The 133,582-nt window shown below is 39.7% G+C and overlaps 26 protein-coding genes across 32 annotated transcripts; 11 read left to right on the top strand and 15 right to left on the bottom strand.

Moving 5' to 3' along the window:
• Window positions 1–1,959: 1,959 nt before the first annotated feature.
• On the top strand, window positions 1,960–5,203 carry LOC140761691 (selT-like protein). Its single transcript, XM_073099121.1, has 4 exons — window positions 1,960–2,228; window positions 2,318–2,388; window positions 3,702–4,017; window positions 4,855–5,203. Exons 1-4 carry the CDS (start codon window positions 2,055–2,057, stop codon window positions 4,969–4,971), a joined length of 678 nt encoding a protein of 225 aa, XP_072955222.1. The 5' UTR covers window positions 1,960–2,054; the 3' UTR covers window positions 4,972–5,203.
• A 597-nt stretch (window positions 5,204–5,800) lies between these two features.
• On the top strand, window positions 5,801–45,445 carry LOC140761513 (internal alternative NAD(P)H-ubiquinone oxidoreductase A2, mitochondrial-like). 2 transcript variants are annotated; one of them, XM_073098871.1, is made up of 9 exons: window positions 5,801–6,467; window positions 6,681–6,897; window positions 7,360–7,520; window positions 7,681–7,746; window positions 8,014–8,177; window positions 8,379–8,493; window positions 8,956–9,135; window positions 9,211–9,408; window positions 45,433–45,445. In XM_073098871.1, the coding sequence occupies exons 1-8, from the start codon at window positions 6,021–6,023 to the stop codon at window positions 9,361–9,363; spliced, it is 1,503 nt and encodes a 500-aa protein (XP_072954972.1). In that variant the 5' UTR covers window positions 5,801–6,020; the 3' UTR covers window positions 9,364–9,408; window positions 45,433–45,445. The 2 variants fall into 2 exon arrangements, with proteins under 2 accessions (XP_072954972.1, XP_072954971.1); XM_073098870.1 differs by lacking the exon at window positions 45,433–45,445 and having other exon boundaries at window positions 9,211–9,626.
• On the bottom strand, window positions 9,768–13,995 carry LOC140761514 (uncharacterized). Of its 2 annotated transcripts, none has more exons than XM_073098872.1 (8): window positions 13,804–13,995; window positions 13,562–13,687; window positions 13,303–13,334; window positions 12,452–12,493; window positions 11,581–11,664; window positions 10,286–10,374; window positions 10,081–10,131; window positions 9,768–10,005 (listed from the first exon to the last, which is right to left on the bottom strand). In XM_073098872.1, exons 2-8 carry the CDS (start codon window positions 13,633–13,635, stop codon window positions 9,976–9,978), a joined length of 402 nt encoding a protein of 133 aa, XP_072954973.1. In that variant the 5' UTR covers window positions 13,636–13,687; window positions 13,804–13,995; the 3' UTR covers window positions 9,768–9,975. The 2 variants fall into 2 exon arrangements, with proteins under 2 accessions (XP_072954973.1, XP_072954974.1); XM_073098873.1 differs by having other exon boundaries at window positions 11,581–11,661; window positions 13,804–13,993.
• LOC140761074 (uncharacterized) lies at window positions 14,402–16,340 on the bottom strand. Its single transcript, XM_073098256.1, has 2 exons — window positions 15,481–16,340; window positions 14,402–14,869 (listed from the first exon to the last, which is right to left on the bottom strand). Exons 1-2 carry the CDS (start codon window positions 16,303–16,305, stop codon window positions 14,570–14,572), a joined length of 1,125 nt encoding a protein of 374 aa, XP_072954357.1. The 5' UTR covers window positions 16,306–16,340; the 3' UTR covers window positions 14,402–14,569.
• On the bottom strand, window positions 17,641–20,034 carry LOC140761056 (monothiol glutaredoxin-S12, chloroplastic). Its single transcript, XM_073098235.1, has 2 exons — window positions 19,622–20,034; window positions 17,641–18,313 (listed from the first exon to the last, which is right to left on the bottom strand). Exons 1-2 carry the CDS (start codon window positions 20,021–20,023, stop codon window positions 17,807–17,809), a joined length of 909 nt encoding a protein of 302 aa, XP_072954336.1. The 5' UTR covers window positions 20,024–20,034; the 3' UTR covers window positions 17,641–17,806.
• Window positions 25,315–28,795, top strand: LOC140761387 (xylan O-acetyltransferase 1-like). Its single transcript, XM_073098690.1, has 5 exons — window positions 25,315–26,265; window positions 26,343–26,514; window positions 26,607–26,806; window positions 26,901–27,056; window positions 28,233–28,795. The coding sequence occupies exons 1-5, from the start codon at window positions 25,712–25,714 to the stop codon at window positions 28,591–28,593; spliced, it is 1,443 nt and encodes a 480-aa protein (XP_072954791.1). The 5' UTR covers window positions 25,315–25,711; the 3' UTR covers window positions 28,594–28,795.
• Window positions 34,426–35,942, top strand: LOC140761405 (transcription factor bHLH30-like). Its single transcript, XM_073098714.1, has 2 exons — window positions 34,426–34,784; window positions 35,195–35,942. Exons 1-2 carry the CDS (start codon window positions 34,557–34,559, stop codon window positions 35,666–35,668), a joined length of 702 nt encoding a protein of 233 aa, XP_072954815.1. The 5' UTR covers window positions 34,426–34,556; the 3' UTR covers window positions 35,669–35,942.
• Window positions 39,348–42,177, bottom strand: LOC140761745 (pyruvate decarboxylase 2-like). The gene is made up of 6 exons (XM_073099208.1): window positions 41,503–42,177; window positions 41,248–41,411; window positions 40,455–41,105; window positions 40,247–40,364; window positions 39,861–40,049; window positions 39,348–39,780 (listed from the first exon to the last, which is right to left on the bottom strand). The coding sequence occupies exons 1-6, from the start codon at window positions 42,022–42,024 to the stop codon at window positions 39,610–39,612; spliced, it is 1,815 nt and encodes a 604-aa protein (XP_072955309.1). The 5' UTR covers window positions 42,025–42,177; the 3' UTR covers window positions 39,348–39,609.
• A 2,375-nt stretch (window positions 45,446–47,820) lies between the features above and the next one.
• On the bottom strand, window positions 47,821–48,279 carry LOC140761288 (RING-H2 finger protein ATL66). Its single transcript, XM_073098560.1, has one exon. It carries the CDS (start codon window positions 48,277–48,279, stop codon window positions 47,821–47,823), a length of 459 nt encoding a protein of 152 aa, XP_072954661.1.
• Window positions 48,280–48,795: 516 nt separating this feature from the next.
• On the top strand, window positions 48,796–49,871 carry LOC140761384 (uncharacterized). Its single transcript, XM_073098682.1, has 2 exons — window positions 48,796–49,475; window positions 49,562–49,871. Exons 1-2 carry the CDS (start codon window positions 48,966–48,968, stop codon window positions 49,634–49,636), a joined length of 585 nt encoding a protein of 194 aa, XP_072954783.1. The 5' UTR covers window positions 48,796–48,965; the 3' UTR covers window positions 49,637–49,871.
• A 755-nt stretch (window positions 49,872–50,626) lies between these two features.
• On the top strand, window positions 50,627–52,733 carry LOC140761225 (BAG family molecular chaperone regulator 4). Of its 4 annotated transcripts, none has more exons than XM_073098476.1 (4): window positions 50,627–51,046; window positions 51,216–51,475; window positions 51,600–51,746; window positions 52,400–52,733. In XM_073098476.1, the coding sequence occupies exons 1-4, from the start codon at window positions 50,854–50,856 to the stop codon at window positions 52,595–52,597; spliced, it is 798 nt and encodes a 265-aa protein (XP_072954577.1). In that variant the 5' UTR covers window positions 50,627–50,853; the 3' UTR covers window positions 52,598–52,733. The 4 variants fall into 4 exon arrangements, with proteins under 4 accessions (XP_072954577.1, XP_072954576.1, XP_072954578.1 ...); XM_073098475.1 differs by having other exon boundaries at window positions 50,630–51,046; window positions 51,216–51,496; XM_073098477.1 differs by having other exon boundaries at window positions 50,632–51,046; window positions 51,240–51,496.
• Window positions 52,734–53,073: 340 nt separating this feature from the next.
• Window positions 53,074–56,092, bottom strand: LOC140761066 (ammonium transporter 2 member 2-like). Its single transcript, XM_073098244.1, has 3 exons — window positions 55,283–56,092; window positions 54,509–54,794; window positions 53,074–53,803 (listed from the first exon to the last, which is right to left on the bottom strand). The coding sequence occupies exons 1-3, from the start codon at window positions 55,922–55,924 to the stop codon at window positions 53,259–53,261; spliced, it is 1,473 nt and encodes a 490-aa protein (XP_072954345.1). The 5' UTR covers window positions 55,925–56,092; the 3' UTR covers window positions 53,074–53,258.
• A 1,015-nt stretch (window positions 56,093–57,107) lies between these two features.
• On the bottom strand, window positions 57,108–61,023 carry LOC140761090 (uncharacterized). The gene is made up of 8 exons (XM_073098278.1): window positions 60,869–61,023; window positions 60,311–60,476; window positions 60,100–60,190; window positions 59,966–60,024; window positions 58,685–58,745; window positions 58,299–58,389; window positions 58,139–58,215; window positions 57,108–57,377 (listed from the first exon to the last, which is right to left on the bottom strand). Exons 1-8 carry the CDS (start codon window positions 60,894–60,896, stop codon window positions 57,261–57,263), a joined length of 690 nt encoding a protein of 229 aa, XP_072954379.1. The 5' UTR covers window positions 60,897–61,023; the 3' UTR covers window positions 57,108–57,260.
• Window positions 61,024–61,936: 913 nt separating this feature from the next.
• Window positions 61,937–69,602, bottom strand: LOC140761175 (UTP--glucose-1-phosphate uridylyltransferase 3, chloroplastic). 2 transcript variants are annotated; one of them, XM_073098393.1, is made up of 18 exons: window positions 68,791–69,602; window positions 68,211–68,364; window positions 67,944–68,093; window positions 67,303–67,464; window positions 66,998–67,161; window positions 66,827–66,893; window positions 66,311–66,477; window positions 65,670–65,828; window positions 65,222–65,313; window positions 65,020–65,114; window positions 64,661–64,738; window positions 64,324–64,419; window positions 63,785–63,859; window positions 63,614–63,705; window positions 63,372–63,534; window positions 63,225–63,285; window positions 62,462–62,888; window positions 61,937–62,352 (listed from the first exon to the last, which is right to left on the bottom strand). In XM_073098393.1, exons 1-17 carry the CDS (start codon window positions 69,465–69,467, stop codon window positions 62,776–62,778), a joined length of 2,565 nt encoding a protein of 854 aa, XP_072954494.1. In that variant the 5' UTR covers window positions 69,468–69,602; the 3' UTR covers window positions 61,937–62,352; window positions 62,462–62,775. The 2 variants fall into 2 exon arrangements, with proteins under 2 accessions (XP_072954494.1, XP_072954493.1); XM_073098392.1 differs by having other exon boundaries at window positions 61,938–62,352; window positions 66,989–67,161; window positions 68,791–69,601.
• Window positions 69,603–70,679: 1,077 nt separating this feature from the next.
• Window positions 70,680–72,272, top strand: LOC140761600 (GDSL esterase/lipase At2g40250-like). Its single transcript, XM_073099004.1, has 3 exons — window positions 70,680–71,308; window positions 71,655–71,940; window positions 72,049–72,272. Exons 1-3 carry the CDS (start codon window positions 70,688–70,690, stop codon window positions 72,240–72,242), a joined length of 1,101 nt encoding a protein of 366 aa, XP_072955105.1. The 5' UTR covers window positions 70,680–70,687; the 3' UTR covers window positions 72,243–72,272.
• A 2,093-nt stretch (window positions 72,273–74,365) lies between these two features.
• On the bottom strand, window positions 74,366–75,528 carry LOC140761106 (uncharacterized protein At5g39865-like). Its single transcript, XM_073098298.1, has one exon. It carries the CDS (start codon window positions 75,384–75,386, stop codon window positions 74,658–74,660), a length of 729 nt encoding a protein of 242 aa, XP_072954399.1. The 5' UTR covers window positions 75,387–75,528; the 3' UTR covers window positions 74,366–74,657.
• Window positions 75,529–77,197: 1,669 nt separating this feature from the next.
• On the top strand, window positions 77,198–79,168 carry LOC140761141 (uncharacterized). The gene is made up of 2 exons (XM_073098342.1): window positions 77,198–78,145; window positions 78,458–79,168. Exons 1-2 carry the CDS (start codon window positions 77,297–77,299, stop codon window positions 78,905–78,907), a joined length of 1,299 nt encoding a protein of 432 aa, XP_072954443.1. The 5' UTR covers window positions 77,198–77,296; the 3' UTR covers window positions 78,908–79,168.
• Window positions 79,169–79,405: 237 nt separating this feature from the next.
• Window positions 79,406–82,122, top strand: LOC140761289 (peptide-N4-(N-acetyl-beta-glucosaminyl)asparagine amidase A-like). Its single transcript, XM_073098561.1, has 3 exons — window positions 79,406–79,475; window positions 80,028–80,279; window positions 80,390–82,122. Exons 1-3 carry the CDS (start codon window positions 79,406–79,408, stop codon window positions 82,120–82,122), a joined length of 2,055 nt encoding a protein of 684 aa, XP_072954662.1.
• A 1,547-nt stretch (window positions 82,123–83,669) lies between these two features.
• On the bottom strand, window positions 83,670–85,838 carry LOC140760766 (peptide-N4-(N-acetyl-beta-glucosaminyl)asparagine amidase A-like). The gene is made up of 3 exons (XM_073097766.1): window positions 84,348–85,838; window positions 84,152–84,250; window positions 83,670–84,055 (listed from the first exon to the last, which is right to left on the bottom strand). The coding sequence occupies exons 1-3, from the start codon at window positions 85,797–85,799 to the stop codon at window positions 83,819–83,821; spliced, it is 1,788 nt and encodes a 595-aa protein (XP_072953867.1). The 5' UTR covers window positions 85,800–85,838; the 3' UTR covers window positions 83,670–83,818.
• Window positions 85,839–98,485: 12,647 nt separating this feature from the next.
• On the top strand, window positions 98,486–100,662 carry LOC140761404 (protein LIGHT-DEPENDENT SHORT HYPOCOTYLS 5-like). The gene has a single exon (XM_073098712.1). The coding sequence runs from the start codon at window positions 98,623–98,625 to the stop codon at window positions 99,196–99,198; it is 576 nt and encodes a 191-aa protein (XP_072954813.1). The 5' UTR covers window positions 98,486–98,622; the 3' UTR covers window positions 99,199–100,662.
• Window positions 100,663–104,300: 3,638 nt separating this feature from the next.
• On the bottom strand, window positions 104,301–109,334 carry LOC140760896 (probable methyltransferase PMT23). The gene is made up of 8 exons (XM_073097972.1): window positions 108,767–109,334; window positions 108,006–108,155; window positions 107,241–107,511; window positions 107,029–107,139; window positions 106,130–106,301; window positions 105,759–106,022; window positions 104,895–105,089; window positions 104,301–104,804 (listed from the first exon to the last, which is right to left on the bottom strand). Exons 1-8 carry the CDS (start codon window positions 109,226–109,228, stop codon window positions 104,615–104,617), a joined length of 1,815 nt encoding a protein of 604 aa, XP_072954073.1. The 5' UTR covers window positions 109,229–109,334; the 3' UTR covers window positions 104,301–104,614.
• Window positions 109,335–110,210: 876 nt separating this feature from the next.
• On the bottom strand, window positions 110,211–113,077 carry LOC140760898 (gamma-interferon-responsive lysosomal thiol protein-like). Its single transcript, XM_073097975.1, has 5 exons — window positions 112,539–113,077; window positions 111,717–111,782; window positions 111,222–111,362; window positions 110,648–110,740; window positions 110,211–110,475 (listed from the first exon to the last, which is right to left on the bottom strand). The coding sequence occupies exons 1-5, from the start codon at window positions 112,782–112,784 to the stop codon at window positions 110,329–110,331; spliced, it is 693 nt and encodes a 230-aa protein (XP_072954076.1). The 5' UTR covers window positions 112,785–113,077; the 3' UTR covers window positions 110,211–110,328.
• Window positions 113,078–113,110: 33 nt separating this feature from the next.
• Window positions 113,111–114,799, bottom strand: LOC140760897 (phenylacetaldehyde reductase-like). Its single transcript, XM_073097974.1, has 6 exons — window positions 114,588–114,799; window positions 114,342–114,514; window positions 113,993–114,178; window positions 113,682–113,844; window positions 113,410–113,596; window positions 113,111–113,330 (listed from the first exon to the last, which is right to left on the bottom strand). Exons 1-6 carry the CDS (start codon window positions 114,709–114,711, stop codon window positions 113,189–113,191), a joined length of 975 nt encoding a protein of 324 aa, XP_072954075.1. The 5' UTR covers window positions 114,712–114,799; the 3' UTR covers window positions 113,111–113,188.
• A 6,036-nt stretch (window positions 114,800–120,835) lies between these two features.
• Window positions 120,836–123,249, top strand: LOC140761324 (exocyst complex component EXO70B1-like). The gene has a single exon (XM_073098601.1). The coding sequence runs from the start codon at window positions 121,131–121,133 to the stop codon at window positions 122,937–122,939; it is 1,809 nt and encodes a 602-aa protein (XP_072954702.1). The 5' UTR covers window positions 120,836–121,130; the 3' UTR covers window positions 122,940–123,249.
• A 1,066-nt stretch (window positions 123,250–124,315) lies between these two features.
• On the bottom strand, window positions 124,316–127,077 carry LOC140761290 (cation/H(+) antiporter 15-like). The gene is made up of 4 exons (XM_073098563.1): window positions 126,989–127,077; window positions 126,755–126,914; window positions 125,663–126,652; window positions 124,316–125,542 (listed from the first exon to the last, which is right to left on the bottom strand). The coding sequence occupies exons 1-4, from the start codon at window positions 127,075–127,077 to the stop codon at window positions 124,316–124,318; spliced, it is 2,466 nt and encodes an 821-aa protein (XP_072954664.1).
• An 800-nt stretch (window positions 127,078–127,877) lies between these two features.
• LOC140761432 (uncharacterized) lies at window positions 127,878–130,357 on the bottom strand. Its single transcript, XM_073098749.1, has 2 exons — window positions 130,219–130,357; window positions 127,878–128,967 (listed from the first exon to the last, which is right to left on the bottom strand). Exons 1-2 carry the CDS (start codon window positions 130,233–130,235, stop codon window positions 128,115–128,117), a joined length of 870 nt encoding a protein of 289 aa, XP_072954850.1. The 5' UTR covers window positions 130,236–130,357; the 3' UTR covers window positions 127,878–128,114.
• Window positions 130,358–133,582: the final 3,225 nt, after the last annotated feature.

Raw genomic sequence — 133,582 nt, forward strand, 5'->3', positions numbered from 1 at the left:
CCTTATCCTCTTACAGAGATACCGTAAAAATGGATTGGATTATTAATCCTATCCTCGTTTACTATAACAACGCACGGCGATCAAGAAAGTGGACGAGCGGCCAAACGTATTTGGAAAGCCAAAAGTATCTCGTGGCTTGCTCTGCCGTTTACATAATTTAACCCACTTTACTTTCTAAACTATATAAAAGCACGGTGGAGTGTTATATTATACAAATTATTTTAACCACGGTGTATTTTTAAAAAATAAAATAATATAAAAAGAAGCCTCTCTTTTGAATGATGGTTGATGTGTAGCTCTCATCTGTCCACTTCTTCCATCATCTTTGGCGTCCAAATTTAAAGAGCTAGATGGATTTGGAAGCCTAGTTTTCGTAAGAGTTAATTCAGAGTTAAATTAATCTGGGATGGTTGGGATTAGAATTGCTTCAAATCGGCTCCAAGGTTTCAATCAGGTCTGCTTAAACTTTATAATCTCTATATTTATATATATGTGTGATTAGAATTATTAAACTTGTTAGCTTAGTTGCAATCCGTTCAACTGATATGGATTGAGCAAATCTAATTCAAACAAAAACTCTGTCTATTATTTGTTCTACGTGTCAGCCTGTCAAGGCTAAAAACATAACCATTTAATAATAAATAAAAGGTAATGAGGTTTTTATAAATTCTTCTCCTCTTTTTTTTTTAAAGGAGCTACATTCAACTATAGTAACCTCTCTATAAAATTTTAAGAGACAAATCTATTGCAGTTCGTTATTCAATCGGCTACTTGGTTATCTTCCTTAAAAATATGAGAAATTTTAAATTTATTAATTCTCTAAATGCTGGCCAAACAATCATTAACCAAATTCCTTATAGGATATATGCTCTCCCCTCTAAGTATTATAGCAAGTTTTAGTGGGTTTGTCTCCACCGTAACACTTATATTATTGTCCAGCATGTTGAGTTTTATCCTCTTTTCTAGGCTTCCGTCTTAATTGCCCACTTGCACCGTGACGGTTCCTATGCCATCACAAGCAAGGAGCCAAATCCATTATGTAGAACTACACCTATTTCAACCTAGTTGGTTCCTATTCTAAAAGCACTATTTGTATTCAATTTGATCCAACCCGATTCTCACCGAATCCATCTAATTTGCTCTCTTTTGTTAGGCCCAACCATCGTATTGCTCTTATCGACAACTCCGCAACTAGCTACATAGCCCTTCTCACTTTTGTCCTCATGGGCTTTAACTTCCCCATCAAAAAGTCTTCATATTTCTTTCGTTTCTAAATGACCCATAGTGTCAAAGCGATCAAGGCCTTAAAAGTGACATCCTTGCTCTTGCCAGGTAGCCGCCATCTTACCATTAGCTGATCTTGACTAATCCTATCAGCAAGATGATCGATACTTGGGTATTTCCTGCCTATCAACTCCCACACCTCAACATTATATTTGCAGGTGAAAAGAAGATGCTTCGAGATTTCAAAACCACAAAAAGTACAAAGCATCTTTGGTATAATTTTAAGTCCATGCAAATAGGCCCTCATTGGTAATCGTTTTCAAGTTAGCTTTGAACAAAACAATATGATTTAAGGTGCCGCCGAAATTTTTCACATAGTCCTCCAACCATCCCAAGACATCGGGTCCTTCAACGCAAGGAACGTATAGTGCAAATAACTAATTCTTTATAGATACAGAAACACTTAGTTCTTACCAAATTTTAGTTAATATAGTTATATAATCCAGACTTTAAACTACGTAGGATCTCAAACTATTGCTCTGATTTGAACCCCGTCGAGATCAATTTCAAGGTATTCTACCGTCGAGCTGCTTCCGTGACGCTAAAACAGCCGAGCACCCTACCTCGGTTTTTTCAATCTCTGTGAATCTTCAAATTGTGCGGATCCTCTAACTATCCAGCTGCAGCAATTGGTTACATCCCGGATACTTGACAGCCTCCAATTAGCCAACTCCCGTTACTTTCTCCCATCCACCACCAAAGTTCTCTCCTCTTCCTTACGACGACTCCTCTTCCCCTTCTCCCAACTACGCATTCCCAAACCCTAATCGATGGATCGGGTGCAGCTTCTCCTCCTTGGCTTTCCCGTCTTCCTCTTCTGCTCCGATCTCGTCAACCTCTTCACCCCACCACCACCTCCTCCTCCTAAGCCACACATTCACCACCACCACCACCATCCACCAGCTTCATCTCTCCTCCAAACTCCAGATGTCTCCGTCGCTCAGGTACTTTACCTTCTTCCATTGATTTCTTCTCTTTCTCTATCCTCTCCTTATTCCTGGGATTTGGATCGTTCTTTTGTGGATCTGTGCAGAATCCGCTTATTGGAGGTGTGGGTTATGGGACTACGGTCGAGCTAAAGTTCTGCGCTTCTTGCTCTTACAGGTGAGACCTCTTCCTATTCTTGGGTTTCTCTCTAATCTTATTTGAATTATTTGGATTCCGAAGAAAGATATGAAAAACTTAAAAGTATACTATTATCTATATTCGCGTGCAAATATGAATCCGTACGGTTGATCTAGTTCTGTTCTTGCTGCACTACTAGTTTATTACTGGGAATGATTGATTTCTGATTGCTTGAAATGAATCCATTTTTTTGTTTAAATTTTATTTCTTTATGTGAGCTCTTAAAGTTTTATTTTTTTTGGGTTGATGTCTTTAATTCCACATCTTAATAACTTGCGGTTCTTCATGCCCAAAGGCTGTTACAAGAAGAGATAGCTGCGTATAGGCTATGTAACCATAATTTGACATGTAACTTGAGAGCATCGTCTCAATAACTTGAACCTGTTAGGAATTCAGCGTTAAAGATTAAACAGACTGCTAACTGCATATGAGAGATAAAAAAACACATTTATAGGGAGAAAAATAGAGCAGTTGACTGGATGGTTTGGTAAAAGGGTCCGAAGATATTTTTGGCTGGGAGGTTTTGCTGATATTTCCTAGGAGTTTTGTAATCTTCTTGCCATTGATGTTTCTTAAGGCTATTCTGGCCACCAATTTAACTAGCTGATTTCAGCTCTTTTTAATGAATTAAAAAAAAGCTTAGACTTTTAATCATCGGGCAAGTTCTATAACTTATTAGGTCTAGAAAGGAAATATAGGCCAACATTTCTGTAACATCTTATTCTTATTTTGGGTGACCAGAGAATGAGCTTACTATGAGTACTGTTACAGGAATTCCAATTACTTCACTCAGGTATAGATTAGTCAGGAATAAAAGGCACCCATGATACATCCTTGCTTCCTTATGAATTTTAATTTTTCGAGGACATAGCTCATGATAACGCTAAATAGTGGAAAAGAACCTCGTCTTGCCAAGCAATAGTTTGATCCTTTTGTTCTTTTTGTCTATCCTATTTTATTTCCTTTTTGCGGAATAAAATTATATTTATTTAACCTGAGATATTGAAACACCAGCAAATGGTTCCAACATTCATTTTGTTATTCCACCAAGGATCTAAATTTCATGCCTATTTTAGTGCACTGGAAAAATAATTAAAAGAAGAGTGGGTCATTCTTTGTAAATTGTTCTCTCCTTCAAGAAACTATACTTCTGTGTTGAGTTTTATATAACTGCTATGGAATCCGTAGTTATCATGGCAAATTCTTCACTTTGTTATGTTCTGTGGAATTTCTGTTTGAGAAGATCATCAAACATGAAGTCATGAATAACGTTGAGATATTTATTTTGGTAGGGGAACTGCGATGACCATGAAGAAAATGTTGGAAACCTCTTTTCCTGGGCTCCATGTAGTCCTGGAAAATTATCCTCCAACCCTTCCAAAACGCCTACTCAGCAAAGTGGTACCCATTGTTCAAGTAGGAGCTATTGGAATTGTAATGGCAGGTGACCAGATTTTCCCCAGGCTGGGAATGACACCACCTCCATTGTATTTCACTTTGCGTGCCAATAGATTTGGAGCTATGGCCACAACTTGGCTTCTTGGAAATTTTGTGCAATCTTTTCTACAGAGTTCTGGTGCATTTGAAGTTTACTGCAATGGCGACTTGGTAGGGTTGTTCTGAGACACAAAACCTTTGTTTTCTGATGCATCCATTTTTTTGTGTGTTATACTGACCTTTGTAGTACAAGATAGTCTTTTTGTCATAACTCATAATGTTTTGAATGCATACATAGAAAGGCAGGCATAAATTTAAAAAAACCAAGTAGATACAGCTTTTTTAAGAACCCTATTTCATATAGTTTTCACATGAGTTAATAATCTTTTTGTAAGTCTATTTTGTTTTATGCCGGCTGTGGTTACAATTAGCAATGCTTCCATTTCCATGCAGCAACGTCATATCATTGTATGTTTTCCATTTGTCTGCGTAACAGATGTTGTGCAAGTCATTTTTGTTTATGATAGCTATGTGTTACAACTATCAATGCTTCCATTTCCATGCTGTAATGTCATATCATTGTATGATTTCCATTTGATTGCCGTGTATTTGAAAATTTGATTTTTTTTTTCTCCTTATACCTTGCCGAATGCCGGCAGCTTTGTAACAACTTGCTGTAATTGCCTAATTATTGTGGTGAAGAATTCAATCTGCCCATAGCCATTTATTTCATGAGGGTTTTGGAATTTCCATATTCTCTGTGTTTGTTTCTTCTTTTCCATATCAGGTGAAATATGATTGCCTAAAGTTAAATGATGAAGACTAAGGAAATTATAAAGTTGCTCAACCTATTATATAGACTAATGCCTTGTCCTTATTGATTGGTTTTGCAAGATTCTGTGAAAGATATTGTGGTTAAGTTTATGTAAGCATGTTTATTTTCTCATTTTTTGTGATGTCTGCACATGGCTCTTGGTTGCTCACTATAAATTCCTTTCCACTTTCTAGGTTTTCTCAAAATTGGAGGAGCAGAGGTTCCCCAGTGAATTTGAGCTGAGAGAACTGATTGGCAACAAATTACCAGAAAGTCAATTTGGGAAAAATCTTGGAAAAGTTTGGGCATAGGTAATTGGAGAGATTTTTCAATATGCAAGAAACTTCATGGGGGTCTGGTTATCACAATTTGCTGCTGTCATCTCACGTGTGTTAAAACCATCTACTTAGGGACAGGAGAAGCTGCAACTTTTGATTTATTATTTCTTCGTTAACCATCAACTTGCTAATTATCCAGACTTATACATGTAAAGAATCAGCTTATTTTGTTAGTCAATTTGATCATTTGCGGTGATCGCTGTTATCTGCTATTTTATTATCAATCTTGTTGCTATGAACGCCGCTAATTTTCTATTAGTTTGCTATCGATCGGAGCATATCTTCTTTCTATTTCATGTTAGGAGTTTCTGATTCTCTAGGTGAATTTCTTGTACAGAGGCAGCAATTTAAAGGAACAGTCAATTGTCTACCGCTTGCATCAATATTAGTAGTCATTTGCTTGATTATCTTACTGTCTACTATGTATAATTTGCGGTCATATACTTAAATTAATAGGTAAACCAACTACAAGGTCTTCAACTCATGGTTCAATAGACTGACTCTGATCATATTAGTTTATGAATTAATCCAAGTGCTAAATACATTTAGACCCCCACCCTTAATGGCGCAGACAAGAAAATATTAAATAATCATTTTATTTGTAATTTTAATTTTCTCTTCCTTTCAAAATAAAGATAAAAACGGTTTTAAAGCATCTGAAATTAATTATGAGATATTTTTCACATAGTTAAACGAGGAATAGTTCAGGGTCATAACTGTAATTATCTCTAAATCCAAAAGCTTTTTAACTCGTCATGCTTAACAGAAAAAACTCCACGCAGATGACCTCAGGGGTTATAAAGTTTTCCAGAACAAAGTACAAAGAAAAGTCCTCCGATCGTCTCCTCTGAGGCCGCCTTTACCTCTAGTCACCGCGCCACCTGTCATCTCCACCGCCTCCCTCCGATTCAAACACGAATTCCTACCGTCCGATCTAACAGCAGTAACTACAACCGTCGCTCCTCTCTCTCTCTCCGTTCTCCTCTCTTCCACACTCTCTTCGATCTCAACTCCATTTTATCATGGCTTTCTTCCGATCTCTCTCTCGCCTCTCCCCGCTCTCCCGCTCCAATCCCAGGAAACAATTCTCCCCCATCTTCCCTCTGTCCGCCGCCTTCGTCTCCGATACTGGAGCCGCCGAGGCAGTCGGATCAGGCGTGGCGGCGGCGGGCCTCTCGGGGCTGGGACCCACGAGATCCACGGAGAAGCCGAGGGTCGTGGTGCTGGGGACGGGGTGGGCGGGGTGCCGGCTCATGAAAGAGATCGACACCCGGCTCTACGACGTCGTGTGCGTCTCGCCGCGCAACCACATGGTGTTCACGCCGCTGCTGGCCTCGACGTGCGTGGGAACGCTCGAGTTCCGGTCCGTCGCCGAGCCCATCGGGAGGATCCAGCCCGCGATCTCGACCGCGCCAGGGTCCTACTTCTTCCTCGCCAAGTGCACCGGCGTGGATCCCGAGGCGCACACGGTGAGTTGGGATGTTGCTTACTTGCTTACGGCTTCCGAAGTGTTCAACGAAATGGGGAAGCGAGGGGAAAGTGGGATTTCCGGGGAAATTTAAGACCCCTAAGCTTCTTATTTTCATGAATCATGATAGGATGTAAAGGATGCTCAATCCGTGTTTTGTTATGGTAAATTATAACGTTTCTTTCTTCTTCTTTTTTTGAAAAAAAATAATAAGGTGGAGTGTGAAACTGTTACGGATGGTGTTAAAGATAGTTTGGAGCCGTGGAAATTTAAGGTCTCATATGACAAGTTGGTCGTTGCATCCGGAGCAGAGGCCTCGACTTTTGGAATACATGGTGTGAAGGATCATGCAATCTTTCTTCGTGAAGTCCACCATGCCCAAGAAATTCGTCGCAAGCTCCTCCTCAATCTAATGCTATCTGATGTGCCAGGTATGTTATCTCAATAGCTCGATTTATGTTTTCTTTTTCCCCTTTTCACTTGTATAAAAAAGGAAGCTTTGCAAAAAGTTATGTTGTCAAATTGTTCTGCTAGACTGCTAGTGATTTATCGGATAATCATCGATATCACTCAGATAATCAATGTTATTTAGCAAGAAGGAAGATTTGCAAAAACAGTTACTATTTTATCACTCAGTATTAATTTCCTTGGCGCAGAATAACTGTAGAATGCATTAACGATCTAACGGCGTGTTTCTTCTTGTTTATCATATTGCACGGCAGTTTTTGATAATATTATGCAGATCCTAGAGGAGGACCATTTGACATAACATCGTATATTTTAAGATTTGACTACTAAAAATTAAGAAGGTTCATTGTACCTGTTGCAAATGTCTTTGATCCCCTCTATTAAGGCTTAGAGCCTTAGATATAACTTGCTGAATTATACTACAGGTATACCAGAGGAAGAAAAGAAAAGACTCTTGCACTGTGTTGTTGTTGGAGGTGGTCCAACAGGTGTGGAATTCAGTGGCGAACTCAGTGATTTTATTATCAGAGATGTTCATGAGCGTTACTCCCATGTTAAAGATTATATCCGTGTAACCCTAATTGAGGTTTGCCTACAGTAGCTCTTCGTCGATCTTTAAAATATTGACCGGTTTTTTCACTGAAACTTTTATTTAAGTATTCATATCAAGTTGCTTGCTGTAATTATGTAAAAGAGTTTGATCTAAGATTGAGTTTTGACAGTTGTTTTTCCCTTTCTCATCTTAGGCAAGTGAAATATTGTCATCATTTGACGTTCGCCTCAGACAGTATGCTATAAATCAACTTACTAAGGTGAGTAAATCCAAGTCAATGGAGACAAACTCTTTTGTGGCAATATTATTTATTTTATTATCCGTTTGGGTTCATCATGTAACTCATTTTAAAATCTCTTGCCATATAGTTTTTTTTTAACTATTTTGGGAACTACATGACATTAGCATATTTCACATTTTGGACTTTCTAATACGAGTCGTTCTTTCTATGTTCTGTTTCCATCACTTATACATCTGTGGAAGGAGAGAACAGACAGTGAAGAATCTAATTTTTTTGATATCCCAGTCAGGTGTTCGCCTTGTCAATGGAATAGTGAAAGATGTACAATCTGAAAAACTAATTCTGAATAATGGAGAAGAGGTTCCATATGGGCTTCTTGTATGGTCTACTGGTGTTGGCCCTTCCCCATTGGTTCTCTCTTTGCCATTTTCAAAGTCACCAGGTGGAAGGTATTATTTGTCACTTTAAGCAGCTTAATATCTATTCTTTGTTGTTTTTACAATATTGATTTTATTCAACATTTGCTCCTGAAATATAAAGTTGCATTTATCTAAACTTCAGATGCAACTTATACATTAGAACTCCTATAGTGTTCATACTGATGCAACTTATATGTCAAGGAAAAGTAAGAAGATTTGCATTCTTTACAGGATTGGTGTCGATGAGTGGTTACGTGTTCCTTCTTCTCCGGACGTGTTTGCTATTGGTGATTGTAGTGGATTTATTGAAAGCACAGGCAAACCAACCCTTCCAGCTTTAGCTCAGGTAATCTGGTGCAATATTTTGCTTTTCCAAAATCATATTTCTTGTAAGAAGAGATGCAAATCATAAGTCTAGATGCATGTTTGAAGGATTTATAACTCCATGAAGTCGCTAAAATTTTTTGCAAATCTAAAGCCTCTTGCATCTGTGGTAGAAGGAGATCCTTTTGAACTCCCATCTGGATTAGAAACCAACAGAGAGATGGGAGAGCTTTAGGACTAAATCTAGCTAAATGACAAATCATGCAAGAGGGGTTTATGACTAAATCTATGATTGGTAATTGACAATTTGAGTTATTGATCTTGCTGGTCGTAGAATGGGCAGGCGCTTGCAACCTAGCTTACGCTTATTTAGTGGACATCATATGGACCATTGACCTATATTTCTAGTTGTCTTTACCTTTTGCAAGTTGAATCAAGTTTTCATTTCAAATAGTAATTTAAAATTTTAAAGTGTTAAAAACAGGTTGCAGAACGGCAAGGAAAGTATCTGGCCAAACTATTGAACCGGATTGGTAAAGCTGGTGGAGGCCGTGCAAACTCTACAGCTAATGTGGAACTTGGAGATCCCTTCGTATATAAGCATCTGGGAAGCATGGCAACAGTTGGAAGATACAAAGCACTAGTGGATTTAAGACAGAGCAAGGTTAGTTATCTTCGCACCATGTCTATTATGTCGTCAAATTTGGTGATGAAACTAATGCTGCTTCTCTTTGATCAGGAGGCAAAAGGGTTGTCTCTTGCAGGATTTGTCAGCTGGTTCATCTGGCGATCGGCATACTTAACTCGTGTTATTAGTTGGAGGAATAGATTTTACGTTGCGATCAACTGGCTTACTACATTTGTGTTTGGTCGTGACATAAGCCGCATCTAAGGCTTTTGGAAAGGTATTTCCCTTCCATATAGAGTTCCTCTTTTTTTTTTTCTTCAGAAATCTACCCTTCCATATAAAGTTAGTGTTCATTTTCTTTTTGGACTTCGATTACATGGCAGTAATAACCAGATTCCAGTGTTTAGCGAATAAATCTGGCATTTTCTCTGTTTATTACTTGGCTGTTGGTTCTTGTATACTGGAACAAAGGCTTATTAAATTGGATATTTTTGGATAATAGTAGTAGTTTCCACAACCACCCTTTGTGAATAAACCGAAAAGCACGTACACTGAAAGTAAATTGTCATCGGCAATTACTTTTCTGGATAATTATATTATTACTCGAGCGAGAGAGTTATGCCCACAGCTGTGGTAATGGAAACTTACCTACCTGAATTCCCGGAAAATAAGAGAATACCACGAGCTTGATTAATACCTAATTAAAATAATCACATTTGATTACAAATTGCAGACACTAATTAAGAGGTAAGAAACAACTGTTAGGGATATTGATTCCTGTGTAAATTAATTTCTTTCCAAGACACAGCCACTGTTGCGGTTAATCTCAGCCCTAAACTGGATAATATCAGCGATGTGTGAGCTCTTGCAGTAAGCTCACTCTTTTGGACTAACAATGGCCAGAATCTGCACATATGCCGGATGTATGGTTATTACTGTCCAATCTCATTAGCCTACGAAGCAAACGTAGATGGGACGCACCTTGTCAGTGAATTCATGAAAAATTTGTCCTTGGATGGCTTTATCCAATTCCTGCAAACAAATAAAGCGGTGGTTTAAGCATTGAATTTTCTTCGGATTTTAATCTAAGCAAGTGCAACTGAGTATATCTGAATGAAAAAATGGTAGCACCGAAATTTTGGGCTTTGACTATTTCTTTGATAATCATGTTACAGTGAATCATTACCTTGTCCGGCTCTTCGGCACTGTCAATTCTGATTATAAGTTTCCGTAGTTCTTCATCCTTCAGAGCGTCTCGAATATCGGCCGACACAGCTGTGTTTGTGAGTAAAAGCTTAATGTGAGATAAACCAAATATGTGGATATATTAAGAGACAGAAAGTTAGATAGATCACAATGCTAATATCTGTCGATCAGAAAACAGAACAGCTGATTGATAACAGACAATGACAGCATAGAAACTGAGAAGGAATATAATGCAATGAAACCTTTACATGATTAAATCGGCGCACATTTTGTCTTCGTATATCATATGCGCACGTTTAGTTCCAGTCATGTGATAGATGAATAGCAAAGTAGCAACTACATCAGTGTCGTGCTCTACAAACCTTTTGCTATTAATATGTGGTAGATATCAAGAGCACTTTAGGCAATCCAGAAGCTGTTGCTGATTACTTGACAAAGAGTATATTCTCGAAAGATGAAAGTAACTAATGACAGAAGATATTATGACAATTTCTATCATAAACCAAACATCAAAATCTATTAAGAACTCATCACAAATTAAATATGGCTATTCAAGTCATCAACCAGAATGTTTGAGGGACTGTAAGAACAGTATTCTCTTTGCAGTTTCCAGAGTGAGCTTCAAGAAGATATCCTAGTTTTTTTAGACAGCTAAGAAGAGAGGTAAGCAGAGACTAGTAGACGAAGTGATTTAAGATCATTATCTAAAATTCTAAATATCTAACAATAACACTAATCAGGTTGATTGCACATAAGGCCTTTAACAAGGGGGGCTCAATTGTTTCCTGTCTATTACCAATTTCCTTAAAATATTTGATGAGCAAGGTGAAAAGCATGCCCACATATAGTCAGCACTGTGACCAGCGAGTGATAAGAGCATATTCAGATAAGTGGGCACTGTCAATTGTCTATTGAATTTGAAGCATCAACAAGAAAGAAAGTATTTCTTCACCAAGACAAGTATTTGCAGTTAAGTGCCAATTGTCCATTGGATTGAATCATTGACAATAAAGAAGTAACTCTTCAAGTATTTGCAGTTAAAATGTTCAAAGATTTAATAAATTTTGCAACATCTTATGAAAATACCCAATACCGTGGATTTTATGTCCCTCAAACAACAAATGAAGAAGAATATAGTTTTATAATCTTCGGTCAACTAATTGGGTTTTAGAACAAAAGGGAAATAAAAGACTTGACAATTCAATCTGATATGAAAAAAAATATTCTAACAGAGCATCATAACATGTAATACATGCATGATCAGGCAAACCATACCTAGAGATTGTAATTGCTCTTCATTCACAAGCCAGCTTGGTTCCTCGACTTCAAGAGACCTTGCAGGGCGCACAGTGGCTGCTGCTAATGATAGGAAAAATGTCTATTTAACAATATGTGGCTCTTAGGACCTAATTTGAAGTAGATATAGGGTCTAGTTACATATTTCATGGTATAAATTAACATCAGAATGAGAGCATGCAACAATAAATAACAGACTAAATTATCTCCCTCTTCCTCCTGCCAAAAGAGCTCATGTCCATGACGCATGAGAGGGTCTCTTAAAGAAAATATAGAACAAACTGTGCATGCGATTCAATCCAATGTAATTTCCTTTGGTGAAGTTGGCATAGAAAACACCAGATAGTGGAACATTTGCTACATTTAGGGTCCAGAAGCCAGTGCCTTTCTTTACCAAAATAATGAATTCATGTCTTTCAATATAGCATTGGAACAAGCATAATGAGTGATGATTAACATATGGATACTATCTAATCTGGAATAAGAATACTTAATTCTTCCTGGCAATGCATGATTTCTTGAAAAGCTTTTGCTTTTGTTCATCAGTTGATTGAGCAAACTTTTTGCCAGGAGGTGAAAAAAGAAATTAGTAATAAATCATGTTCTAAAATGCCAAAACCCAGAACCTTAAGATTAACAGGAGGAAAGTCTGGATTTTTTTAATTAACATTCACAGATAAACATACAGAGAAACACCCCTTTCCTATTTTTCTTTGTCTGGTTGCACGACATGGGAGCTGAGGAGATATTAATTATATTTTGGATGTAGCAGCTTCCTACACCAAAAGAACTTCACTACTGAATCGAGAAAGTAGATTGGGTCCTCAAGCAAATTGGAGGAAAGACTTACTCTGTTCTTCCAGAGGAGTCAATGACTTCTGACAAAGGATTTCTGCACCAATTAATTGAAAAGAAAAGTTTACTCATGACACAAATCAACAAAAAAGAACCATATAGAAGTATATGCTACATTGGCAATGATAAGAAATATGGAATTTCAACTATTCAAGGAAACAGTATTGGCTCTATCAATTAACAATTACCCATGATGGTACAAACCTATAATAATGCTGAGACGGAGAAGTGTATCATGATACTAGTGGTTAGTATGAGAGAATTATAGCTTCATATTAGTGATGAGAGAGAAATAGAAATGAAAACAGACCGACCAATATATTTGATTGCATGAAGAGAGGAAGGGAGAACCTGTAAACCTAGCTGTCCTCGTTGACGCTTAACCCGATGATAACATCTTTGTCTATGTTTATGGTACTCTGTATTTCTCTTTACAAAGATTCTTTTAAAACTTTAAGTTGCTCCCTAGTCATATCTTCTGCATTATGCATATGAACATTTTTTCCGAGTTAGACCACACAAACTATTCAATAAAGTAGTTCGCTCCTAGAGTTTTCTTCTCTGCTCACAATCAAGTTCCTACCCATTTCAAATTATGCCAACCAACAAACGTGTTACGTGTATAGATAAAAAGGATAAATCGTGTTTTCCACGTAAATCCTGCTTTATGTTTCACTAATCACTACACAACTACAATTCATCATCATCATAAAAATCTATGAAAATAATGGCGAAGAGCCACATTTGAATCTCTCATTGGATCAGAAAATTTCACATAACTAGTTAACAAAGAGTACCAATAAAATTATAAGAAAAAGGAAGTTAGCATGTACTCAAAGATAACACCTTTGTGCTTCTTAAAGCATGCCACTGAGCAACTGCATGGAGGAACAAACAGTAATCATCGAGTCAGTATGTACTCTAAGAAGTTTGCCCACCAAAAGAAAAGATAAGAATGTAATGATATATCAAAGCAAAGTGACTGAGTACACGAACTAGTAATTCCATATTATTCAAATATTTTAAGCATATTGATTGGAAACAAAACCTCTGAATTCGTGCAGAAAGTTTACATGAGAGGGATCAAGAAAAGGGTTTTGCTTACTACGGAGCACGACATGAGGGACATTTATACTTGGATTGCACCTCCTTGCAGACACCACATGCCTTAGAACCCATCGATCCTCCAAAGAACCTTCAGAATTATCTCTATATAGCTTCACTTCCAACTCTGGCGAGAGAGAGATGCATATAACCCAAATCATATCATCCATTAGGAAACCGGGGGGGCAGAAGAGAAGCATGATACAGGAGTAGACGAATACAGAAGGATTTAAATAAGTTCACCTGGAATCAATCAGTTAGATCACAGCCCCGTTTAGAAGGAAGCGGGAACGGCGGAGTCGTAGGGTTTGCAGTAAAGGGTTCTGCGATGGCGGTTGTGAGGACGAAGGGAAGAAGGGGGCGGAGGGGAGAATCTCGTAGCTTTGTCGGTGGTAATCCTGTAAAAGGATGCCTATTTGCAGAGAACACCCTGTAGAAGATAGTATTTCTTTATAGGACAGTCTTTACATCATTTGGGACTGGGTCTATCATCTATGGTTTAAATTTTTGGGGTTTTATAATTTACACCCTAGAGTTTTCTCTCAAGTCTTATCACCCTAGAACATGAGTAATAGCATTTTTATAATTTACACCCGCAACCTCTAAATTAATGCCTAAACTAGTTAAGAAGAGGATCCCGAAACTATGAGAATTACACACACTAATTCCTTAAGTTATCTTTAAAAGAGAACCACAAATTTTTGGTTCTTCAATAAATGATACTACTAATAACACAACGAGAGACTACTAACACATACAATCTAAAAGAGTTCAAATTTTACTACTAAGATGCTTTAAATCACAATGTAACATCTCATTTACAGCTCCTCAGGCAGCTTAGTACAGCATAAACACCACCCAACTTGTATTTGACAAGCAAATCACCTTGCATGAAGATAGTTTACTAGCACTCAAACTCATAGCAAACCAAGGATGAAATGCTTACAGGATTCAACTAATAAGAGTTCAACAGGGATTACAATAACAAATGCAAAGGATGATGACAATGTCAAATCTGATATCTGGCAAGAGGATCCTTAAGAGGCAGCAGGCGTTCATGGAAAACCCTCCAAGCATATTCCTCCAGTGAAAATGGACGAAATTTCGCTCCACCATTATCGGCACGATCGGTGCTTTGGTGTTTGCTGTCCTCCACCATCGATGGCACCAGTGAAGAGATGACGCTATCCAAAGGCAGAGTTATGAGCATCGATAGAGATATGCAGCCAGACGTATTGCAATCCCCTGAAGGCAATGGAGAGGGTTGAGCTCTGCCTCTCACCTTCTTGAAATTTCCATTGCTCCAGACCTTCAGCGTGCAGATTTACAAAAACAATGAGCATTATAGAATTTGATGAACTAACCAAACAATTTGTAGCTAGATATAGATACATTACTAAAGAGAGAAGCAGACCAGCCTGCTCTATTCTGCACTCGGCTTGACAGCCCAAAATCTAAGGGGTTGTTTGATTCGAGAGTAAGTTTCAGCAATGGAAGCTAGTCGAATAGATAATATTAGAAAGTATTCCACTAAAAATGGTAACAGCATTTGGATAACAAGTGCAGTGCAGGGGAGAAACATCGTCCTATTCTCAAATCACACAGAACTCGAACTCTGTTACTAGTATCAACATCCAAGTAAATCTGCAAAGACGGCCATCCTCTTTAGCTGTTGGTCAATTAAGTAGGTATACAACTTCTAAAACTATATGCAATCTAAAAATTTCTGCCTAATTATTCATATATAATATTTAGCGACTAAGTCATACAACCAATCCAGACAGTAATAATGTTAATAGCTTCTTGGCATTGCCACTAATGTTGTATGTTTTTTAGTTCTTGCTCCCAAATTAGTAAAGATATAATATTTTAAGGCCCATCCATGAGAACACTGAGTTAGCACTCAAAAGTGCAACTCACCTGAGCGATGTCTCCGAGTGTGACGAGAAGCGAGTCATCTTGCGGAGGCACAGCGATCCACTCCCCCGAGTCACCCATCACCCAACTCGGCTCCCTTCCCTTCCCCTCGTACTGTAAACCTATCACGTACGGATAACCCTTCCCTATCCTCACCTTACCCTCCTCCCCTATCCCACCACCAGAATAAGACGGCGGCGCCGTCGCCCTCGAAGAGACCCACATCAAACACTTCGCCTTCCTCTTCCCCTCCCCAAATGGATTTTCCCCGAAGAGCAACCCCAACAGTTCCAGCCCAACCTTCTTCAACCGCCTCGCGTACTCCAGTAGACGTAGATCACCAGCACTGTCGTCGTCGGCGTCGAGCACGATGATCGGATCGCGACCGTCGGGTTCTTCTTCTTCGTCGTCGTCAAGGTGGCCGAAGCCGAGGGCGGACACATCGCGTGGTGAGGAGGATATTAGGGTTTGGGATTCTCTGAGGGCGGAGTCATGGAGATGGGAAGGGATTCCGTGGTCGGAGAGGTGGAAGAAACCGAGAGATGAGGCGGCCGAGAGGAGGAGGTCGAGGTTGGCGTCGAGGAGGGAGATGAGAGGTGGCTGCGGAGGCGGGTGGGATCGAGGGGGGCGAGAGAGGAGGAGCGGCGGGGGAGAGATGAGGAGTTGGTGGAGGAAGCGGGAGAGGTCGTCGGGGTTGCTGGGGAAGGAGTGGTTAGATGGGGTTGGAGGAGGAGGAGATGGGGTTGTCAAGGAGGATGAGGTGGCGGCGCCTCCGCCGCCGTGGTCGTGGTGGTGGAGGTCGGTGGTGAGCGAGAAAGAGGCCATCATGGAGAGAGAGGGAGGAGAGCTATGTTTGGGATTTTAACACGATTTTAGGAGACGGGTCGGGTTTTAAGACAATCCGACCCGATATAATGGTTGGGCTTTTGTATATTATTTATAATGTTCTTGAGTCTAAAATGTCGTACTTGATAAGTTCATAGACTTATAGCTACATAAAAGACTTCACATGCATTTTCTTTAGTCTTGGAAAGTGCTACGCATCCAAATCCCATTGGAATGGACATCTGGACTGCAAATTGCGAGTTATTTATTGGAGAAATATTGAAAACCTTGGGGAATTTGTGCTGGTCAAACCCTATAAACATCGTATTCATATGGTGAATAAGAGAAAAAGCCGTTTAAGCGAGTTTCTAATCCTCATAATACTTCATTAATTACTTGGAATGATCAAAAGTACTAAGTTGAGTTCCGAATTTGGCGGTTTTTGTGCGTTAGGAATTAGGATGTATTAATCCGGCACGACACTGACTTATAAACATTTGCCGGACAATGTCCAGGGAAACGTGTGCATCTCAGTCTCATGATTTACGTAGAATTTTTATTTAGTACGTAAAATCCATCGGCTGTGAATTGGTCTACGATTGACATTCGGATTAATCTGACGGCTGTCGAGGCGTGGAGTTAATTATTCTAATCATATCTGAATATAAATAAGTTTATTAAGAGCATCATCCTCTTCTTTAATATCTTGATGGCTTTCTCATGCCTTAAATCAAGCAGGGGGCCCCCACCACTCTGCCCGAGTCCTGACCTGTTCCACCATCTCAATGAAGTGTGGTACTATTGACATGAAACAAGTTCAGAGAAAGGAAGATGTCGTCAGTTAAGGGAGGGGGGGGACTCATCCCTGATAACCAGCTTTGTTTTGAGGGATGTGCAGCTGGAAACAAGGATTGGTTCTATTTCATTATTGAAGGAGCAGACAAGAGTAAGAGGTCCAGAGTACGTACGGGTCATTATTTAACACAAAAGGATTATTCCGAAGTGATAAAGAGACACCCGCATGCCGCTGAAGATTTCCTGTCCTTAATTCCGTAATCTTTTTAACGTCCAACTTATTAATTTTTTTTTTTTGGGGGGGGGGGGGGGGGGGACAAATGGCAATGGTTGTAATACGAAATAAGCCTTTGGATTTCCCAAGTTATATTCGACCACATGAGATGCATGAAGTGAACAGTTTGACAAGATTGCATGAGAGATAAAGGTAGAAACAGCAGCAGCCTTTAGAAGATCACAGTCTACTTGTTCTAACGATCTTGGTAGTCTACATGGTGAAGCAGAATAGCTGATCACTTCAGTTCTAGTTTGCAATAGAGAAGAGGAACCAAGAAGTGAGATAATAAATTGTACATTTTTATCGAATGAACTAATGTACTACTGTGGATAAATAGTAAAGAACATACACCAACTCTACAATTTCATGACCAAGCTTCTCGAAAGACTGTCACAAAGGGAATAAAATGATCTAGTCTTATGCTTGGAAGAATTATTTCTGAAAAAGAGCAGCAAGCTCTCCTTTCTCTGCCATGGAGGTGATTATATCACATCCACCCACAAGATCCCCTCCAACGAAAACCTGTGGAAATGTCGGCCAGTTGCTGTAACTTTTTAGTGTCTCCCTCAATCCATAGTTATACTCCTCGTCCAATACATCCACGCATTCGAAATCCACACCATGGGCCTCCAAGATACCCACAACCCTCTGCGAGAAGCCACATTGTGGGGCACTCCTTGATCCTTTGATGAATGCAACTACCTTGTTCTCCTTCACCAGCCGATCAATAAGCTCCTCCAATGGGACTGTGAGCTGAACATGGCGACCAGGTGTCAACCGCAAGTTTGGCTTCTGTTGTGTGCGGCGAACCCAGGTGTTATTTCCAGTTTCATTCCCTGGTGGGATCTTGCCACAAGCTGTTATGTGTTCTTCCATCCATGTTTTCCAAGCATTGGTTAAAACTGCACGATCTGCTGCTGGGTCATCTAGCAGACCCACCTACATAGATAAGGTACAGGATGGAAAATAGTTTCAGTGTCGCATAATTTATTATGCACCGATCTACACAAGGAGAGACATAGAAGGGATTTTAGACAATGTAGGAAGTATCAGTAAGACTCTACGCCTATTCAGATTACCACAAAACAGTCTTTCTCAATCATAAATGGGCTCCTTATTTACTTATGATGATCCTATGACATTAATTAACACTACTAAATTCTAAGGACTTCAAAATCCATTGTGAAAATCACAAAAAGATCCAGAAATACAAAAATGTTTCAAATTTGGGTCAATCTGCAAGATATCAATCTGTAAGGTTTGGGATAACTCCCGGCCACTAAACTTTCACAATTTGATTTCACAATAAGAAACTTGTTCTGAAGCCACAGTTTGAATCCTTCCTCAGACGGAATGTCTTCTTACTATCATATCATCTAGAGAATTTGGGCTGACTGGCTAAAAATGGGCTCAAGTCCCTCCTACAACCGCAGTTTCTCAACTTTACTGAAACATATAGTCATTGAGACGAGCGTCCAAAATTGCTGTAAGTGTACACATTGAGATTCTCAACTATATGAGACAAGAAGTCAACCCTAGACCAGCCAGGTCCAAGTGGCAAAACTAGACCTTAACTTTTTATATGGTGGGTTTCAAGTTACCAATACCAAACCTACCTTATAATCAAGGACCTTGATTGAGCTGCTTGCTTCTGGTGAGCATTTATCAGAGATTACAATCCAGGGCGATTATACACTTATGAGAGGTTAAAACTTGGGGCAATGCAGGAACAAGCAAAGGCTGACCACTAAGATGATTCATTAACTGCAACGGGAACCAAGATAACCATAGAAAAAAGATTTACAAAACAAATTGTAGGGTAATGCTATGATTGTACTCAAATTATTAGAAAAATAAAATTTAAACTTTCAAAAGACCCAGGATTAGATGCCAATTACTGTTGAAAGAGGACTCGAGTTGCGAAACTAAGTAGTCAAGATTAGGCTTGATTTGCGAACTAAATCTGCCATTACTTGATTGATTTGAAATGCAACAATCCACAAGCATGGTGAACCACTCTTAAGTATGTAGATGTCCCAAACAGTACTCCATAATCCACATACTCCGCGCAAAGGTTAATTAGCAGATCACACTAAATATAACTTTTGATAACTCCATACTCTCGCACAATAAAATATTAAACATTTTTGACAAAAACCGGTCTCAGAAGTAATCAAAACATTTTCCAATTGCTAGAAATCCACCAATTACTGGAAATTATGCACTTAAAAACAGAATAGGAATCACCTTTACCGAACAGCATAGATCCGGGACCAATTTGATATGCGTAGCGATGCTTCCCGCGATGTTTCGCGACACACCAATGAACTGAAGCTCCCCGTCCTTGTCGTAGACCCCATAAACGCCGGGAGCGGAGGGAAACGCAGCTTCCAACTCTTCGGTCCCCTGGGGAACCGGGACGATCTCAGCATCGGCGAACTTTCCTAGGGCGGCGGCGGCGACGGCGAAGGAATGGCCTCTGCGGCTGCGCTGCTTCGCGGGGGAGACAGCGCGAAGGGTTAGAGAGCGGCAGAATAGAGAGGAAGGGAAGGGAGAGATGAAATACGTGGGAGAAGAGGAGGAAGAAAAAGGGAAGCGAGGGAGAGGTGAGAGGAGTTGGAGTCGAGAGAGTTGGGCGGATGCGGCCATCGTCTCTTCTTCCGTGGGTCTTGCATTGAGTTTCTCTTCTCGCCATTCTTATTCGTTAGAGGATAGGGTACGGGTCGGATGTAAGGTAAAGTCCGAAAATAGGATCCGATTCAAGTGGAAGTCGGATCCGAGTTGGGCCAGAGTTAGTCTTCGAGGCCCATCTTCACCTGTGTTTGTAGGACCCTTTCCCTATTTAATTCCGTCCAGGCCAACCTCATATGGGTGTGTCTGGGCCTCTTGGGGCGGTCGTCATATGCACACATTCAACGGCTCATATTACATCCGTCGCATTCAATCGGAGCAATTGAATGCGCTTGGATTAGTACGTTACCGTACATATGACAGTCACTCAGACTGACCTGCATAAGATCGTCCAGTGTAGAAATCAAGCTCATTTACTTCGAGTGGATTTAATTAAATTAAAAATCCTATCATTCTATACGATTTAACTATTGGATTATTACATAATAACCATCTACCTTGCTTTTCATTTCCCTAGTCCCTAATCATTTTCCCTTCTCTCTTATCATAACCGAATTATTGCTCCCATCAATGGCGATCCCAATTTGCATATAAATATCATCCAGAAAGGCTGAGGGAGGTGAACATGGCACAGGGAAAAAGAAAAGATTCAGTGGAACTTATACTTTTCCGTTTCCATCAACATCTAGAGAGAATCTTCTTGCTGTTCTTAAGTGTAGCAGTTCTTTTGAAAAAGTATAGCAACTTGTATGCAGCTTTATTTTCTTTTAATTTCAATGTCTCTTGCTTTATTTCACAATTCATATTTTAAATTATTCTTTAAAAAATGTACCTTTTGAATTCTATATCATTTGAATTCTTTTTGGAGAAATTCACCCCCAAGCTTTGTCACGCACTCATGTGTAGTGTAGTGCATTCAAAATATCCACCACTAAAAATTATATATACTTATCCTAAAACCCTACAAAAATATTCATGGGGAAATATGCTATATTAACATAAAGTTAGGAAACAGAACCCCTTAGTGCCATGCCACAAACAAATATGACAACCTTATCGGGACCGTTTAAAATCCAAATTAATGCAATGTTAATTTTTTTCTAAGAGCATCTCCTTTGGAGAGCTCTAGAACCCAAAAGACTCCAAATAGAATATGCCTTATTAGAGCTCTATGCATTCTAACTCAGCCAGATCTATTTTTAATTTTTAATTAATTAATAAATATTATAATAATGTATTTATATTTCAAAAAGTAAGAGCAATGTTAAATAGTTCCAAGATTATTTAAATGTGTGGTGTTTATATTAGGAGGATAATTTTAGATAATTAAAATTTCTAATATTTAATTTAAAATTTTAAAAATTGAACTCTAAAATAATTTAATATTAGATTTGTTTGAAGGTCTCGCAGAAACCTTTTCAGCGATAATACTTTTTATTTTTAAAATATATATGTATATATTAAATTAAATAATTAGTGCACAAAAATATAAGTAAAATTTAAAATAATAGTGTATATCGCATGAGAGGTGATTTTAGAATTAAAAATTAGTGTTTTAGAGATAGGCTTTAAAATGTTGAAGAATTGAGTTTCCTTAGTTCTGGTCTCCCCTGTAACAGCGCAGCCATCTGATTTGCCTCGAGATTGGATCCATCCGTAAAGTCAATTAAAGTTCACTTTTTGGCAAAAACGAATTAGAGAAATTATCAATAATTAGTGGTGGGATAATTCACATCATACTATATTGGAGACATAGATTTTATTTTTAATGTCTCAAAATAATATGTTTATTAGGTCATATGTTATTTTTAATAATTCTTTTAAGAAAAGAAAAAAAAAGGAATTTTAATATTATTTTTTTGAAAAAAATTGAGAATTTAAATGACGTTGACTGATGTTGATGCCTCGACATTTACTTATTCAACAATTTTGTCCCTATTTTATTTTCTTTATTTTTGGATAATATCATTGGTAAGCAGTCAGTATCAAGTACTTCAAAATAAAGACGTCTCTAAGACTTCTCCTTATGCTTTACTTCTCTAAAATAAAATTTGACCTTCCACTTCCTCTCCTTGATCTCCCAACAAACGACTGGTAGTGGGTGGAGCTGGTGCAGTTAAATTCTTTCCGAGCTTGGAAGGAAAGGATCCAAAATTTAATGCTTGCAAAAGAGAACTCCAAACTTGAAAAGATATAATAATTAAACAGTAGTAGGTGGACCAAAATTGCAAGGGGTTGTTAGGCTATGGATTTGTTGCAGTGGTAGTAGCAGTTGGAATAGATGTGTGGTGGTATGCAAGTGGGTCAAAGTCAAGCATGAGGATATAGACTGCCCATAGGATGGATGATTGGGCATTAGATTGGTCCATTCGGTACACTCTGGAGTTTGGATTGGATTCTTGCACAAGGAGTCAACTTTTTTTTTTATAGAAATTTACATTCCAACCACATTGTATTTTCATCTATTTATAATTTATGATTTCTTTTTTTTTCTTACAGAAAATGAGCGAGAGATAATATTACAATATTATGAATAATATAAAATATTAAGTCCGAGGACACACATGAAATATAAAGTAGTGGATAATCTTGAGCCAACTTGCTAATTTCATCAAATCAGCAATCTATGACACGACCTTAAAAATCACCGAAGGAAGAAACAGTAAGAGCTCCCCAACTAATATAGGAAAATAAATATAAACATAAAATCATAACCGTCCAGCAAGATCAAAACATAAAAAAAAAAAACAAATCTAAAATTTTACAAAAATATATTATGTCTGGGACTGATCAAGGCACTGGCAACATGAACTGCAATTGATAACTGACTAGATATGAATGGTGATGATAGCGCAAAGGATATCGATACGAGAGAGAGAGAGTAACAATAGCGCTCCATCACCCAAAAGATCCCTCCCAACCAAGAGGTATGAGAACAACGTGCATTCACACAGATAAAGAGGTGGCTAGTTGTAGCATAGGAAACGATGTCTCTAGCTTGGTTGAGAAGATGGTGGTGGAGTAACAAGAAGAAGCACAAGAGTGACGAAAGGAGGTGGCAAAATGGTAAGAAGATGAGCATGGTTGCAAAACAATCCAATGCTATCGAACTAAAGTCAGCATAAGAAAAGACTAAAATTTGAGAAGGTTTTTTTTTTTTATTTTTCTAAAGCACATCTTAATTATTACTAAACAATTACATAACAGAAAATATAAATATTATGTCGAAATTAATACGTTCCATACCAAAATTTCTTATGTTATTATCTTCTTCCTCGAAGACTTAGAGATAAGATAAAAAATTTAAAAGAAAAATTTAGGACGCTCACAACAACCCTCTCTTTTCTCCTCCACTATTCTACATTAATTATAAAACCTGAAAACCATGAAACACAAGTAAGACATAGATTAGATAGGGATATTTTAGTAATCTAGTTAATGACTCTAGAAAATATACTGTGTAATTTATAAATATTAAAAAAACGTAGGGTGTTACTGCAAATTTTCCTAATTTTTAAAGACAGTACTGATAGCCCATCGTTTAACTGAAAGCTTCTTTAGATATTGTCTCAATCTGGTCACTTTATTGGTATTGGTAATAGTTGTTGAACCTTTCTCTGCCAACACTCAAAAAAATTTGAGGTTTAATCTTTAGATTGAATCAGATTCCAGATATCCATTGTATATTTGAGGAGAGATCTCACAGAACTTATTGTACTTTTTTAAGTATGACGATTGGATTGTTTTATTCTGACAGAGTTTAATTAATCCTGTAGTAGTTGTAGAATCTTTCAAACGACTAACACTTAGTAGTTAGATGGTGCATCTAAGTAGCTCATCAGTTTAATTTAATAGATAGAGAGACAGAGAGAGATGGAGATTATTTGTCAATCCCAAATTTGATCACGACTTAGTCTATGGTCTACGATCTGACCAAGAATTTACTATGAGTCCTGTGAATTTCCACAGGGATCCAGAGAATATTTCCCAATAAAAATAAGAAGTCCCTAGATGAGGCAATAACATAGAAGCAGCAGCAGCAGCAACAGCAACGAGAAAAAGGAGCAGGATCTGGAAGTCATGTGAAATATAAGACAAGCTTAAAAGAAATTACACGAGCAAAAGTGTTAAAATATAAATATTATAAATAGAAATAGTTTAAGCTTTTAGAACGGTCGATAAATTAATATGATATCAAAGTCTGATGATCGAAAATCTCTCAGCAAGTTGGCATACTATTTATTAAGGTTTTTTTTCAAAGCTCTGTTTGGAAGGTAAGCAATAGCTCACGGTGGTACTACAAATGCAAATTAAGGCGAATAAATTCTCTATGTAATATTGCAAGATCTGCATCTAAAATTTTGTTTTTTCTCTCTTTCTTCCAGCAACTTCTTTGTCGTCTTAAATGTTATCGTGACAATAAGTTAATGTCATAAAATACTCCGTACCTCTACGTTTATTAAATTATTCACTAAATAAAAGCCTCAATCATGCAAACCCGTACTGTTATAATTAACTCTTAACTATTCTATTTTCCAGACATGATTCAGGTTGAGTTAATAACTCGACCATTTGGGACAAGAGTCGAAGACTATGTCTCAATTATTGCCCTGTTATTAAAGAACAAGTACAACTACAACTCTGGGCAGAGTTGTGCCTTTTAACTTTTCTGTAGAAGATTCAAGGAATGATGATGGTAAGGCAAAAGGTTCAAATAATAACTTTATTCGGTACTGGGCAGTCTCTCTCTTTTTCTAATGTTTCCAAGTCTTGATACACAAAAGAAGAAGAAAGAAGATACAGATCGGCCATAACTTAGGAATAGTAAACATCACAACAAAGTAATATATTGTAACAAGTTCAAGTTAAGACTTGAAAGAAATACAAAGGGCATAGCCTAGATAGCAATATCAAACTCAAAAAGGCTAATATCCAACTGAGTCGTCGAGACAACTGTAGATCCATAGAAAAGCTACAGCAATAGATATTCATATGAAAGCCAATAACAGATAAATGCTTATAGAAGAAAGAGGGGGGCTTTTGCAATTTAACTACGTCTAATTATTTTATTTGTAATTGTATATTTTAATATATGTGTAATTGTGTACACTCCACTGCAACAAAAAAAAAATATTTATTTTGATATTGAATAAAAAATTAAATATAATTAAATTACAATACCAACAGGGGGAAAAAGCCTCAGTGACCCAATGGTATCGAAGCAGGGAATATTAATTTATCGCCATTTTTCAATTGCGATACACCCCCCCAAACCCAAAGGTTTTTAAAATTAGTCCAGTCGGCTGTGCAGAAGATCCCCTGCTGTGGTTGTCCTTCTAATGCTCCATTTTCTCCACTTGTATGGATCCACCCATGTAGCTTCCTTCTTCGAGACTGCTCTGAGAACAAAACAACGAGAAAAAAAAAGAAGAGGGGAAGAAAAGACCAATTCATTCCTTCAACCCCACCAATTGAGAACTCCTCAAGATTTCTCTTCTCCTCACCAAACCAAACCAATGGATAGATGCAACCCCTCCTCTAACTAAGCTGTAGGACACCCCCCCCAAGCCCCCTACCTCTCTCTCCTATATCCCCACCCCCACACCTCAACCCATCCTCTATCTCTCTTTCTCTCTCTCTCTCTCTCTCTCTCTCTCTCTCTCTCTCTCTCTCTCTCTGGTGATCAAATTCTCTAAGGTGGTCGACATGCACCCTCCTCGCCGGAAATCACCCCTCGGGCGGTCGGAGCCGTTCACGATAAAGCATGCCACGTCGTCGTACCTCCGCAAGGGCGAGAAGCTCCCCATCTTCATAGTCGTCATCTTTATCTTCCTCTTCGCCCTCGTTATGTACAGCGAGGACATCAAATCCCTCGCAACCTACTCCTTCTCCGGTACAAGGTCGCCAACCCACATCGTACCGCATGATCTCTCGAGTGATAAGCCCAAGATTAATCACAAGCAGGCCCTGGCCGAGAAGAGGAAGCCCGCCAAGAAGAAGAGGAAGAAGAAGCTGCCCGCGGCGCAACAACTGGACCCGGTGCTAGTCGAGACCGATCGCCGGAACATGGCGGTGCTAGACGTGCCGGAGACGTGCGACCTCTCGGCCGGAAAGTGGGTCTTCGACAACGCGAGCTACCCGTTCTACCGCGAGGACGAGTGCGGCTTCCTCACGTCTCAGGTCACCTGCATGCGGAACGGCCGGCGAGACGACATGTACCAGAAGTGGCGGTGGCAGCCCAATGATTGCTCCCTACCCAAGTAAAGCATCTATCGCCCAGATACTTATTCTCAATTTATTCTCATATGTGCCTTGACTTATTCTTCGCTATCCAAAGGTTCGATGCAAGGCTATTCCTAGAGAGGCTACGAGGCAAGCGGTTCATGTTCGTCGGCGACTCGCTCAATCGCAACCAGTGGGAGTCGATGGTCTGCCTCGTCCAGTCCGCGCTATCTCCGGGGAAGACGAGGAAGAGCTGGCAGGGATCCCTCACGATATTCCACGCAGAGGTGAGGAATAACCCGGATAATTTCACGATATTCCCCTTTTCCCCCGTATTAGTTATTGATAAAATTTGTGAATAAATACAACAAAAAAAAAGGAGTACAACGCTACGGTGGAGTTCTACTGGGCGCCGTTCCTGGTGGAATCGAACTCGGACGACCCGAAGATACATAGCATCTTGCATCGGATCATAAAGGCGGAGTCGATCATGGGGCATGCTGTCCACTGGAAGGATGTAGATTACTTGGTGTTCAATACGTACATATGGTGGATGAATACACTCACCATGAAAGTCATGTGAGCGCACGTGCTCCATCTCAGCCTAATTTAACTGTGATTAGCTTTCAGATTTAGTGTATTAATTAGTCCACAATGGTGGTTAATTTTGTAGGAGGCCAACGGCGAAGGATTGGTCCGAGCACGACGAGGTCGTGAGGGCCGAGGCTTATGGGAGGGTTCTCAAGACGTGGTCGAATTGGTTGAATGAGAACGTTAATCCCGCAAAGACTTCCGTCTTCTTCATGAGCATTTCTCCTCTTCATATTAGGTACGTCCATATAAAACTTCCATAGCTCATATTAACTGGCTTCCTTGGGGGTACTAAACTTGTGGAACAAGTCATTGGTGCAAATCCCTTTCAAAATGCACACAAAGAAACCAACAGGTTTGAAGGCTGAATTGTGATTTGTTAAATTTTGTAGCTACACCTTGGAAGTCCCACATCCATCATTCACGTGGGGTTAATTTGTATTGAAACTTGCACATCATAACTTTGGGGGTTGGGCTAAAATACAAAATTAGGTTAGCTAATTTAACAGAGCTTTATGTGGCATAGCATAGAAAAGTAGTAAAACTCGATTGGGCATCTCTATTATAAGTTTGGCGTTATCGTCTGCGTAACGTTATGCAATTAATTGTCGTCTCGGTCGATTAGCGTGTAGCTCAAATTGTTTATTCCTTTGTTGACTAGTAACTCACATTGTCACATGGATGCAAATTCTAGATCGTATAAATGATATCGTGCCACGTGGGACCACGTGCATCTTTCGTCTTGAGGCGCTTTATTTATGGATAGGCTTCCATTACTAATAAATTTCGGACAGAAATTTATTAGTATAATCATTAATAAGTAAGTAACCGATTAGATCTAGACTAATATAGTATTATTAATTTATTTATTCTTAAAAATATCACTGTAATTAATTATCGTATTTATATATTTCGTTTACGCCCATGCCCATTTGACTAAACACCTAAGGCAATATATATATATATATCATTTGACTTTTGTGTTTTGCGGCAATACATTTAATGAACGATTATTACATACATATACATGAGTTAAATTAATTAATTTGATGGAGAATATCCATATGTAATAATATGCTCACTCACATTTCTGACTGCATTTTTAGCCCCCCATAAAAAAAATATTCTCTGATGAATTTAAAGAAGATAAAACAAAATTAAAATGGGAATTAACTGATAAATAACAATATTATAAGGTGTTGATTGTAATAAAAGCAAAGTAGAGGGCATTGTTGTTCTATAAATCTCCCTGAGAAGTAACAACTCTTAACGAATTTGAGTTGCTTTGCTTCCTTCTCTATCATTTGAACAACCAAAAAATAGAATAAGCTTCTTATTTTCCAGCACGTAATTTTAATTTAAATTTCAATTATATATTAACACGAATGTTTGTTTGAAAATTCCATGAGAACAGCCCCAAGGTGTGGGGCAACCCAGATGGAATCAAGTGCGCAAAGGAGACACTCCCAGTGCTCAATTTCCCCGGACCTCTCTACCTCGGAACCGACCGGCAGATGTTCGACTTGGCGGCGGCGGCATCGCAGTCGACCACGCGGGTGCCGGTGACCTACGTGGACATAACGACGATGTCGGAGTACCGGAAGGACGCGCACACGTCGGTGCACACCATCCGGCAGGGGAAGGTGCTGACGCCGGAGCAGCAGGCCGACCCATTGACGTACGCCGATTGCATCCACTGGTGCCTCCCGGGCTTGCCCGATACTTGGAATCTTATTCTTTATACCAGAATCCTATCTAGGCCTGCACGCCCCTAACTACACTTCATTCTTTTCTTTCATTTTCTTATCTTTTTCCGTGCATTTAGGTCAATTATAATTTTTTCTTCTTTCTTTCTTTCTTTCTTTCTTCTTTTTTGGTCAATTGGAGAGACCAGTGAACTGGGCAAGTTGTAACACGTTGGATTTAACTGTATATTGATGAAAGGTGCAATCACTGTTTTACTGTGTTCTCTTTAAATTTCCATCATTTTTTTGGGGAGAGAAAAGTTTTGAGCATATCATGCTAGCTAGCAAATAGCAACTAAGATACAGATCTCTTATTTGTTTTCATAACTACACATAAAGCATTACTACTGCTACCAGTACTACTACAACAACGAGAAGTTCTACTACTACTACTACTTGGACTCATCATCAACGTCCACTTCGCTTGCTCCTTCTCCTCCTGCCCCGGAACTCAGCCCACCTTTCCGGCCCATCTCTTGGTAGCCTTCGTGGCCCAGTTGCTGTAGAATCTCAGAATGAAAAAAAATTGTTTATTATTAAAATTAGTTTGGCATTAAATAGCCATACAATTCCTAATGTTTAGCCTAAACAACAGCACACGATATGTGCATTTGAATTAAAAAAACAGTTGCGAACTACTTCCTGGATATCAGGGATTTATTTGAACAAACTGAGATGCATGACTAAGTAAACAACAAACTTAATAAATCCCCTAGAATTAAGGACCCAGCTCCTTCAATCCCTCCCTTAAGCTAATCTGTGTATCACTGATTAGTTTACTTGATGCTGAACAGACTCCAAGTTGTGTGCGAAGCTTCTGGAATGTGACAAGTTTCAATGGCTTCGTAAAAATGTCAGCTATTTGATCTTGTGTTCCACAATGCTCCAACTTGATCACGCCGTTATTAACCAAATCTCGCAAGAAATGGAACCGCACATCAATGTGCTTACATCTACCATGAAACACTGGATTCTTAGACAATTTTATTGTTGAGGTGTTGTCACACAGGATAGTGGTGCTTTCTTCCAATGCATAACCTAGTTCCTTCAGAACTCTTCTCATCCAAATAGCTTGACAAGCACAAGCCACAGCTGCAATGTATTCAGCTTCTGTTGTGGAAAGTGTAACAATGGCTTGCTTCTTTGAGGACCAGGCTACTGCCCCATCACTTAACAAGAATGTGTAGCCTGAGGTGCTCTTCCTCCTATCAATATCTCCTGCATAGTCACTATCTGTGAACACCTTCAGATCTTTTGTACCTCCACGCTTATACCATATCCCATAATCTAGAGTTCCTTTTAAGTATCTTAACACCCTCTTGGCTGCCTGATGGTGTGCCCTGGTTGGTCTGGACATGAAACGACTAATAAGACTCACAACAAATTACAGATCTGGCCGAGTGGAAGTGATATACATTAAGCTTCCAATCATTTGTTTGTAGAGTGTTTCATCAACCTTTTCTCCCTCTTCATCACAACTCAATTTGCACCCTGGAACAATGGGATTACATACAGGATTGCAGTCTTCCATTCCAAAACGTTTCAAAATGTCAATAGCATACTTATGTTGGCAAATGTGAATGCCATCAAGTGTCTGCATTACTTCTATTCCAAGAAAAAATCTCATCTTCCCAAGATCGGACATGTCAAACTCCCTTTGCATTGAAGTTTTAAACTTTTTCATCAACAAAATATCATTACCAGTATAAATAAGGTCATCAACATAAATACTGACAATGAGAAATCTACCTTCACTGTTTCCTTTAAAGAATAATGTATGCTCATTTTGACTCCTCCGAAAGCCTTCTTTGATGAAATAGGTTTCAATACGACTGAACCAAGCCCTAGGTGCTTGTTTTAGTCCGTACAGAGCCTTGTGAAGTTTATAAACCTTATGTTCACTGCCCTTGATCACATACCCTTTTGGTTGTTCAATGTAGACATTCTCTTGCAAAGCTCCATGCAGAAATGCTGACTTGACATCAAGTTGGAAGATCTCCCATCCATTCTGAGCTGCCAAAGCAATGACCATTCTCACTGTGTCCATTCGAGCCACTGGTGCATATACCTCTGTATAGTCAACTCCATACTTTTGAGAGTACCCTTTTGCCACCAATCGAGCTTTGAACTTATCCACCTCTCCAAGTTCATTAAGTTTAGTTTTGTAAATCCATTTGACACCAATGCATTTACCTCCCTTTGGTAACTCGGTTAGCTTCCAAGTTTGATTCCTTTCAATTGCTTCAATTTCTGCATCCATGGCTATTCTCCACTTTTTGTTCTTTTGTGCTTCCTCAAATGTCAGTGGATCACATGTGTCAAACTCCACCAAATTCAGCTCAAATGGATCACACGTGTCAAGCTTCATGAAATCCAGCTCCATCATATTAGCCTCATCTTCATCTTCTGACAATTCTTCACCAGTGACATAGTCACTAAGGTAAGAAGGTGTTCTACGTGCTCGTCCCTCCCTTGCTTCTGCAACTGTCTCTATAGCTGCATCCAAGTCTTCCTGTGCACCACCATTATTCCAATTTACACCCTCAAAGACTTCTTCTCCTTCACTTATTTCATCATCACCCCAAACTAGCTCTACACTAGTTTGTTCTACATTATTCTCTCCCCAATCCCATAGCTTATTCTCTTCAAAAACCACATCTTTACTTACTACCACTCTCTTAGTTCTTGGATCAAATAGTCTATAGCCTTTAGATTCCTCACTAACTCCCAAAAGAATACAAGTAAAGCTTTTGTCATCGAGTTTACCTCTCTGAGTGTCAGGTATGTAGACATGAGCAATGCATCCCCAAACTCGAAAATGTTCCACCGAGGGCTTAATTCCACTCCAAGCCTCTTGTGGTGTGATATTCTTGACTGCCAGTGTAGGGCATCTATTGAGGACATAGAAGGTCCAATTTACAGCTTCTGGCCAAAAAGTCTTGGGAATTTTCTTTGCACATAGCATGGATCTCACCATGTTCATGACAGTCCTGTTCTTGTGCTCAGCTACACCATTTTGCTGCGGCGTATAGGGAGTTGTTAACTGTCTCTGAATTCCATGCTCCTTGCAATAGTCATTGAATTCATGGGAAGTGAATTCACCTCCTCGATCTGTCCTTATGCTCTTGATCAGCTTTCCTGTTTCCTTCTCAACCAATTTTTTAAATATTTTGAAGCAATTAAAGGCCTCAGCCTTTTTAATAAGCAAATACACCCATGCTTTACGACTAAAATCATCTATAAAGCATAGAGTGTACCTTTTACCACCGTTGGATGTAGGACTAATTGGACCACATATGTCTGAGTGTATGAGCTCCAAGACTTCTTTTGCTCTCCAGGTACTTTGCTTGGGAATGGCATTCCTATGTTGCTTGCCAACCATGCAATCTGTGCAGATGTTATTTGATGCTTCAAACTGTGGCAAACCTCGCACCATTTTCTCGTCTTGCAATGTCTTTAGACCTTTATAACTTAGGTGATCGTATCTTTCATGCCAAAGTTGAGGTAGATCCATGGAGCTTGTGTGCAAACAGTTTACAAATTGTGCTTTTGGAGATGAATGAGCTTGAGCTACCAGTATGAACATCCTGTTTGAACTCATTTTGCTTTGAACAATTAATCCTCTTACTGGGTGAAAGATTTGACATATTCCTCCTTGAATTAGGATTGTTAATTCTTTCTCCTGGAGTTGTCCTATACTCAAGAGGTTGCTCTTGAGCTCGGGAACAAAATACACATCACTAATCACATAGGCAACATTATTGAATACCAATTTAACATTCCCTTTTCCAGCCACTTCCATTCTAGTGTTATTTCCAAGCTTAACTGAATGTTTAAAATTTTCATGTAAGCTTGAAAACATAGCTTTGTCTCCACACATGTGATTAGAGCAACCAGAATCCAAGAACCAGACATCATTCCTCCTTGCTTTCTGTTCCTCCACCAATGCCATTAAAAGAAGCTCTTCGTCTTCATCAAACTCAGCGAAGTTGACTTCTTTGTTCCACATTGGACATTCATATTGAAAATGTCCCAAGTTGTGACATTTATAACATTCTATAGTTGCCTTATTGAAGAAGCTTCTACCTCGACCTCGTCCTCGTCCTCTTCCTCTCATAGTTGTCCTTCCACGACCTCTAGAACTCTCCATTTGGCTCACTTTTAGGGCTTGATCTTCTCCTCGATCATGTCTCTGAAATTTTTGCTCATGAACTACAAGGGAGCTTTGCAGTTCATCAATTGAGATTGTCTCAATATCTTTGGATTCTTCTATGGATATCACAACATAAGTGAACCTTTCTGTGAGGGTTCTTAAAATTTTTTCAACCACCTTTGAATCCGGCATTTCCTCTCCATTGCTTCTCATCTGATTAGTTATTGACATGACTTTGACAAAATACTCAGAGACATTTTCATTCTCCTTCATTTCCAGTACTTCAAAATCTCTCCTTAGTTTTTGAAGGAGTGACCTTTTAACACGATCATTTCCTCCAAATTTTTTTTTCATGGAATCCCACACAATCTTTGCCGTGCGCCTATCAAGAATTTGCTCAAATGTTACTCTGTCAATTGCTTGATAAAGATAATGTTTTACTTTGTGATCTTTCATCCTTGCATCTTCAAGCTGTGCTCTCTGTGTATCAGTGAGCATCATACTAGCTGTTGGTTCTACAAAACCATTCTCCACCAGGCTCTATAGTCCTTTTGCTCTCAAAAGGTTTTCCATCAGTTCACTCCAGTGGTCATAATGACCATCAAAGTGAGGAAGCTTCATCTTCTCTTCACTCATCTTTTATGTATCACTCAAGAAAGCTGCGGCTTTCCTTTTCGCTGGCTCTGATACCAAATGTAGAATCTCAGAATGAAAAAAAATTGTTTATTATTAAAATTAGTTTGGCATTAAATAGCCATACAATTCCTAATGTTTAGCCTAAACAACAGCACACGATATGTGCATTTGAATTAAAAAAACAGTTGCGAACTACTTTCTGGATATCAGGGATTTATTTGAACAAACTGAGATGCATGACTAAGTAAACAACAAACTTAATAAATCCCCTAGAATTAAGGACCAGCTCCTTCAGTTGCTCCCTCCTCGTCTGCCCTCCTCGGCTACGTCCTTCAAATATTAATAATCACGTACACCAAAGCAATCAATATGCTTTTAATTATTCCAGCACTCCATTATAATCTAAACGGGATTCATTCATTACTACGTACGTAACTTACCTTGTGAAAGATGCTCTTGGGCCTCGAGGCTTTTCCCCCGGTTCCACCTGGCACCACGATCTCCCCTTTCTTAGCTCTCTCGTCTAGCCGAGCTCTCTCTTGCTCTGAAGACATCTTAGCTCTCTCTAATGGCGGCTTTCGTTGGAGGGAAAGCAGCACTGGAGGAGATGTTTGTATATATAGAGAGTCGTTTGGCTATTAAGGGAGGGAGAGGAGTGTTAGAACTTAGAACTTCGCCACGTGTTCCTAGGTAGGCTAAGAGGCTGACACGAGTATGCATGTACACGTAGAATGTGATGGAGTATAATTATCGTATGAGAGTTCTAATGGGCTGGCCCATTAGTTACTGGGCTCGGCTTTTATTAGGCCATTAACTCGTAAGTCGAAGTACATGGGTGGGAGAGCATTTAATTGGAACAGTGCTGAGCCTACAAGTTTGTATAGTTGGGGACTTGGAAATAGTAATTGTAACAGAAAAGAAAAGGAACAAGATGCCCTTAATATCGCATGTGACGATCCCAATCGTCGTTAAAAACATAGCATTCTTTTTGTTCGTCTATCTCTTTATAATATGTACTACGAATAGTGGTGATTAACCCCCACAATAGCATCTCTTTGGTCCACAATTTCGGCGTTTTCCTTTTTGAACTGCTCCCTGGTGCACTTGCAATAATATAGAGAGCAAACTTTCTAATTCGCTATTTGTAGTCTACTACTAGTAGTAGTAGTAGGAACTCTTCTACGCTTTCCATTCCTCTCCATCCATGGCAGGAGAAGGAAGCCATGGCAAGGACTTCCCACCTCTTCTCCTTCCCCGGCCATCCAATTCGGCTCCTCCATTTTTGGGCAAGAGGCCTCTGAATGCTTCATGGAGTGAGGAAGAAAGAGCTGCCATGGCTCTGAGAATCCATAGCCAGGCTGAGAAGAAGCGCAGGGAGAGGATTAATGCACATCTTTCCACTCTTAGACGCATGATTCCCAACTCCAACAAGGTAATGTTTCCCATGCTATCTTTATTTTCAACAATTTTAAGTAATTTATTTGATCAATTATATCCAACTCGTGGATTTTTTTTTAAAAAAAAAAAAGAAAACTGTACCACTTAATCAATCATACCCATATTGTATTGTCTTAATCAAGTATGAGTAGGATTTCTCTTATCCACGCAAGAAACTTTGTTTGTTTCTAAATAGATTAGTCTTGCACATAAGTATAGATTGAGAAAGTTGTCTTATATATTAAACTAATAACCAACTGTGCAAGCTTTTCACTGTACTAAAGCTAGTTTTTTCTATCTGAATGAGATCCTCACTAGATTCAATTGTCGTACAAGCATGCATCCAAAGAGAAAAAAAATTAAGATGTTGATCTTAACTTACTTAGTTATCATACTAAACTGAAGATGGACAAGGCATCTTTGCTCGCCAGAGTAATCGAACATTTGAAGGAGCTAAAGAGTAAGACATTTGACATCAACCAACTCTCCATGATACCGAAAGAATCTAACGAAGTCATCGTCGAATGCGACGATCATCGAATCGAGCATGCACCCTCTACCAGTGATGACAAATTCTACATAAAAGCTTCAGTCTGTTGTGATGACAGAGAGGACTTGTTTGCCGACTTTGTCGAAGGATTCCATCTTCTGTCTCTTCGAACAGTGAGGGCAGACATTACATCCATCGGAGGGCGAATTCTGAGTGTTTTCGTTCTATGTTCGAGTAACCGAGATGAAAGGATGTCGATGAGCTCTGTCAAGGATAACATAGCAGAAATGTTAGGCAGAGTGGCTTCCTCAAATTTGCCAGCCTCAAGTTGCTTCATTGGCAAGAGGCAGAGGCCTTTGGGATCACAGTACTTCTCTAGGTCAGTGTAAGGGTCGCCTAATACCCTTTTGTAAGCTAGTTTTGTGATCTTTGTTAGACAAGCAGCAGTTTGTTTTCTTGGTTCTATTGCTCAGTGACAGTTTAACATTGAGAAATATTGCTCAAGTTGTTCTTCTTCCTTCTTTTTTCTTCTCTTTTTGATGTTTGAGAAATGTAGTTTGTCGCCATTAAAGTGCTGCAGTTTAGTCTTAAGATAAAGTTGCAAGTGTATAAGTTTGTGTTGCTGTGCACCTTTTGTAAAGTTTTTATAGTAGGCAATGTGATCAAAATATGATATCTTTTTATTAAAGAGTATAGTTTTTATGTATGAATATTGTTACAAGCGAATTGATGAAGTTGGCTAGATATTTGAAATCAAATAAAAAGAAAAGATAACAAGATGCGATTCTAACTACTCAAAAAAAAATTTTGGTTTCAAGGAATTTTATGCCTATCGGCCGTAGGGCAGATTAAGGTCGAAAATCTCAAAAATTATTTTTTAGTAGAAAGCATTCGAACGCAAATATGTATATTAAGGTTCTAAACTAATCTTAAATAATCAATTTTTCATCTCTTTAGATCAGATCATCCCCGAGTCAAAAAGATTAGAAATCGATCGTGAAAAATAACATATCACAGATCACAGAATCTATCGAATAAGATTATTACAGATTAAATTATTAATATTAGCAAATGATTTATGAACTTTTTATACCTGCACATCTTTAATGAAGCCTATATGAGATTACATTATAGATTGGTTTGGATCCAAATTTGTATTTGTGTTTTTTCCAACTCTTTTTTCAAAGTTAAAAGGTGGTGTATCTTTTCGTGGATTATTCTGGTCCCCTGGTTTTCCTATATTAATTTAGTTTGAATATTTAGTTAAATTCTTGGAGAATGGTTGAACCTTATGCCACGTTATGAACACTAGCAAGAAAAGTCATCGGAATGCAGCTAAAAATAAAAGTTGTGGTATGAATATTAGTGCCAGTCCGAGTTATAGTTCTCTCACGTACAGTCTTACTCAGTCTCTGTTTTGGGACTATTTCTTCACATCCGTACTTATTATTTCCACAACTGCTATCTTCCGACAATTGCGTAGAAATAGTTATCTTGACTTCCTTAACCTTTAGCTTATGCTTTTGTCACCGCCGCCACCACCACCACCACCGTCGTCATCGTCATCATCAACATCTTCTTGCAAAATGGACCGTTCAACAGTATCAGCTTAGTACTATTATTTCTTGTAGTTCAGGTTATCACCATCCTCGTTTTTTTCCTCACTTTGGCTTCATTTTTCCGCATGTTTTTTGCTATATAAAATCTTCCAATTGTTCGCACATTGTTAGATTTTATTTATACTAATATAATTAGTAAATTATATTTTAAAATATATTTATATTTATATAATGTGTCTAGATTTTATGTACGAAGATATATATAAGTTATGATAAGTTATAAAATATTTGATGAAAAATATTAAAGTAAAAAATTAATTTTGAAGTCAAAGTATTCAAAACGATTTTAGAATTGTTATTGAAGATTTCTGATGGTTGACAGAGTATGAAGTTCTATGTAAAGGCATAGGAACATGCACTTTGTATTCAACTGTCTAGTCTACTGTTTGAACAGAACGTTCGAACACACTCTGGTCCCGTTTAAATGCATTATACGGCCGTTCACATCGCGTTTCGCACCGCGTTTGAATGTGAAATCAAACGTTCGTACATACAGATAACGCGTTTTGGCTTTTCGAATGCAATCAGGTTGTGTTCGAATGCACCCACGTAATATTCAAGTTTTTGGACTTCCAGGAGTTTTGTTTTAAATTGGATTTTATCTTATTTTGTTAATCTGTATAATGGTTGGGATGTCCTAACTCTAGATAGATGGGTGATTTTTTTTTAGAAGAATTTCTTAGAGTTACAACGCTCTTCCACCAACAAGGTCCGTCTCTTCTACAATGCACCAAATTTTCGTTCTAAGAGTCATTTAGATGAAAGATCAATCTCGAGAGCTACTTAGATTGGAGATCAATTACAGGAAACAGTGAATCGCAGTTCTAACGAGCAAGACTGAGAAAAATAAAGTCGTGAGAATCGATGGATTTTTTTTATAAGTTAGTCTTGTAACCGCTATAAGTTTAGTGATTAGTTTTGATCTGAGTTTGAATCCGTGGTTTTCTTTCTGTTTAGATTTTTCCATATAATAATTTTGGCGTTCATCTTTGTTTTACTTTTTAATATTTATTTCGTATTTATTTAAACAAAGTATTGATATCATTTATAATAGTAATAAGACCAAAATGTTCACAACAACAAAAACAAAAAAAAAAACGAAATCCACGAGAACCAAACCTTACCCCCAAAAAAAAAATGAAATCCATAAGAAAAGAGCAATATTTAACTTGCAAGATGGTCTTCTCATTAAGGTAGGATCAATTTTGTCGAGCCTTTCAGACAAGATCATAAATGAAGATTGCTATTGAAATGTTAGTGGAAAAAAAAAAAGAGTAAAAGAAATGGAAAGGAAAGGAAAAGGAAAGGGGTTAAGCATAGAGACGATATTTTAGTTATTTTCTACTAATAAAAATTCTGCTAGAAAACATATATAAGACCCTCGTCTAATTTGTTTCGAAACTACTTTATACGTGATTTAATTAAAATAATATAAAAGTAAATAAATTTGTTGGTTTGATTTGGGAATAATTAATATTTATTCATGTATATATATTTTAATTAAATATTATATAAAATGAGTCATGTGACAAGTTATGTAAATAATTTTATCGCATATGGAGGAGGACGATAAATTTACGCACATTTACTAAGCAATTTTTCTATTACAATCAATATACTTATTCACGGTTTATTAAATAAAACAAATTTTTATATAAACTTATTTAAAGTCATCCATATTTTACAATTAAATAATAAAATATTTATAAAATTATAGATATATCTAATTTATATTTAAGAGGTGGGCATAAAGTTATTCTTTAAATAAAATTATGAGAAGTATTTAGATACAAAACATATTTAATGGTGGTGTATTCTGGCTCAGTTTTCCAATTTAAATGTAGTTTAAATATTTACTAGAAAATGTTGTAGAATTATTGAACCTATGCAACGTTACGAACGTTTGCAAGAAAGTCGTCGGACTGAGTTTATCACCATCTCCATCACATCGCCATAGCACGATACTTCATTCGACAGTATAAGCTTATTACTACTGATTCTTATTTGGTATACGTTTATTGCTCGTTATTCCTCACCTTGGCTCCACCTATTTTTTTCCTCATGTTTCATGCTATATGAAGTCTTCCTATTATTCAACACAGCTTTAACTATTTCGTTAGACAAGTCCTCAACACTTCAAGATAGCAGAATCCAGAAGATGAACAAGATGTAATAACTTGCTAGATTTATATTTCTATTAAGAGTCCATCGAGACTTCACTACTGAACAAGATCGTAGATGGAGATTGATATTCAAATATTAGTAGAAGAAAAGTGGGGGAAAAAAAACTATAATTTTATCACATATTAATAAGTGTTTAATTATAAAACCTAACTAGTATCTTTTTAGGAACCGAAAGCCATCTTAACGCTTGTGTCGTTTGAGTATTCCAATATCTTTTTTTTTTACTTGATTAGCCATTTTGATTCTTGGGAGTGCAAGCATCTCACAAGCAATTGCTTAGCTATTCATCAAGAGAATTAGAATACAAACTTACCAGCAAAATGACTTCTTATTGAACTAGAGAGTATGATAGGAAGCATACATGCAAGCCACCCTAATACAGCTCCAGGGGTAGTGTTTTTGGACAAGAAATCAGGGAAAAATCTAGAGAAGAATTACAAGCATACAATAGAAAAGACAGAGAGAACCAGAAATGACAGAAGATGTAACAACTTCTCAGCATTCATGGCACTTCAGCAAGAGATCTATTACTGGGGATTTGGTGGCCTACTGTTGGCTGCTGAAACTCTTGAACCCCACTCTAGTAGCTCCTTGCTAGTATCATCCTTATGAACTATCACTTCTAAGAAGCACAAGCAGTCCTTCTTTGCGCCGGTCGCCGTCTCGATCGCCTCCTTAAGCTCCTCTTCAGTTTGGATCTGCAATTTAAATTGTTACTCCACTATTCTAATTCATAGCATAGCATTTTAGATCTAATTGATCAAAAGATCACACAAACCTTTGTTGTCCAGCATTTTCCTTCACCATTGTGGATGGCATCAACAAAAGCAGTGTAGTTCCAGTTCTTGATGACATTATAGGGGCCATCATGGATCTCCACCTCGATGGTGTATCCTCCATTGTTGATGAGGAAGATGATGCTTTTCTGCTTACACCGCAGCATCGTCGACACATCCTGCGCAGTCACCTGATTTTTTTTTGCATGGAGAAATTTATCATCAGAATACAAAAGATTAAAACTATTGTCATCTATCAACTTAAGCTTTGAATTTCACAACTTAAACTTCTAAGCTTAGATGGTGAGCTAATATTGTATCAGATAGGTGAGTTAACAATTATCACTACTTCTAAGTCACCCAAGCAATCTTAACAGTAAGAAGATACCTGAAAGCTTCCATCACCAATGCAGGCAATGACACGCTTATTCTTTGCTGCTTGGGCATAACCGAGAGTTGCCCCAACTGACCACCCAATGGAACCATATTGCATTTGGAATTCATAACTGAATCATACAAATGAAAGTCAAATTGATGTGCAAACAACTATGAGTACTATAGTTAGCAATGTCTATTTGGATTAGAAGAAGACTCACCCACAACCCTCAGGTAATTTAAGCTTCTGGCAGTTGAACCAAGAATCACCAGTCTCTGCAATCACTGCAGTGTCACTTGATAGCATATTCTGTATGTGCTTGAATAGCACATTCACCCTCAAAGGCTCATTGTTCTTGCACTCAAGCGGGACTCCCTCCGGCACAAAGATCCGGTAATAGTTATCGTACGCCGTCGTATTGCATTTGAGCCGCTTCGCAAGCGCGCGGAGGAAGTCCTTCATCAGAATGCACCCAAATGCTGGCCCATTCGCCACGATCACCCGGTCGGGCTGCACGATGATGGACTTCTCCCTTTTGAGCAGGAGGGAATACCCAACAGAGCTGTAGTCGTTAAAGATGGGGCCTACGAAGAGGTAGGCATCGGCAGACTCGACGATCTCGGCGCAGAATGAGGTGCTTATAGCACCCCAGTAAGTGCCGATGAACCGCGGGAGGTGCTCCGGCACGAGGCCCTTGGCCGAGGGCATGACGGCGATCGGGAAGCCGGAGGCCTCGGCTAGTTCGACGAAGGCTTTCGCAGCCTTCGCCACCCTTATCTTGGGGCCTCCCACCATGACTGGCTTCACTGCCTTGTTCAAGAAATCGGCCGTGGCCTCCACTGCGGCCTCTAAATTCATTTGGTTGCTCAACCTGGTCATTTCAAGAATCAGAATCTCTATAAATCTAAGAAGAAATAGCGGGTCAATGCAGAAATTGATTAAAAAATTACTCGGAATCTTATATAAAGAAATAGAAAAAGAACAGGGGAATCTTGTTCTGTTGTTAATTATACCTCGGTGAGAGGAAGAAAGGAACGGGCTCGCGACTAAAGGTGGGATGAGGAATCGCAGGTAAATTGCAACTGATACTAATATAAACAGGCTTGCTCTCCTTTAAAGCAGTCGAAATCGCTGTATCGATTTGTTCGTGGGCATCGTCCAAATTGTTAACAACAGCCTAAAACAATCATTATAAAACCACACATAAACTTCACAAGATCCCATCTTTACCATCTTAATCACAAGATACGACCAAAAGAAGTGGGTACCTGGAAACAAGTAACGGTTTGGAAGCAACGCAATTCCTGCGAGAAATCCGGAAGCCCAATGGTGTGGTGGAGGACTCGATTCGTCCCGTAATCGTTGGAATTGGGCCCTCCGACGATACAAATCACGGGGAGGTTCTCGGAATACGCACCGGCGATGGCGTTGAGGACGCTGAGGCCGCCGACGGTGAAGGTGACCGCGCAAGCGCCGACCCCGCGCGAGCGGGCGAAGCCGTCTGCGGCGTAGCCGGCATTGAGCTCGTTGCAGCAGCCGATGAGGTTGAGGCCGGGCTCGGCGATGAGGTGATCGAGGAGGGTGAGGTTGAAGTCCCCGGGGACGGCGAAGACGTCGGTGGCGCCGACTTGGACGAGGCGCCGGGCGATGTGACGGCCGAGGGTGCCCTCAGGGGAGCATACCGGTGAGTTGGCCGAATGGATGGGATTGCAGTTGGAGGAGGGGAGGGAGCCCACACCGTTGGATGTGGGGTTGGCGGAACCATCGGATACGATGATGTGGGTATCCATGGAAGGAGAAGAAAATAGAGAGTAACAGGCTATAGAGTGAAGAAGTAGGGCTTTTGACGGTTGTCACGAAGCTGTAGTTTGGAGGAGGAAGGAGAAGCTGTAGTTTGGTGGAGGAAGGAGAAGGGTGGTGGTATTTATAAAGGGGTTTTGGGATTGGTTTCTTATGCGGTGGGGTTTAAAGGATGGAAAACCAGGGGAAAAATAATACTGGGGATTGGTTTCTAGTGAGAGAGAGAGAGAGAGAGAGAGGGTGGGTGGATTTGGTCCTTGGGGAGCTCGCAGAGGAGTGCGCTGTTCAGCGAGTTGGAAGGACACGTGGAAGAAGATGCTTCTGGTTTGCATGTGTTGTTATTTTGTACATGGCACCCTAATATATAACAAAATTATGGTTTATACTTTACATCATTATCTATATATCCAGAAAACACTTTAATATTTAATTTATTAGTTAAAATTAATTAAATCTCTATATTAAATTAAGTATACTGAAAAAATTATAAAAATATCTTTAGCTAATTTATACTTCTCCAACATATACTCAACTCAACCTAACCTTAAGAGTATTTTAATTATTTTAAAAAATAATTAAATTTAATGAAATATCCTTATCTGCCCTAACAATGTTAATTTAAATATAACACAAAATATTTTTTACATGCATTCATTTAAATCATAGAATTAATTTATAAATAAAAAATAAATAGAATGTAAATCATAACTTCGTTAAAATTCATATGTAAATTTACTTTCTTTTTTATCTCCCATTTTCTCTCATTTTTCTTATTTCTTATATTATTCCAATCATCTATGTATAAATCTCACCATTATAACTATTATTACTTATTGATCTATTTTTTACTTCTACCCGAATCATAACCTTAGATATATACCTCACCGTCGTTACCGACCTCACTCTCCCAAATTTCAACCATAGATATAAATACTACAACTCCACCACTAATTTTCTTACTAATAATCCATCAATAACCCTTAACTTATTTTTAAATCGCAATGATCTCCAATAGTAACTAGTATAATTGCCATATGAGCAGATGTTTCCGGAGGCATAACAGTCACTTTATAGTATTGTTTACCACTATAGAGGACTTGATAAATTTGAATAGCTAGAGAGTTTAAGTCATAAAGCAGAAAAAGAAATTGAGGAAGTGAATTGAAATTTCATATAGTTAAAGAGTCAAAGTAAAATTATTTTGAATATTTATAAAGAAAATTATCAAAAATATCCAATATTTTATTTATATTGTGATACGATTCGATGGCTCCACGCGTGATATTCGGTTCATGAGAATGAGCCTATTTATCTAGTTGAGTAAGTAGAAGCAATAAAATCAATTTTTGCTAGGATGTGTTCAAACATCAAGACCGCGTTCGAACAGGGCCGTTCAAACGTCTGCATCACATTCGCATCGACAGAGAACAGAAATTTCATGATCGGACGCGTTTAAACACATCGCGGTGAAAGTGTGGATTTAGTTAGGAATTGTTTGGAGTGTTTTTTATGTTAATTAAGGAATTCTTAGAGTGAGCCTCTATATATATGTGGAGAAAACCCTAAATAAGAAGGATGGTCTTGTTATCGGAATTGGCTTTAGCCTTATCTTCTTTTTTCTTGTCTCTAGCCATTGACGCTCTCTCCCACCTCTCTTCTTCTACTGTCCAACTCTTTGGTCAACTTCTTCCAACCTCTATCCCCCATCTTCTACAACAACTTCTCTCTTTTCACTCTAAGAATAAATCATAGCATCCATCTAGCTATTGGAGCGCTATCAAGCTAGGATCTAAATTTTAAAACCGTTGCAGATCGAATTAGATCGGTTCGTAACATATTATAAGTCAAACTCTACCATATCAATAATTATTATATAACCCTTTAAAATCCGATATTTGACCATAAGATACGGTCCCTTTTCCTTCTACGTTGATGTAAAAAATTTCCTCAAAATATTAAGGCCATCTTATGATAATTAATTTAATTATCTATATAATAATAACTGGCTGTTAAAAAATTTTACATCACAGTATTTTTTTCTATCAAAAATATCCTCGGATATTCTTGGAGTTCATTAATGGCATCTCAGGTTCACAAGAATCTTCATGGATATTCGCGTAAATAAATATAATAAGTTCCCTTTCCTTCATAGGAAATAGCGGCGTTTGGTTTAAGGCCACCTAGTTGTCGACCTTTTGACCAAAATAACCTCCTTTATTTTTTATTTTAGTTTTTAAATTTAAGCGTCCTAATTTTATGCTCCATTATCTATTTTAGATGTAAGATATATCTCACGAAAATATAAAAAAAGAATTGCAAAAAAGGAAAAAAGACAATACCTCATCAAAAATTTAGTTTAATTTTTCTTAGTTTTTTCTTATAAAATGCTGAATTATTCATCATTTTTTAAAAACAGTTTATCATTTTATAAACCAAAATTTTTAGTATTTTAATCTTAAAAAAATCATTCTACATTTTACTTAGGACTTTAGTAAAGATACTCATTTTAATATTAAATTTAAGGTATAATTTATTTGGGTAAATAAAATTTAAAAGAGGGCTAATTTGGTAAAAGAGCTACTTGCGCGAGAAGGCTGTCCTAGATGGGCCCATTTGGCATTGAGCAGTGGATCCGTATTTTAAAGACAGTTGGGTTTTGTGCAAAACAACGTCGGCGCCGTTTGTAACACGAAAGGTGTTTGTACTAATGCCGCTCTCAGTTCCCCTTGGTTTTGAATGCCGACACTCATCCAATAGGGACAGGGAAAAGGATCCACTGCATTAACAATGAGGTTGATGCATGGTCACTTCACTCTACTAACTGGGAATCTTGTATTTTTCTTGGATTAAACAATTGGGGAGATCTTTTAGTATTCATTTCCTGTGCATTTGATGAGATAAAATAGTGTATCCTACAAGTATATCCGTTGCTTGTACCTGGACATAAAAGAGTGAACAACTTTAGCTTTAGCTTGCAGACAAATATATATTAATATAGTTGTGTGAGCATCACTACACTTAAGTTTCCATTTTAAGGCATCGATGACCTTTCCTTCCGTCATCAAATGGAGTTTGAATAACTTCAAATAAGAGTCTAGATGACAGAGGTCAAAGCAGGCAAGTTTGATTATTATATAAGCTTCTTCTAACTCATACATAGTAGAATATTCCTTAGATAAGATTCCAGTGCATGCATCAATACCATTAGTTGAGATGAGGCAACTATTGTCACAAAAAATAGACCTCCAGTGGATAGCCTACTAACCTTGAACTTTCCCAAACCGTCCTCTCTTTAACATGAAACACGAGCACGAGTAAAGATGTCTTAAATGAATACAGAGGCCCCTAGAATTTAGGCAGTCAGAATCGATGCCATTAGATGGTTTTCTTTTTTTTTCTCCTTTTTCTTTTTACTTTTTAATTTACGAATTCTGTGCATATGATCAATGCATTGACGCACTTGAATTGAATTGACTATGTCCAGTCCTTTTAATGTAACCACGTCTTCTTATATATCATCTTTGTAGGAATTATAGTTATATTTTTGAGACATAAATATTTTAGAAAAATTTACATATAGCACCATTTTTTTAACGTAATTATGGTATACTTACCTTATATTTTCAATATTTACAAATCAACAAATATGATTAGAGAATAATTCGTTAAGTAGAGATATTTTATTTTTAAAATATTTAAAATATTTTTATCTCTAAAATAACTAAAATACCATTAGTATAATTTAGTTGAGGATATTTTCATAATTTTCTTAGTATGATTAACTTAACATAAATATTTGGTCAAGTTTAACTAATTGATATAATGGCAGGATGTTGATATTGTATGCAAATTTTCTAATATTTTATAAGCATTACTAATTGATACACCAAAAATATCTTTTCCTAGAATGAAAAAGGCCAACAAACAAATTGCTTAAGACCTACTAAAAATTGGTGACACAATAGGAGGATAGAAGTCATCAAATTGAGGTATGCCAGCTTGTTATTGGTGGCAAGTTGAAGTATATAGACATGCACCTTCCCCATTTATATACTGAATTCTATGTCTATGGTTATGGTTGATATCCAACTGCACCCATTTCAACACACTGGTATTGCAATTGGGAATTAGAATGGTATTTCTATTGCTCAGGATGAGGCCATGAGACACAAAAGAGAGATTGCAATGCTTCTTGGCTTGTGTCTTTTCTCAAGTAAAATAAAACTTGTGGGCATAGTGGTTTACAGCAAAGGATTGATTCCCCCTCAGACTCTCGCTTAGTCTGACTCAATTGCCTTTCTTGTCGGCTAGTCTTTGAGGAAGGAATCCTTGACTACTGTGGAGGACTTGTCACGTTGACATCTTTCCCCAGAAATAGACTGGTTCTTTAGTTTAGACTAATTCACACTGCAGTGTGTCTACATTTTTACTTTTTGAGTTTCGATATCTATGTTTTTGTTAGGTGCGAATTGCATTCTTTTTCTTTTTTTTAATCTCTTTTCTGGTTTGATTAGAGAATTAAACTGTGGATCTGGGTTAAGAATTAGGATACATTACTGAATCTTTTTAGTCAGTTCATGCTCAACTCTAATCTCTTTTTTTTTTTAGCCCAAACCCATTCCTTCCGATTGGAGTTCATCGACCTGTCATTCTGTCAAACAATCGAGCTGAAGTCGGACTTAATAATAAAAAAATTTAACCCACTAAATATTAATATACCTAAATATGAGAATGTATTAGATTATAACTATAAATATTTTAGTAGATCGGGTACAATAGAGATTATAATTGCTATCCATTTAAAATCTGATTTGAATCAAGTACGGCAACTTCAGAATCTAATATTTTCACATAATCGATCGAATCCGATTTAGTTACATGCATTTTGTGTCGGGGATTTTTGTGTGGGTCATGATAATGTGAACACGACTCATTTATTGGGTCAAAATTTTTAAACACCGTCAGTTTATTAAATATATTGTATGGGTCATAAAAATTGTAGGGTAGTAGAAATTATTCAAAATTTTTATGAATTATTAAAATTATAAATAAGTTTATTTGGATTATAAATGAGCTTTTTTGTGTGGTTATAAATATTTTTTGAGGTATTATAAATAAATTATCGTGTCATAAACAAGTTATCTTACTATAATTGGTCGATAAAGTTGGGTTATAAACAGGTTGCTGGTGCTGAAGTTATAAACACGAACATTAACAAATTAATAATCATGTTAGATCGGTTGACTCATTTACAATCTGAACCTGATTAAATTATATTCAAACTTGTTTAAAAGCTGGATTAGCATGTCAGATCATCGGATAAATTTTTGCTACCCCTAATCCCGAGCTTAAGTTTATGTCTAATTAGCTCAGCTAAAAATACACTGGTGTGCTACATCAGTTGCTCATGAGACATATCCCGGTAGTATCCTAGCATTAACATGAGGTTTTTGACCTTGTGGGTTGATATGGGCCGCATTTGCCTACGTTTGGGCCGAGCCCAACTACATGTTAATTTTCCAATATGAGCCCAAAAAGAAACTAAATAGACATTTATATTTAGGTAAAACGGTGAATAACAGTACTCCAGTTCTACGTTACATACTTCATGCAGTTCTACGACCAAGAAACCCATGAAGCGCCGCTACAAACAAAACAAGCAAACCTCATCTATCGTTGGAAACAAAAGAGATGGCAGCAAAATATTCCCCTCTTTCCGGTTCCTCTCCCACATGTCTCTCTCCAGATCTATACTAGTACTAGTTACTACCATTATTCTCTTTCCCTCAAGGATCCCCACTAGGGATCGAAGCCCTACACAGGGGGCAACTCGACTGCGTCCTTAACCAAGCATCGACGCACTCGGGGTGAAAACAATGCCCACAACTAGGCAGCACCCTGACCTTCTCCCCCTCGACCAAACTACTAAGACATATCGAGCACTGCACGTCGTCCCCGGTCGGCGATGCGCGATGCAACCTTATCGGAAAGTTACTGATAACTTCGGCATCTAGGGCAACCGGTCGAAGCGCTCTCGATGTGGGGCCACCCGTGGCGGCGTCGGTCGACCTTGCGCCGCGGAAACGGCAGCACCTGAAGCAGAGGCAGAGGAGGGTGAAGAAGATAAGAATGCAGAAGACCGTGAGGAGAATATTGAGGCTGTGCCCACGGACGTCGAAGTTCTTATCGTCGATGTGGTCGTAGCGCCAGTGGAATGGCTCGGCTTCTTCTTGAGCAGCAGCCATGCAAGTGGTGGCGGCGGAGGAGATCAGAGATGGATTTTGGGGGCCAGGATTGGATTGGGCTCGTGAGGTGTTCTATTAAGCCTCGTAAGTCAGCTAAACCTCAGGTACAGTGGCAAGTCTGGCTGCAGGAAATTCCTGCAGCCAACTAATTACGTGGCAACGCGAATATCCTGTACACAGCCAAGTAGGTGAGATTGCTGAAACGAATTCTGCAGTGGATCCACCCTGCCAATTAGCACAGTGGGCAGTGAAATAAATGAGCCGTTTGCGGAGCGTGGAAAGAAGCCATCTGAGGCTCTAAATCCCAAAGGAGAAGAGCCAAAGGTTCGTGTAAAGTGGTCACTTTTAGAGATGGTTTTGTTGAACGTTAGGTAATTGGTGCATTCGCTTTCTTGGCTTTTACGGCTATCGCGAGTGATAGACGATCGAGATGTTACGTGCCATCCACTCTAGCTGGTAAAGTCGGTCCCGGAAATAGATATTTGAATATAGAGGGTCACTGAGATATTTAATCGGGTTACCGGGTTACTCCTAAGCGAGACCCGTTCGCCCAAACCCTCTTTAAGAGTAGTCGGTGACCAAACGTAAATCAGACACATGTCCACGACTCGCTCCACGTACAACTCCAACTTCTCCTCCGGAGAAGCCACGTCTCCTCTTAAATCCACCATGCAACCGATCAATATATGTCCCCCGAGACTCCCACCTCCTTCTCTTCTATCCCATCGCGGTTTCGCACGAATCTCGAGACAAAATCGAGCGGTTGTAAAATGGCGCAGGAGACGCTGAAGCTAGTGTCGCCGTCCATCCAACACGAGGGGCGGATACCGCGGCAGTACACCGGGGACGGGCAAGGCGCGCGTAAGGATATCTCGCCTCCTCTAGAGTGGTACGGTGTACCCGAGGAGGCCAAATCCCTTGCCCTGGTCGTGGAGGACATCGACGCGCCGGACCCGGATGGGCCCATCGTGCCGTGGACCCACTGGGTGGTGGCGAACATACCTCCGGCGGTGAAGGGACTCCCCGAGGGGTTCTCCGGTAAGGAGGAGGCCATGGGGGGTGAGTACGCTCAGATCAAGGAGGGGAACAACGATTGGAAGGTACCAGGCTGGCGTGGGCCCAAGCCGCCTTGTTCGGGTCGTAGGTTTCTATTTAGGCTTTATGCCCTTGGTGACGTGGTCCATATTGGTCACAAGGTAAAGGTATCCTTTTCTTTTGGGGTTCATTTTTTGTGACGTTATATAATATATATATGTCCAATTTTTTTTTTTTTTAATGTTAGGTAACAAAGGAGAGGCTCTTGGAGTCCATTGAAGGACACGTATTAGCGCAAGCGGAGCTGATGGCCATCTTCTGAACGATACGGTAAAGAGTGGTCTACGTCAACCTCTCGGCTTTCTTCTTTGTTGCTCTTTTATTTCTCATCTAGTACGTAGTTTTGTACTTTGGTTGGAGTTGAGAAGTTTAAGTTTTTCTTTTATTTTTTGAAATTAAGTTTGAAATGTTAGCTACGAAAGAGTTATGGCCCCCGGTCAGATCTCTCATTTGATATCCCTTAAATATAAATAATAACTCGTAAATCCAAGATCCAACAACCCCCAGCAATCCATCCAATCTCTACGTGACGTATGAACTAATAATAATATTCTTTAATAGATTAGTTTAGCTTGAGAAGGATCGAGGACGGTCACTTTTCCGCATCTAGTTCCTACTCAACTACTATCCGTGATTGGTATCGGGTACTTCGATAGGTATGCACGCGAGGAAGAGGAGGAGGGACTCTTCGTGTAGAGTTCCTATGGGCCTTCCGCAGGTCCGCTGACCTGCTACTTTCTTTCCTAACATGATGTGAAGACAGAAAAGAATAAAAGAAAGTGAAAAAAAGAAAAGAAAAAGAGTTGTTGAGAACCACTCCATACATTCTTTAAATTTTCCTCCAATTTTTTTTATGAAATAAAGAAATCCACAGATAGTTAACATATTACGGTGGACGAATTTTAAAATTTGGGTTTTAATATTAAAGACAGTTTGTTCATTCCACACCCTAATACTTCTATTGTCTTTCTTAGATAAGATGCGTACGTTTTTATAGTTAAATTTAATAAAAAAATTAATAGTTTTATTTTGTGAAGTTATAAATAATGGGATTTTAAGATTTTTTAAAGTATAGATGATAAAATAATTTGGACCTAAATATAAAATGATAAAATATATTTAATTTAAAAATAAATATATAATATAGGATGCGAAATGAAAAGAAAACTCACAAAAGAAAGAGAGAAAAAAGATCCACAAAAAACTAATCTTAATCCAAATCTTAAACTAAAATGGTCTTTATAGCCTCTCTCGGAGTGCGGCTTTTCTCGTGTACGTCGGAGCTGGAAAAGGCTGCTCCCCTTCCGCTTTCCCAACCACCTTCTCCCTCTCTGTCTCTCTCTCGCGTTGCTTCCATTAGAGGCAAGGAAGCCTTGCACACCGCCCACCCAGCGCATCCGAACAGTCAATTTCGCCTTTACACACTCAACCACCGCCACCGCCACCACCACCATCGCAACTTGTCAACGTTTAGAAAGGATGAAGAGTGCCCACTCAAAGCAAGTAGCTTCAAATAACGCGGGCAATGAAGGGATAGAGTGGGAGCTTCGTCCTGGTGGAATGCTGGTCCAGAAGAGAGACGAAGTTGTTGGGTCGCGACCCATGATCAAGGTCAAGGTCTCTCATGGCTCCTACCAGCATGAGGTCAATGTTCCGGCGCAAGCAACCTTTGGTAATTCCCGTTCTTCCTTGATAATTCTTCCTTTCGGATCAAAATCTTTTTTGGGCATTGTTTATTTTGGTGAACTTTTCCCCAAATCTATTCTTTTAGTGTTATAGATTGTTTCCTGCCAAATGTTTGTTTATTTGTCGGTGAAAAGCATCTTTGGATGGTCTATTAGTTCACGACCAGTTTTGGTATGAAGGTGAATTGAAGAGGATTCTTGCCCAAGAAGCTGGTTTGAAGCCTCAGGAGCAGAGGCTATTGTATAGAGGAAAGGAGAAGGATAATGATGAGTTCTTGCACATGGCGGGTGTGAAGGACATGTCGAAGGTTGTCTTATTGGAGGATCCCGCAAGCAAAGAGCGTAAGCTTGAGCAGATGAAGGGAGATCAGGGGATGGCAAAGGCGTACGAGGCCGTCTCGCATGTCAGGGCTGAGGTTAATAAGCTTGCCGAGAAGGTGGATAGCCATCTTTCTTGAGCTCGCAAAAGATCACTACTTGTTTGTTACTTTTCTCCTTCCTCTTCCACTTATTGGGACGATGCTATATCTCTGTATGTAGATTTCTGCTTTGGAATCTTCTGTGCATGGAGGCAAAAAGATTGCGGAAAAAGAATTTGCTGTTTTAACTGAGTTTCTCATGGTGCAATTGCTGAAATTGGACAGCATTGAGGCAGAGGGAGAGGCAAAGGTCCAGAGGAGGATTGAGGTATCTTTAGTGTTTGTGTTCATTTACAATTCTAATGCCTGGTAAATGTCCCAAATTTTCCCACTTTACTTGAATTCCCTGGTTACATTCTGCTTCTCCTTGCTGCCTTTTAATTTTCCACACTTAATTAGATATAGACAGTACAATGTTGCTTGTATATTGACCCCAACTAAGAATCCCTGCTTAAGAGAACCATTCCTTGCAGGTGAAGTGTTATATGCTTGTAGTTTGTTTAGGATACAACTTCTAGTATTTTCTGCTTGTCTTGATGAAAATAATACTAAAAAAGGCCTTACTATGAGGATTTCACGAAGTAATCGGACTTTGGCATTTACATCATCCAACAAATATTGCAGTGTGAATCCCCCACAACTGTACAAGAAGTAAATAACTCTATGATGCCGATTTTGTCCATGTTGACACTTTACAAAGCCCTCTTATGTTTTTGCTTGCTGATTTGTATGGTGACTTTAGAATAGCATCTACGCTAAATATATATAGTAAATTGACAAGCACTTGCTGTTGTGTGCTTCAGTATATTTATCATTCTTATGATAAGTTTGTACAAGAAATCACCAGTTATTTGATTATTTATCAATGAAATTACTAAAAAGAAAGCAATCCTTTTACATTCTTGTCTCTAATATCTTCAGGTGCGCCGAGTACAAAGCTTTTTAGAGACTATAGACACGCTGAAAGCAAGAAAGGGCAATCCATTCAGTGGCAGCAGCAGTGCAGTTTCAGTGACAACCCAATGGGAGACATTCGAGTCTGGATTAGGCAGTTTGAATGCACCTCGACCAATGTCATCTTCCAAAGAGGCTACCAACAACTGGGAACTCTTCAACTAAGCCTATTCATCCTTGCATTTCCATGTACATATATTATCGCAAAATGTTCATAAAGTTGAGCTGCTTCCATCTCCTTGGCATTTCTGTTGTAACTTGTGACGAAATTACGGAAATAAACATTCGCCCAGTTGAGTAATTCTTTGAAGTTGTGTCAATCTCTGCAAGATTTGAGAATTAAACCATGGATCATTTTAGTATTAGGGTTAACCATGTTGGCTTATGGTATTATATGTATTGCATCGTCTCAAGTTCAGTTATTTATAAACTTTAAAGTGCTACCAATATTTAAAAGATTCTTTTAAATGCCATCGATGCTTAGGATATCTACGCAGCAAATTTACAGTTAACTAGATACTGTAATTAATTAATCAATATTTTTTCTATAATATATTTAATGTTGATTAACATTCATAATTTTTTTTATGTAATATGATTATATCCCTGCCATACGGAGAAGAGAAAGTTAAAAAGGAACAGAAAAAAAGAAGTAAATTTTCGTATTTCCATCTCAATAAGATAAAACAGTTTCCATACACCACTACGATCATATGGACATGGCGACATTTCATCAAACATAACACACGCATCCACGAAAAACAAAAGCTAGAAAACGGGAAAAAAAAAAAATCCTCGCCTTTCATCCTCTTCCTCTTCTCTCTCACTACAACTGGATTGTGACGCCCCTCGCCCCCATATTGGTCAGCCGCTGCTGCACGGTATCCTCGGCGGTGGTGGCGCTGACGATGGTCTCGTGGCGCGTGGCGTCGAATTTCTCGCCGTCGCCCCAGAGCGCGTACGCCTCCTCCCCGTGGGCGGCGTCGTCTCCGATCATGAGCTGGTCGTCAGGCATCCGGAGCGGGATGAACCAGCCGACGGCGAAGAGGATGACGGTGGTGGAGAAGATGTTCCAGATGATGACGAAGAGGGCCGCGACGATCTGCTTGAAGAGCTGGATGATGCCACCGCCGTAGATAGTGCCCTTGGCATCGGGGACGGGGAGCTGGATGCGACAGAGCTCGGGCACGGCTAAGAGGCCGGTGAGGATGCCGCCGAGGGTGCCGGCGACGGCGTGGGTGTGGAAGACGGCGAGGGTGTCGTCAACCTTCTGAAGCAAGGAGGACTTCTTGTGGAGGATCATCATGGTGAACCACGGGATGCTGCCGGAGAAGATGCCCATCAACATCGCCGACCACGTGTGTACCAGTCCTAAATGAAAAAAAACTTATATATTCTTTTCTTTTTTTTCTTTCTAAAATAAAATTTAATTTAAACTTATTCACTTTTTTTTTAAAAAAAATCTTAAATTAACAAAAAAAAAATCATAAATGACTAATTAACTAAAAAAAGTATTTAGAAGATTTTAGATAGTTAAAAGAGTCAATAGGTCAAAACAAATAAATGGCAAATTGAATGTAAAAAATGAACAAGATCTCAATTAACTCTACCTGTAATTATCCTTAAAATATAAAAATTATAAGTGCGGTGCATTGTTGCTACAATAAATTAACCTAGATAATTGACTCCACTATGTCTATCTTAGCCTCCTATTAAAGCAAATATTATATACCAAGTTGGTACCGTGTACTAATAGAAGATGTGTGTAACATGTTCCTAGGGAACCCAATATTCTAAGATGTACCTCTAATCTAATCTAATCTAATCTAATCTTTTATTGCCAGGGTTGCACCATAATAAAAGCTTAACAGTCTACAGAATAGTATAACAAATAATTTATGCTGTAGACGTGGCGACGATTACGTACTTTCAACTAATCTTCTGCGACCTCTTGTATATATATATATATATTGGTGTGGCATATTAATTAGCTCTTAATTCAACTTGTTAGCCACCCATTTGAAGACATATAGTTTTTTCTCTATAATTTTATACAAGATGAATTTGATGACATACCAGCTCCTGGCGTGATACAAACAAGTCCGGTCATCATTCCCTGGACGGCGCCGATGACCGACGGCTTCCCGAAGAAAATGACGTCAAGTGAGGTCCACGTCAGAAGGCTGGTCGCCGCACAGACGTGCGTATTGAGTATAGCGATCGAGGCCATGATGTTGGCGGCGTAGGGCGCCCCGCCGTTGAACCCGGACCAGCCCAGCCATAGCAGCCCACCTCCGGCAATCATGAGGAGGATGTTGTTAGGAGAGAATCTCTCCCTATCACTCTTTATCCTTGGACCGACCTAATTAATTAACTAATGCAGTTAATTATAAATCAAATTGGTGAATTATATAATTAGGCAGCAGATTCACTACATCCCACTTGTCGGAGTTCTGGCAAGAACCTTGGAAGTTCAGGTCAAAAATTCCTGCAGCGTAGGTTATAGAGAATCCTCTACTCCTAGGAAATGAAGATACTTTTCAAAGGCTTTGTTTCCAGAGTCCAAATAGATAGCTAAATAAATAATTGAGCATGATGGCTAGATGAATTCAAGAAATTCATATTTTGTACGGAAAGAGACCAGAAAAGTCATGAAATCCATTAAAAAATAACAACTTTACCGACACCAAAGTATTTAAAAAAGAGAAGAGAATATATATATATATATATATATATAGAAAGATATAATAAGATTAATTAAAGTCAACTAATCAAAGCTCGGTCGCTAGGACTCACCGAACCACCGAGTGAACTCGGTAAATTGACAAGAACTCAGATGGAATAACTCACCCAATAAGCAGCGGTGAAGCCAGCGACTCCAGAGGAGAGATGGATGACATATCCACCGGAGTAGTCGATAACTCCCCATTGGTAGAGAAATCCACCACCCCAGAGACTAAACGCCCCAACCGTGTAGGAGAATAGCAACCACAGCGGAGCAAAGGCCATCCAAGCTTTAATGTTCATCCTCCCAAGCACCGAGCCAGCTAAAAGAATCAAAGTAATGGCGGCAAACATGAACTCAAAGTACACCAACGCAGCCTGTGGATAGAACGGCTCGGTCATCGGCGTTTCAATCGTTCCGTTACGGTAGTAATGAACGGTGGCCGGTAATTTCGCACGTCCGACGAGGTACCCCTGGCTCAGCGCCGGGCCGGCTTTTCCCCAGAAGGGGAAAAGACGTTCCCCGAAGGCCATGCGGAAGCCCAGAAGTACCCAGAATATGAGCGAGGAAGCGAAGGCGTACAGGGCCATGAAGGCCGAGTTGACCGCCCACTTCTTCTTGACGATGCTGCCGTAGAGGACGACGAGGCCCGGCATCGACTGGAGGCCGACCAACGTGGCGGACATCATCTGCCATGCGTTGTCGCCTTTGTTCAGCCACTCCGGTACCGCCGGGAGGTCGACCTGGTAGGCCGTGGACATCGCCATGATAGAGATACGATCGAGAGATAAAAAGAGGGAAGGAGAGATGGTATAGACGTATATGATGTTATAAGACAAGGAAGTAACAAAAGGATTAATATGGTATGCGATGGTTTGGTGTGTTTGAACTTTGAGGGCTAATATTGTAAGGGAAAAAAGAAAGGAGAGAGAGAGTGGTGGGCGTGGGGAGTCGTAGCAGGCTATTTAGTCAACTTTCGGGCAGCCCACCCACGGTCTTCCATTTCATTTTGGCGTGCGATTACTTTTTAATCCATCCGGAGAAGACCTCGTGTGCAGACTCGGTCGCATGGATTTTCCTAAATTCAGGGTATTTGTCAGCCTCCGATTGGCTGCAGCCTTTATTATCGTACACGGATACACGCATGCACGGGGATGTTTGGTGCAAAGCTTTAATCATGGTGGGGTCGCAGGGGAGATACATATGTGGCTATCAAATCGGAATTAGGATGAGATAGTCGGATCATGGACAGCCACATAAGGGAAAGGAATAAAAGGATTAGAAGAATAATTAGAATAGGAGATTATTAGAAGACCAATGGAGAATTTGGGCTGTAGCTATTCTAAAGTACTATTTATTTGGGATTTGTGTACCTTATCATGGAGTTGTAACTAGGGAAGGAAGCTATTGCAAACTGGAAACTACTTTTGAGGGTATAAATTTATATTTTAAGAGATACATGGTTACGAGCTCCTCGTAATGGAGATCATGTCTTGGAAAACCATTAGGTGGAATTAGATAATTAAATTAGAGGATAAACATTTTCTTAGATATTTTCTCTTTTCTCGGTATGGCATAAAGGAGAACCATTACGTAGTGCATAAGGCACATGAATGCATGTGAATAATAAGATTAGTATAGTGAGCCTTTGTGGGATACGCTTTGCCGATTAATTAAGGGCACTAAGATAAGCCATCCTAGATCCCGATATAATCTGCTTGCTTAAATGGTTAATCCATTTCTACTGGTCGATTAGTTGGCTTCCATTGCGAGGAGTTTGTCTTTTGAAACGAGACAAGTTGAGAACAGTGCGCGTGACTAAAGATCCAGGTGAGTTTAGCATGCAGTCTGGAATCCCATCTAAATGGGTGTGGGAGAAACTTGGCTTAAAATTTGCTGTATTAGTTCCAAGTTTGCTGCATCCTTTCAATCAGATGAGTCATTAACACATTAGTAAATTTGGATTACTTAGAATATCAACTCGGAAACAAAGTACACATTTAGAATGTTCAGCTACAGAATGAGAAAGAAAACATTCCAGGCCTCACTCGGAACAAAGAACAGCTGTGTATAACTAGCAGTTGATGGAAAAGTAGATCAAGTCTACGAGGACTCGATATCTGAAAGATCTAATCCTTCTCTGTAGACATCAAAATCATCGGGACTCCAGCGACAAACAAGTTGGAGGCGGAAGGTGGCCATCTTGATCCCAAGCAAACGCTGTAAACAAAGAAAGAGTTATGACACAGGACCAGGCAAATGCAACGAAAAATCTCAGTTTGGTACTCAACTTGCCAGCATACATAGCAATTCTTATTGACAAAAGGTCACCCTTTGTAATTAGCAACAGATGGATGCAATTCACCCACAAATAATCTGTCATTAGCTGAGGTAAATGAAAAGATTCTTACTTGTCAGACTATGAGAGGATATACAGGCTTGCCTAACGACAGTTTTTACATAGATAATTTGTGGCTACTAGGATGTAGGACTTGTTAATAAAGCAAAATAGTTCTGCAGCAAAATGGATCAGTAGACTCAGGCAACTAACCACCAAATCATATATAGTTCACTCATCTCTGTGCTGGAAAATGCTCAACCAAGGCTGCTGCTCTGTCCATGCAAAGTTGGAAGGATACCAATTCACAAAATACTAGCTTTAGATCAACCAAGTACCTTCCATTAATTGAATGGGAGCTCGTATTGCTAAGGATCATACTAATTAACCATGTTGCTAGAAGATAGTGAACCACCAATATACCACAAGTATCCAATTGCCATTATAATAACCTGAGTACCTATGCAAGGTTGTTCAGCAGTTTTATTTATTTGGATCCAGGGCGATTCATATGGTTACATGAGAATGTAATTCTACTGGCAAAGTTTCAGAAAGGAGAAGCAAAATTTGGTTTTTTTAACAAGTAGATCAAATTCAAAACTTTCAACAACTATCAAAAAATCAGCAGGATAACTGGACATACCAAAATGCGGGATGATTCAGGTGAGAGTGGTTTCCCTTCTTCGCACACAACAAAATCTGAGATTAATTCAACTTCCCCTGTATTTTGAACAAACAGGGAAAATTATAACCCTTCTACAATTTTGAATGTATTGTAGCGCATTTCAGCAGAAAGTGCAAACCTTTGTTCAAGCGAACAGGCAATCCCTGTTTCCGGAGAAAGGGTTCCATTTCATGTGTGAACTGATCCAGTGGACCTTGTTTTAGTTCTATCTGCAATAATAAGGTATCAAGCTAGTAAATCATCAAAGTAATACCAAAGACCACAACAAAAAGATCAAAAGTGCAAAATATGTACTTAAATTCAAAATAATAGCACACTGTGGCAATTTAATCACTATGCATATGCATGAAGCAGAGCTGGATAGGGAGGAGGGTGGGAGGGGATGTAAAAACATGTGTATCAGGGAGCTCTTCAACAAGCTGACAATGTCAAACAGTCCAAAGTGCTAGCCATACCATGTGCACGATATTTGCAAAAATGAGAATTTATATGACCATATCAAACCTTTTCGGTCGCAATGCTCCCTGTCCTTGCAAAGTCATGCTCTTCAAACTGTGCAAATAATCTGAATAAACAAAAAGGGAAATATGAGAGATTAGTTAGACAACAACAATGTGAAGAACACAATGCATCATTTCACTAAAGAAAAAGTAGAACAAGCATAAATGTACACATAACAGAATTTAATTGCAAGAATTTACAAACACATTGAGGATTATGACATGTTTATTTGATTTCCAATCTCAGTTCAGTTCCTCCAGTCTATATTTTAGAAACTCCCATTATTGTCACTCGAACATATGAAAGCTAAATCACAAAAAGACAAACTAAAGAATGTCCTATGGTCATCCTACAAATTCTTCTTCCCATTCTCAGTGGATTCACATTCAGCATGTAGCACTTCAACAATGCACATATTCAGCTATCCACCTTATTTCAAACTAAATTAGCACATAAACACAAGCTATTCCTTTTCATCTCTAATAGATTGTTATCATCATTTGACTACAGAAACTCTTTTCATATAATTCATCTTGTATCTACAACAATAGGCATATCCACATTATATATTTAGCTAATCCCAAAGCCCTTTTAACTATTGATATTTTTTAATGTTACTAACAGACAGCAAAGATACATTTGGAAGGTGAAGGCCCCTGTTTCATTTAAGAAATATTATGAAGTATATGCTTCAAGAAGTACTTTCACCCAAGGCATTGGGACGTTTTTTTTATGCTCGAGCATAAAGTGGTCGCATTTTCAATTTCATGTACATTTAAAAACTTCTATTAACTCAATTTCTCCACTGAGAACTTCTTAAAGCATCATACAAAGTTCCATTTCTTCATGCTTTAAATGTATTCTGATAAATATAGAGTTGCAGCTGATCAATGAAATAGTAGCTAAATTAACCAGGAACGGCTGAAAGCCTGAAACTGCCTAGAGCCACACAAGATTGTCAAACTGAAATTATCAAAGTCATAAAAATTGAAATTGGCCAAATCTATCAAGAATAAGCATTTCTGAGTTTGATTTGATTAAACCAAGTATGTTTCCATTGAGCTCTCAGACCTTGTAGAATAAAACATGTGTAGAACTAGGTACAGTTGATAAATACGAAAGCAAATAATGCTAATAAATTGGAATTCCACAAGATTAGGTTTGAAAATAAGTATTCAATGGTGCAGCAAACATTGCAACTAAGAAATCTAAGATAGCCCACTCCCATAAAACACAAGGAAATCTGAAGATTTCACACTTGTTCACCAGGTTTCACAAGCATACCTTTCAACCTCCTCTTTGGGAAGTGTAGTTAAGAGAAGCCCAGAATCGCCACGAAGAAACTGAAAATGATGCGAGCAAGTTTCATCAGAGCCAATAAGAGTTTGTAAGTCTTGCCAGACAGTAATAAACTTCACCTTAGCTAGTTTATGAAGGCCCGGTTTGACTTCATCAGCTGCAGATTTGCCTAAAGAAATCTGCATTACTTTGTTCGACCCAAGAAAAAACCTGCCGAGAAAAAAAAAATCACCAAAGTTAAAAAGACAACATATTCTTCAATAAAGAATAAGAACATAACAGTAACACTCGGTTCCTAACAACTATGAAATGTTGATTCCAGACCATTACCTGCTGCTTGCCTTCATTTGATCCCTAAAAGCCTTCAGCTTATGATTCCTCATGTTCTCAAATGTGAAAACATAAGCGTTATCGTAGTTCTCCAACGCCTGCTTTATAGCACTCACAATAAGTTCCTTGTGCTCCCTTCCCTTTTTCTTTGTCTTCGACAAAGTCACTGCAGTAGATGAATCATAAATTAGACAAGCAATCTTAGCATACAGCCACAGAAGGTACAAAAGACACCACATTTCCAAGTCCACACACATTATTTTCTCCCTAAAACTCCATGTCACATAAGCAAGTCCGAATAAAAGATAAATTCGTGTACACCTAGAAATGCACCGAAGAATCCATATAAATACCTCCAAATATTCTCGCATAGGATGTACTATTAACACTAAACGGCAGGTGGGTTAGTCGATTAGTAGAAAAAATCAAGCATCCAGGGCAAGAAGAACTACAAAAATTAAGGCTAAGCAAGAAGAACTACATAAGAATCAAGCATCCAGGCAAGCAAACACACAAGGAGCTTCGGCCATGCATCGCAAGGGGAATGAGAAATTTTACCAGGCCTATCGCGTTTGGATTTCGGCATCTTTTCCTGCGACTCGGGTTGCTCTGGTGTGCGCGGCTTTCAAATGTCTCCTTTCTCCTCGCCTTCACTCTAGGGTTTTGGAAATTAGGGTACGGGTGGGATAAGGGGTTTAATAAGACGAGCATGATACGAGCCACCTTCGTTCTAATTGGGTTTGTGTCGCCGTGTCGGAACGAATCGAGTGGAGTTGGATCTGGTTAATATTAAGTCAACATGAACCGAACTCATTTATTATACGAGTTTAATATATTAGTTTTAAACAGGAGCATTTGAATTTTTAAAATAATAAAAATAGGTTTTCGTGTATGATTTCTTATGTAAATTGTGTATATTTATTTTTAAAAAGATGTGGATTTAATATAAAAAATAAATTTAGTTTCAAAAGCTTAATCTTGCTATTATTATAATCAATGATTTTTAAATAGGTTACTTATTCAAACTATTTGAATCATATACATATAATAAATAGGTTGACAGGAAGGAATAATTTAACTTAGTTTAAATAATGGAGTTTGTTAGATTGGTTAAACTATTTATAACATAAATAGATTATGTTAAATCTAAACCTTAAGGCCTTCGAATTCAACATTAATGTCAGGTTGATGTCAAAATCAAACAGAAGAATATCAATTTGAGACCTCATAAATGCAATGTTGAGATTACTCTTCAGGATGGATCCTCTCACATCCAAATCTCAGAGGGGGATTTGTATATCGTGGGATACGCCTCCCCTGAAATCAAACAGGAACTGCAGGTTATGTATTATTTTCTCCGACCATGATAAATCCAATTGATTTTCAAAAAATAAGTCAAAATAGTATCAAACTCCTGCTTACAAGCCTAAAATCTCAAAGCATTTACAAGAACCATAATAGTTATATCATAGAAAATTGAGCACAAAGAGCCAAGTTCAACTAAAATATTGGAAGGAAAAATTAATTTCTTAGCGAATAACAAAATGCCTTAAACAATCTTGATGCCCAATTTGGGTAAGAATTGAAGGGAGGAGTAAATTTCGACACTCTCTTATTGACGTTTGCTCGAAAAATAATGTAAGAACTACTTTATGCCATATCCAAACAAATGCCAGAATTATAATGATATTGTTATGCAGTATACAGATGATTTCCGAAAATTATTCACGCGAAAATATTTCCTGAAATCTAAAAAATATTCCTAATTGTATAAAGCAGCTCAGGGCCAAAAGAATAGCATGTATTCTCATCCTTACATCCTCAAAGAAGTAAAATTATATCTAGCTTTAGAGCCTTTTCGAATAGTACACAAAGTAATTCAGCCCTAATATACAACTGAAACCTGATTCTCTACTTCTTTTGCAGATCCCTCGCTCCAACTATCAGGTGCAGTTAACCGATTCTCCACTTCATCAAGTATGTTTGACTAACTAAATGATGATAATTTTTGTTACATAGTGAAACTCCAATCTGATATTTACCTGAAAAAACCATCAGGCAAAAAAGGTGTCAATGTTAGGTAACGGAATGTGATTTTGGGAGATAAAAAGGAGGTAGAAGTCCTTGCATTTGTTGATGAGATCAACTTACCATAAAAATGTAGCTGGGAATGACGGACTGCTAGAGTTTCAAACAAAGTCATCACTAGTGACGGCCCCTTGTGAATTCTTCAGAAATGGTTTGACTAATTTCGAGCTTGTTAACAAATGTCAAGATGAAACATTAGTTTACAAAATGAAATGAACAGAAGGCCTTGATACCCTTGTTACACAATACAACAACAAAGCCATGAGAAATGCTATTACAAGATTTCCTCATTTGGCTATTTTGAAAGATGAGAAGTGACTTCTATATCAATCTGGGAGCCGAATAAAGGAATATTAGATCAACAGTTGATAGCTTCGCTATAACTCTATCATTTCCAAGTTAATATGTGTACCCTTTACATTATACTTCCAAAACCAACTTCCACTATCCATCAGTTCATCAGATATAGGATCCAACTTAACAACAAAACCTGAAAGCAAAAAATATGGCCATACAGCAAATCAAGCAAAGATTTTGGAGATGTGTGTATCAATATTACAAGAGAAATAAATTGCAGTAAAGAGAGGCAAGAAAATCTTCCATAGTATCATGGTATTTGGCATCACAATATTAGTTCAATCTATGTGAATAAATTAAAGCTTGAAGATCAATTTCATTAAGGCATTGTTTAACCCAGATTGCAATGCTTTACAAACTAATGCGAAGCAACTACTACAATTAGATCCTTTGATGGAAATGCTATGACACCAAAACTAAAGATGAAAGGTGAAAATATGTCATACTGTAGTGAAATAAGTATACAAACCTGCACAATCCTGAATGACAGACATCCTATAACCATTTGGAACTTCAAATTCATGGGTACCCTGGATAGATAGAACAGACAAATAGACAAATACCATGAGATGCAAAACTAATTATAAGTGCTCTACTAATAGCCAGCTAAATTTACCTGCAAGACTACATCTGTTGCCTCAAATTCTGCATTTCCATGCAGAATGATCTTCAATGTCTCGATTCTCTCGACATCATGCTTCCAGTAGACATTGTTGGGAGAGTTCCAATTGATTCCTTTATTCAGGACCCTAACTCTTTGCAGTTTGCATCTCCCGCATCTTCCACAAGAGATACATCAAGTAAGATACAATTTCCACAAGCTGATAATAGTGCAAAAGTAACATAAGAGTATTTTACCTGGTGCCATACTGCAGCATTGGATCACCTTTGCCGTTCATCATCATTGAACCCATGATATTTTCAGCTAGAATAATAAGGCTACCATCCAGCTGAATTTCAGAAAACATTAGGATTGCTAAATGTAAAATCATAATGAAGTATTGAAAATCATATCTCATTGATGACTACCTCTACATCATTCCACAAAAACTCAGCTATCTCTAATTGTAATTCAGAACCCTCATGTATGGAGCCACCTAAGAACTGCAGGAAGTTAAATTTCAAGTCAGTGACTATGTTTATAAGATTTCATGAAGAAGAAAGAAGTAATTAGACGCTAGACTTGACTTAGTCATGAACCACAACAAACAAACAACAGTGGTCCTTGTCGAATTTAAATGCTGTCAGACACCAAATAAAAATCTGAACCTAATAAACCGGAAGCAAAGTTTGAGGCATTCAAATCAGATTGGCATATTAGATTGATTTAAAAAATAAAATAATAATAATTAAAAAAAAAAAAAAAAACCAGCAGGTGTCTCAGTGCAGCCAAAGAAAAAAGCCTCATATAGGATGAGCTAATTATAAGTTTTTAGTAATCAAACATTTGGAAGCCCGGCAATTTTGTCCTTTCAGACACAAACAACATACTTACAATATAAAGAATAAATTAGATGAAAGAAAGTTCAAAATAAAGCCATATACTGTTTGGTGAATACTGAACATACCTTCTGCTTCGTTATCTCCCAGAGAGGACCTAAAGCAGGATGGAGAAAAATGAGAAAAGGAGGTCCGCTGTTGAAGTAGTTGATATTGTCTTTGATCTAACAAAATGAAAATATGTTAAAAATTGAAATATTCAAGGGCAAAGTAAATCTAAGCATTTACATCGACATTTTATATCTACTATAAGATTCAAAATTAATGTACTCAAAGCATAAAATGAAAGAGAAATCATATCGTGCTATTTGCATATGAAACTATTTCCAACTTGGGAATCTCACCTCTCAAACTATTTGCGTATTAACATCAAGATCCTAGAAAGTTATATGGAAGCTTATTTACCTTAGGAACTTCTATATTGCAACTTGACAGAAGATCATAGGCATTCCGCATAACATCCAAAAGAGAACCCTCTGGGGTCTGCATATCAACTCAAACAAGAACGTGGTAAAACAAAAGAAAATGAAAGATCAATGAAAGCGCACACAAATTCATGAATAGAAGACTAAATATAGTTGTTAGCTAATCTAACCACAGCAAGAAAGAGTAAACATAGATCTGTCATGGGAAATGCTAACCGCAGATGAGAACTAAATTGTAAAAGTTGCAAAACAGTTCATTGAGACATTAATTGCCAAAACAATGATAGCAACATCACTTCTATACTTATATCGCATGTATAACTGTGGGAGTTCACTGACCTGGTGCAATGATATGTCCTCTAATTTCCTTTTCCTTTTAGCTGATGACGTGACCTTTTTTCTTTCATTGTATACAATGAACGTGTCAAGTTCACCTACCAGAATGGCAGATAAGAAAATTTGTTAAAAGAAAACTACAAGTACAAGCAGAGGTTATTAAAAGCTAACAGTCTTATGAAGGTACTGAGTTTAAATGTCATACTTTCTATAACTTTATTGCACCTAGAGTTATATGTATTCAGAAAGTTGTCAGCAATATTTTGCATTGTACACTCCAGCCTGCCACCAGAAGTGCTGCAACACAGACAAGTTAGGCTTGCAATTAGAAGATAAATAAATCATCAACAAACACTCACTTAACTCAATTTCACTAGAAACTCCAGGATTAAACATCCAATATTTAGAATGGGCTAGTCAAATGTAGAATAGGATAATAGAATATAAGAAAAATCTTACAATATGTAGTAATAGGTCTATCTACCTATTCATAAACTTATAGAGTAGCAGTAATATGTATTTCTAGCAGAAATTTTTTTCCACTAATTTCCAATGAACAGATAATCATCTACCAGAAAAATATGGGAGGAAAAGAGCTTTAACTCTAGATGATATCAAAGAAGTCTGACGTAAATAATTGAAGCATTATGTACCTACACTCAAATCCAAGATGATCCACATAAGAAACTGCCTTTTTCAGATTTAACACCATGCCTGGTAAGGACATAGCATTTTGACTAGATCCAACTTTTTCAGCAGCATGTAGATCGACATAAAGAATGTTTGTGTTTGCCGGAAAATCTTCCTGCAAGCTTAAAACCAGTAAAAGAAGATTATAACAAAAGGTGAGAATAAAAACTATCAGATTTTTCAATAGAGTGCAAAACTGTTGTTCAAGAAAGATACACATGGCGAGGGCAAGGACTTGTGAGGAATAATAGAAGGCAATAAAAGAGGAAATATAACTAATGATGTTTAAATAAGCCATCTTAGACAAGAAAAATATCAACTTCTGGCTTCAAAAAATGAACACAAACAAGGGGAAAGAAAAATGAAAAGAAAATGGAAAAAAAATATAGGAAGAAATATGTTTCTGTGATTCAAAGGTGAAATAACCTTGGTGAACTTTATGAAACTAACCAAATAGTCATTACTTGAAGAAATACTAAATTCATCATATGGGGGAAAAATCATTATGCAAACAATTGGACCTCAATAGGTCTCACACATAGCTAGAACAAAATATTTATGTATGTTGCTGTGGAATGACAGTAGAAAGATTTAGCCAATCTACCTGCCTAGAGAAATAGCAGCATCCATAATACCAAATTTGTCAAACTCAGTGTACTCAATGCATGTGATACCATATGACCATTGTCCATCAGTATTTTGTTTTTCAAGAAGAACATTTATCCCTTCCGTAGCTCCAATGTTTCGCTCACAAGACGCAAAACCTAATTTCTGAAGCATGTTAAAATACTAGAGATAAGTAAGAATAAATAGAATATCGAGCTGCTTGGTGTATAGAACTCCAGAACGTAATGGTGAATGCTAGTTTCAGAAAAAATGAACAATGACGATAGCAACAGCTCTTGTTCATGCAAAACTAAAAAGCAACAAGAACAGACTGCACAGTATAGATCTTAAACTAAAAGCGCTACTCTTATGGGAGGGTAACTTAAGACTCCTCTTCTACTAGTTTAATTTTATCAACACTTACTGCTCCAAAAAATAAATCTTAAACTGAGTATTAAGTGTTGATAATCACATATTTCAGGTGAAAACAACAAATCCATCCATATATCTATACCTTATTGTGGTGTAGGCCTAATCCAGACAAAGCCAAAAGTGTCAAATCAGTTGCAGCAACAACATTACTGTGAATATACAACAGAAGACACAATGAGCAATTATAACATTTCAAATGTTAGCATAATGACTATAATGTTTTGACATAATGCAACAGGATAACCTGACTTGCCGTACAGTTGCACCTTTTCTTCCATGACTAAAGAACCAGCGAAATACGCCTTTGTCATATGCAAGTTTCCAAACTGCACCATGACCACCAGGCTTGCAAATTGGAAAAAGTGATCTGCTAATCAACCACTTACCATCTTCAGCAGCTACAACTGGCACCAGAGGCTGGAAAAGCAAAACCAAGAACTGTCAAACAGGTTACACAAAATATACTTTTCTTCAAAGTTTGAACAATTTAAAACTACACATAGTGAAAAAAAAAATGTTTAACAGGTCAAGAAAATTACAAGAATTATAATATATTACCTGTTCAAAAAGTTGAAAATTCTGTTGGCCTCTACCAAACCATTCAAGTCTTTCACAAAGTGCAGTTACATGCTCATGGTTGTTCTTTGCTGAACTTGTCATAATTGCAACAGGTGTAATAGATTGCCTCCCATAGATCTTGAAGTGAACAAATTCTCTAGCCTGTCATTAATTGGGGAGTTATCAATAAATCTTAGCAATGCAACTCAGTCACAAGCTATAAGAAATCTCATCTAAAAGCATATACAAGTATAACAAATAGAACAAAACAGCATATCAAAATAGATTTAGGAAATATTAAAACATGAAATCTCTTATAAAATACCATGCAATGTAGGTCTGAATTTCCATGATATTCAATTCTTTGCAATTAATTCAAATGTAGTCATATTGTTCCTTTGTCTTTACTTACAAATATACCTACACCTGATCAAGTATGTTGTAGAATAATTCAAATGTACTATGTCAACCCCTAATCAGCAGAGTCACAAGATGACTCTTTGGTCAAGCAAAAATAGAGGATACGAGAACACAAGCTCAAGTATGTTGATGGAAACAAAAAATTAACTGGGACAGCTAGTATTTGTTTTACAGAAAACAAGCCTAATCCGAAAGTAGTTTCTTTGAAGTGAGTTATTTACCTGGAGATCTCTTATTAAGCCTTCCAATAAAGTTCTCCCACAGTATGGAAGCATAGCAGTAGGAAGGCATTCACCTGTGTCTGGGTCAACTAGACCAAGACGGTCTCCAGCACCACCAAGTGGATAAATTTCACCCAATTCTGGCAAACCCTAAAAATGATTTAACTTTAGCAGTAGTTGGTATAAGAACTGATAATTTAAAATGAAGTAATTATGTGATAAGAAACGGAGAAGCCAATTAAGAAATAGCAATTATGTCAAGCCAACCTCAATTCCCCACAAAGCTGCTTGATGTGCATATTCTGTATTCTCCAAAAGATTAAGTCCACTAGGAACATGAAGCTCCATAAACTCACTACTCCTTGACTGGTAAACTTGAGCTTTTGAGGGTAAAAGAAGCTCTAAAGCCATAATTTGGTATCTGAGAAAGACAAGGAAATAGAGAGTAGAGAGTCATTATTGGAAAAGAATCATGCATAATGAGGTATGTACTTTGTTCCCAACACTAGACACCTACATAATCTATAGGCTTGCATTTTTTAAAATTTCAATTGAGGAATATAACAAGTTTAAGGTCCAATTGAGGAATATCTAATTGTCTAAGACAGGTTGCCCGTCCTGAAAATGAAAAGAATGCCCAACACCCAGTAAAGAGAGATCAGAAAAAGCATGAAACACCCATATGTTATGCATTCGAATTAACTGTTAAAATATAACTGAAAGCCCATAGAATCCAATGCAAATAATAACGAAATTCAACAAGCAGAGCTCCAGCCTATCTGAAATTAAATATTTTCTTGCCTTTTGGAAAAATTCTTTATCAAGTAAAGAAGACTTATTTCCTTACCCAATGATCCCTCCAATGCAGTCATAGAACTGTTCGATCTCACCAAGAACCTTCAGCAGCTTCCTCAACATCTCCAACTCCCCAATTCCCATCCCACCAACTCCATCGTCACCAACCGTAACCCCAACCCCATGCCCCTCGAAGCTCCAATTCTCTATCATATCTGCCAACGCATACAGCGCGCTCTTCAACGCGCCCCCGTCCACCTTCCTCCCCTCTCCGGCGCCACCGCCGCCCCAATCCACCTCCGAGCCAAGAACGTGCTCCTGCCCGGCCGCAACCAAGCATTTAATCAAGAAGACCTCCGACGGCTCCAATTGCGCCAAAACCCCACCTTTCCCGTTCCCAAGGAAGTCCCTAACCCTAGAATCGGAATCAAGGACGCGGAGCTTCTCCTCGACGGTCTTCGCGGAGCGAAGCCGAGAACGGACGGCGTCGAGGCGGGCGATCTCCCTCGAGAAGGGGAACTCGGAGGCCGGTGCATGATTGACAGGGGCGGTGGACACGCGCCGCGGGCGAGAAATGGAGGAGTAGGAGGAGGAGGAAGGGAAGGAGAGGGAGAAGAGGGGATTCGGGAAAGGGAGGGACCTAGAGCGAGAAGGGGAGGTAAAAAAGAAGAAGGGAAGAGAGGGGGATGAGAAAGAGCGAGAGGGGAGGAGAGAGAGAGGATTCGCCATTGGAGAGGTTAGGGAGGGAGGGAGACGGAGTGAGTGGAAAGAGTGAAGGGTTTAAATAGAGGAGAGAGGTGGGAGGGAGATAGAGAGGATAAGACAGGTAGAGCGGGGTGAGAGATGCTTGGAATGTGAGCGCATATGCTTTGGGTTTCCATTCCTATCGCGGGATTTCGTCTGCCGTTTAACGAGATATGAGTATGCCATGCCCACCCGTTCACATTTGGTTGGGTATCTCTATAGCCAAAATTTGCAATTCGAATAAGTTATCTTTATATACGACTACTTCTACTACTACTACTATGTAGAAGAGTATATACTCGTGGCAGGAGATTATGGGTATATTTAATAATAATGGGATCAGTAGGGTGGAGAGCAATAGGCATCCAGAATAATAAAGCGTGTGATTTTCTTATTAAACTATCTGAAACTAATTAGCACGTGCATATTATCGTCTTATATAAATAGCAATCGTTCCACTAATCCTGGGCCGAAACAGAGCCTAAATTTTATTAGTAAAACTAAGCAAGGCCTACTAATCACAAATATAGGGCCCATGGGACTTTGAAGGAAGATTGGACTGGACGCCCCGTTCGACCCGGCCTAATCGGCCCATATTTTTGGGGTCAGTCAAAGTTTTTTTTTATTTTTTTTATTATCCAATGGATCGGATAAGTTTAAACCCAATTGAACTTCTGATCGGAGTTGGACTTGATGCTATTTCTATAGATCAAATCCAACCCAACCCACTATATATTATATGCTCTTGGTTTAGATATTTTTGTATCTATAAAGAGTTGACTCTTTATTCAACTTATGTCTAACTTACAGACTTTGAATGATAGAAAAATAACTTAAAGCTCAATAGCTTTTGACTCAACATAATGGTTGATAATGCATCAATTTGGAGCTATAGATGCTTTTAGGTAAGCTTAGTGGCCATGTTCATGACTCAGTTATTGAGACGGTTAATTCAGTTGTCAAGCCTATTATTCCTTTTTTCTTAAAAAAAAGGTATAACATATCCAATACTTTGATTTTAACTAAACTACCCATAATTTCCCTCCTTAACTACTTTATTAGATAAACGTAATCTAAATGTGATCAACGTTTTAGAGCCCAAGAAACGCCTAATCTAGTGCGTTAATCTTTATCGTCTCAAGTCTTATTCCTATCTCCTATATATAGAGAGAGAACATATACGTAGATCACCACCACTCAAAGTAATGGGAAAAGTTAACCTCGCCATGGATCTCTTCTTCTTCCTCCTTACCATCTTCTCTCTTTTCCACCATCCTGTACAAGCTCTAACCCACAACATCTCCGCCGTCTTCGCCTTCGGCGATTCGACGCTCGACCCGGGCAACAATAACCACCTCTCCACCCTCATCAAGGCGAATCATCCACCCTACGGCCGCGACTTCCCCGGCTCCGCCGCCACCGGCCGTTTCACCGACGGCAAGCTCATCACCGACTATCTCGTCTCTTCCTTGCAAATAAATGATCTCCTACCACCCTATTATGGCTACAACTTTACCACCAATGAGATGCCCACCGGCGTGAGCTTCGCGTCCGCCGGCTCCGGCTTGGATGATCTCACCGCCACCACGTCTAGCGTCCAGACGATCGCGACCCAAATCGAGAACTTTGAAGCATATATTGAGAAGATGAATAGTATGTTAGGAGAGGAGAAGGGTGACGAGATTCTGAAGAATGCGATGGTTATTATAGGTGCTGGATCGAATGACTTGATTATGAACTATTACTTGCTTCCTTCGAGGAGGAGTAGTTTTACTCTCGCTCAGTACCATTCCTTCCTTATTGAGAAGCTTCAATCTCTTATTCAGGTCTTCTCTTCTCATTTTTTAAGCTTTTCTTTTTGTTAACTTAGCATGCCAGCAAAGGTTTATCTGGATCTATACATGTTTTAGTAAAGTAAATTAGGTTAATTAATTATCCGAAGTCAACTTCCTCTAGTTATATCGGTCCTCTAGCGCACGTATACATGCTAAGGCGTTATACGTTTTGAAAGAAAATTTTGTACGATTTCACGAGGTATGCCAACCAAGTGTATCATATTTTAAAGATTAAAAATCTTTAAATTGAATTGGGCATGAATTTATTAGTATAAACTTTTCAAAAAAAATCTAATAACAAGCATCTAACCTGTGGTCTTAATTATCAAAACTGCAGCAACTCTACGCGATGGGAATTCGAAAGTTTGCAGTGGCCGGCCTTCCACCGATCGGATGCCTCCCATTGCAGATGACTCTCAGCGGCATTTCGTCGAACATCACTCCACACCCTCGCGCTTGCATAGCGGATCAGAACGCCGCCGCGAGTAGCTACAACTCCGAGCTCCAGACGATGATCCAGAGGCTGCAGTCTGCTCCTGGGTGGCAAAAGCCCCTCGTCAAGATCGCATACGTAGACATTTATAATCCCTTGATGGACATGGTTCAGAATCCAATCAAATATGGTAAGAAAGTTTAAGCTACTTGATAAATGATAGCTTGATCTTTTTTTGCTTTTAGGTCCCTTCTTTTTGCAAACGACCTCCTCCATTATCAACCTTTTAAATTTTTAGGTTTCACCGAGACAACGAGGGGATGCTGTGGAACTGGACTAGTAGAGATGGGACCATTGTGCAATTCTCAAGCTATGACATGCCCATCTCCTTCCACATTTATGTTTTGGGATTCTGTTCATCCATCACAAGCAGCATATGAAGCTCTTGCAAACCTTTTAACGCTAACAGTGCTACCACAACTTGCAGATTAGGTACAGTATTATATGATTGTGGTTAATTAGCAATTTAGGGTTTATGATAGTTTAGGGCATATTCTTTAATGTCTTGATTCATATTCATGTGAAACAAGTATTGCTTTAACATTTGTGCAGTAGCTTGTTGTGAGATCAATCTCCCAGTAAAGTAGCATTAACACCTGTACTCACATGATCACCACGTGAGAGGAAGAAGAATGGCTACCGTAAACTTTTCCAAAAGTCACATTAGGATCGTAACACATCATTACCACAAGTTCTGTCTAGGGTGTCAAAATAAACGATTTGAATTTTCGAGCCTAAGTATTGTTTTAGTGATTGATTTGAATTTTCAGTCTGAGTCTAAGTCGGCTCGGCTCGTATAAATTCAGCTTGATAGGCTCAACACAAATAATATTATATATATATATATATTATGTTTATATTTAGGTTTAGGTTTAGGTTTTTAATTCAATGGCTTCCTATCTCTATTTAACCATAACTCTAAGTCTAATAAAATTATCTGCAACAAACCCAACCTGCTCCTCATCCTCCATCCTCTATCGACAAGCTCTGCTGCCTCCTCCTTCGGCCAGCTATCGCCTCCTCCTCCTCCTCCAATCAAGCTCGGAAGTTTAGACTCGGGCTCAGGGTTGATATGGCTCTCGCCTCCTCCTCCTCCAATCAAGCTCGGAAGTTTAGACTAGGGCTTAGGGTTGATATGGCTCTCGCCTCCTCCTCCTCCTCCTCCTCCTCCAATCAAGCTCGGAAGTTTAGACTCGGGCTCAGGGTTGATATGGCTCGGCTCAAGTTGAGCTGAGCCCTAAATATCAAACTATGCTGGAAAGCTAAAGAGCTACACATGACACATCCACCTACTAGTTTAATAAACTAGTGGGGACTCCTTCCATAAATAAGCTTCATGATGAAGCCCACAAATTTCGACACGGACAGCCCGGCCACTATAACGATCTGTAAACAAGCTAAGGGCATGAGCCCATGAGCCCCACCATGTGATGACGGATTGGCTCAGCATGCCCCTAGTACCATCACATGATCTTTCTATGAGCCTTGCAGATGAGTGGGCTTAGTCAATATGCACTTAAAGGGGAGGCACGAGCCATTAATAAGAGGATTGATGGCAAGTATTGCAACTTTGCGAGACATCACATAGGCCCATCACTGTTGTTATATTTAAATCTACCGTAGGCTAATTATAGGTATAATTTAAAACGATTAGTACATATATATATATATATATATATATATATATATATATATATATATATATATATATATTAATCTATATCCTTCATCGAGAGCTTACAAGTTACAAGGTTGAGATGTCATTTTCCACGGTTAATCTGTAGACTTCTTTGATGAATGATGGGTCCTCTATAGCCTAATCCTCATTTTAGAAAGTTGTCATCCAACTAAACTACTCATTTGCCTGAGTTTAGAGATCTCTCTGAATTGATTCAGTAATCAAACATCTATTTATTTTTTTCATATCTAATTAAATTTATTTATCAAATAATTAAAACTAAAGAAAGAAGGCAAACTAATCAAATTTACTAGTATGAATGGAATGGCTTATTTTAAAAGACATTATCTTAAACACCTAAGTGTGAGACACGATCATGCAAGTGAGTGACAACCACTTCTAACAGATAGATGCATTCCCACTTGATTATAATTTTCTTTTATTTTTTTTCTATTTTACACCGACAAAATATAAATAAGGAATAAATCTCACACTATGATCCATATGCCTTTCGAAATTGGTGTTCCATCTCCATCAAATAGAAGCTCAAGTTGGTTCCAATGAATATGGAGATAAGGCATCATCTTGAGAACAAAATAAATCATACAAATGTGAACCAGAGTAGCTCATGAACACTTTGCAGGTGTAAACTGTTCAAGAAAAATTACAAGCTAATAATGATGCAATAACTTGTGTAATTAATCTTCCATTTCAATAAAGTTAAAACTAAGCAAATCAATGCTTCAAGACGACGCGTCATCACAGCCATAGTTTAAAGGAATCCAAAACTAAATGATGTAAAGGAAAAGGAGAGATGACCAAACTAAACATATACTATTTCATAAGAAAATGTTGCCAAATTCCTTATACTATGATATCTGTCTATAAGCATTTGCTTTCCATTTTCCAGATTAATATACAGCACACAGTAAGTAGAAAAAAGAAAGAAAGAAAGAAAAAAAGGAACAATTAGGAACAAAGTTTCTTATCAATGTTACAGATTTAGGAACAGAGTTAGCAATCTAACATTGAAGACTAACAAAAACCCTAATCTTCTCTAGATATGCGAGCATCATTTCTCAATCCATCTTTCATTCCCCTATTCCAAATCCTAATCAGATATAAAACCACAGTAGTAGAGAAGACGAGATCCAACCTTTCGATCTCGATCAGACGGCGGGAGGGAAGCAGTCCGGACACCGGAGAAGCCCATTCTCGTTGCAAGAGTTGCAGCTCCGGAATCCGCCCTTCTCACTGTACCTCTTGTGGCTCCCACTGCAGCTCTGGCACAGCACGAACCGCGCGCCGTAACACCGTCCGCACGCCGCGGCGGAGGCCGCCGGCGCCCCCTCGACGAGCCGTCGGAGCTCGCCGGACTCGTGGAGCTGTCGGATCTCGTCGGCGCCGCCGACGTAGCGACCGCCGACGAAGACCTGGGGGAGGGTGACGTGGCGGCGGCGGTGGACGAGGAGGCCCTTTAGCTCGTCGAGGAAGCGGGGGTCCATGGCGAGATCGCGCTCGTCGACGGCGACGCGGAAGCCGCGCAGGATGGATCTGACATACCGGCAGTCCTCGAAGGTGGCGCGGACGACGCGGAGGGAGGTGAAGTAGAGCACGATGCGGCGGTCGTCGGGGGTGGAGGGGGAGGGGAGGGATCGCAGGGCGCGGAGGGCGGACGCGGCGACGCGGACCCGGTGGAATACGCGGAGGGCGGGCGAGGAAAGCGGCGCCGCTGCGGGAGAGATGGCGTCGTCGAGGATTAGGGTTTGGACGTCCTTGAGCGTGGAGAAGGAGAAGGAAGGGGAGCGCGGCGGGAAACGAGGGGTGAAGGCGTCGCCGCCTTCAACGGCGGCGGCGGAGGAGGAGGAGGAGCGAGTCTTAATCCATGGCGGCCACATGAGGAGGGGTTTGGGGTTAGATTTTGGTTTCGGAGGGAAAAAGGGGGGAATTGGGGTGGAAAAGGAGGGTTGGGTTTCTTTTCTTTTTGTATTCCACTCCTATAGTCTTCTAGTCCTCTTCTTGATGAGAGATGCTCTACTTTATCTAATAATTAATGGGATGTGGGGTTAATTGTAATTATTGTATTATTGCTTTCTTTTCAAGGTGGAGTGGAGCGGAAGGGAGCAGACAAGCAGTTGGTTTGCTCAGTTTGGTTCAGTGGAAAAGGGAGGGTTTTTTTTCCCCCTTTTTTTGTTGCGAATTTGGTTCGCTTCTTTGATAAGCTTTTTTAAGGGGGAGAGAGAGAGAGAGAGAGAGAGAGGAGTATAAGACTTAACAAAGTCTATATATCCTCAACTGGTAGACTAATTCTATGCTCGGTTTCAACTCAACCATGCATTGGCAATGATAGTGTCACATAAGTACATACCATTTTGTTGCTTAGTAGATAACCAGTAAGTTTTAATGATGTGGTACTTGGACGAACTACAGATAGTTTAGGATGGCTTGTGAAGTGAGGTGGGTTTATATTTACTCATGAAACATGTTTAGGATGATAATTATTATATATTTTATATGAGATGGGCGACAGATTGACCGTTGACTCTGGATGCGTAGGTGACCGGATTGGATCCCACCAACCAGAAGTTGCACGTTCCTACCACGTGAAGAGTGTAGCAAAGGCTGCAAAGGCTTTTCTTTCTCTTCACTGGTAAGCATGGTGGTGATGCCAAGGTCGAAGGAAGCCCTAATTTATACTACTCCCTTTGTAAATGTTCTACAAGTGTGAAAATGAACATGGAAAAGCGCAAGTATAAGAGAACGAGACCCTTGTATAGTGGTGTATGTACAGTGGGATCCCAGATCTATTTGAAGGTTTAAGACTTACTCTAAGCCACAACCAAAACTGATTAATGATGACTATTAATTTATCAACATAAAACCATAACGAAACTAGAGGAAAAGCAAATGAGCAGTAAATTATCAGTGTTCCGCTTTCTTGCTCCCACAGTACTAAAGTCTACTTTCCTGTACTTCCTGTCTATCCCTTTCCTTTTCTCCTTTCTTCAATGCTAAAACTATGGTGAATAGAGCCTGGGTCATCCAATAGGAGGAGCTGATCCAGGCCAAAATTTAGGCCCCATTGGGCTTTCCAGAAGGGCATCAATTGTCAAGCGATGGGCCATGGGCCATGGGCCTAACATGTTGATTCGGCCCAATTTCACTAGTATTAGTGAAAAAAAAAAGTTAATTATTTTGAGTTATACGAGTAGAATCTGAAGATGTTTCATCTCAATATGTGCAACGGTGTCGGCCTAAGACGCAAAGTTGTGATGCTTTTCTTGGGGAGCATCTATAATTTGCCGTAAAATTGTACGTGTAGCTCGTACGAAGTTGGAATTACGCAGAGTGTCGAGATATACCCTTCATGCCAGTCCATATATGTGATCGTACGAGGGATTCACATGACATGCGTAATGTTGTTGCGGGAGCCATTTCCCATAAGTTCCAAATCTGGAAAAAAGAGAGCGGTGGGCCCACAATTTGGGGTTCACGAGAGAAACAGTGTATATTGGAAATTTGGAACTCACATTAGCAGATGCTTTTTAGGGCCCCACAGTACAACTAGACAACCAGCCCATACTCGGCGGCGAGCTGTCATTAGACAAGCGCCAAGTAGGTAAGGCAACTACCTAGGCCAAGTAATTAGGATATAATTAAGAAGGCGACTTAAGATTAACGGAGGCTAATCCATACCCACAATTCGCATTTATCGTCAAAAACCCCTCGTAAAGTAGTAATAATAAGATTAAAACGTAGGTGCTTACATCTCCATTTCTTCGGCTCTCGGTTGTGCATCTTTGGGTGGATGGGGAGTAGTGGCGTCGCCTCCGAGGAGAAGCTCCTGGAGGTTCTCGAACCGGAGGTGGTCGTCGACTTCAAGCCCAACGCCAAATGCCGCACCTCCCTCCATCTCCGCTCCCTCCACCCCTCTCTCCCCGTCTACTTCAAGGTACAGACCTCCTCCCCCCATAAATTCCACGTCAACCCCCCCTCCGGCCTCCTCCCTCCCCTCTCCTCCTCCCTCCTCCAAATCATCCTCCTCCCCCAACCCCACCCGCCTCCCTCCTTCCCCCGCTCCTCCTCCGACCGCTTCCTCATCCTCTCCTCCCTCTCCCCTTCCCAATTCCACCACCCCCCTCCGCCTTCCTCCTCCATCCGCCTCCGCGTCGCCTTCGCTGGGCCCTTCCTCCTCCGCCTCGCGGCTGAATCCGGTGACTCCGCCGCTGCGAGGCTCATCCTCCGCCGCCAGCCCCATCTCCTCCCGCTCCTCGATCATCAGATCGGGGACGGCGGCGACGATCCGATCGGGTGGACCCCGATCCACGCAGCGGCGGCCAAGGGGGATCTCGAGGAGCTGAGTACCAGGCTAGCCGAGGAGGAGGCCACCGCATATTCCGTGGATGCGAGGGATGGTGAGGGAAGGACGGCGCTGCATGTGGCGGCGGGGAGGGGGCACGTGGGGTGCGTGAGGCTGCTGGTGGAGAAGGGGGCGGATAAGGACGCGAGGGGAGGGGACGGAAGGACGGCGATGTACCGTGCGGCGGCGAACGGGGATGCGGAGATGGTGGCGGCTCTCGTGGAGATGGGCGCGGATGTGGGGCCGACCAACGGGAAGGGAAGGACGCCGCTGGACGTCGCGAGGGATAAAGGACACGTAAGCAATTCTACTCTCAGTAAATTCCGTTTATTTATTTGCACACGGAGAATAAATAAGTCGGAGTAAGTTTTATTCTATCCATAAAGACAATTTGCCAGACTTCCAATTAATTTGTTTGTAAATTACCCAGATGTTGAAAGGACCCATCTAACCATCTTCCTTTCTTAATTTTTTAATTTCACCCAACTTTATTGTATTGCTCCATAGGATTGTCACAAATTGATTTCAATTTGTTTCTCACGAACGTGTCTCAAGCCGAACTATTTATTATCTTCCAGTTCTAATAAATCAGCTGTCTCAATTACACAGCAAGAAGTGGTGGACATACTCGAACGAGGGGAGATGGTGATGACGGCCTCAAGAAGAGGCGACCTCCGCCGCCTCGAGTCCCTGCTAAAGAAGCGCATCGGCATCCACGGCTGCGACCAGTACGGGATGACGGCGCTCCACTCCGCGGCGATCAAGGGGCACTGCGACGCCATGACGCTGCTCATCGAGTTCGGCATGGACATGGAGTGCAAGGACGTGGAGGGCCACACCCCGCTCCACCTCGCCGTCGAGAGCGGATGCTTGGAGGCCGTGGAGCTGCTCATCGACATGGGAGCCGATGTCAACGCGAAGACGAAGAGGGGCGCCACGCCTCTCCACATGGCGACGTCCATGGGGTATGATGGGATCTCGCAGCTGCTGGTTACGAGGGGCGCGACCTCCTCGTCGTGCATGGCGTCGTCGTCTTCTTCGTCGATATCATGCAACTAATTAACTGTCCACCCTTTTCTATCTTCTGCTTACTTTGGATCCAGATGTCAGAGTTCAAAAGCGTAGCCGTAAACCAGTCGTTTATGTAAATGGCACGAGTTTGGGGGGTCTTCTTCACTAGTTCAGGGAACAAATTGCATAAAAATAAATTAGTTGTTTATGATGCATAATGTATTCTGCAATTAAATTATGAATAATTCTTGATCCAAATGCTAGAGACTATGGAATCTAGCAAATAAAAGACTGGAAATTACTTGGGAATGCCTTATGTAGTTATGTGGTCAGGCAGCATCGGCAAGCCAAACAGTAACAGAGATTTATTGGAATTTCTGTGATTTCTGAATCTAGTTACCAAACTTTTAAAGCTTCTTAATAACAACCATTCGGCATAGTTACAGTTAAGAACTAAACATTGTTTCATTCGTATGATAAACGGTGTTATTTAGATTGTAAGTATCCATTAAATCTTGAACCATAAGTCCAATCATACTAACACGGATGGGCAACTTCAGTAACCCTGGAACACGTACCTATTATTCTTTCTTGCTTCTACCAAGCAATATTCTGCGTATGTATCCATGAAAACATAATGTGAAGATCTAGGAATGCTGTCACGCCTGCCAATTAAATTAATAATTCCTAAATACCTGCTTTTTTTTTACCACGCATTGGTAAGCTAACAATTCCAGTGTGTGTGTACAATTCTTTTCACCAAAAGTAGGTACCTGTACAATTACTATGGTATTTGGATCCCGTCAGGATGGGCAATTTCAATGTAGTCCCGTAATTGAGTTTTATTAGTACTTTTATTTTATAAATATTAAGATTGATATTTAACAATTTCTAACTGAAGTGCTATATGTATACAATTTAGTCTCTATCTGTTTTCTTAAAAGATAGATATATGAGAAAAATAAACAAGCACAAGTTGACTATCGTGATTGTGTTTGCTTTGATCTTAAAAGACCGTCGTATTGCATGGTCGAAACATTGATGAGCTCAACTCCCTCCGAACTTTAGAAAATTCGAGCTCGAAATGAGCCAGATTGACACTCCCTGCAACTCACATCACATTCCTACGGTGCTACTGCACCTAATTCCATCCCCAATTGGGAAACAGCATCCGGGAAGGAGGAGGCAAATAAGACAACAGCTCCCAAATTTCCTAGCTACTTCATTGTTTACCTCCAAGCATACAAGGCAAGAAAGACCGAGCAACATCGCAATCTCAAGTACAGATCCATCACATCACATAATAAGGTTAAGAATGGAATCGCCCTCGAAGTATCATCTACTCATCTTGCTATGTTTGATAAAAAGACAAAACGTTTTAATTGTTCGCCTTCGCCTTCTTCTTCTCCCATCCTCCAATGTAACTTATCTTTCACTATATATGTCACCAAAAGTTTTAAGACATAAAACACTATCAAATCCACTACTATTGTTTAACAATGATGAGACTATACTATTATCTCTTTGCAGCACTCCTTCATCTCCAAATTTGCGTAATTGACTTCTCCATCGCCTCTTCTCCGCCGGCGCCGTTCCCACCATACCCGCCGGCGAATCGTAACGCGACACTCGAGTACATGGACCCGACCCTCCCCCCTCTCATTCCCACCCAAAACCCGAAATGCTCTATCGCCGTCCTCCGCCACGACTTCGCAAACACCGTCGGCTCTCCGCCCATCTCCGTTGACTACGCGCCGCCTCCGGAATGCCCCGCCCCGTGGTCTCGCGTAATCCTTGAGCTCTCCGCCTCGGCCTCCGACGCCCAAAAGGACCGCACGGCCGCCTTGTGGATCAACGGCGCGGAGATCCTCCGCACCACTACGCCGCTGGCCGCTTCCCCCGGCGTCTTCTGGCGCGTGCGCAAGGACATCACTCGCTACGCTGCCCTCCTCCGTAGCGCGGAAGACGACGCCGCCTCCATCTCCATGATGCTCGAGAACTCTAACTCGACTCTTCCCGGCGTCTACAGCGTCAACGTCTCCCTTCACTTCTACCGCGGCGCCTTGCACCAAAACGAACAAGTCTTGCTTAGATCACCAACGATTAAAGGTCTCTATCACGAGCCGGCGGATATGATCATCCCCATCTCCGACGACGTCGGGGACTGCGGCTCCGGCTACTGGTTCAGGATCGAGAACGAGAAGGACGCGAAGGCGACGAGCATTGTCATCCCCAAGAACGCCTACCGAGCCGTGGTAGAAATCTATGCGTCCCCCCACGGCCCCGATGAGCGCTGGTACGCAAATCCCTTGCGCACCACCTCCTCCACCACCTCTACAGACAGCCTGGCGAATGGCGCGTTTCGCCAGGTTGGCGTTACCGTAGACAACCGCTTCGCGGGCGGCGTCGTGCCTTTCCCGGTCATCTACCCCGGCACGATCAACCCCTTCTTCTGGGCTCCGGTCGCCGCCATCGGCGCGTTCGACCACCCGTCGTACGATATCGACGTCAGCCCCTTCCTCGGGCTAATGTTAGATGGGCAAGAACACCACATCGGCTTGACCGTACAAAGTAGCCAGCCCTTTTGGCTCGTCTCGGCCAACCTCCACCTATGGCTCGACGCCGTGTCCGACGCCGTCGAAGGCGCGTTGGTCCAATACGCCGTCCCGCCGTTGCGACTGAGCCGCCAGGCAAGCTGGCGAGAGCTCGACGGGAAGTCGTCGATCGACGGGCAGTCGATCACGCGCTTCTCCGGCTGGGTGAGCTCGTCAAGAGGAAACATAACTACTAGCATCAAGTACCGGCTCAAGTTCAAGAGCCGCGTCGCGGTGCAGCGGAAGGGGTCGGTGAAGGAGGTGTCGATGGAGGTGAAGGCGCGGACCGACCTGAGGACGGAGAGGAAGAGAGGTGAGGTGAGAAGGGTGTCGTTGAGCCGGGAGACGCCGCTTCACGTGGAGACGGTGAGCTCGAACGGTGGAGGTGGTTCGGTGTTCGAGCGGACGAGGATGCAGCACGCGATGTCAGAGATGAGGAAGGCGGCGGAGGGGAAGGAGGTAGCGTACGACGCGGTGGAGGACCAGCAGGAGTCGGAGGGGTCGGCGTTGGTGGAGGACGGGGTGGCGAAGTGGGGGAGTGGGGATACGAAATCTATGTATAAGTTTAGGGATGCCAAGGGTTGTTATCTGAGGACGGTTAGTGTGGTCGGTGGGAGAGTGCAAGATGACGTGGAGACGAAGACGTGTGCGTTAATTGCGGACATTTAGGTGACTCGGATTTCGTCTTTTTTGGCTTTCTAGATTTAGTGTGTCTTGTCTTTTAGGCTTTACAGCTGATTAGGCTTAAATTTTTCTTTTCCTTTTTCTTTTTGTATTAATATATCACTTGTAGGGGTGCCAATTCTGTAGGATTGGGTTAAATTTAAGTTAACGAGAAAACGAATCATTTATTAAATGTGTTATTCAAATTTTTAACCAAATTAGCCCAGTCACAAATAAGGTATTCAGGTTAATATTGAATAATTTAAATAATAAGTACGATATGTACAAGAGATATTCTCCTAATTCATCTCATAACCCATAGGGCAAAGATCATTTTAACCCAAAGATCATTGTAGATTATAGGGGAGCAATCTAGTGAGAATTCTTTCCCAAAGAACTTTTCAGAAGAAAAGTTTACACAAGATAAATTTAAAATTTATGCCATTCTTTTCATTTTTGACTTCAAACAATCAAACTACGTTTTGGGCCTTAGCAGGTGATAAATAGATTTGGCAGAGGCTCGTCAGTCGTCCCCTTGAATCATGCCATCAGATTTATTTATCTACTAAATTCTCAATTCGAATGCCTAGATTTTGGTTATGAACAGAAGACCCGAATGCCAATTGAACCAGCTCCGAGTCCCATTGTCCATTAGATATTAGGTCAAAAATAATATATTATCATTAACCAAATGTTATCAAAATTAGGAAAGGCATCTCCTCAAGATAACTTTGATTTAGCCACCCTTACCAACATGACGTCCAGTACTAACACTCATGTTTTAGGCAACCACATTGAAATGACTCCATTTCTACCCAGAAGATCTGTTGAGATTTTAGCGATAATTTTATAATAAGCATTACATAAAGTAATCAACCGAAAATCTCTTAAACACATCACGCAATCTTTTTTTCTTTTTTTTTAATCAAAAGAAATTTAAGTAAGACCCTACTTAGCACGTACGTAAAACCGCATTCATAGAAAAGTTAGACAACATTATAGATACCCGGACCTACACTGTCCCAATAATTCCTTCATGAAACACAAAAAATAGTAAAAATATCAACCATCGCACCAATATTCTTCTAGTACTTGGTGAACTCCTGAGACACCAACTCCTTGTCATCCACCCGAGTAGCAGACAGCAGACTCAACGAAAACACCTTTAATTAAGAAATAATAAATATGATGTCTAATGGCATCACTAGTATGAAAGAATTTCGGACTGAGATCCAAGGTTCAACTTGGCGCGGGTCACGTGTTCCACGGTATGGACGGAAGCAGACCGGCTACGGTCTGGATTACGGATTTTGTACAGCCGACACGTTGCAGCTCTTTATTGAAGGAGAGAAAAACGAAAAACATACATACCGATCGCAGGAAATTACTACATGGGCTTGGAGGAACGGTCTGCTCCGTATCTATTAACGTGCCTTATGTTGTAATTAGTTTTGTAATAAAATAGTCTAGAGTAAACAGTGGTAATATTCTACGTGGAAGACTTAAAAGTACTTTAAAAAGACATAAAAAGAAAAGATGACATAATTGACCACTTTGTGCTGAATTGCATACAACTTAATTGTAATAATTTATTCCAAGAATAAATAGTAATCTATTTCCTGTTACATATGCAAATCCAGATGGTTGTCTCTAATTTAACAAAGGCATTAATCCAGCACAACCAAGCTCCTATACGAGTCGACTAAGCGTCCGCGACCGTATCACATGACGGACTGGAGATGTCGTCCTTAACAATACCGCCGAGTGTATTCACCGTCCGAAGGTAGCATGTGTTCTCGTCGCGCAGCTGGTATGTCGATCGGGTGGAGCCGCTACCCCACACCGGCGTCCCGTCGTGCATCAGCACCGATCCCTCTGCGTCCTGCCGGTCCGTCATCGTGCTCGTCGTCACTACTCCGTTCATGTTCAGATTCACCACCTGTCATGATACCAAAGGCTAAAAATTATCCTTCTTTATTAACTTAGGGCTTGTTTGGTTTGAGGCTATGCCCCAAATTTAATTAGTCGATCTTACCTCCGAGAGTTGGTGATATAATTTTCCCTTCTCGAATATCGCACCACCTGCAGCGAGCACCCTGGAAGTCTGCACTTGGAGTGGCGCCTCCATGAACACCTGTATTATATAAGAATATAAAGAAAATAAAATTAATGGTTCAGGAACTACTTAAGGGTTTTTAGAGTAGTCGGTGAGTTGAGTTGAGATTGACAACCTGCACCCTCCCAACGACCAGGTTGCCCTTGTGCACCCAGACCTCCATCCTCTCCTTATTGATCATCTCCACCTGCGTCACCGCCCCCCGGTTCTGCACCTCCACCTGGCTCTTGAACGTCACCTTCTGCCGCACCATGGTGGTAAGGTTACCCTTGGAGGAGCTCACCCACCCGACCAACTTCATAAGTCCCTCGGCGTCCACCTCCGAGCTCCCGTCCAGGGTACCCCACTCCGCGTGCCGCGTCACCTTAAGTGGCGGCGCACTGTAGCTGATGATCCCCGATGTGACCGCATCGGAGAATCTGTCGATCCACAGGTGGAGGTTACCCGACAGCAGCCAGAAATTACGGCCGCCCTTCACGCCGACCGCGATCTCGTGCGACTGTCCGTCGAGTAGTAGATTCAGCAGTGGGGTGATCTCGAGATCGTAGGACGGCAAGTCAAATGACCCGATGGCGGTAACCGGCGTCCAGTAGTACGGATTGACGGATCCGGGGTAGATGACGGCGAAAGGGATGCGGCTGCCGATATACTTCCCGTCGATTGTCGCGTAAATCTGGCGGAGGCCACCGTTGCTGTTTGACGATCCTATCGTGCTCTCCTGCAGCGGGTTGCCGTACCATTGCTTGTCATCGCCGTGGTAAGACGCGAAGATCTCAAGGATGGCGCGATAAGTATTACGTGGGATCGTAACGGATGATCCATGGGAGTCCGACTCGTCGTTGACGTGAAACCAGAAGGCGTTTCTACTGGCACTTGTGCTAATAGAGTCATCGTTGATATCATCCTCATTATAATTATTACCACGTGAGATTGGTATGATGAGGTCGGCGGGTTCGTGGTAGAGACCCTTCACGGCCGGGCGACCGCCGAGTTTTGCAATAGTCGGACCCGTCACTTTCTCGCCCATGAGAGGACCTCTATAGAAGTGAAGCGTGACGTTGGCGGCCAAGACGCCGGACGGCGCGGAGTTAGTATTATTCTGAACTATCATCGCGATCTTGCCGCCGTACTCGAGCTCCGAGAGGAGCGAGGTATACCTCGTCACGTCCTTCTGGACCTTCCAGTAGGCTTTAGAACCGATGGTGAGCGGCGTGCTGCTGCGGAGGATCTCCGCCCCGTTGATCGACACTGCGGCTACGCGGTCCTTGTGGCCGCCGGAGGCGGCCAACGAGACCTCTAGCACGACGCGCGTCCACGGGGCCGGGCACTCGTCGGGCTGGGTGTAGTTCGAGGTGGTGGCGAAGGAATTGCAATCGGCGGCGGAGAACTCGTGTTGTAGGACTTGAATCGAGCATTTTGGGGTTTGGGTTGGGGCTACGGGAGGGAGAGTTGGGTCGAAAAGCTCGACGCCGACGTCCATCGGAAGTAGAGATGGTAAGGCATTTGAGCATACAAAGAGTGTAAAGAGTAGGAAAGGAGGTGAGAAGCGATGGAGTTTGGGATGCATCTTGATTAGTGGTTGATAGATGGATGAGAGAGGATAGTATTACACGGGTTGGACATATATAAAGGCATCAGCCGTCTATGATTATAGCAAAAATGTGGAACATATTTTGGCTATTAATTTTGTTGGTTGATTGGTATTGGGTTCCTCTCAAGGGGTTTCCTTGCACCTTCGTTGTTTTGGTTTGAGTTCGTAAGTGCAGGACATGGAGTAGACTGTACACGAAAGGACTTTGGATTCCTTACTAGTGCATCGGGTTCGGCATTCGACCCTTTTCTGACATAGAGATAAAAAGGAACTCAGCTGACATAAAACTGGTATATTGTTAAATGAATCCTGCAAGTACACGTCTCCGGTTACCGAGTTGAATGTTTCCGCTTCCGGAGGTCTTTCGCCACCGAAGTACTGAACTGAGTCCAGATGTCGCCGAGTTCTACAGGTACAGCGCTCACCGCGCAGCCGCGCAGGTGCTTCCGACGCCGACTTTTTCGGAATGGCGAGTGACGTACTGTTGTTTTTTATCCTGAATGCTTGATTTTGCTGAGATTCTCAGAAGCACGCAGTTGTATTTTGTTATTTGAACTCTGTTTGAAGTTTTAAAAGTAGTTGTATTCTGTTATTTGAACTCTGTTTGAAGTTTTAAAAGTTGTCGGATGACAGACTAAGTTCCGAATTTGATTGGATAGTTAAAATTTTTTTGATTAGATATGAAAGGATAAAATGTTTACTTACTAAACCAGTCTAGAGGTCTCTAAAATAGTTCAGAATAGTCCCTAAACTTAAAACAAGTAAGGCCTGATTATAGTTGTCTTGTTGGTGTCTAGTAAAAATGTGGTAGTATTAGTACGTGATATTTTATACCTCTTTAGATAAGGTATGGATTGTTGCATCACGATGCATTTGATTATTTTTAAATAATATAATTTTTGAATTTATTGAAATATAACTGAAAAACCAACTTCCAAAAAATTCACGTGTTCCTCACGTGTACCATGTCTACGTGATTCCCACGTGATCGGTCAGTGAAATAATCTCACCAAGTATCTGAATAAGTCAAGAAATACCATAATAATCCAACAAATAATCCTGAATTATAATATCACAAGCCTCAACAAGCCTCTAGGAATACAAGTCCATCACAAATTTGCTAAAACATAAAATACCCTCGTAGGGGCTAAGTCCAACCGAAATAATAGAATAAACAAATGCTAAAAATAAAAAATGAATATGCTACTTCTCGATGTCCGCATCCTTTATAATCATCTCTGAAATATTTCCACCAAAAATGGCGGTGAGCACGGGGCCCAGCAAGTAAAATCTAATAATAATCTAATAATATTACATGATAAATAAAAATGCAACTCATAACATGTGAAGGAAAAATATACATTATGACTTTTAATAGCTTCCATCATTATAGCTTATTTTATATAGAAATCCACATAGGAGTCGAGTTACAGTAACATATCTCACAAAGCATCACAAAAATCGAGGGGGACTAGTCAACTAGCGGTATTATCGCCCATACAAGCCTGGCGACGCTGTATATAACCGGTTGTCTGTGGCCATCAGACTAAGGACCCCAGTCGTAGGCCCATCAACACCGTTCTAGTAATCATCGCACAGAGTGAAATCATCACATACGGCTGATAAGAGCACACAACTCAATCACATCCTCGGGTACCGTTAGAACTACAATTCCTACCTCTCAATCATCTTTTTAAATATCATACTAGTCAAGTTTCCAACTAAGGCAGTGTAATCACTTGAATGCTCCACCTGCTACCGACCTTAGGTGTGGGCCGCTAATATAATATTATATAATATACACTCTACCCCTAACGTCGGGTTGAGTAGGTAAAATGGCACTGCCTAATTGGAACTTGACTAATAGTGATACGTGCACGTGGTGCCATGACCTCTATTATTTATTTAACATAATCATCACAATAATAGATATTATAAACAAGCATAGAGTCTATCATACATGTGCATTAAGTGATAAATAATACAAGTAAGAATTGACATGTAATTAAATGCAAATATGAGATGTCATATAAGTTTCATAAGTAAGAAAATGACATTTAATTATCACAGGTAAGATATGACATAAGCATGCATTTTTAAAGACTATTATAGAATTCTACTCGCCTGGGTATTTCTGGAATCCGTTTTACTCTCCTAATCAGTCGGCTCTTCTTGAATTTCAAGATCCTTCCTGCACAATGCTGAATCTAATAATTTATAAATAAAATAAACATAAAATTAATGGACTTATAAACTAACCATCTTGTTGTGTATATTTAAGTTTGAATCTCTAGGTCCGAGATATTATTTGTCTTAATTAAAATAATAATGGTCATTGGAGCCGTTCACATTATAAATGTGAAGATAATTGAGAAGACTAATAAATTCAAATATCTATTTTGATTTTGTATAGTTCCTAATTTTATTAATAACATGGTTGAGAAAATTATAATAATTACAATTTAGGTAGCTAACAGAATTTAAGAAAAATAATAGACTCAAAATTAATTAGTCTAGGGTTAAAATATTAAAGGTTGGGCTGGGCTCAAGGCCTAGCAAATTAAGTGAGAGTGAGAGAGGGAGAGTGGGCTGCAGACCTACCTGTAGCCCACTAGACCAGAGGTAATGGACTGGGCTCAAGAGCCCAGTCTAGTAGGGTGAGATGGTGGACTGGGCTTCAGAGCCCAGTCCGATAACAAATAAGGAGGTGGGCTGCGGGGCCTCCCGCAGCCCACCAGAAACTAAAGGGGGTGGACGGAGACCTTAGAGAAGAGGGGACTGTGGACTTGGGTTGCAACACAGCCCACGCCACAGCCCACAGAGAGAGAGAGAGAGAGAGAGAGAGAGAGAGAGAGCGGTGGGGGGGGCCCAAACTCCACCCCCTCCTCGTCTCCTTGACAGAGAAGGAGAAACAGAGGAGCGGGGTGTTGCTGCCGGTGATCCTCGTCACCGGCAGCCCCCCCCGGCTCCAGCAACTTCTCCCCAAGTTGACTAGGTCTACTTGGGCGAAGGAGTGGACAGAACCTCCGGCTAGTGCGGCCGGAGGGTGAGAGTTGAGGAACTTCATAGCCGACGGCCATGGAGTTTTCAACTCAGTGCTTGGTGGGCTCGAAGCCCTTTTCTCGGGTACCCACCTCTTCCAAGTGAAGAGGTGGGTCAGCCGAGGTTGACGAGTGAGGCCACCACCGCCGGTGGTGGCCGCTGGTGCCAAAGAAACCCGGCGGTGGGAGGCGACATGGCATCGCCTCCCTCGCACCCCGTGGGTACCCAATTTGGGTACCTACAGCAAGGGGGTGAAGTAGGGAAACTTCCCGAACCGGTGGGTGGTCGACCCGAGGTCGCCGGTCGGCGAATTTCTCCGGTGAAAGTAGACGAAAATAAAATCCTAATTACGTATGATTAACTAGGCTATTTTCAAATTGAACTAAAGAGGGGATGAAGGCTAACCTGACGATCGAGGTGAGGGGTTTTGGTTAGCTGTCGGCGCTCCGGTGACTCGCTACCCGCGACGAAAACTTCGGCGGCTCGAGAGAGAAAAGAGAGTAGGGAAAAGCGAAGAAGGGGAGATTCCGAAAAGAAGGAAACTCGAGGGGGATGAGTGGAGATTAAATAAAGAAGAGGTGGAGAGGGCAACGGAGTGGAGTTAACTCCACTCCAGCGCACTTCTCTCCCACCTCTCATAACTAACTGCGAGAGGTGGGGGAGGGGGAAGAAGAAGTCAGCGCACGCGCCAAGCGCGTGCGCTAATTTTTTTTTAATTTTTTTATTTTTTAAACGGGTGTCACAATGACACTACCATAATATTTTCATTAGTTTGACATAGAATATCCTTTTGGGATTATACTTATGATGGTAAATATGGTGTATTAAATTAAATTATTTTTAGCAAGAAATTGTAAAATAATCATCATATGATAATAATTAAGTTGTAAAATAAATTTACAGTTTTTATATAATTGTAAACATATTTCCTATCTTTCTAAAAAAATAAATAATATATTTACCTTAAACTAGGAAATAGTAATAAGTTTAATTTGATTAATTTTTAGCATAATTGAACATCATTATATTTCATATTTTTATCCACGCATTTCTCTCTTTTTCCAACCAAATACCCAATAAGAATTTGGGATAAATACAGAGATAATTTTAGTTAAACACCTTGAACTATTACCCTTTCATATGTCTCCTCTTAACTCTTTTTTTTTTTTTTGACACATAGACTTTTAAACTATTAAAAATATCCTAAAATAATGACCTAAGAAGTTTGATATATATCTTATTCCCTCCAAAAAAGAACGAGTGATAACTTATGAATTGAAAATAATAATAAAAACCTAACATAACAATAAATGTTTGAGATATTTTCAATATGTTAATAATCTATTTGTTTAAAAAGAATTAGAAAAAATATATAAAAAAGAGTAATAATAATTCATGGGTCCAAGTGATACGAGTGTTATTAAAAAGCGGTTGCCTTCGGATTGCCATCGCAGACTTTCTGATAAAAATAGAGCACATACCGAGAATGTGACATTTTCCCGTTGCCATCCATCTAAATGTTCTACGAAGAAGACGATATAGGTCAGTCGTCAGTTTTCAATTTATTTGATCATAAGGGAGTCTATTATAGAGATATGGAAAGCGAAAGAAGGTTGGTTGGTTGGATGGTTATTTTCAGTAGCAGATCTCTCATGTGATTAAATATGATTGAAATTTACTGTTTTAGCTTTTTATCGAAAGCTTCCTCCTTTCTAACAAACTTAATAAAAGATCAACTTCATTATTTTATGTGTTTTTAATATAAAACTGTTGGAAATACCGTAATTTTAACCTGAATCTTTTAAACAAATTTTGAGCCAAAAATAACGTGAGATCCAGGTATTATTTATGATCAACTAATGGTGGAATAAAAAGAGGAATTAGTGGATAAATTACCCACGTATTATTTGTTCTTAGGAAATGTTAGCAGAATAAATAGGAACAAATTTTCATTTGGGACTTTGGGCCCCATGGGCTACTCATATTTTAAGATAAATTTTTTTAAGGAAAATTTACATGTAATACTTTATTTTTATATAAAATTATAGTTTATATCTTATATTTTTACTATTATAAATCGAAACACCTATGATTTAATGAATATATGTAAAAAATACTCTAGATCTGTAGTTAAATTTAACCAAATCACTCTGAGTTAAGTTGACTAAACTAAAAAAATTACAAAATTAACTTCAACCAAGTCATACTAAGGATATTTTAGTCATTTTAAAAATAAAATATCTCTACTTAACAGAATATTTCTGACGGTGTTAATTTAAATCTAATCCAAATTATTTTTTGTATATATTCGTTAGATCAAAATGTTTGATTTGAAAATAGTAAAAATATAGGACGTAAATAATAGTTACGTTATAAATCAAGGTGTTATATACAAAATTTCTTTTTTCTTTTTAAATCTAATCAACTCACATATGTGCACTGTCATGTATGCTAGAATTTGAAATATTTATGAGAACAGTTGTTTCTGCCTAAAACATATGCCTTCCATTTGAAAGATATTATTTAACTAAGATAATTAAGCATCTATCCTTAGTGGTATTTGTTATAACTAGAATAAGAGAGTTTGCCTTAAAATTTCCCACTTTATATATAATTTTCTTATTCTGAGTTGAGAGAAAGTGTTGTACTATCTTAGTTTGATAAAGCACCCGAATTGATGCTTCTTTTTATGTGCAAGATCGTCGTTGTTGTATGACAGGTGATTAACATTTATTGACCTTTAGAGGAGGAATTGGCATATTGTTTTAATCACTAGATTATATTCAGCTCGTACGATATTCCATAATCTATAATCTCTAAAGGTCTTCCAATAGATTTCATCACTGCTTTAGCTCGAATTCTATGGCATTATTTAAAATCAAATCGTCCACTACAAAAACCACCTCAAGTTTAAAATAATTCGAATTTTTTTCTTTTTTTACATATGTGCATATGAAAGCAAAGTAATTTCTTTTTCTTTTTTTTGAATCAATTATGAGCGAGTAGGCTAATTTATTTATAAACTAAGAATTTTTCGGCCAAGTCGGCATTAATTATATAAGCAAACAGAAGGGGGGTTTTCAATAATAACCTCGAATATATGTGGCCATATGCAAAAACACCCTAAAGCTTCTTTTTCCTCGTGGCTCGTGGTAAAGAAGTACCTACATTTATAGGTCGGTAATCACTTCCATCCCAAGGATAGCAGACTAGATGCTTGCCCTCATAGGCTCTAGTTTACATGAACAATAACAAGAGTGCAACCCCCCCTCCTCCTCCTCCTTCTTCTATTTCTTCTTCTTCTTCTTCTTCTTCTTCTTCTTCTTCTTCTTCTTCTTCCTATTGGAGGGTGGCGAATGGGTTTGCATTGCTCTGTGGAGGCCCACAAAAAGCTCAACACTGACCGCTGCCCACTTTTTAGGGTTTTAGAAAGGAGGAATAGATACCTTCGCATGAGCATTGGAGCCCACCACTTACTTACTCATTACGAGGTGGTTGTAGTGTTTCTATCTATCGGGGGTCCTCTCTTGGAGATGTTAATTAATTTGGTGGATTGTCTCCTGAGCTACAGCAAAGAGCTTTGCATCTCCATTGTTCTTCTCTGTCTATCTCACTCAATTCCTTTCTTCGGGGTAATCCGCTATCGTCTTTAATGCTCATTAACCTTTTTATGTTCATCTCAATCTTAAAATAAAAACTTCCGAACTTCATATTTTTATAATTATATTTAAACTAAAATTATTATATTTTTATATTTAAATAATTTAAATGTTAAAGTCATGGTACTCATAAAAGATAAGATTTTCAACAAATTTAAAATAATATATATATATATATATCGATTTAATATATTTATTATTTGAAATTCAATCTATAAAATTTTAAACGCATTAAAAAATTTCTTCGATCTGTAAATTGGTTAAATATAATAGAAAAAAAGTGATAGTCAAATATATTTTCCTCTTTAAATGTTAAAAGTAAGATGCATGGCTCGAATAACAAAAATCCAATAAGATAGTTATTCTTATCTCGCATTCATTGCCTACAATAAAGTCATATAAAATTATGATAACTTACTTGGGTAGCCTTTTCTTTTCTTTTGTTTTCTTGAAATTAAAGTTTGCTCCCCTCTCTCTCTCTCTCTCTCATCTGTTAATTTAATACAAAAGGAGTGTACGTGACAGGGAACTACTACTCCCACAAACCCCAGGATTGGTCACTATCCTACCGTTGGGTCAAAGGCCTCTTACATGGCATCCATGCATGCACATTGTTCTCCTTTATTACCTTCCTTCCTTTGAGTTGTCATTATCGCATTCGCTAAGCCTATCGTGGTCGAGCGAGATTTACTACAAAACATCCCTGCCAGTGCGCCACGTGCCGAGTTGCTCTCAGATCTTACCGCTTGTGTTGCAGGGGATCCGTCTACCGAAGAGGTGGGTCGAACAAGTAGCAGGAATAAATAGTTATCGCGATGTATTTTGGCTTCCAAACATAACCTCCTTACTTGGGTTTATGGGCCCCTCATTACTTGGGTTTTGTTCACGGAAGTACGGAGGAGACGTGTGAATAAAGGCCCAATAAGTTATTTAGTAATGGTGGGTGAGTTTATTATTGTATATGTTACCCTTCAATTAGCTACTACTACTCCACTTATTATAGAATAATATTAATACTAGTATAATTATTTCAGTATTTAGTTATATTTGATGTTATATAAAGTTAACATAATTTTTGATAAATGACTAAAATATTCTTTATAATAGATGGATGAGAACGAAAGAAGATAAAAGATAAAAGAGAAAATAATTGAAATGATGTATTTTTAAGAGTTAAAAAGTATTCTATTATTATATAAGTGTAAGGAGGCTTATATCAGAAGAAATTTATTCTTATTTTACAAATAAACGGAGACGTTTAAATCTTCCATAAGGTAATAATAATTTTAAAAAATATGATTTAATATTTTTTCTTTTGAGCTATTGTGTATAAGTTAAATGCAACTTGCGAGAGTTTGCTGTAAGCCGGTACAAGAGTGTTGTCTGATGCATACTGATATATTGATTATGCATATTCAAAAGTTTAGAATGCATCCAAAAACGATGATGCAATTTTGAATTAATATGCACGGATCAACCCACCCAATCTCAATTCTAATAGTTTTTTTTTTTTAATTTTGGTTGGTTTGTTTAAGATAACCTATCATAGGATAAATGATAGGGATCATTCTACTCCAATCTCTAAATTAGTACGATGTAAAATAATAATAGTTTATGAAAGTTCAAATAAAATTATTGGTAAATAATATGCTATCCTTATCCTTTATTTATTATTTTAGATTCTAGAGGTATTTTCGATGAAACCAATGTAGAAAGATTAAGTAGAGTCACGTGTATCTCCGTTCACTTTATAAATAATTTTATTTGAGAATATAAATATTATATTATTAATCTACTTTATATTAAATAAAAAAAATTTATGATAAATTTATAAAAAATAAAAAAATCTAATACTTTTCTTCACTTTATATCACATTAAAATTAATTATTACACTCTTATTATAAAATTTATCAACAAAAATCCTCTATTTAAAAATAATAAAAATAAATATTTATTAAAAAGTTTACCATATTCCTAAACGTTTAAAAGACCTAATTTAATTTGAAGGTGAGGGGAAAAGAAAAAGGAAAGAAAAGAAGGAGAAGAAAGAGGAGATAGATATCAATTTTCTCTTATGAAAAAGGAGACAAGAGGAGCTATTTGGTTTTGTACGAGCATTAATGATATCGTAGAATAGATAAGAATGTAACCACCGTTGGCTACTTAGTGGGGTGACTCACTGACGTCAAAAAGTTGTTTGAATAGGGGAGAGAGACGGGTCTCACGCTATTCCACCCCCCAAAAAAAGATGCTCGACTCGGAGAAGTCCATTTCGCCTCTCTCCTTTTTTTGTGTTATTTTCCTTTTAGTTATTACTCTTCTTATTTATAGCAACAGCTTATTTATTTATTAAAAACTTAGATAATTATAAGCTTGATACACAATTTTTTTTTTAAAAAAAAGAGATTGTTTGAACATGCGCTGCTATTACAACGGTCTATTTTACTTTCGACGATTTTATTGTGATAACAACGGATCCGACAAGTATAAGAAGTAAATTTATGTAAATTAAAAATCTAGGAAAAAGATGATAGAGAAATTATGGTAAAGAGAAAGGAAGTGGGGAAAAAAATGAGAGAGGAAAGGAACAATATTCTCTTAAGGGAGAAGGAAATGTCTTAGGAGAGATGAGAGGGGGGGGGGGGGAAAATTGCAACCCTAGTAGTGGAGTTTCGATGTGGCTGATGTTTTGATTCAACATCTTTTTTATTTACTACTTAATAAACCGTCTGCCTTAGTTTTCATTTTAGATACTAATTGGTGTTTAAGATAAACTAACCCATGATACCCAAATAACTAAGTATAATTCATACCATTTAGAAAAAATATTTTAGAAGTTTTTTTTTTTTAAATAAGAATGTTTACTAAAAATGTCATTCTGTATTGTTAAACTAGGTTAAATTAGCCTGAGAGTTTTTTTAAAGACTTACAATGAAAATTATAGATTAATTGAGGTAGTTGAAAAAAAAGGGTTTGAAATAAGAATAACAGAATAAATGAGACGGTTAAATAAAATTTCTCTAATATTTTAATATGAAATTTTAATCAAAAGCATCATACATTTATTTATCATTTAGTTAAAACTAACTCATAATATTTGAGGTTTTAATAATAAATTTTAGTGGTCAGATGATAAATATCCATATAAAAAATGCTAATAAATAGTAAAGATATTTTAAATAAAATTTTCTAATATTATTCCCTTTTATTTTCTTCAATCAACGTCTCATCTTTCTCTCTCAATCGAACTTTCATCTTTCGCTCATTTCCTTTTCTTCTTTTTTCAAGGGCAAACCTCACAGGTACAATTTATTAATAATATATAAGCGTTACGAAGCATACTTAGGAAAACAATGAGAGAACCTTCTGACTTATCTACTAAAAAATATTAAACTTCAACAGCCAAAAAATAAAAGCATAATGCCCAACAGAAAATAGAGGAGTTAGGATGATGATATTTAGAATAAGCCAGTGCAATTTGGGTGAAACACACATTACGATAAGAAAAACAAGACATTATGCTCGATAGGTATAATGATAAATAAACTAGCCGTGAGCAAACACAACTCTTCATTCACTACCTTAATGTAGTATAAAAATAACAGAAAAATAAAAACACAAATAATCTTAAAACGAAGAGGAAGGAAAAATGTTGGTTCTTAAACTACTACTAGAATGATCGCGCAAGAATGAGACCCACAAAAACAACCCAAACCTATCTAAGAAGCTAGCTCGAATAAGGAAAACTTGTGGCCTCTCTCTAATCTTCCTCCATTGCCCTAGTTTAAAGCTGGCATAAAATAGATGGAAGTGAGCACTAAACTTCTCCAGTGCCTCTTTGAGTTGGTGAATTAGTGACGGTGAGGAGGCTCCAACTCAAGTGGTCGAAGAGAAGGTGATGGAGAGAGGAGAATGATAAAGATCGACAAGGCAAGGGTAGAAAAGGGGCAATGCATGAGCACTCACCTCTCATCAAATTCTACCAGCAATGCACAAATAGAGGCAAGTGCCTCTCTCGATGGAGGAGAGATCCTGTCCCATCCTCACAACTAACATGACCGGAAGAGGAGAAGGGAAAAAGGCTAGCGGTTCGGAGAGAAATTTCTCAAAAAGGCGAAGAAAAAACCCTAGCAAACAACACATAATCCAATGTGAATCTTTTTTTTTTCCTCTTTCTCACACACTGATATATACATCATTAAAAGCTAGCCATACTTCTTAATGAAATATAAGGGAGAACTGCTGGTGTTATTATGATCAACCTATCAAATTTTTAGCTGCAGGGAGTTGCATTTCTGGACCACATCTGAAGTCAACAAGAGAAGAACAAAAGAAACTTATTTCTAATGTCAAATGGATTTTGATTAATTTTTATAATATCACATGAGTTCCCGCTATATAAGGCGACTTTTAGTTGGGAGTACACCTCAAATTAATGCAATTACTTTGACTATAATACTTTGGTCAAATCTAAAATCTTTTATTATTTGAATAATACTATGCACAAAAGCTAGAACATATTTTATTTGGTTACTCGTGCCGAGGATTTCTAAATTTTGGTCTTGACCAAGTGGAGACTTTCTTTGGAGTCATAGATAACTTTGCCCATATACATATATATATATATATATATATATATATATATATATATATATATTGATGATAGTCCATATATTATATATGATCAAGCTCTTATTGTGTTTATTTAGTACGTAAACCTTTTTTTATTTACGAATTAGTTTATATTTTACTTATAAATTGTATTTAAATATATAAATATTAAAACCTTATAAGAGCACGCACAAAGATATGAGATATTTTAAAGGTATAAACGCAAAACACCCAATAAAATACTGATTAAAGTAATATCAAAGCATATAGTAAATAAAATAGTCCTTGATTTGAGACATTCTAAATTCATGAGGTGACAAACATGGAGCATTAGGAATTCCATTACTTGGAAGATATGCTCCATGGCAATCATGGGTCATAGAATTGGGGGCCTGCACAAACTATTGGACAGCAACACCAATATATTTATATAAAAAAATGTAAATTATATTAAGTTAACCGCAATAGTTATCCTTAATGTCTGAGACATTAGAGCTGAGTCTACCGTATTAACAAGTCGATCAATAGTTACAAATCAGCAATTTTATAATAGCTTCTCTATATTTTTATTATTTTGTTTCTCTCTTTAGGTGGGTTGATCCATTACTAAAATGGATACTTCCCGAAGAAGATTCATTGCTTAACATAGTGTATATGCTACAGTGAATTGAAAGTATTTTTTTCTTTCACCTTTAAGTCGTTTAATCTAAACTTTAAATCGTATACATTAAAAGAGTTAAATTATTAAGTTAAATCACCGAGCTACCAAACCAGAATGATTTTTCTCCACTGCTTTATTACAACTTACGAGCTCTTTTATTGTAGAGAAGAGTATATACTAATTTTATAAGAATTGGTTGTTATACCTTCTTCTTCTATAAATTTTCACCTACAAAATTTCCCCGTTGGAGAACATGCGACAGTCCACACATTTACACCTCCGTATATAATACCTGACACCATCTCGTGTTTCTCTCCTGCTTCAGTAATAGTACAAGTACTGCAGATATCTCCGATCCGCACGGACAACTCGATCACCATCTCCACTTTAAAATACGTGCGTATCCGGGAATAGTTCGACCTGTATTATCCCTTAGTTAACAGGGATAAAGTATGGTAAGATCTTTATTTATTTATTTATTTATTTTTCTCTACAGATGGATTCATAAACGAAGAAAAAATCTTTCGTTCATGACGGTGTTAATATTTTAATATTGTTTTTATTCGTTATTAACATTGATTAATTTGTTTTAAAAAAGAAAAGAATTTTGGGGGAGGGGGGAGGGGGGGGAGGGGATTATATTTTGCGCAGGAGTCACGTCCCCTAGCATGGGGGCCACCACGTGAAATTACCCACTTCAATTCTCTCCTCCAATCCAACCCCTCTTCCCCTTCTCTCCCTTCTTCCATCACCCTTCTCTTCTCTTCTCAGAGGCTGCTACTCCAAACCGAAGAATTATTAGGCTACCGGAAAACAACTAAAGAGATGGATCCCGGTGGCGGCGGCGATCCGACTCCACCACCGGCTCCAGCTCAGCCGCAGCAGCAGCAGCAGCAGCAGCAGCAGCCGAGCCGATACGAGTCGCAGAAGCGGCGGGACTGGAACACCTTCCTCCAGTACCTGCGGAACCACAAGCCGCCGCTGACGCTGGCGCGGTGCAGCGGCGCGCACGTGATCGAATTCCTCAAGTACCTGGACCAGTTTGGGAAGACCAAAGTCCACGGGGCTGGATGCGCCTTCTTCGGCCACCCGAACCCCCCGGCCCCGTGCTCCTGCCCGCTCCGGCAGGCGTGGGGCTCACTCGACGCCCTCATCGGCCGCCTCCGCGCAGCCTTCGAGGAAAACGGTGGCAGGCCGGAGTCCAACCCCTTCGCAGCCCGCGCCGTGAGGATTTACCTCCGCGATGTCCGCGAGAGCCAGGCCAAGGCGCGCGGCATACCCTACGGTAAGAAGAAGCGCAAGAGGCCGCCACAAGATAAGGGCGAACCGTCCTCCTCATCGGCACCAGCTGGATCCGGCGCCTCAGCTACCGTCGCTGGGACTTCTAGTTCTCAAGTGTAGAGGATAGATCCATTATCTCTTATTTCTCTCTCTCCTCTCTCTCTCTCTCTCTCTCAGGTTAAACTTTCAGCTTCCTCCTTATATATCATTTCCTTTGAGTTTTGCCATTTTAGGTTATATTACATAACTGATTGCTGATGCTATTTTAGGAAGGAATGTGGTATGAATCGTAGATTGATTGATGGATTCATGTTGCAGTAAAAATAGCAACATAAACTATTATTGCTTAGTGACAATCTTGTAGATATCTTTCCTTCCATCACTTGGTTTCCACTCTTGAGTCTTTTCATTTTTTTTCCCTTTTCTTCCTTTAGATACACAGTTTCCACATGAGCACTTCTGTTTCTTTTCTTCAACTTCTTTTATGTTGTTGTCCTTCTCATCCGGTTTCCTCAAGAACACACACTGTGCAGCTAATGTGAGAGGCAAAATTAAAAATTATTTCCCCCTTAATTTCCCAGTAGCCATCATTCTCTGTAGTACTGTTTCAAAGTCCAAGTTGTTCTACGTTTTAGGCTTCTCCACTGTCGAGCTTCTCTCATGGCAATGCGAAGTTGGCGAGGTTTTGCTATACTTGGAAAAAACAAATAAACGGAAAGAAAAGAAAAGAGATCTAAGTACTGGTCCCGGCCGGATAGGTCTGCGTCCTATAGATTAAGGGATTACCCACACGTGTGTCCATCTCTTCTGACTCAAATCCCTCTCGCCCAATCTTTCTCTCCCAGTCTGCCACCAGTCCTGACTCTTCTATCACCTGCACTTCATCTCTGCCACCCATACATCCCTCTCCTTTCTTCTTTCTCTCTCTCTCTCTCTCTACTACTTGGAGAAAAATAAATCTTCCATTTGAGAGTAGAATTAACGTTGGTAAAAATGGAAGTCTTTAATTTCCAGCATTAATTTATTTATCTTTTTCTCATGGGCATTGTTGTGATGTTCCAGGAGAAGAACAGTAGGCTTCTCTAGCTTCCTCTCTTTCTTTAATCTTTATCTCAATGCCTCTGAGTCTGAGGGGTAGGAGGCGAGAAAGAGAAAGCCGAATCACTTCCTTTGTCTTTTGCATGGCCCCAAAGATCTCTGAGCCTAAACTGTTCCCTGCCCGCAACTTGGTACCAAAAAAGTTCATTTCTTTATATAGTTTTCTCACTCAAGCTCTCCCCTCTTTGTGGGGGCAATGGCTTTGTGGAAAGCTTTGTTCTTTTATTCTTAAATGATTAGTGCAGAGGAAGAGCACCTCTGCTCCTGTGTGGATTTGTCCAAAATCTATATATCATATATAAGTACATAGATATATATGCCTTAGTTAATTAATTTGCCTTCAATCTATCTATGTGACGCCATACTCATAAACCTACATATGCCCCACATATGTAGCATCTTGTTATCTTCTCCGAAAAGAAGAAAGATTTTGGCAACTTCCCTTAGAAAAAAAAAGGTTTTGGGAAAGCACCAAACAATGTAATCTATAGTAGCCTGCTGCTTTATTTAGTGCCTTGTTTGTTTAATCTTAGTGTGAGAATGGAAGTACGGTAGGGGTTTTATTTATCAAAAACTCTTGTTGGATTCCTAACAACCGATGATTGGATTGATAAAGTATTAGGTCATGAGTTAGCATCTAATTACTTACCACTTTCTTTCTTTCTTTCTTTTCTCCTTCAAAGTATATAGCCCAGTTGGTACTGGTCTCATAATTATAATTACAAGAACTTGATGTATGCATCAATGGCTTTGTAACCATTCATATTAATTAAACTAGAATCTACTATTAAAAGGCTCATAGCATCTCTTTGCATAAATAATTCTGCTGATAACGTACGGGTATCTTTTAGAAAGCGATAATTAATGTACGGCTTTGCTTCATGTGTAATCTATAGTTTGATAATTTTCACAGGTTGCTTTCAGAATTGGATTACCTACATTCCATACTTTCATATTCTAATCCGACATTCTTGAGAGAAGCTTAGTTAGGGTTAAAGTCCTTTATGTCATGCACACATATATATATATATATATATCAAGACCTATCTTGTTCTTACACTAGGTAGCCATTGAGGTGTCTTATAAGTAGAAGTATTAAAGGTAGAAGAGTTCAAGATGAGCAATAAGTTTGCCATTAATTACTCTATAAGAAATACCATTTCACCAACTTATGCATGGGCTATCTGACAACCATATGATGGCTATGAGGAACCTTTTATCTATTATATATTTGTACCAAATCAAAGAGAAAACCTCGTTTCTATTCCTTCAGCTAGTGTGACCCTACAACTATCATGATGCTCCTTCCATACCTATCAGATCAATTATTTTGGTAGTAGCTAGGTCTTATTGCAGCTTGCTCTATGTAGATTTAAAAGCTTGGATGCGCAGTTGGATTTACTCTTTAAATAATGCAGTTTGGTATAGTAATAGTTTATATGACTGTGGATGCAAACAACTATCAATAGCATACATATACCGGAGATATAGCTACTTATTCTATTATTAGCTGTGTCTACAACAACCAAACAAGTAGGTATTCTATCACAAACTGTGCTGATGTGCAAATAAAGTAGCAACAGACGATTATTACTTTAGTTTATTGTCTCATTGCTTATCAACTTGTTGCTCCAGATGAAATGATGTGCAAAATTTTCATCGTATCGTTGTTAGCTATTGAGGTTATCTATTTACTACCAAATAAGAAGAGATGGAGTTATCGAAATAGGTTGGTACGTATTATATAAAATATTACTTTGATTGATATTGTAAAACTATGCTGAAATGAGAAGATTATAGTACCATATTCATCAGGATACTTGTGTTGCAACGAATTTTTTTTTCATTGTTTTTGAATTTAGTGATAAAATATTGCTGCACTATTTAGCACAATTAATTATCAGCTTGGGAGAAATTGGTTTATTTGATGCCACTTTTCGAGTCTAGACAAATATATTACTTTCTTCAGTTGATGCATAGAGACATCTGTTCGCTCGCAGTCAAATTGTCGTCAGATGACTTATTGATTCCATGGCAAATGTAAACAAAAGAAAGTTGAGTTGCAGGTTGGCCCCAGTTGAGAATCCTATAAAACATGAGCTTGAACCTGAGCTTGAACTTGAACTTGGATTGGAAACTGCATTCAGAAACCTTTTAGCTTGATATCAGGTTATTTTTTTTGTGTCAAAAGAATCTGAATGCTAATTAATAATACTTTTCTAGCAGCTGTAAGAGTTTGACTTTCCATAAGATTGTGTTACAAAAACATCACGCACATCTTAGCTTATTATTCACACAGACACACACACACACACATATATATATATATTATTACGTCGAACATATTCGATCGAGTTATTTTAATTAGTACCGAGGACGACGAATATAATTGCTTAATTAAGCCAAGAGTAGAGCTTAATTCGAGACAAGGTATTTAATTACTTAAAAATTCAAGCATATGATCATTGTAAATGTACATCACCTGGGCAGAAGCTGAGAATGAGATGATCGAGTGGTAGGAAGATTCAATTACCTGACTGGCGAACTACGTATTTGTTATGGTACATTGACTCCTTAACTATATAAAACATCAAAATTCACATTAAGCATCAGGCTATCTTTATTTGAGAGATTACATCAGAAAGTCAAGAATAAGACTCTTGGGCTCTCAACTAATAACTTAAGTTTTTGTGAGTTTAAGTTGGGTTTCTAATGTATGTGTCAAACTTTGTTTTATTAATTTGGAGTAGAACTCCCTTGTCTTCCCAACAAGTGTGTGGTATTAGAGGTAGTGTCGATATATAATCCTGGAGTAGTACTCTGTGATGCTCCGATGATGAGTATGGGGACTCTTATGATTATGAATGAGAGTGTGGAAAAGCCCGTTTACACGTTAAAGTAAAAGTTATGGTTTAGAACAACGGTGAGCGAAATTGACAGATGGAGTAGGATGAGGAGTAGGTTCAGATTGAGTACGATGGTCAGGTATTAATCATTGTGAAATTTCACAATAACACATGGGCTAAGACGAGTAAGTGTGATGATAACGATTGGACTATTTTTTTAAAAATAAAATTAAAAAAGCTTTGGTCCAGAAATAGAAACAGTGGATTTCTATGTCTCTCTTTTTAAAAAGTTTGTTTCACGAGCAAATGTAATAATATTATTGCCCCCGCAGCAACCTTACTTATTTTTGTGGCTAAAAATACCCCTAGATTTGACTATAATTTGATTTCCTAACTTAGAGTCCTGTTCTTCGGACTCCTCTTTTTAGTGTGTGTGTGTGTGTGTGTAAAATACCAAAAGGGGAGTGCAGTTTTGCAATTAGAACCCCCCCCCCCCCCCCCAATCCCTGTTCCCTTTGTCCTTTCGGGTTGCACTTGCGCACATTTTTGCACAAATATAAAATGAAAGCGACGTCACGTGGGGCCCGCGACAGCGCGGCCCTGGATGGTTCGGGCCGTGGATTTGCTAAGACTGAGGGCCCACTTGGGTCAATTTTGACGCGTCGTACGGACGGAAGTGACCGGGCGGAGGAGGGAGCGGGAGCGTGAGATCAGTCGAGGGGCCACCCGCTTCCCCTTGACTCGGTGTCGACTCGGTGGCCGACAGAGGGATCTACGTGGGAGCGGCAGCGGCTATTCGTACCCCCAGGCAGCGAGAGCATCTACCCCCACTCAATCACAGCGGTAGTACTGGCCACTGGGTGTGATAGTAGCAATATCCTTTCCATTGTTCACGAGATGGTGGAGAACTGGGGGGTGGAATCTCTTGAACCAGAGGAGAGATCGTCGAGGACGGTACGACCCTGTCACAGAGAAGAGAATTGTAACCAAATAGGTGACTTCTAGTAGGTTTCTTTATCCGGAATAGGTGACTTGCGTTCACTTATTTCGGTATATACTTTGGTGTGCGAACTTGAGATCAAACACTCCATCACCATGAAATTCATGTAGTTGGATATGTCATTTATGAGAAGGTGGGGATGGACTTGCAACTGACCTGGGAGGATCCGAGATCCAACTCTTGGGATAAAATTCCATATTAGTATCATCAGCTCGGTTTTCGATTTACAAGCATATTGATTGATGCCTCAATTTGCTATCTGCCTAACTTTAATGATCAATTACTGAAAAAACAAGCGACAATACAAAATTCCCTAGCTCACAAACTATTTAAGTTTAGCGGGCAATCAATCGCCATAATTTCCAAGTCAACTAATTAGCTGTCTTTTTCTCAAAAGGAAGAACACACCAATAGCCTGTCAAAAGAGTCGAGAGTTGATACTAAGTGAACTCTCTGCTTTCTTGTGAAAAAGAATCAGGTTCAGTGATAAAGAATCAATACAATTGTGAATTTGACGAACATATGCTATAGAGACTTCGCATAGTAAAAAGATTCATTCAAAACTGTGATCTGCCATCATCATGTGGACCCTCTATTTCTCAGGACGCCAGAAACCCTTTTGACCAACAAGAAACTGCTGTCTGACTATGGCAGTCTCATAATGAAGAGATTGTAATATAGAGCGCATCTGCTTTATTATTTCTATTCTGTCTTGCAGTAACACCCATCCACCTGGTCTCAAAATCCTGTCCATCTCAGCTGCTACCTCAAGATTGTTGCATCTAAAGAGGAAAGAAACGAATCTAAAAATTGGATTGCCTACAAAATACACAAGCTAAAGAACAATGGTTCCAGATTTGAACACTGTTTACCTCTTTGCAACATTTCCTAGAAGATAGCTGGCATGAAGTAGATCATAAGTTCGGGGATAAGTGTTAAATGCTTCACACCAATTGTGATAGATCCCAATCAACCCTCTGTTGAAAATTATTGGTAAGGTATCTGGCTCGTCAGTAGGTATAACATTCATCACCCAGAGAGGTTGACTGATTAGTGCAGCTGAAAACCTGAGTTTGATACAGAAAATTACAATGACGGACATGTCACCCATAATGATCAAATCCTCAGTTCATTTTTCAAATTGTAGTTAATCTGTATCACACAATTACTCTAATGTAATATAAAGAAGCGAGGACTAAGTTCAAGGCTTTAAGCACACTTTTTTCTGCTAAGAGAACAGGTACAAAGAAATAGCATATTGACTTATCAGAGGATTGCTGAGGTGATGATCTGAAAGAATTAATTTAGAATTTGAGTTGCTCCCCATTGTAAAAGTATTAACTGCTGAGAACATGGTTTAGACAATGGTTTCTCTCATCCTGTGTTGTCACCTATAGGTAGATTATGTATGGTTTTATGCAAGTTCCATAATATGAGAAATTTGATGCAAGATTCCTATCAGGGCAAATATTTCAACTTAGAGCTTAGTAATCATGCAATGACAGTCTTGATTAAAACATAGATAGTAATCAGAAAGTTATATTGTGCATAAGAATTCACGACTTGGGCAGTAGCTAGCATATGGAAGCATGATCAACTCCCTTTAAAGAAAAAGCATATTGTTTATGGAACAATAATAAGTACTCAAAACATAGAGAAAACCTTAAATATTCTATGTTAAATTTTTGAAATGAAAATTTAGTTGTAAATTACAAACAAGCTTGATGAAAACATACCCTCCAAATCTGGCATTCATATCCATGACGTTACGTATACTTGACCAGTTGATTGCAAGGTCATTCAGATATACTCCTGAAACAAGTTCTTTCCAGTGGTTTGTATCATCATAAAGTTTTCCTTCAGAAGGATTTCTGTTTGTTTCTTCAGGTATACTTGAAGATATATCAATAAGTCTTTCTGGCCAGGAAACAGGCCAATTCTGTTCTTCACCTGAATTGATAACTGGGAGTTGGTGAATACAATTATCTAGTGGGGCTTTCCTGCATATGAAAAAATAGGAATAATTAAGAAGTCTTATACTACCTAATACTAATACTCAAACACTGCAATATCAAGAGTGATATTAAAGCAACAATGGAAGGACTACCATGAAAAATCTTGTCCATCTTTCAAAGCACATAAAGGTGGTTTATTTTCTTTTCTCTGAATGTAGCAGGAATTTGATATAGGCTTTTGATAAATCACGAGTCCAATTCCAGCTGCATCTGTAGTTTTCACCACTGCCTTCCAGCAAATAGAGTCTGTCAAAGCTACCATTGCTGCCAGACATGAAATAAAGACGACATCAATTTAGCTGGACATTATTGTTCATACTCAAAGTTATCAAATACTTTAACCCGGTCACCCGAATGATCAAAATTTCTGGTAAAATTAAAAGCTCGCACAGTTTTGACAGCAGATAAATTTTCTGAAAACAAAAGGAAAACCTCATAAAATTTCTTTTCCTTTTCCTTTGCCAGTATAAGGAGGAAATGTTTTGAATCAAAAAACATGTTTGATATGTTGATTTATGGAGAACAGGGGCCTGAGGAAAAGGGAACATGAAATATAAAAGAGATCAACCTTTTCTCATTGATTCAAATAGCAATCCTTGTCTGAAGATTCTCTATTGATTAAAGGCATTTGGCAGTTTTGTAGGCTATGAATCACAAGAGGAAGTCATATACCTGAACAGACAGTAATATGCCTAAAGGAGAGTGATATCCCGTGGAGGAAGGTCATATTCAGAGGAGCAATACACCAGCATCCCAACTAGGCACCCCTCTTTCCCATTCTATGATAGCATATCAAAATTCTTTTGTATACAATACACATAATAAAGACTATTGTCAAGGTTGGCAACCAAATAACACCAAGTGTCCACCTCCAATTGCAGATCAACTCTTACGGTATATGTTACTACTACATTAAAAGATTGTTAGGCTAGATTCATGAAAATTATTTGATACTGTGCACTAAAGAAAGAACATAAAGATAATTACTGACCATTCCAGACACCTTGATCTCTTTCATTATCACGATAAACTGGTGTTGCAGACCACGCAAAAAAACCTCCAGGCCTCAAAATCCTATTAAGTTCCAATAATGGCTTCCCACCTACAGGTCAGCAAAGCAACAATTCAAGTAATAAAACGTTAGAACTCTCACTGGCTCTAAACATATTTATACTTGGCTAGAAAGCTAAAACCCAGACTAACCATCTGCATCCCAGTGGACCCTACAACGCGCGCAGTGAATCAAATCAAATACATTATCAGGAAAAGCAAGTTTCTGTGTTCCAATCACTGACAGAAAAGCTGGAATTCCACGCTCCAAAGCAAATTGTATCTGAGCTTCATGCTCATCCTTTGGGGCAAATGACATGGTAATGACATTTTTATCAAGCAAGTATCCACCAAAGCTTGCAACACCACAGCCAACATCCAGGACAACTCTTGTGTGTCTTCCCCACCCAATAGTTGGCAGAATCTACAGAATCAAAATATAGAAGTAAAAAGGTAGAAAAATCAATAGTACATCTAACAATACAGATGATAACATGACTCTATGTAAGAAGTTCCAGCAATTTAATGTAGGACAAATAGATAGAAAATTTGTTTTTCTATTTTTAAGGACCTTCTAAATTAATCATCAGAGATTGGTAAGCCACAATTACAACAACATAAGCAGTGCAGGATGTTCAACTAAATATTGATACATTGCTTGAATCCAGCACATAAAATTTGAAGGTCACATTTCAACAGAAATATATTATATATGTTGCTGTACCACACTATAATTTGATGCAGAATATTTGAAAACATAATAGAAGATCGTCGGTTCATTTTCAACAAAGATATTAACAGAAGATGACCGATATATTTTCTGTTCAGATGTATTCGTACATAGCATGGTTGCAGGAACATGAGGTGATAAGTTTTCTTATAACTATATATCTTGCCAATTTGCTAGGATAGATCTACCTGTTCAATGAACTGAATGTAGGTTGTTACGCCGTCTTTGAATTGAGTCCCACCGCCGGGGAAAACAAGATAGTCACCAGATTTCCGAACCCAATTTTGATCCTTCTTATATTCAACTAGTTTTGGATGAGGGACGTTGTCATACCATATCTGGAGAAGGAACTTTCATGAGATTCAAAAAAAAAAAATCTTAATGTTTAAGTACCAGCACTATCACTTTCACCAACATCATACTGCATCACATATATTGACGAATAACGACAGCCTCAAAGTTCTGTTAATGATATATAATATTATAATCTTGTAAATGCATAAGCCCTTCAGATTGACAGAGGCAACCCTAGCCGAATGTCATTTCACAATAGAGAATGTGAGTAGACGAGAAAACGATGAAAGAAAATGAATGCTAGACAAGGAAAGAGTAGGAAAAAATTTCAAATAATAATTGGAACGCTAACTGCAACTTTGATGTGATTGTAGGTTAGGTGGATGACTAAAAATAAAATAAATCCAAAATTGAACCACCGGTAGTAACTTTGACTATAAAAATTGGCAATTCATATTGTCACTCAAGTAATATGAAAATCTATCCTGGCAAAATCTTACTTCATACAATTCTCAGTGTCAATAGTCAATAGATCACGAACTTGGAAAAAAAAAGGGACTAGGAAAGATACAACAAAGAACAAGCAATCAACACTACAACCAGATCAAGAACAACTGGGAAATCAACATCCTCCTTACCGAAGAACCAATCTCACCATGTCTCTACTTTGCGGCCACGGCACCGGCACCTTATAACTCCGCGGCAGTGGAACCAAGCACCGCGGCCTCGGCCACGGGCAATGCCGCTCCCGGTGCTCCATGTGCCGCCTCGACTTCAGCTCCTTGATCGCCTTTACGTTATCCAAGCACGGAATGTAATCTTGCACCACCACCCCCTTCCCAACCTTACAGATCTCCCATCGGACCGCCAACTCCTCTCCTCGATCGCCTTCAACTTCTTGAACTCGTTCATCGCCGGATCTGATGGGCACAGAGGTAGAGCTAGGGTTCGTGTCAGGGTTTTTGATCGGAGGAGAAGGGGAAGGGAAGTAGTCGGGGAAGAAGCGGTTACCGCCATTAGAGAGGCAGAGGAGAAGGACGGAGGAGAGGAGGAATAAAGCGAGGAGTAGGAGTAATGGGCACTTCTTTTCGGGTAGGAAAGCGCGGAGAGAAGCCATTTGGGTTTAGAGACGATGGAGGAGGAGGCGAAGCGGGAGTAAGATATTGTGGGTGAGTTGTTTGGTCGGTCAGTAATTTCGCGTGGGAGGTGCGCCATTCTTTCTTTTCGAGGAGAATGTTACCGTATCGCGATATTTATCCGGTGAATGCCGGGGGGGCGATCCGACCCGGTTCCTTATTCGCGTCTTATCGGATTCGGATTTATATTTACCTATATCCGAGAGGTCGAACACCATCAGATATGTATCTTCACATCCACATAGGTTAAACTGGTACAGAAATAGCACAGTGATATTAATTAATTTAATTTGAGATTTATCTTATGAGATTTTTAAGAACAAATACTGGCTGCTGGTCTATTAAATAGTGACAGCTATAACAACCAATAAATTTAAGTTCTATTATAAACATTAAAACGACCTTCATTAACAGTTTATAAGCACGTTAGAGACAGTGCTAACCATACAGACTCCAATATTTTTTACAAGTGCAATACTTCATACAAAGCATAGCTATTTGCAATGGCAATTGCTTATTTTCTACTCTTCTTATGTGATAATGGCTTTAGAAGTATAACATTTTGTGCAATATCATATCAAAAAAATGAGCTGCCCTTCTCTGATGACGATCGGATTAGCTTATTTTATTCATCTAATCGGGTTTGAAGATTAATGAGAGAAAGTCCCTGCAATAAAGTATATATGGACATATATCAGCAACGTTACTATATACCTGATTAAGATTTCAGTAGTATAGAATGGTTGTAACCAAACTACCTAAGTGTATTTTCTTCAAAATATAGTGAAATGACTGCTCTCTCCAATGGAATAAGCAAGCTGCTGAACAATATAAATCCATGTCTCTTGGTTTTTCTTGTATCAAATAGCAGTATCTTATATGACATCACAGGTACAGGGTGTAATTTTGAACATAAACGGAGGAAACACAGGTTAATTAGGCATCTGAAAAGACAATCCAGTGTGGATTTTCAAATCTTAGAATTATAAATAGCTCCTACTGGTAAAAGATACTGAAACAATGGCAATTGAAACTTCAATCAATGTGCTACTCTTCATTAATTATCCTTTCTAGTTGCATATCAGCTGATCGTTTCATCAGCGAGGCACACCTGATCTCCTCGGCTGGCTTTCAGTTCTTCGGAGATTGTTTGTGTCAGTCCTTTGCAGGCCTCAGGAAGTTCACCTTCATAAGCTCTGCAAATATAAGCCTCAAAGTTGAGATAATCCTGCAAGATAAACGGAAACAACCCTTAATTAGCATAAGATTCATATATTTCATGGCACAGGGCAATGAATAATAGCAATTTGATCATTGTCTTGGTAATCAACAGGATTAAAAAGAAGAGCAGAAATTGGACATATAGATTTAATAATTATAGCTATCAAGAATACACTTACATCATAAAGTGGCTTGCCATCAATGACTACCCAAGGAACATACTGATGAGGTGGCTGAAGAGAATCAGTTTCTGCTGCATACTGTAATTCAAGCTGCATTTCAATGAGAGCAAACATTAGAAGTTCGTAAGCGCATGCAGACAATTATCTATAGTTGTTTCACAACAAAATGGGATTATATGAGCCAAAAGATTTCTAGATAATCATTTCAGCAAAAAAATTTCTCGCAAGGGTGCATTACCCTAAACAACCATGTGGATGTGAAGAGAAGTATGCATTTGTTACACCTAATACAACTATTTTGTTGAGATCTTAGTAACATTATTGATACTGGATCCATACAACATTTGTCATAACCAGATTAATGCTATTCTGGTTATTAAGAATCCACAAAATAATGGATGATAAAACTGGATTATTTAAGAAGACAAGCATCATGAGGTCTTTGTAACAGGATATGTTATGTCAAACTCAGATGATCAGATCTTAGTTACATGAAAGAAGCATTTTCTTGAAAAAAGAAAGGGACTTGGAAAAATAATTATATATCAAAGAAGAAAGGTATTGTACTGACTTGCTTTGCATTTCCACTATTGTAGCAATGTAAAACACCTTCTGAACCCAAACCAGTTTCTTGGAAGCAGGATTGCCACTCAGTCTCTCCTTGAGCCATTATTTTATGTTCAACACAACGAATGAAACCGAAGTGCTGTTGCTGCATTACAGATTTCTTAAATTTAATTTAAAAAAAAAGAGGATTATGTTCTAATTTACAGCCAAATAACAAGCTCAGAAATAATATAGGTGTTAATCCAACTTGCATGAGTCTGTATGTATAAAAGTAGCCCTCAAGAAGACGTAATTTCTTCAGAATTATGCAACAGAGGAATCAAAATTGCTGATAGACAGTTTTAGTTGTCAGATTAGTGGCTTATGATATCTGATGACTTGATCAAGAAAGTTTGATAAACATCCTGAATCTTTGAAAATATTTATAATTAACCATCATGGATATATAATCGCATTTCCTGATATGGAAGTAGGAAATAAATATATCTTTATACATTACCACATCAGGCCACACTCTGATTGCACATGCTTCGATGGCATTCAATAGGCACTCATTTTCGCCATGCTGCAAAATGAAGAGAAAAGGATAAAGAAGTTCATCCCTATAGAAGAATGACAACTAAAATTAATACGACCCAAATAAGTAGCAATCCAGATTCATAGTTAACTTTATCTACTTGAGCAGAAGCCAGATAAATAATCAGAAATTTCAGTCAGTAGGTTTAAGCTACCAAAACAGTGCTAGGAAATCAGTGTTCATTATATATGATCGATCTTATTTACTAAATAAATCATCTTAGCGTCTGATTCCTATTATGTGCAAACAATTACTTTACCGTTCATCTGTCGCCTTGTTTTTAAAATTGGCTAGAGTAAATATTCTATGTCTAGAAACAAAGCATGAGTGTAGCAGACTTAGAAATTCCCAAGACAAATTAAAAGCAAACTATTTTACACATGACCCAACTGCCTCTTTATAGAAGTCACACCTATCTCTCTGCAGAAAGCCCATATATATACTAAATGCTGCACCAGGATGTAGACAGTAAGCAGCATGTGCTTGTTTACAGTACTACAGAAAAATAATAGCATAGCCTTCATTTATTTGCAGAATGATTAAAAAGAAATTTGATTTTATACCAAGCTAGATTACCAACAGACCAACAATTTAAGTCACATTGTTCTCAGAGATTGATTCGGAGAGTGATAATTACTATAAGAAGAGAGGATTAGAAAGAGGGGACCTTTACAAACAATTCATATTATGTTGAAGATTCCAATAAGCGCATTCCAAGAACAAGAATTATAGCTCATACTTAACCTGGCAAATGATGGAGCCGTCGGATGTAAACCTGGCGTTCCCATAAGGGACAAGATCGAGATCGACAATGGAGACGAGCCCATTTCGAAAGATCCTAACGAGGTTGTTTACTATGTAGCTGGAGCAGTAAGGGCAGAGGGCCTCGTAGTAGAGAGACACTGACACTTTATTGGCCGAGACAGGGGAGGAAGCGAAGCAGAGGAAGGAGAAGAGGAGAAGGGCCAAGAGGAGACGAGGATAAGCCATGGAAGGAAGGAAAGATACGAGAGACGGTTAAGTACACTTATCTTAGCTTTTGAGCTCGCCTCTTCTGCAAGGAATTCCTTCAAACGGTTGGACTGCGTAAAGAAAGATAAGGAGAAGCGGGCGGAGATTCCAATGGGTGGTGGTTGAGATACCTTTATATCGGAGCTGGTGAGAGGCACGTCGGGTCTAAAGCATTAATGAGCATAAACTTTTCCTTTTCTTTTGTTATGTTGCTTTTATATTTCTTTTCCTTTTCATTAGTTTTAATTTCCTTTCTACCTTCTTTCTCTCCTCATGAGCCAGAAAACAATTATATATAATCTATATGCCATAAAAATATGTAATGAATTCATTAGCTCAAACAGGAAACATCACTTAGGAGTACATCAGTGAACAAGTCTCATTTAGATGTAAGCTTTGCTCTTCAAATCTTCCACTGCATCCTTGATGGTCTTCTCCAATGGAGTGAAACTAAGACCCAAATCCGCCACCTTCTTTGGAGGACTCTCAGCTCTCACTACCCAAGCTTGCTTGTCCTCCAAGACTCTACAAAACAATCAAAGAAGAAATCAGCCAAGAACATGAAATTCTTTCAGCAAATTCACTTTTGACAGAAGTCTCTTGCCTTTGAATTTTATACTCAGGATAGAGATCCGCAACCTTGTCGATAAAGTCGGTCCAACGGGCTATCGATTCCTCACACAGATGCCGTCCCTGTGCCGATCGATTCTCGTATAACAGTATCATAGTCTTTGCGACATCCCTTACATCAGCACATCCAATATAGAATTGCTGCAGATCAACTGGGATGCCTGAGTCATGAATCAGTTCAAGTATAACCAGTTAAATCAAGATAGTAATGCATCGAGATACTAAAGTGCAGCTACAAGTAAATACCTTGAAGAATATATAATAAGATTTTGATGGCGGCACCAATATGAGGTTGAAGTGAAGGACCTAACACCAACCCTGGATTTATGACCACTATATCCAATCCCTCGGCAGCCGCAAATTCCCACGCCGCCTTCTCGGCGAAAGTTTTGGACAGGGGATACCAGAGCTAATACCATGCCATAGACAAGTATCAGGTTTAAGTTATGCATAGCTTTTTCGAGTTTATGTTGTGGTATAGGTGAAGTTATTTCAGGGAAAGGTCTCCTATACTGGAATTATATATTCTTGATCAGGATAAGGTGAAATGCTTATACCTCGAGCTTCTTAAGGAGGTCAATATCAGCCCAGGAATCCTCATTTATGACCAAATCGATAGGCCAGTTTGGATTAGGCACCATGGCAGTGGAAGAAGAAGTCACCATGACTCGACCAACTCCGCTGTCTTTCGCCGCGCGGAGCACGTTAAGCGTACCCTTCACAGCAATATCTAACAATTCCTTCTGCCCGACGTTAAATTGAGTGATATTAATTGTTATATGTATAATATTTTGAGTCAACTCGTTATTCAATATTAGTATCAGGGGCTAATTTGTTTTATTTTATTATAAGATCAATAAAGAGTAAATGGAGTGAATATTTATTAAATTCCCATCCAATTAATACCTCCGGATCTTGCAAGCGATCAAGTGTGAAGACGGCGGCTAAGTGGAAAACGCCAGTGGTGCCATTGATGGCGGCTAGGATGGAGGCGGGGTCGAGGAGGTCCATTTGGAAGAGGTGAAGGCGCGAGGCGGCGCCGTCTAGGGCTTGCAAGTGCTTGGTTTCGGCCTCATCCTCTGGAGAAGAAATAAGTTATGAGTCGGATAAAATTAGGAAGATGGGGGAAAGGGATTCAACTCAGTCAAGTACCCAGGCTTTTGACAGTGGCGTGAACGACGTAGCCGCGATCGAGGAGGAAGCGGACGAGCCATGATCCGATGAAGCCGCTCGCTCCTGTGACACAGACGCAGGTGCTGCCGACTCCCATCGACATTCTGGCCTCCTTTCTGTGTGTGTGTCTCAGTAGAGCTTTAATTGGTTTGGTGGTAGGTAGTACTGCTATACTACAGTCTTCCGAGCCTCCACATGTTAACCATTTCCCTTGTTTTATAGTGGCGACTGGATATGGCCAAGCCCACCACAGGATATTTTTCTGAGGCCGGGCGGCCTACTACAATTCCCGTTTATCTGTTGACTGGTCTACCAAGAACAGCACCGGTCACGGCATCCGCGTTGTTGAACTACGAACCACACGTCTCGTCTCTCTCTCCTTTTCATATCGTGCTGCAAGTCAGAGAAGCTATTAGCCGCTAAAATTTAGGGTGGAATACTCTTTATATAGATAATGCAGAAAATATCTTCATAATCCTATATAATCAGAATTCTATACAATCTGATCATTTTATCTATATATAGAATCAATCCCTACAATTATACTATGCATATATCGCTATCTACTATATTTATATTCCCCCTCAATCTTAACTGTAACAAGGTTCAGATTGCGTCGTAGACGATCAAGCATGTAGCGCGTAGCCGGTTTGGTGAAACTATCTGCTACCTGGTCATTAGATGATACAAAGCGGACATCAAGTGCACCCAATGCAACTTTCTCTCTAACGAAGTGGAAATCCACCTCTATATGTTTTGTCCGTGCATGAAAAACCGGATTGGCTGTTAGATAGGTAGCTCCAAGGTTATCACACCATAAGACTGGAGGTCGCGGCTGGCATATGCCCAATTCTTTTAGCAAAGATTATACCCATGTTGCTTCAGCTGTGCCATTCGCCAAGGCCTTATATTCAGCTTCAGTGCTAGACCGAGGCACTGTGGGTTGTTTGCGAGAACTCCATGGGATCAAGTTAGGGCCTAAGAATACTGCAAAGCCTCCCGTAGACTTGTGGTCATCTACACAACCAGCCCAATCTGCGTCTATAAACACACTCAGGACGGTAGAGCTGGAAGGTTGAATGCTGAGTCCCGTAGCAGTTGTGCCCTTGATATATCTTAAGATACGCTTGACTGCCTCCCAATGCACATCAGTGGGTTTGGAAAGATATTGGCAAACCTTATTTACAGCAAAAGAAATGTCTGGCCTTGTTAACGTAAGATATTGCAATCCCCTAACTATGCTTCGATAATTGAAAACATCATCATCACCAAGAGCTGTACCACAGTCGCGCGCATGTTTGTCCGTAACAGATATGGGGGTTGAGACGCTCTTACAATTCTCCATGTGAGCTCGGTGAAGAAGGTCGGAGGCATACTTGTGCTGCATCAAGGTGATTCCCCCTAAATTGTAGGCGACTTCAATCCCCAGAAAATAGTGCAACCGACCAAGATCTTTGATTGGAAAAGAGGAAGACAGGGTGCACAGCAAATGATCAACAGCCTTCTGGGAAGAACCAGCAATAACAATGTCGTCTACGTACACAAGCATATAGATGGTGATGTCCCCATGGCGAAACAAAAAAAGGGAAGTATCTGCCTTGGAGGATTGAAACCCAAGTTGATGCAAACGGTCGCTGAGACGAGAAAACCAAGCGCGAGGCGACTTTTTCATACCATAAAACGCTTTCTGTAGTTTGCACACATAGGATGGATGCTGAGAATCTTCAAAACCCGGTGGCTGCTGCATATAAACATCCTCATCCAGAAAACCATGAAAAAAGGCATTACTCACATCAATTTGGCGAAGATACCATCCCTTGGAGACAACCAAAGCAAGGATCAAACGAACAGTGGCTGGCTTAACAACAGGGCTGAAAGTATCCTAATAATCGACATCATACCGCTGTGTAAATCCCCGAGCAACTAGACGCGCCTTATGTTTATCAATGGAACCATCCGGACGTTGTTTAAGCTTGAATACCCACTTACTACCAACAACATTGATGCCTGGTGGACGTGGTACAAGTGTCCAGGTACAATTCTTCTGAAGAGCAGCAAACTCGTCCTCTATAGCAGAGCGCCAAGCTGGATCTAAAAGAGCAAGCCGATGAGATGTAGGCTCAGCAAAGAAAGCACGACGATTTGGAGTGTACCGAACAGTGCCATCTGTGAATTTCTTGAGGAAGATCTTGTTGGCACGGAGGCGAGTAATCATCTGATGCACGGGTGGAGCATTAGCAGGAGCAGCATCTAGTGCAAGCTCGATATTGGCGTCGCCTGCTGTGTGACCCAGCGAATGTGCATCAGGCTCGGGCGCAATAGGAACTTGGGACGAATCCGACCCAGGAGCGGGTGCTGAGGTCGCCGCACTGAGCGGTTGCTGCTGCGGAGGATTTCCTGGGCCAGGAGTTGAGGTAGCAGGCCCAGGACTGCATGCACCCGAGACGTCGATCATGCAGACGTGCTGATCGTCTATCGGAGGCACGGGACGCGGTGCTACTGCAACTGCATCAGACGTGTTAGACAACAAGAGCGATAAGTCATAATTTCGCATATGATCATTCATAGTTGTCGGCTCAGATTGAGGAAAACAAACAACATCAGAAGAAGGGATGACCGACCGAGGAGTAAAAAAAGGGAAAAGGGATTCATCAAAGACAACATCTCGCGAGATATACACCCAGCCAGTGCTTTTGTCAAGACACTTATATCCCTTATGCATGGAACTATACCCTAAGAAGACACACAGTTTGGAACGAAATTGCTACTTATGAGAATTATATTTCTGAAGGCTAGGCCAATATGCACAATCGAAAGTGTGAAGAAAGGTATAATCTGGCGCAATGTTGAGAAGACGTGTAATAGGGGTAGAATTATTGATGGTACGGCTTAGCATATGATTAATTAAATAGCATGCTGTCAAAAAGGCTTCATCCCAAAATCTAAGAGGAAGAGAGGAATGCGCTAATAAAGCAAGGCCGATTTCAACAATGTGTCGGTGCTTCCTTTCGGCTACACCGTTTTGCTGTGAAGTATGGGGGCATGACACACGGTGAGAAATACTACAACGCTGGAAATACTTATGGAGATGGTGATACTCCCCTCCCCAATCAGATTGAACAGTGCGAATTTTGGAATTCAAGAGGCGATCAACATGATTTTGGAAAATATGAAAGATTTGCTCAACATCCGATTTATGCTTAATGAGATAAATCCAAGTGTAGCGACTATAATCATCCAAGAAACTTACATAGTACTTGAAACCTCCAACAGAAGCTTGAGCAGGTCCCCACACATCGGAGTGGATAAGTTCAAGAGGAGAGGTGGTGACATGAACAGAATTATTATAAGGAAGTTGATGACTATTTGCACGTTGGCATGCATCACAAACTGAGGACTCTTGTTCAAAGGAATAATCTAAATTATTGGATTTCAAGATAGACCTAGCAATGGATGAAGTAGGATGCCTAAAACGTTGATGCCGCTGCGAGGATGACACCTTGACACCGGACGAAACATGATGAGGAGTGGTGGATGTTGAGCAATCAAATGGCATTGGGTAGAGACCCCCTTTGCTTCTACTGAGTAGAAGCGTTTTCTTCGTGGCCTTGTCCTTAATAAAGAAAGCATTGTCATGAAATTCAATGAAAACATTATTATCAGAAACAAGTTTGTGTGTAGAAAGAAGATGTTTATTTATGTTAGGGACATGAAAAATATTTTTAAGAGCAAGAGAACGATCTAAGCCGGGAATTATAGAATGACCAATATGTGAAATATGCAAACCTACTCCGTTGGCCACTTGAACCCGATCCTTGCCGTGGTAGCGTTCTTGAATGGTTAGCCGATCAAGATCACTCGTCAGGTGATCCGTTGCACCGATGTCAATATACCAGTTCGTGTCAACATTGTAGCCTCCTCCAGTCGTGGCGCTGTTGACGCCATGGTACTCCTCCGGCTGGTACGCATGGTTGAATCTGTTACGGCAGTTTAGGGCTATATGGCCGTAGATGCCGCACACTTGGCAGCAAGGGCCATTGTTCCTGCCACGGCCGTGCCCACGTCCGCCCTGGCGCGGTAGCCACCACGATTGTTGCCAAAGTTGTTGTTGTTGTTGTTGCGGCGCGGGGCGTTGGAGGAGTTCTGGCACATGGCGTTGTTGGTGGACAAAGAAAATTCCACCACGCCACCCGTCATGGCAGCTTGAGCTTCATGCGCAAGCATGTAGGAGTATAGCTCCGAGAGAGTCACTGCTCGCTGATTGCTCAGGACGGTAATGGCAGTGACGAGATTGCCATGGCCCGCACCAAGGCCGACGAGGATGTAGCCGATCACTTCTTCATCGGACATGGGCTGCCCGATGTTTGCCATGGTGTCGGCAAGGGTCGTCATCTTCTGGAAGTATTCAGACGCGCTCATGTCGAGCTTCTTCGTTGTGGAAAGCTGGGTGCTAATTTGGATGGCGTTCCCGCGATGTTGGGCGGAGAACATTGTGTGGAGTGTCATCCACACTTCGATAGAGGTGCCGGCTCGCGTGAGTTGAGGCAGCACATCCTCAGTCATGGAGGACAAGAGGCCACCCAAGATCGCCTAATCTTGGATGATCCAATTGACGTGGGTAGGATTTTCCACCTGCCTGGCGGCATCGCCAGTACCTTTGGTCACCGTGGCTGGCGGCATGGGAGTGGTGCCATTGAGATAGCCAAAGAGCTGGATGCCCTGGAGGATGAGGACTACTTGGGCCTTCCATAGGAGGAAATTGGTGCGGGTTAGCCTACAAGTAATGGCATTGGCAAAAGAAGAAGAAGTAGTGGTCATGATGGAGACGCTTGGGGAGGATACCAGGACGCCGACGGCGTTGGAAGCGAGATCGAAAGAAGTCATGGTGAAGGAGATGGGATCAAGCTCTGATACCAAGTCAGAGAAGCTATTAGCCGCTAAAATCCCCTGAGGGGTGCAATACTCTTTATATAGATAATGCAGAAAATATCTTCATCAAAATTCTATACAATCAGATCCTTTTATCTATATATAGAACCAATCCCTACAATTATGCTATGCATAGATCGCTATCTACTATATTTATAATTCTCATGCCTAATAGATTGCTATCTACTATATTTACGGTGCAGGCTAAGCACAGGGTCTTGGCTAACCTTTTCAGCTCGCTTCTTCTTTAAAGAATTCTTTCAGATGGTTGAAGTGCATTAAAAAAAACAGAGACGGAAAAGAGGGAGGTTCCATTGGGCGGTGTTGGTGAACTTATAAACTGTCATTTGAGAGTCATGTTGGGCGTGTAAATTCTTATTTGAGTTTGAAAAAGAGATGTGAACGATTCCATTGGTTGGTTATCTGCTAGACTGTTACCTTGATGTTTCTTTTTTATGGTTTTTTTTTTATTTTCTTTGTTATTTTCTGTCCTGATGGCCTGTAGTTTTATTTCATAGGTTTTTGTATTTAGTTTTTTAATTTAGTATATAAAAATTGAGTGTATATATATTTTTTATGATTGGTGCATATTTTATTATATTAGAATGTACACAATTATATTATAATTCACAGGATCTATTATTATAAATTAAAAAATTAAAAGTAATTAAATTACAAAAGCTTCGTAGAGTGTAAAAGGTTTGCCTTGTTTCTTAAGTAAAAAAAATATAGGTTTCCTTATTTTTAATTTTTCTGGCAGGTACCAAATTCTCTATATGCCATTAAAATGCTAATATTCAAGAAGAAAACGTTAAGAACATCCGTACTATACGTCAGTGAACAAAAAGTCTCGATTAGGTGTAGTCGTTGCTCTTCAAATCCTTCACTGAGACCCAAATCCACCGCTTTCCTTGGAGCACTCTCAGCCAAGAACATGAATCCTTTCAGCTAATTCACTTTGATTGCAATCTCTTCTTATTTTTTGGATATAATAAAGTCAGTCCACCGGGATTATAGATTTATGCACCGAAACCCAAGGCAAGCCAACCGATGTGTTAAATGGGCCATTCTCTTCCGATTAATGCCAGACCATGAGTTGTGAAAAGGACGGTTGACCAGTCAACCACGACAAGCGCCGATCATGACGTCCACGTTTTAAAACTACGAACATACTTACTGTTTCTCTCTCTCTCGTCGTGCTGCCCTTTTTTCTTTTTTTCTCCTATATAAAGTCAACGCTTTCTTTTAAATAATTCTTGAGGGTCCCCGTTCACTTTTTATTCTATTAATGAGATATGTCTCCAAGACTATTCTCCTTAGCTATTCGTCGTCCTTTCATGACTTCCACTGTCCAATTCCGAACTGTGAAAGAAAACTTTATTTCAGTTCCGCACGAAAGAGCAGAACGGCTACCGCAAAAAAGTCTACTCTTGCTTCGTCTATCCTTCTGGCGATTCCTACGACCAAGTACCCGCGTGCTTCTTATTCCTCCCTTCTTCCTCGACTCTGCTACCCAATCGCTAATCCTAGCTCTGCCTACACCCTAATGGAAAACACCATAGGCCGCGACTGAAGCTTGCCAAGGGAGGGATCATGGCCGACGACGGCGAGGAGAAGTTGATCGCCGCCGTCCGCCAGATCGCCAAGACCCTCGGCGACACGATGGCTGATGACATACTCCAGATTTTCTCCAACTACGACGGCCGTCTTTCCCTCGACAAGATCGCTGGCAAACACGACCCTGTCTCCGACCCCGACACCGCTTCCGCCCCAATGCCGCTACCATCGATAGACCGGACTCTACGCACCCTTGACCGTCAGATCTCGCGGTTCGCAAGCTTACATCGTCCGATCTGGTCCGACAACAGCGACGCCGCCGCGTTTCTCGAGGCAGTCGACGACCTCCTCGAAACGATCCGCGACCTTGAAGTTTCCCGCTCGTCGTCGGCGAGCTTGCCGCTCCTCGAACATGCGGATGGTCTTCTTGGGCGCTCCATGCTCCTGCTCGAGAACGAGTTCCGCTCCTTAATCGAGCACCCCGACGGCGCACCCCTGGCTCACGTTAACGACGTCGATGAAGAAGACGACGACGACGACGACGGTGATGTCCAGATCCCCATTGCGAGGCCGGTGACGGACTTCGATTTGGTCATCGTAGCCCTCCCTCCCGGATCCATCGCCGACCTCCAAAAGATCGCGGCGCGGTTCGTTGCCGCTGGGTTTGGCCGCGAGTGCGCCGAGGTCTTCGTTCTCGCCCGAGGGGGCTTCGTCGACGAGAGCATCGCCCGCCTCGGGATTCGCTCCCGCACCGCCAAGGAGATCCAGTCCTCGCCATGGCCGGCACTGGAAGACGAGATCTCTCGCTGGATTCGCGCCTTCCAGATGGTCTTCCGCATCCTCCTCCCCAGCGAGCTCCGCCTCTGCGAGCACGTCTTCGAAAACCTGGGCCCGTTCGACGACCTTGCCTTCACCCTCGTCTCCCGCGCTCCGGCGCTCCTCCTCCTCTCCTTCGCTGACGCCGTCGCCGCTGCCAGCCGCGGGCCGGAGCGCCTCTTCCGCATCGTCGACATGTACGAAGCCGTCCGCGACCTCCTCCCCGAGATCGGCGACCTCTTCAGCGGGATCGTCTCCTCCGCCCTCCGCGCCGACGTCGCCGCGGTCTATAAAGCCCTCGGCACCTCCATCAAGGGCATCTTCATGGAGCTGGAAAACCTAATCCGCCGCGACCCGGCCCGCGAAGCCTTCCCCGGAGGCGGATCCCACCCGATAACCCGCTACGTCATGAACTACCTCAAGGCGGCGTGCGCCTTCCGCCAAACCCTAGAGGAGGTCATGGAGGGCGATTCCACGGTCAATCCCGACCGTCCAACCTCGTCCCTCGCCGTCCATATCTCCTACATGATGGACGTCCTCTTGACGAACCTCATCTCCAAATCCGAACTCTACAACGACCCCTCCCTCGGCTCCGTCTTCTTGGTGAACAACGCCAGATACATACTCAACAAGGTGGAGGACAGCGAGCTCAAGGTCCTACTAGGGGAGGAGTGGATCCGACGCATGGCAACCAAAATCCGGCAATGGATCAGCAAGTACCAGCGCGCCACTTGGGGGAAGGTCGTCAGCGCGCTCGAGACGACAGGCGGCGGAGGGAGGATGATGGGGGAGAGGTTGAGGATGTTCAACAATTATTTAGAGGATATTTGCAGATCGCAAGCCGGGTGGGCGATGGCCGACGAGCAGCTGAGGGCGGCGGTGTTGGAGATGGTGATGCCGGCGTACCGGAGCGTCGTAGGGAGGTTGCGGGGGACGGCGGACAGCGGAAGGGATATGTACGTGAAGTATACTCCGGAGGATGTGGCGGACATGATCAACCAGTTGTTTGAAGGAATGACGAACAGATAGAAAGTGCTTTTCCTAGTGATGGAGATTGCATGCTGCTGTTAAGCCCTTTTTTTCTTCTGAATCCTATGATAGTGGCTTTTGTATATGTATTTAGCTGTTTCAAATTTCTGCCAGCGTAGTTGCTCTGTTTAGAATGTCTTTGGCTAATAAGTAGTGAAAGAAAAAAAAAAAAGATGCAGAGGTTTGATTTTGTATTTGGGATTTTGAGAAATTGTAGGTTGTGATCAGATATTGCAACCTTACCCAATAGACATTTGTCTTTTTAATAATTGAATAGCCCCTCAGAAAACAGTGGGATTAGCTCTTCTCATTGCAGCGAGTCACATTCTCACAGCTAGCCAATTTCAATCGATATTGTACTTGGGCAAAATTTGTTGCCTGTGACGCTGCTCTCATCCGACGCCTTCCCGCTTAGCTCAATCTGATCCTCTCTCTCTCTCCACCCTTAGTTAGGAGATAACTCATGGCGAGATTTCAGTACTCAGTTTACTTTAAGAATTAGATTAATTTGAATAAAATTTTCTTTTTATTATTCTTAAAATAAGATTTCTATTTTTAAAGTAATTATTTCTAATATAATATAAAATTAGAAAAGAAAAAAAAGAAAAAAGTGCTTTTTTTTATACGGTTACTATAAATAACCTTTCATTTGATATAAAATAAGTTAATAGATAGATATTAAAGATAAATTAATCATTAAGTTAATATATGATATAAAATATAATTTTAATAATTAATATTTATATTCTAGAATATAATTATTATAATATTTAATAATTATTTAGAATAAGAGGGGGTGGGGCAACTGAGCTTTTCATAACCTTCCTAAAATTGTTGGCTTCAAACTTTTTTGAGATATCCATTTTATCTTTTATTTATTTATATTATTAGATTTCTTTTTTTGTTGGTAACTTTAGATTTTGTTATGGATGTGCTCCTTGTTATATTTACTTTATGCTCTCATGTTTAAAATCTTATTTTCTATTGTAACGTTGTTTTACCATAGGACTTGTGTTTAATGGATTGTCATTTTGCTTCCCTCCTCAGTTTATATACCATGTCGTCTTTAATAAATGAATGGAATTTCTATTTACAAGCTTTTCAAAATATATATGTTATATGCCACAGTTTTTCAGCACAACATTTAATTTACCAAGCAACAGAAAAGAAATCCTAGTTTGATGAATGATATGCTTTCATCAATTGAATATTGCATTAAGGTCAAAATCCAAGCCCCTCCAAAAAAATAAGCATGAATCATTTCCCTTTTTTTTCTTTTATATATATATATATATATATGTTTAGCTCCTAATGATAACTGACAATTAGTTAATAACCGAAAATAAAGTTAAAAATAAATAAAATTCTAAAGAACGCTAATCAATTCCATCACCAAGCATGTTAGTACGGCCGGGGACCATCAATTGCACCCTGGTCGCCTGGTCCTGCTGCTTCACCACGAGCACCGAGAACTTCGATTCGAAGTCCGACGACGCGAGGAAATCTCCAACGACTCCAAGTTCCCGGAACTCGCTCCACTCCGTCCACTCCTCCGCCGCCAGCACTGTGTTCCACGTCTGCCTCATCCCCACCATCACCAGATCAAAGCAGCTAGCATCCAGCGTCCTGATCACCTCCACTATCTCCTCCATATCCCCCACGAGTTCCTCCCTATATATCACTCTCTTATTCCTCATGCTTATAAATTTCACCTCGTCGAGGGAGTTATTGTCAAATCTCCTGTCGGTCATGTGGTCCCTCACGCCTCGGCTCGGGAGGAACCGGATGACGGTGAGGCTGACGCCGGGGTGGTTCGTCATGCGCAACGCGTAGGACAAGGCCTCCCGGTCGTCACCGCCGCCGAAGAAGAACACGACGATGTCGTGGGAGAACTTCCCGCCGATGGGGAACATCTCCCCCTCCGGCTTGCGGTTGACGAGGATGGCAACGGAGCACGGCGCGCTGGCTATGACCTTGCGGTTGACGTTGCGGAGGCCGTTGTTGGAGACGGCTCCTCCTCCCGCGACGATCTTGCGGTGGAAGGTGAGGATGACAAGGGAGGCTCGCTTCTCGGCGGCGAGGCGGCAGACCTCGTGGTGCATGGAGGAATAGGGGGAGATGGTGGTGAAAGGGTGGACGGAGACGGTGCCCGGGTGGCGGTTCTCGTGCAGAAGGAAGGCGTTGATGATGGGGCAGGAGCTGGTGACGTTGGCGGTGGAGGACGTGGAGGCCAAGATGAGGGATTGGCTGCTGCTACCGTGGGAGGAGCAGTCGACGGAGCGGACAGGCGGCTTATGAGGGATGAAGAGTGGGGCGGAGCGGCCAACGAGCTCGACAAGGTGGAGAAGGTAGACGACGATGGGGGAGTTAATGGTGGCGCAGGAGGACTCGAGGAGGTTAATGGCGGCGGGGACGTGGGACTGTTCGTGGACACAAGCAATGAGGCGAAAATCGGCGTCGGGCTTTAGGTGCTGCACCGTGCGACGCTTGTATACCGCGTAGAGCCGAGAGGGTTCGTAGAGCATGGTGGCAAGAGGAACGGCGACGCCGGTGCCCAATACTATTGTGATCAATGCACTGCTGAACGTACTCTGGTCGATCATCTATATATGTGTATATATATATATATATATATGTAATATTGAGAAAATTTAGTAATTAATACCTTAGATTAATTATATTTTTTATTATGAAAATAAAAGTGACGAGAAAATGGTATGTACCTTGTTGGAGAACCAAGTGTTGAAGCTGATGACCTCGACGATTCCCTTGGCGTTCATGAAGAGGCTAAGAGCTATCGCGTCGCGGAAGGGTATCTTGAAATAGAGGGAAGGGATGAGAACGCCGACCAGCTTGCCGCACCAAGCCAACGAAGCAACCAGCTGCAGTACATCCCAATGCACTTTGTTCAAATCCGTCCTCATCCCCGTCATCACGTAGTAGAGCGGCAGGATCAAACCCGACACCATTGTCTCGATCTTCTCCGTTAGCGCCGCCCCGAGCGGCGGCCCGTCGGGTATCACCAGCCCGAGCACCAGCGCGCCGTGGAAGGAGTTCGTCCCGACGATGTCGGAGAAGAACCCGACGACGAGCACGATGAAGAGGAAGATGAAGATGTAGCCATCGTCGACCGGCTTCCCCGGCGGCGTCTGCTCGACGACCCACATTGCGATCGGCCGGACGACGCAGAGGACGAACACTAGCAGCGCCACGATGGAGAGGAAAGCCCAGACCGACGTCAGCCAGGAGACGGCCGACGCGTCCAACCAAATGGAGAACAGCATGATGAACCACCCGGCACCGTCGTTGACCATCGACGCCGACATGGCGATGCGGCCGAGCTCGGAGTTTAGGAGGTTAAGGTCGGAGAGGATCGGGGCAAGGACGGCGAAGGACGTGATCGAGAACGTGGTGGACAAAGAGAAGGCGATCACAAACTTTACGAAGGAGACGTAACTGGCGGCGACGAAGAAGATCATTGTGCCCATGAGGAGCGTGAAGGCGAAGAAGATGCCAGAGAGGCCGATGATCACCGCCTTCTTACCGGACCTGACCACTAGCCCGGGGTCCATCTTGACGCCGATGACGAAGATCACGTACATTAGCCCGAACGTCGCCACCGTGTCGAGCGCCGGCTTTCCTCTGTCGGGGAAGAAGGTTTCCTTGAACGCCGCGTACCGGCATAACACCGACGGCCCTAAGATAATACCACTCTAAAAAAAGAGTTGGAATAACGACGATTTTAATCTTCTTCTATATACTAACAATCTTTACCACTGTATAAGATGAAATCTATAATAGCGCATGAACAATACCACGATGTCGGTGACGACCCGAGGTTGCTTTAAAGGCTTGAAGACGAAGTGAAGGGTGCGGGTGACGACGACGACGAGCACGACCTGGACGGAGAGTAGGGTAAGCGATGATTGGAGCGGGTTGTTGCCTTGAAAAATGCCATTAGAACCACCGGGGTGGCTATCGAATACGAAGCATTCCAAGTTGTTGCTCATGGCATCAGCGCATGCAAGGGAATCAAACGGGTTGATTACCCTGCAACCTTTCCTTCTGCCCATCCAACAAGAACAATTAGCTCGTCGATCGATCTGTTTGTCCCTCGAAGAGAAGGTAAGAAAGGCATTGCCCAAGTATTTGATCCATACTTACCATAACAGTGGCGGTGATAGTTCGTTAAGATTGTTGATCTTACCAGGGATGACGCTATTCTCGTCTATTTGGTTTGATTTCGTTTGGTTTGGTTTGATTTGTGTGATTGAAAACTGTCGGTTGAAACTTGAGAAAACGAAGAATTTTTTTTAAATTTTTTTTAAAAAAAAATATGGAAATAAGAGATACTTGAGTCAAGTTTGTTTTTTCTAATAAAAGTTATTATGACTAACAGGTATATTTTTACTAATTTCATACCGTGTCTTTCAATTATAGTAAAGATATTCCTAATCTACAATCTATCGAGACATTCTTTATGTTAATTTCGAAATGATGTCAAATAACTGGCTATAATACTTAAATTAAAAGATCTAATAATTACATAAAAGATGTCAAATAATTGTCTAATAAATCAATGTTGTCGTCGTCTAATTTTTAGAAGAAAGCATTGTTACCACTTGTATTGATGGACTTAATAATTTAACGTGCTTTTGTTTCTGTGCTTCAAGACAAAATATTGTATCCTAATTTTAGTATAATTTTTCAATTTCCATCGTCTTACAACTATTTATAGAGTCTAAGAGAAGAATTTCAAATATCCTAATTTTGGTATAGTTTATCGTCTTATAACTATTTATAGAATCTAAGATAAGTATTCGAATTTGTTTAGCATCTCAAATTTCTGATTCTTGCTAATGTAAGTTTTATCTACAGCATGAATTGGAAAAAATATATATATTCTAGTTAAGCGGGAGAGGAATAATTAAGGGAGAAGATTACAACTTCACGGAATTAGATAGCAGTTAATATAGATCAATAGATTTCTGCTACTACATGTACATCAAAAGCCAAGAGCAGCTACCAAAACGTACAAGAGACTAAAACCTCCAGGAAACCAGCAAACTCTCGCCAGTTATAACGAATAACGAATACAAACTGTCAGATGTAAGGGCTTGCAAATGTCTGCAACTGTTGAAATAAGAAGCACTTTCTAGTCACCAACTCATCGTCTTAATCTGTTGCGTTGTGGCTTTCACTGATTCCGTAATTGTAATCCATTCCTGCGAGTGCCTGCTGCTTCTCGGCATCTGGATTCTGCAACTGGGAAGACAAAGGTGAAGGGCTGCCACAGTATATATCACAACCTCCAAACTTGTCATCCAGATCGTGCATACTCTGGTTGGTTGAATACATCCAGGTAGGATCAAAGTCCAAATATCTCATTATGTCATCAACATCGCACAACTCTTCATTACTTATACTACCGTACATCGTGTCATCACGTTGTTTCTGTGAGAGGTCACAATGTTGCATTACCTCTTCTTCATTTGCCTCAGCCTTCACCGATATGCTTGTAGTATTTGATTCTGGAGCATCGAGACATTTGATCTCATTGTCGATCAACTCAGATTTTAGCAACATGAATTCAGATTCCCTGTCGTGAGAAACACTTGTGGTAGATTCATAAGGTTTTGAACAGGACAAGGTTGTTTCTTCAGCTGCAGGAAAGTTGAGGAGTGCACTAGAGCCATACAAGACCTTGGCAGCCTCGTCATAAGCAAGAGCAGCATCAGAGGAAGTGTCGAAGGTTCCCAGCCACAGGCGGCTTCCCTTGTTTGGTTCCCGTATCTCGGCTACCCACTTGCCCCATGTTCGCTGCCTCACACCACGGTAATTGAAACGGGAATTATCCGGGCCTCCTTTCCCTTGCATGCAACCTTTCTTAGATCCCCTTGCCGGCGACACCCTAACGTGTTTTCTGCCATCATTAGAACAGCTCAACTGCATATTGAGCTCCTTCCATTTAGCAAGCGTTTCTGCTACATTATCGGGCCGACCACTCCGATTTCTTCCTCTCCTTTTTCTGAAGCAATACAGGTCAAAAATTCAATTACAAGGTAAATTATAATATTGTGACGCAAAATTGTTGTTAATTTACATAAGAGTGAAAGAGAGCATAGAAAGTAAACCGAAAATAACTTGCGGCTGCCATGGACTAATGAACAACAGTACAATGAAACTTTTAAGAATTACGTTAGAGCTGATGATCCATATAAAACAAACCATAAGCCACAACAATCGATAGCTATCCTCTCATTTAGTTCCATTGATCATATACATGTGTTAGACATGATCTCCAATTGAAAGTGTCCTGATAATGTGGCGTTAATCTAGTAGGTAAAAAGCACACACTTTCTTCAACTGCTGGTCTTGAGAGTTCACTTCACATTATTTTATTTCTATTTTAAGTCAGAAGATGGAGAGCTCAGAGCAGCACAGCGAGATATATGATAAATGACAAGTCAAAACATAAAAACAATCAAGTCAAATAAAAGAAGAAATCTTTATGAACAAAGAACTCCAAATTTTACGGGCCACTTGCAGAGCAGAGTTAAATGGGCTTTACGAGAGAAGCTACAGAGTTTATTGCGATGGTTATATGTTTGGAGCAACCTCAATAATTAAGATTAGGCACAAAAAAAAAGAAGTGGAAAGACTTCATAGATGTCAAACGAGGACTATACAATGCAGCAACCATTGGACAATACAAAAGAAAATTACATCAGCATATAATATATACTGAAACAGGACAGTTTAAGATGAAAGAAGTGAGAACTTAGGAAGCAAACAATTGCTTTTTTAAAAGGAAAAAAATTACCCAGGATCTCTTGCAGGAATAAGGATAGTCCCAAACTTGAGACTTGAGAGTTACCATTCAGTATCATAATTCAAGAAAAGTTAGGATTTAGGAAGCTTCTTTACCATCTACTTCTTATGAACTAATCCATAGAAGCTTATAGCATTCTATCATTAGCTCATACTGTAACATTCGAATGCGTGCTTTAAACTCTTACTCTGCCTTGGTATACAACAAGTAATGCTTCCTCTTAAAATCCAATCTAATATGACAAAGCATTCCTTATTGACAGTATTCCAAAATCCATACAAACAACTCTAGCAAACAACACTTGCGTAAATAGGTTCCAAGAGAGAACAGCAAGGAATGCAACACAACAACATAAAATAATTCCAATAACCCAAGATTCAAGCTAGAGATATAGAAATATCTATTACTAAAGAAAAAGGCACCAAGATCACAGCTTGGGATCCTGACCTTTCCGGCTCCGACATGCTTATGTAAATACAAAGATTAATCCAAAACCTCTCGCTATCTTTCTCTCTGCCCCAATCGTCTCTAATTATAAGGACGACTCTTATTCTTGGTGGCCAAGGAAGTCGACGATTCCAGGAGTTTCTTTCTTCTTCTTCTTTTTTTTTTTTTTTTTTTTTTGGCCAACTTTAATTAATTGCGGCTCATCTGGATATTACCAAAAAAGCAGCACGAATCTTGTCGATGTGGTCTGACGTTACTTGTGCCATGACGCGTTTGTAGCCGTCGTTTTATACACGTGTCAGTGGAAGCCTTCAAAAGCGTGATGGCCCACATGCATCGTTTTCTTGGCCACGAAGCTTTTGACGAACGAAAGGAGAGTTATTGCGGTCACGGATCCGAAACCATATACCTAACCTCGGATCCGACCCGCTTAACCAGGTCTTAGATGGGTGACTCTCTCTCACCAAAGATTGTTCATCAGAGTAAAATTTAGAAGAAAAAAATTATTATTTTTCTTTATTTATTATCATTCATTCCATATGTTATTTGTAATGTGGCAAAAATATCTTGAGTTAATTTTCACTTAATGGCTCATGCAAAATGGAGAATATTTTTCTTACTTTTGAAAAATAAAAGATGCCTAAGTTGATTTTAAAATATGATGTCATTTTTTATTTTTTATCTAACTTTAAAATTTTACTCAAAAATACTACTATCGTCTTAAATAAATAATTATGGATGTTTTATATATTCAAATGATATATACATTTGAATAATAATAAAAGCAAAAATATAATGTGTTTTTAATAAATTACGTAAAATTTCTATCATATCAAATATTTTACCTTATGAATTGGCAACATTTAAGAGTAAACCTAAAATGCCGTGATATTTAAAGATGTTATTCTAGATCCAGTGTGTGTCCTCTCATATCAATCATATTTTTCTTTACCGTGAGTACTTCATCAATATTCTTTGTCATATTACTACTCATATTTCACTCCGATGCGTTATTTATCTCTGTAAAAAAACTAGATAGATTGGCGTCACAAAATTGATTTCTTCTTAGCGAAGCGGTTGAACCTAATGGTAAGTCTAATTTGACGACTACTCTATGAAATTAAAGAGAGGATTTTTTTTCGAGCAAATTATAATAATTTATGGTTGTAAAACTTATATATAGCCATAATTTGGGCTAACTGAGATTCTTAGATGCTTCCAGATGTGATATGTCTTATTCCTTCTTCTCTCAACTTTGTGATCTCTAAATTTTCTTATTAATTTAATCTAACGGGGCCACCCATAATTTTCAAACTAATAATAATAATAAATAAGTAAACCCAAAATTCGAAGAGCGATTAGGGGGCCGTAGCATCCACGGAGTCTGGAAAAGGTCAAACTTAGTTTTCTGGACTCTTCGTAAATTAAATTATATCTTGCTTTAGTTTAGCATTTCAAGTACTTTCTTTACCAACCCAAGGAAGAAGATGATATGCTAGTTTTTTTTATCCATTGATATTACCTTATATTTCCTTTTCTTTTATTTTTTGTAATCTAGGATAGATGGATAGCTACGTTGCTAATAAGCCGGCTTGGCCACAACAGTAATACTATGAATAAAAGGCTAAATTAGAGCTAATATCTATTTACTCTTATTATTTTAAATTTAACCAGTTAACACTAATTGTTAATTAACTATTAATATGAATGTGAAACGTATATTAGTCTTTAATAATGGCACCGGAATTTAAAAAACACAGAAAGATGGTCTTCTTTAAATTTAATATGTATACATATATAAATTAAAATCAGGCTAATTAGAGAAGGTAAACTGCAATTTGCTCCAATAAATGAAAGAAAAAGAAGAAAGAAAAATTAAATTTTATTGCATGCATGAAATGTGAGGTGAAGCCATCAGCCATGTGAACTGTCAATGGCCTCCCAAGATTAGACGGCTCGATTGATAGGCTATTAAGATCATTAAAAGACTTGTCAGATATGTTATCAAACATGCATATAATTTCAAACAGTGAGAACCATACATATAAGGAGAAAAAAGAACAAAGAACCACCATGGTATTTCAGCATGTAACTGGGAGAGAAACATAACGAGAGAATAGTTAATTTGAACTTTATTCCTCCTGATATTTTTGCGTGAGGTGTTATCACCTCAATTACCTCCTATTCAAAGTATAGAACAAAGATGTCGAGGTATAAAAAGAAAGAAGATATATATATATATAAATATATCACAAACCCATCCAACGATGCCGCAGTTTATTATAGTAGAAAGAAACCATGAAACTCAGGATAGATAGCGCATTAGATGAATAAAAAACCCCTTCAAGCTCATCACCTATGGCGCTATCCCTCCTGAGCTTTAAGGATCCTTTCATACTTTTGAAAAGGAGTCTAAGAGGTAGAGAAAGATATGGGGTTCAATGGAGGAAGTGGGTGAGGAAGGATCGAGTCTAGGAGGGTGTATTTATAGCAGAGTAGCAAGGGTATGCTTGTGGAGGACGTGAGAAGGTGAAGACAAGAGTTCACATATCTCGGTGCATGAGACCCTTGACTTAATTACCACACACACACACACATACTCACAAACACACACATACACACACACAAGCAGAGAGAAAGAGAGAGAGAGAGAGAGAGAGAGATCTAAACAGAGAGCCCTACGTCCTTTTCTTCCTTTAATCTGAAGGAAAGATGACTTTCCTCAAACTGTGCATTTCCTACCGACTACGTTAGCCTCTTTCTTCTCTTTGGGAGAGAATGTACCATAAAGGCATAAACAGTGTAGTCATTTTATTAAGCTGGTGTAATGCCCTGCATGATAGACATCGTATGTTCGATTTTGATTTTCCTCATCAAAGTGTTATATGAGTAGAATTTTAATTTAATGTATTTTACTTTCTGGAAAAATTGAATCTCCAACTGTCTCAACCCTTTTTTTATCGAATAGGATTCATTTCTCTGGGGCTCGTGATCCATTAAAGAAAAGTTGATGTATAGTTTCTCTGACTGGCTTATAGCTCAGAGATCAGGGCATTTGATCAAAAAGCTGGCTCGTGTCAGATTCATGAATGACTAAGTTGGATTTAATGGCCTGTGCATCTGAAAGTCTCTTGACCAGTCTACAATGCCAGTAGCTTGACAGCCTTAACTCCATTAATAATCTCATTGGCTAGTTCATCAATGGTGCTCTTCTTATCTTTATATATACTATTTAATTATTAGCTTTCTGCCAAACCAAAAAAAAATCTCTCTGTGTCTCTCTGTGTCTCTCTGTCTCTCTCTCTCTCTCTCTCTATATATATATATATAAAAGAAAAACTGGAAGCATATTGGTTAAATTATC

This window comes from Typha angustifolia, chromosome 6, assembly GCF_048772165.1.
Source record: "Typha angustifolia cultivar Huaian chromosome 6, ASM4877216v1, whole genome shotgun sequence".
NCBI classification, from domain to species: domain Eukaryota; kingdom Viridiplantae; phylum Streptophyta; class Magnoliopsida; order Poales; family Typhaceae; genus Typha; species Typha angustifolia.

What these genes read in the sequence shown, in the direction of transcription:
- LOC140761691 (XM_073099121.1), top strand. Translation starts at nt 2,055, where the DNA reads ATGGATCGGGTGCAGCTTCTCCTCCTTGGCTTTCCCGTCTTCCTCTTC. An exon ending in CAGATGTCTCCGTCGCTCAG is followed by an intron (nt 2,229 to 2,317) that starts GTACTTTACCTT and finishes GGATCTGTGCAG; the next exon opens with AATCCGCTTATTGGAGGTGT. An exon ending in TGCGCTTCTTGCTCTTACAG is followed by an intron (nt 2,389 to 3,701) that starts GTGAGACCTCTT and finishes TTATTTTGGTAG; the next exon opens with GGGAACTGCGATGACCATGA.
- LOC140761513 (XM_073098871.1), top strand. Translation starts at nt 6,021, where the DNA reads ATGGCTTTCTTCCGATCTCTCTCTCGCCTCTCCCCGCTCTCCCGCTCC. An exon ending in AATGCTATCTGATGTGCCAG is followed by an intron (nt 6,898 to 7,359) that starts GTATGTTATCTC and finishes ATTATACTACAG; the next exon opens with GTATACCAGAGGAAGAAAAG. An exon ending in CTATAAATCAACTTACTAAG is followed by an intron (nt 7,747 to 8,013) that starts GTGAGTAAATCC and finishes TTGATATCCCAG; the next exon opens with TCAGGTGTTCGCCTTGTCAA.
- LOC140761514 (XM_073098872.1), bottom strand. Translation starts at nt 13,635, where the DNA reads ATGGGTTCTAAGGCATGTGGTGTCTGCAAGGAGGTGCAATCCAAGTAT. An exon ending in CCCTCATGTCGTGCTCCGTA is followed by an intron (nt 13,335 to 13,561) that starts GTAAGCAAAACC and finishes TCCTCCATGCAG; the next exon opens with TTGCTCAGTGGCATGCTTTA. An exon ending in GACTCCTCTGGAAGAACAGA is followed by an intron (nt 11,665 to 12,451) that starts GTAAGTCTTTCC and finishes TCCTATCATTAG; the next exon opens with CAGCAGCCACTGTGCGCCCT.
- LOC140761074 (XM_073098256.1), bottom strand. Translation starts at nt 16,305, where the DNA reads ATGATGGCCTCTTTCTCGCTCACCACCGACCTCCACCACCACGACCAC. An exon ending in CACTCGGAGACATCGCTCAG is followed by an intron (nt 14,870 to 15,480) that starts GTGAGTTGCACT and finishes TGCACGCTGAAG; the next exon opens with GTCTGGAGCAATGGAAATTT.
- LOC140761056 (XM_073098235.1), bottom strand. Translation starts at nt 20,023, where the DNA reads ATGGCCGCATCCGCCCAACTCTCTCGACTCCAACTCCTCTCACCTCTC. An exon ending in ATCTATGCTGTTCGGTAAAG is followed by an intron (nt 18,314 to 19,621) that starts GTGATTCCTATT and finishes TTATCTATGTAG; the next exon opens with GTGGGTCTGCTAGATGACCC.
- LOC140761387 (XM_073098690.1), top strand. Translation starts at nt 25,712, where the DNA reads ATGCACCCTCCTCGCCGGAAATCACCCCTCGGGCGGTCGGAGCCGTTC. An exon ending in AATGATTGCTCCCTACCCAA is followed by an intron (nt 26,266 to 26,342) that starts GTAAAGCATCTA and finishes CGCTATCCAAAG; the next exon opens with GTTCGATGCAAGGCTATTCC. An exon ending in TCACGATATTCCACGCAGAG is followed by an intron (nt 26,515 to 26,606) that starts GTGAGGAATAAC and finishes ACAAAAAAAAAG; the next exon opens with GAGTACAACGCTACGGTGGA.
- LOC140761405 (XM_073098714.1), top strand. Translation starts at nt 34,557, where the DNA reads ATGGCAGGAGAAGGAAGCCATGGCAAGGACTTCCCACCTCTTCTCCTT. An exon ending in TGATTCCCAACTCCAACAAG is followed by an intron (nt 34,785 to 35,194) that starts GTAATGTTTCCC and finishes ACTAAACTGAAG; the next exon opens with ATGGACAAGGCATCTTTGCT.
- LOC140761745 (XM_073099208.1), bottom strand. Translation starts at nt 42,024, where the DNA reads ATGGATACCCACATCATCGTATCCGATGGTTCCGCCAACCCCACATCC. An exon ending in AAATTACCTGAGGGTTGTGG is followed by an intron (nt 40,365 to 40,454) that starts GTGAGTCTTCTT and finishes TGTATGATTCAG; the next exon opens with TTATGAATTCCAAATGCAAT. An exon ending in GAAAATGCTGGACAACAAAG is followed by an intron (nt 39,781 to 39,860) that starts GTTTGTGTGATC and finishes TTTAAATTGCAG; the next exon opens with ATCCAAACTGAAGAGGAGCT.
- LOC140761288 (XM_073098560.1), bottom strand. Translation starts at nt 48,279, where the DNA reads ATGGCTGCTGCTCAAGAAGAAGCCGAGCCATTCCACTGGCGCTACGAC.
- LOC140761384 (XM_073098682.1), top strand. Translation starts at nt 48,966, where the DNA reads ATGTCCCCCGAGACTCCCACCTCCTTCTCTTCTATCCCATCGCGGTTT. An exon ending in TGGTCCATATTGGTCACAAG is followed by an intron (nt 49,476 to 49,561) that starts GTAAAGGTATCC and finishes TTTTAATGTTAG; the next exon opens with GTAACAAAGGAGAGGCTCTT.
- LOC140761225 (XM_073098475.1), top strand. Translation starts at nt 50,854, where the DNA reads ATGAAGAGTGCCCACTCAAAGCAAGTAGCTTCAAATAACGCGGGCAAT. An exon ending in TCCGGCGCAAGCAACCTTTG is followed by an intron (nt 51,047 to 51,215) that starts GTAATTCCCGTT and finishes ATGGTCTATTAG; the next exon opens with TTCACGACCAGTTTTGGTAT. An exon ending in TTAATAAGCTTGCCGAGAAG is followed by an intron (nt 51,497 to 51,599) that starts GTGGATAGCCAT and finishes CTCTGTATGTAG; the next exon opens with ATTTCTGCTTTGGAATCTTC.
- LOC140761066 (XM_073098244.1), bottom strand. Translation starts at nt 55,924, where the DNA reads ATGGCGATGTCCACGGCCTACCAGGTCGACCTCCCGGCGGTACCGGAG. An exon ending in GCTTCACCGCTGCTTATTGG is followed by an intron (nt 54,795 to 55,282) that starts GTGAGTTATTCC and finishes TTAATTAATTAG; the next exon opens with GTCGGTCCAAGGATAAAGAG. An exon ending in TTGTATCACGCCAGGAGCTG is followed by an intron (nt 53,804 to 54,508) that starts GTATGTCATCAA and finishes TTTTTCATTTAG; the next exon opens with GACTGGTACACACGTGGTCG.
- LOC140761090 (XM_073098278.1), bottom strand. Translation starts at nt 60,896, where the DNA reads ATGCCGAAATCCAAACGCGATAGGCCTG. An exon ending in GGAGCATTGCGACCGAAAAG is followed by an intron (nt 58,390 to 58,684) that starts GTTTGATATGGT and finishes TTATTATTGCAG; the next exon opens with ATAGAACTAAAACAAGGTCC. An exon ending in GCCTGTTCGCTTGAACAAAG is followed by an intron (nt 58,216 to 58,298) that starts GTTTGCACTTTC and finishes TTCAAAATACAG; the next exon opens with GGGAAGTTGAATTAATCTCA.
- LOC140761175 (XM_073098392.1), bottom strand. Translation starts at nt 69,467, where the DNA reads ATGGCGAATCCTCTCTCTCTCCTCCCCTCTCGCTCTTTCTCATCCCCC. An exon ending in GCAATATAGAAGTTCCTAAG is followed by an intron (nt 64,420 to 64,660) that starts GTAAATAAGCTT and finishes TCATTTTGTTAG; the next exon opens with ATCAAAGACAATATCAACTA. An exon ending in CAACAGATGTAGTCTTGCAG is followed by an intron (nt 63,286 to 63,371) that starts GTAAATTTAGCT and finishes CTATCTATCCAG; the next exon opens with GGTACCCATGAATTTGAAGT.
- LOC140761600 (XM_073099004.1), top strand. Translation starts at nt 70,688, where the DNA reads ATGGGAAAAGTTAACCTCGCCATGGATCTCTTCTTCTTCCTCCTTACC. An exon ending in AGCTTCAATCTCTTATTCAG is followed by an intron (nt 71,309 to 71,654) that starts GTCTTCTCTTCT and finishes TCAAAACTGCAG; the next exon opens with CAACTCTACGCGATGGGAAT. An exon ending in TCAGAATCCAATCAAATATG is followed by an intron (nt 71,941 to 72,048) that starts GTAAGAAAGTTT and finishes TTAAATTTTTAG; the next exon opens with GTTTCACCGAGACAACGAGG.
- LOC140761106 (XM_073098298.1), bottom strand. Translation starts at nt 75,386, where the DNA reads ATGTGGCCGCCATGGATTAAGACTCGCTCCTCCTCCTCCTCCGCCGCC.
- LOC140761141 (XM_073098342.1), top strand. Translation starts at nt 77,297, where the DNA reads ATGGGGAGTAGTGGCGTCGCCTCCGAGGAGAAGCTCCTGGAGGTTCTC. An exon ending in TCGCGAGGGATAAAGGACAC is followed by an intron (nt 78,146 to 78,457) that starts GTAAGCAATTCT and finishes TCAATTACACAG; the next exon opens with CAAGAAGTGGTGGACATACT.
- LOC140761289 (XM_073098561.1), top strand. Translation starts at nt 79,406, where the DNA reads ATGGGCAACTTCAGTAACCCTGGAACACGTACCTATTATTCTTTCTTG. An exon ending in TCTACCAAGCAATATTCTGC is followed by an intron (nt 79,476 to 80,027) that starts GTATGTATCCAT and finishes ATTGGGAAACAG; the next exon opens with CATCCGGGAAGGAGGAGGCA. An exon ending in TTCTTCTCCCATCCTCCAAT is followed by an intron (nt 80,280 to 80,389) that starts GTAACTTATCTT and finishes ATCTCTTTGCAG; the next exon opens with CACTCCTTCATCTCCAAATT.
- LOC140760766 (XM_073097766.1), bottom strand. Translation starts at nt 85,799, where the DNA reads ATGCATCCCAAACTCCATCGCTTCTCACCTCCTTTCCTACTCTTTACA. An exon ending in TGGTCGTTGGGAGGGTGCAG is followed by an intron (nt 84,251 to 84,347) that starts GTTGTCAATCTC and finishes TATATAATACAG; the next exon opens with GTGTTCATGGAGGCGCCACT. An exon ending in TATATCACCAACTCTCGGAG is followed by an intron (nt 84,056 to 84,151) that starts GTAAGATCGACT and finishes GTATCATGACAG; the next exon opens with GTGGTGAATCTGAACATGAA.
- LOC140761404 (XM_073098712.1), top strand. Translation starts at nt 98,623, where the DNA reads ATGGATCCCGGTGGCGGCGGCGATCCGACTCCACCACCGGCTCCAGCT.
- LOC140760896 (XM_073097972.1), bottom strand. Translation starts at nt 109,228, where the DNA reads ATGGCTTCTCTCCGCGCTTTCCTACCCGAAAAGAAGTGCCCATTACTC. An exon ending in GGTCCACTGGGATGCAGATG is followed by an intron (nt 107,140 to 107,240) that starts GTTAGTCTGGGT and finishes GCTGACCTGTAG; the next exon opens with GTGGGAAGCCATTATTGGAA. An exon ending in AGATCAAGGTGTCTGGAATG is followed by an intron (nt 106,302 to 107,028) that starts GTCAGTAATTAT and finishes CATGTCTGGCAG; the next exon opens with CAATGGTAGCTTTGACAGAC.
- LOC140760898 (XM_073097975.1), bottom strand. Translation starts at nt 112,784, where the DNA reads ATGGCTTATCCTCGTCTCCTCTTGGCCCTTCTCCTCTTCTCCTTCCTC. An exon ending in ACGGCTCCATCATTTGCCAG is followed by an intron (nt 111,783 to 112,538) that starts GTTAAGTATGAG and finishes TTCATTTTGCAG; the next exon opens with CATGGCGAAAATGAGTGCCT. An exon ending in ATGGCAAGCCACTTTATGAT is followed by an intron (nt 110,476 to 110,647) that starts GTAAGTGTATTC and finishes TTTATCTTGCAG; the next exon opens with GATTATCTCAACTTTGAGGC.
- LOC140760897 (XM_073097974.1), bottom strand. Translation starts at nt 114,711, where the DNA reads ATGTCGATGGGAGTCGGCAGCACCTGCGTCTGTGTCACAGGAGCGAGC. An exon ending in CGCCACTGTCAAAAGCCTGG is followed by an intron (nt 114,515 to 114,587) that starts GTACTTGACTGA and finishes TTTCTTCTCCAG; the next exon opens with AGGATGAGGCCGAAACCAAG. An exon ending in CCTGAGTATAAAATTCAAAG is followed by an intron (nt 113,331 to 113,409) that starts GCAAGAGACTTC and finishes ATTGTTTTGTAG; the next exon opens with AGTCTTGGAGGACAAGCAAG.
- LOC140761324 (XM_073098601.1), top strand. Translation starts at nt 121,131, where the DNA reads ATGGCCGACGACGGCGAGGAGAAGTTGATCGCCGCCGTCCGCCAGATC.
- LOC140761290 (XM_073098563.1), bottom strand. Translation starts at nt 127,077, where the DNA reads ATGCCTTTCTTACCTTCTCTTCGAGGGACAAACAGATCGATCGACGAG. An exon ending in GCAGAAGGAAAGGTTGCAGG is followed by an intron (nt 126,915 to 126,988) that starts GTAATCAACCCG and finishes CGTATTCGATAG; the next exon opens with CCACCCCGGTGGTTCTAATG. An exon ending in GGGTCGTCACCGACATCGTG is followed by an intron (nt 126,653 to 126,754) that starts GTATTGTTCATG and finishes CTCTTTTTTTAG; the next exon opens with AGTGGTATTATCTTAGGGCC.